Here is a 137,583-nt window from a genome sequence, read left to right on the forward strand (position 1 = left end):
TTTGCCCTGGGGACGCCTCGTGTTTCTTGACCACCGAAACGGGGAGGACGTCTCTGCGGTGTGCGGGTGTCCGGAGGGGCCCGTGCGCCCCTTCCTCCCGGGCCGGGCCCGCGGCGCAGCCCACCCGTGTTGCTGAGGCGCGGGATGCGGCGCTGCCAGCACGGGCCGTTCTTGGCTCGGCTCCTCAAGCGCTGAACGCCCGTTCCCGGAGCCGCTCGCCCGGCGGGGCGGGAAGGCGGCAGGAGGCGGGGGGGGGGGTCTTTCCCTCCCCGCCCCCGCGGGGCCCCCTCCTCCCGGCCTAAGGAAGCGCCAGGGCGGGCGGGTGCGCTTCTCCCCTGCGCCGGGGGCAGCACCCGGTCCCCCGGCGGCCGCCGCGGTCCGTCCCGCCGTGTCCCGCCGGCCGCCTGGGCCGGGCCGAGCCGGGGAGGGCGGCGCGGGCCCGAGCGGCGGCGGGAGCAGCTCCCGCCTCCGCCGCCTTTGGGGGCGCCTTGTCCCGCTCGCGGCGCCTCATGGCGCGATGCAGCTGCAGTGGGAGGGAGAGGAAACCCACCCCCCTCGCTCGGCGGCCGCCTTTGTAACCGCGCAGCCCGGCGCGCCGCCCGGCCCAAGTCGCTGCAGCTCGGGGAGCGCCGGAGCGCGGCGGAGGGAGCAGATGGAGCCCGAGGGTAAGGCTGCGCCCCCCGCGCCGCGCTGCCCGCCCGGGGAGCTGCCCCGGCGGCGGCACGTCCGCTGCCCCCCTCGCCCCCGGGGAGAGGTTTCCGTGCGAGCTCCGCGCTCGCCCGCCAAGTGTTCTCCTCAGCGGAGGCTGGGGCGGCCAGGGGCCGCGGGGAGCGCGGGGCGGGCGGGGGTCCCGGCGGGGCGGGGGCCGCGGCCGGTCCCCGGGCCGCCCCGCTCCAGGTGTGCGAGGGCCGGAGGGGCAGCGCGGCCCTCCCGGTGCTGCGGCCCCGCCGCCCAAGACCTCCCCTCGGCGCTCGGCGGGCGCTGCCGGCGCCAGGGCCCTCCTGCCGGGCTCTGCCCGCTCCTCCCCCCGCCCTCGCCCGCCGCGGGAAGCCGGGCACGGCCCGGGGCCGCGGGGGTCGGGCTGCCCCGCCGGGCGGGGGCGCGGGCTGGAGCGGAGCCGCCTGAACAGATCCGGGGCGACGCTTAACTTTTTTTTTTTTTTTCTTTTTTTTTTTTTTTTTTTTTTTCCTCCCCATGAGCGAGCTGGCGTGTCTAAGGCGAGCCCATTGTCAGCGGGTCCGAGCACTCTTTAGGCCCGAGCCCTTTGGCTGGGCTGGCGAATGCTCGGCCGGGTCCCCCCGCGGGCAGCGCCGGCTGCGGGTCCGCACCGCGGGACTCGGGTGTGTGCGGGCCCGGACTCCCCGGCTGACAGTGCTCCGAGACCGCACCTTCCAGTAAATACGGTACTAAGCCGTGTAAATATATTTTTAGTTCTTCTAAAACCACATGAAACCGGTTCTGTTAAACACTTATTTTGGTAAGGCTGTTATTAAATGCATAGATCAAATTTATTTCCTGCCAATCCATGTTTAGGCACTTATGAAATGCCAAGTTTTTCTCCACTCTCTCCTTTTTAAATACCTTTTGGAGCTGTTAGTACTTATAATGTAAACCATTTCTAGTTGCAAATTGGAAACCTCTGAGCTATAATGGTCTGCTGCATTTAGCTGGCTGTCTCTTGCAAGCCCTACATTCTCATGCAAAAAAGAAACAAACCTTAAAAAAGCTTATGAGATTCATGTTTAGAAAATTGGCTGATTGGCTGCATACATGGTAGCTGTTTTATAAACCTCAGTACCTAAGTCACATTTTCCATTCCAGATATTAGGAGTGGTTAAACTATGTTAAAGGGATATACTCTAGTTCTCGTGCAAGCTTTAGGGAATTTTAACACAAAGGAAAATGGCAATTTAAAAGAATGTGGGACTAACCACTTCTTGCAGTGCCTGATACACAGCAGCACTGAAGAGTAGAAGAGACTATTGGCAATTGTTAATGACCAGAACTGGTTTTGTTGTCCAAGCGGAGAAGTATGCAGAATGTAAATGGGATATGTATGCTGACAAATACATTGATAAAAGTATTCTTGCATTCTTTTGAAGAAATTTATTGTTAGTAGAAAGCTAGTTTTCACAGTACTATTAGGATGTTTTAATTACACAGTTCATATTTAGAACTAGCGGAGCTTGTTTATAAAATCCTACCCTGAAATAAGCAGGCTGGTTCCGTTCCTGATTTAGCTCATTTATGACCCAGTTCTTTATACTGTATGGCTTCTTACCTTAACAAAGGTAGAGAAAAATGATAAAAACGAAATTAGGTTTAAAGGAATTCCTTCTTTCCAAGAAATACATCCTTATTTTAGAAAAAATGGAAGTTCTCTACCCTGCTTCTCAGGTAGGTAAAGGCTGGATCGAGCCAAGAAAGATACTGGTGAGCTGCAGACCTGCTGGGGTTCTTCATCTGCCCTGGATCTGGGGATATTCAGACAGTCTGACTGCTGGCACTACTCGGGTACCAACCTTTAGTACATTAAGTTTGGAGACGGGTCCTCCCGCATGGATGGAGCCTGCAGGAGCTGGAACACCTGTGTTAGCAGCCTCTCTCTCCATTAGTTATAGAAGGACCTGAGGCTCTCACATTAGATGCCTGTAGATAGATATGTAGCCCGCCCTGGCTGTGATTATGCAGTTTTGTTGACTGCGGCAGTCTTCAGTGAGAGAGTTATTTCTGTTTTCAGAGTTACAGTGCCTAGAGTAGGTGATCTAACAGAAGTCTTGTAGAGGATGAGGTTGCTTGCTTTTATGACCATGATCAAATGTGCCCTGCTTGTGTCGTCCTGGCTCGAATCAATCTTGAATGGAGCTGGAATTGCCCTTGTCCAGTCCCCTTTGGTGCAGCTCCCTGCATTTAAATGTATGTCTGAAACTCTTGCTGAAAGTGAAGCCAGGACTCTTTTGTCCCGGAGGAACTCTGCCTCTTTCCAAACGCGCAGATGCAAGCCCCGTCAGGTATCTTCCACAGAGATAGGGAAGAATGACGGGATTGATAGTAGGTTGCCCTTTCCTTAAGGAAATCCAATGTGGTGTAGTAATGCCACAGAGTTCTTGTGGATGGACCCCAAACATCAGCTGAGGTGATGTGAGGAGGTTGGGACCCTGGGAGAGATCTGGGAAGTCAGGATCCAAGGTGCTGGTTTTTCACTTGTGCATTTTTTCAAGTTGTACCTTTTTTTTTTGGTTTAGAGAGCTTGTTAAGATTATCAGACATCAGTAATATCTGCAAGTGGTCCTGCTTTGGTTAGTGAGTGTGAGTGAGTCATTTATATGAGAATTGAAAGGACGGAGAGTGCAAATGCAACAATGTGATTAATGCTTTGTTTCCCCTCTGACTGTACACCGGTTTCTACTCAAGCTATGAACTTGTAAAATGCTTTTGAGTAAGATTCATTTTCTTCTTCAAGCTGTTCCGTAAACATTTAAAATATTTTTCACTTAAGAAATACTGAAAACTTGAGGAATTTGAAAGTGTTTAAAAGAGGCGGCTGGTAAAGCCTAAGTAATAAATACTTCTAGCTCCCAGGACTGGTTACAGATATTGTGTTAGAGATTTGAGCTATTGATTATGTAGATGTTAACTGGTCTGAGTGGGGTAAACAGTGTGGAAGATTAAAAGTAGTAGTAACTACTGCGGTATTCATTTTTGTCAGGGTTATCAAATTTTAATGTGAAAATGAACATTTCACTTGAGAGACCTTGGTTTACGATTCTCGCATAATGGTAAATATTAGTACCATTTGCAAAATACGTCTCTTGTTCCAAATTCTCTAAACAGGTTGAAAGTCCCTTTTAACTAAAACAATAACTACATATATTTTTCAGATGTAGAAACAGAGAATTTGAGATAGCCTGAGATAAGGTAGGCTAAGGTACAAATTGAGAGAGAGAGAGAGGAGAGAGAAGTTATGAGGATCACTGAGCTCCTGGGGTGGTTCTCGCCGTGCTGTGGTCGCTCTCTAGCCGTGTCCCCACCACCGGCTCTCAGGCCTCATTGTCTTATCCTCTGCCAACCCCTTCCAGCTCCCCACTGAGCCCCAAGCCCGGCTCCCCCGAGCACAGGACCCCAGACCTTCACCATGAAAATCCACCATGAAATTGGGAATAGATGTTCGCGGATCAGCGGTGCACTCTCTGGAGCATACAGTAATTGGAAGGCAGGCAGTCCCGGCACGGAACTCTGGCTGGTTTGGAGGTTATGAGCAGTGAAATCTGAGAAGGCCTTTGTTGGCGTAACAATAGTGGAGGTACACTGCAAAGTGCTTCCAGAGAAACTTTTTGCCTCTCCCTCTACTCTCCCCGCTCCCGTTCCCCAGCCGTCTCCTGGAAGCGAGGTTTTGTATAACTATATTTGCATTTTGTGTCTTAAAACTTTATGGGTCTTTGGATTTTATTTCACAGTTTGTGGCTTTTCACTTTATCTGTGCTGGCTGTCGTTAGGAGTTTCTGGTACTGAAGCGCTGTACGTTTGCTTTACCTTGGCACTGAGCAAATGCTGTACCAGCCAGCGCAGAGGAGAAACGCTAACGCCTGGTGTCCTCTCCTGCAGCACTACATGGAGCAGCAGCCTGATGTTCACCTCCCTTCCCTCGCTGGTATGGCCATTGCTTTTTCTGGCAGAAGTCACCATGCACTTCTAGGAGAAATACCCAGGGTGTGCAGTTGTGACCTGGCTTCTCAGGGTTCAGTTACTGAGTTTAAAAGGCATTATTTAAAGCACGTTGCTTCTGTGGTCTCTGACCGCTACCTCTCAAAATGCTGTTCTGCCTGCTTTTTCTTCTGGTGTCACTGACTTTTGGTGCTATTTTTGTCTTTCTGTGAAATGCAATTATGTATTTCAGGCTTTATTGGTATTACCGGCTTCCTTGTTTTCTTGGTTGCACTTTTCATATTATTTGGCCAATCTTAAGACCCTGGTGTGGAACAGAAAGCCAGTGATTTAGCTGCTGTGGGAGGGCTGGGTGGGGAACTGGGCAGGAAGGTTGGGGAGAGGAGGTTGTTGACATAGGATAACCTCAGTCCTCTGGTGCAGGATTCCCTGCAGGGACCAGTTGGGGCTCAGAGAGGTGGTTTCATCAACTTGTCACCTCCAGAAGCTCCATTAACAGAGGATTGAGGTTCCTACCTTGGAGCTGGGCTGTCTGAATAACCCTTCAGATATCATAGCATAGCACCATTTTGGTTGGAAAAGACCCTCAAAATCATCAAGACCAACTGTTAACCCAACCCTGGCACTAACCCATGTCCCTGAGAAACCTCATCTCCACGTCTGTTCAGCCCCTCCAGGGATGGTGACTCCACCACCGCCCTGGGCAGCCTGTTCCAATGCCCAACAGCCCTTTGGGGAAGAAATTGTTCCCCAGATCCAACCTCAACCTCCCCTGGCGCAACTTGAGGCCGTTTCCTCTGGTCCTGGCGCTTGTTCCTGGGGAGCAGAGCCCGACCCCCCCTGGCTCCAAGCTCCTTTCGGGCAGTTCAGAGATCAGAAGGTCTCCCCTCAGCTCCTGTTCTCCAGGCTGAACCCCCAGCTCCCTCAGCCATTGCTCATAAGACTTGTTCTCTAGACCCTTCACCTTTATCTCTGCCTTCATATCTTCGTTCTTGTGCACACCATGTTCCTGTTCTTCAGAGACTGATTTGATGCTGCTGCTTAGAAATTCTTTGTCTTAATGAAGATTCACAGAGACAATATTTTTAAGCTGGACTGCTCAATGGATAAACTTTGCGTTATATTTGCCGTTTTTCTCTCTTCAAGCATTTTGAATATTCTGTTGCTGAACTGTACTGAGCCACTGCTTTAAGTGTACCTACCTCTACTGTTAATCTGTGCTACTCATTCAGCTGGTTAATGAATGTGAAAGGCTGAAACACTGACACTTTGGACTCTGGTGAGATGTCAGCCTGTTACTGGAAGCCCAGCCTCTATGGACGGAGCAGGTGGGTACAGCGTACAGCAGCCTCCACATCTGTGCGTGTCGTGGCAATCTGGATGGAAATTTTTGGAGGCCACCAGCATATTAAAGAATTTGATTTCTGAAGGTCCAAAGAGCCTGGTAGTCTCAGAGATATCTGAAGACAGCTTGGGTGCCAGAGATTTCTCTTGTTTGTTTTAGCCCTCTGAAAAGCAGGCAGGTGTCTGACTAAAATGAAGGAATTTAACACTGGGCTCCAGTTTTCTTAAACTCTTGGCCTCTTTTTGTTCTTTCTTTTTGAGCTTGCAGGCTCTGAGCAGAAATTCTCTCTCAGTAACTTAACCCTGAGCAAATATTTACATTCATGAGATTCTTGCTACTTCAGCAATCATTTTGGGCCTTGAGGTTGGAACAAGGTGAAAGTTACTGTACCAAACATTGGGGCTGGGGAAAAAGCGGAGAAAGGAAGCCCGAAGAAGCATCCAAATATGATTTTACCATGTTTGGTAGGAATCACCTGTTTGGTGTGTTTTTGGTTGTCACTCTGCAAACATTGCCATATTCCAAAATGAGATTTGCAGAGATACCGTATTTCCTGCCACTGCCCCTTTGTATCTGGTGGGTGCTTGTGATTTGATTTGAATTTCACCCATGTCTTCACAATGCTGAATAAAAATGTTTGTGTAAAAATTTAAGTGAATGGACCGCTAGAAGGGAAGACTGAAATGGAAAAGAAGGGAAAATTGGTGAGTACAATGCAAAAAAAAAAAGCATTGAAAGAGGTTTTGAAGAAAGAGGGTTTTAAAGTCAAAATTAGCTAAGAAACTTGAAATTTGTAAAAGAGGAAACCTGTACAAAACACTGTTTGAAATTAACCTGTGAACACTAGAAATGAACAGTTCTCCTGGGTACAGAGTCACAGAGAACTGAATAACTGAGGCACAGGAGGGAGTGATCTCCCCCAAACCAATGGCTGAAAATACCACCAGATCTCGGCTTCCCGTGTTTTTGTGTTCTGGATTTTACTGTTGCCATCCAACAGCACACCCTGTGCTGGCTGCACAATTTCTGGGAAAGAAAGAGGATGACGAGAGAGAACTCCATTCTCACAGCCTTTGTGGGAGGTTTCTCATGGTGGTCCTCAACAAAGGCTGGACACTGACTTCTTCTCCCCAGCAGGTAATGATAGGACAAGGGGTGATGGTTTTAAACTAAAGGAGGGGAGATTCAGGCCAGACATGAGGAAGGAATTGTTGCCCCTGAGGGTGGTGAGAGCCTGGCCCAGGTTGGCCAGAGAGGTGGTGGCTGAACCATCCCTGGAGACATCCCAGGCCAGGCTGGACGGGGCTCTGAGCAACCTGAGCTGGTGCAGATGTCCCTGCTCAGGGCAGGGGGGGCACTGGGGGAGCTGGGAAGGTCCTTCCAATCCAACGATCTCCAGAGCAGCGCTGGGCTGTGTGTGGAGCCCCAGGGTGCTGCTCTGCCCCTGGCCATGTCCTGCAGCTGCAGCGTTGCCGAGGACGAGCTGCTGGGAACATGCACTCGCATGGGAGAGCTGAACGTCTGAGCCAGCCCAAACTGGGTATTGCATTCCCTCTTATATTTGACAGAAAAGGGATTGCGCCCCTGCAGCTAAATTTGTACTGTTGGTTGACATGGTTCTGCTGGAGCTGTGGCTGAACCTGCACTACGTTACACTGATTAAAGGTCTGTCCCCCAGGCTCTAGCAGCGGACAGCTGCATGTTGGAACCGTTAGAATTTGCATTGAAGTAGCATATATGGTTTTTCTATTTACATTTCTTTCCCCTTTTTTCCCTGTTTGTTGAATATCTGCGAAGCCCCAGGTTGGGAGTGAATGAGTTTTGCCTGGAGGGAGATCTCAGCCCAAGTGAGCCGGGTGTGCCAGCTCCTGCCCCGCTCCCCGCGCTCCCATGGAGCAGCAAACGGTGCTGCCTGACGAGCCCTCCTGCATCTGCCTTGCTAATTGCTGTTGAAATTCTTACAGCCTCCTTTTCAGCTGTAAAAATGCAGAGCCAAATATCAAAGTTGGAAACAATCCCCCCCTAATTATTACGCAGTTGAGAAATGAATTTCTTAGACATTTTTTTGACTTGAGCAAATACGTGTCTTGCCTTGCCATTCCTAGTTTACTAGTGGAGGTGCAAGTGTTCACAGCTATGGGACAGCAAGATTTCCTCAAAGTAGTAAAATAAAAAAATACTATTTAAAAAAGCCCGTCTCATCCATAGTGTCTGGAGTTGTTGGAATTTGGTCATTGATCTGAGTTACAGCTGCTTGATTTTGATGGTTGTGCAGTCAAAAAAGCTGCTTCACTTGGAATGCAGAACAGATGCTTTTCTTATTCACTTGAAAGGATAGTCTGATTTTTTTAAATGTTTTTCTTTCCCAGACCATGCAAGTCCCCAAAGTTATTTTAAAAATTGCTAATCCTCTTGTTAGGACAAAGAAACTGTGGAAGTGAATTTTGAGGGTAAAGGAACTGTTGTGTTAATGGTCCATCCCGGGTTCAAGCTCTGCCCCTGGCTACAGCCCCGCTTCAGCTGTGGAAAACATGTAGCAAATGGTTATGGAATAGCTGGCACCAAGAGGCGGTGGTCTGGTTTGTGTTGGGTTCTTGTTTGGTTATTTTTTTTTGCTTGTTTGGGGTTTGTTTTGTTTTTTTGTTCCCTCTTCTTACCCTCATGCCCAATTGTTTTAAAATTGGATTGTGTCTTAAAGCATGAGGGTTCATAAACTTACAGAAGTTACGGCCTCCACTGGAACAGAAATTTTCTTATGGTTGGTAACAGATTTAGGGTTGTTAGTACATATTCTTCAAAAAAAAAAAAAAAGTTCATTTCTAGTTGTTGAGAAAATATATACGGAGTGGTGCCCCTGTTTTATTTGTATGTTCAAAGTGTTAAAACGTATTTTGACAATAAACTCGGGGAGGCGGAGGATGTTCAGCCCCGCTGCAGCGTCCACTGGCAAAATGTTGCATTTTGCTTTGAAGCTGACTCTCCCAAAGCAATAAAAAACCTGCAAGTAAGTTGCCTGTAACTGCAGTACAGCGTGCACTGTTTGGGTGCTCCCTTTTCTTTCCTCCCTCCTTGTTGAATCAGGTTTCAGACAAAACCGCTGTTGAAAACGGTGCAGGATCTTGTGTTGTGGTGATCTCTGGCAGCAGAGCTAGAGCAAGGCCATGTTGTGTTTTCTGTTCAGTGGAGGTTCCGAAACCCAGGAGCTGTAGATGGTGCCTGTAATTTGGGAATGGCTTGGTGAAATGCTCTTACAGATCTTAAACCCCAAGAACCCAGGTGTTAAACTTGGCTATTTGATTTGACTACATCTGCTTTTGCACCTATATTGCTTGGCTCTCCCAAGCAGCTGCTCTAAGAATATATTCCAAGTCTGCCAAAGAAATTAGATTATCCTGTCTCCTGTTTCCTGATTTATTCCATCAGCTTCACCGGAGGAACCTTGAACTCCTGTTGAGTCCTGGTCACCTATTTGTCCCACTCCAGGGCCCCAGGATGGAAGAACCTCGTGTGCTCCCGCTACGCCTCAGCATCAGCCTCCCACTTGCTTTCTCCTTTTCTCACTGCTTTTGGTCTCTCACCTCTCCTGACATGTTGCAGTTCCGTGGTACCTTCAGGATATTCCTGATGACATCTCTTTCCAAGATGTGTTTCTGTTGTGGCACCTGCTTGGCTGACAGTCTGTAATTAAAATTAATAAAAAAACCTAGTTGCCCCAGTTACAGGCTAGCCTAGCACTGATCTTCAGATCCTTCTGGTGGCCAGATTGCAAAAATACACATTTGTACTCTTTTCTCTCTGAAACTTTTGGTTTTAAATTCAAAACCTTGAGATTTAGATAGACCACGTGAGTGCGTTTTGATAGCTGCATAACTGTGCTGCTGTTTCCCTGTTTGTGTTTGGTGTTGCGTTTTGTTTGTTGGTTTGGTTTTTGTTTGTTGGTTTGTTTTTCCCCCAGAATTTATGTCCCTCTATCTTGTGATTGAGATCATTTTTTTCCCAAGTGTTAAATCAGACTTTTGAGCATGTAGAATGTGGGTGTAGCTTGCAGAATTCTGGGTGTGGTGATATGATAACTAATGAAAATGGTCATCATTGTCATTCCCGAGAACTGTGCATCCTACGGGGAATCCCTGGGGCTCCCTACCGAGGAGGCGCTTCACACTGAAAACTGATTTTTTTAAATTTTTTTAATTTTTTTTGTTATTTAACTATGTAGTGGGGAAAAAAGATGAGGCTTCATCTAGTATCCATTTGATTAGTACATTGATATCTCGTGTTGATCTATCTTTTGAAATGCATGGAAGATGTCTAAATGTCACACACTATAGTTTCTAAAAATACTGCAAAATCATAATTTGCATTGAAGGCCTTAAAATACTTTTTTTTTTGTTGGAATATAATTGAAGTTTGTCTTTTCAAAATGTTGATTAGGATGTTAAAAGGTAGCATAGCTATAAAAGGAGAGCAGTTCAGGTGTAACTCGATTCTGTAACTTCCTTTTTTTTTTAAGACTTTAAAATCTGGTGGTGCTTTACTTTTTTAAGTTGATGATCATGACTGCAGTGGTGCCTCCATGCTGAAGAGCCATACGGGGTCTTCAAAATCAAAATTGTTATTTTTCAGTCTGGCGTCATGATGCAAAAGAGAAAAACTCAGTTATTTCGCTTAGGAGCAGAGTGCTCTGGTTTTTAGTTTTTCAGCAAGTTTGTTGTTTAAAGACATGACCCAAAGGAATTTTATATTTTTACCCCTCATGCTTCTGCCATCAGATATTGAGGGGAGGTCATACTTAAAGGATTAACAGAGGATGGAGCAAGGTGAAGCCTCGTGTGAGTAGCCCGAGGTTGGGCCGATTCTTCTTGCATGTTGTACAATGTCGGTGGATAAACTGCACGGGATTCAGGTCTATCAGCCGTGTTGCGTGGCTGTAGAGAAAGGAATCTGTTTGGAAAATGCTTATCTGAAAGAGAGCCTGGATGGGAAATATTGGGGATGTTCAAGTTACTGTTAGATTTATATGCAGAGTTCTGCTTAAAATGATGCTTCTTTATTATGTATATTTTTAGATGGTGTCATGGCTGGGTAATAGACTTGTGGAAATGTGTCTATTGAATGAAGGTGTAATTAATGCTGTGTATTACGTCCAGAGTAAAAGAAATGTGATTCACAAGATTTTTCTTCATAAGAACTGCATTTAGTAAGTAGTATTGTCTTTTGTATGTTAAGAATGTTCAGAAACTGTAGATTGTTTCACTTCCTTGTTTTGGCTCTTTTATTGGTTTTGGGTTTTCATGATGAAAAAGTATTGCTGTGTCTTTAGCTGACACTTCAATACACTCTGAATTTTTCCCCATTCCTTGCACCCAGCTGACATATTCAAAATGGTGTGTGGAGTCTTCATTTAGACTTGCTGGTATTGATTAAACTGTAGTGTCTGATTTTTTAAAAAATTTTTCTCCTTTTAAAATACATTAAATGTATTTTTAAGAACTCTGTGCAGGGTCTCACAATTACAGGATTTGAGCTAGTTTGTTTAGACAAGAAAACAACAAAAACTGGAAGTCTGCATTTTTTCTGTGTTGTTATTTTTACATTTATTTAACGGCAGTCATGATAAGGTCTGATTTATGTAGGGTTTGTAACAAAGTCTCAGCTGTGGATTTCTACAAACAGAATTTTAGAGAGCTTAGAAGTGTTTGTGTAAGTTAGATAATGACAGTATTTGGTGCTGTGCCCTGTGTGAAATATGTAGCATATTAAATATTTGGAGCCGGTCTAAAGGGGTCAGTGTTGCTGCTCTTTGTTTAGGCCCACCCGTTAAATCTGTCCTCTGTGTAGTCTGACTATAAGGGCTAAAACCAAGTTAAATGCATTTTCAGTTTTTGTTGTCTATTGAAATTAAATCTTGCATGGTTTTTGGTTTGGGCTTTGTAGGATGTAGTGGAGTTTTCTGCGTGGTTGTGTTGTTTGTTTGTTTGTTTGTTTTTAAATATATATATTAATTGCAGTACAATCCCTTCTTGAGAGCAATTAAGAATATGACTTCCTTCCTTCCAGACTCTTTTTCAGCGCTGACAATTGTCTTCTAAATATTTGGTCCAAAGCAGCAGATTGCGCTCCATCAGGCAGACCTGCTTCCCAACCCATTCCTGGCGCAGTCACTTTTTCAGAAGGTTAATGCAAACACAGTTTCTTCCTTCCCTTAACTTCTGTCATACTGACTATGTAAAAACAACTATTTGTGTTTAAATTGGAATCGTTTCTTTCTGCTGGCCTCCAAATTTAGGAGTGCTGTTTCTGCTCTGTTCTGCAACCTGGCTCTGTGGGCCTGACCGTCTGAACTAGGCCGAGGTACAACCGGGGTGGCCGAGGGCCTGCTGGTGGGGAAGACGGCAAAATCTTTGTTACAAGTAGTAGTTTTGGGGTGTGGGTTGGTTGGTTTTGTGTGTGTGTGTTAGTTTTTTAAGAAGGCCTTTGAAAATAACGTCATCTGTTGTACACAGGGTGAAATACCTCCGTCCCAGTTCAGGCAAACAGCAGGTCCTTGGCCATATGAGCTCAGCTTTAGTTTGCATTATGTGTCGCCAGATCCTCGGACGGATTTGCCACTAGAAAAGGAACATTATCTTCTGAATTCAGGTTGGCTAAAACCTATTAAAAGTGGGTTTGCAATGTTTGTAAGCTAGGGCACGCCATAGTCTTATATCATGTAGCCAGGAGTATTATAAACAGTGAAATACTTTCTACTCTCTGCACAGTCGTGTTTAGTTTCATGATTTTTAGGATGACACTTCAAAAACAAGCGCTGATGCTTGATTTTTAGCGCTGTAGGCGGCCTATAACACTAAGCAGATCCAGTAGAGCAGAAGATAAAATATTTACCAGTGTCTTGTTAGGGGAAAAAAAAGATTCTTCTGAGTTCATGGGGATTCAGTCTATTGCCTTGCAGCTTTGTAAGAAAATTTGTATTTATTTTGCTCAGGTTTATGTTACAAGTATGTTCAGAGATTTGAACCAAACTTAGGCTTCCCTGCAAACCATGGCTTGGGTTTTTTCTCCTTCATGTTCAGATGTTGGGTAATCCTTAGATTATTTTTAAAAGTGTTTGAGCATACAGATTGCAAAGTAGTGTCAGTGTTTAAAATCTAGGGTGCTTAACAGTTAATGATTTTCTTCAAAATATCAATATCATTAGGAAAGAGAACAGGCTATTATAGGTTGTTTTTCTACTGTCTTTTCCACTCTCTAATTACAGGCTTGATATGGGTTTTATCGTTTAGGTGGCATGATGGACTTTGGTCAATCAGGGCAGGAAATGACAGGGACAAATGTTTACTGTCTGCTACACCCCTTTGTTCCAATGGGAAAATAAAAGTAGGAACAAAACTTTTTTCTTCCCCCCTTCATTTTCCTCTTACTCAGATGACTGTGAGTTCATTAGAATGGAAATGAGTTGAAGAGGCTCCAGTTGCAGTTCTGGTTATGAAGAACCTGGATACCTCTAGAAAGACTAGGTTTCTTTGAACTTGGGAGACGAGGAAAAATTGCAGCAGGCAAAGGTATCTGTCATTCTTGTGGTGAATATAAAATGTTTTATGATTAGTGGCTCAAGGGGTTACAGAAATACTTATGAGGGCTGTGGGAAAAGTAAGGTGCCGGGTGCTGGAAAGTGGGGGGATTTGGGTTCTGTCAAAGAAAGGAGCTTTGCAATTACGTTATTCAATGAGGAATCCTCTGCAGCAATGCGGGGTGTCCTGCAGGAAGTCACAGTGGTAGCAGAGATTGTCTTGGCGTCTCGTAATGGCTTAATCGAGTCTAAGAGAAGAAAAGTGTTTTCTGCATTTCTGCAGCTGTACTTGGCTGGTGTTGCAGGGAACTCTTAATTGTTAATACCGGTAGGAATCCTTTCCGCGCCCCGCCCCCCCATTCAAGCCTGAGTTACTGCTGTACTGTCAGCATACTTGCCACCAACAATAAAGGCAATGCTAGAAATATGTGTATTTAAGGAATCTGTAAGATGAATGTCAGGAGAAGATTTCTTTACCTAGAAGCTGGTGCTGTGGCGGAGTTCTGTCTGTTTGTATTGAAAAAACTGGCATTTAATTGAGTCCTCAGAAGACCATAGATCTCTACTGGAAAAAGTGGGTGTTGTAGGAAACTCTAGATATAGCCATGCTAATTCTCGTAAATCTCTCAGCTTCTTTCCATGCCCCTAAACACAGGGTTTGCAATCCCTAATGGGGTATGAAGACACCGCATTGAAGTGGCTTTACTTGGCACTGCGTTAAGACATTCTGAGGCCTTGAGCCGTAACACAACTTGATTCTGGCACCGCTGCTGCACTGCAGCAGTTTGTGGAGGAGGGCTCCTCTTATCCTATGTGCACAGTTAGGAGCTTTTTATCCTACTAGGACTAATAGCAAGACCGTATCTCTACCTTGGAGCACCAGAGGGTACATGCATGGGGCAGTATATTGATTATTATTTCTTTCTTCTTTTTTTTTTTTTTTTTCCCCAATTAAATATTTTAACCTCCTTAGTTACATTAAGTGTTTTTATATTCCACCCAAAACAACTGGTGTGGAACTTGGAGGCTACTGGGAGGTGAGGTGTGGCTTGAGTGACCATTGTGTCAAGTTTGTCTGCAGTTAGGCAGACCATATTTTTGCACTTAGTCGCTTGACAGTTTTTAATCAGGAGAACAAGAAAATTGGCCTGTTTCAAGTACTGTCTTACACTGTATTATTTAAACTACTGAACCTTTAGATGTTAGTATACAGTACCTGCACTTTAATCTGACTGTGAATCAGCTACCTTTGAATTGAGCCTTGAGGTAATGCTTTTTGGTCTTTGTCAGCACAGTTGGATTTCTGACAGCGATTGAGAAAGCTGAGGATTGGCTTTGTTTCCTCTGATGTATTAAAGTTTTTTGTCTCTTCCTTACCTCATCTGGGGCAGTTGAGGATTTTATTTGGAGTCTGAAAAAAAAAAAAAGGACTAGGTATTTGAACCGTCTGGAAAACTCTGCTGGACTTGGGAGGTTCAGCGTTAAGCCTGCCCAAAAGCTGGGGTTGGATCTAGGCTAGCTTGTTACTAGCAAGGCAGCTCTTTGCATGAATCACAGAATCCTAGAATGTCAGGGGTTAGAAGGGACCTCGAAAGCTCATCCAGTGCAATCCCCCTGCCGGAGCAGGAACACCCAGATGAGGTTACACAGGAAGGTGTCCAGGCGGGTTTGAATGTCTGGGCAGCCTGGTCCAGTGTTCTGTCACCCTCACTGAGAAGTCTGCTGGTGTTTTGGATAACCTTTAAGGTTTCAACTTCATTTTGAGTGTGTAAGCATAGAGTCTCCCTTGCAGCCAGGTGGATCAGCTCTCCATCCCTGGCACTGGTGTCTACCAAGGGCAGCTGTGACCTGGGATGCACAGGTGAGCAGTCCATAACAAACTTTTTTTCCAATGGGTGCTGCCTGTTAGAAATCCCTGCTGAGAAAGTTTGCCCTCACCTCCTCCTGAAGAGCCTGGACTTTGTTTAAAAATATGCTGCAGTGGTAGGCTTCTCTCTTGTGTCAGGTTCGTGAAAAGACTGGGTTTGGGTAGTAGAATAGAATAATTTCATTTGGAAGAGACCCTCAGGATCATAGAGTCCAACCATAACCCAACTCTAGCACTAAACCATGTCCCTAAGAACCTCCTCTAAACACCTTTTAAACCCCTCCAGGAATGGTGACTCCACCACTGCCCTGGGCAGCCTGTTCCAATGCGTGACAGCCCTTTCCGAGAAGAATTTTTTCCTCATATCGAATCTAAACCTCCCCAGCACAACCTGAGGCCATTTCCTCTTGCCCTGTCACTTGCTATTTGGGAGAAGAGACCAACGCCCTCCATGCTACAGCCTCCTTTCAGGTAGTTGTAGACAGTGATAAGGAGAGTCATATAAACAATTCTTGCAGCATTTTTGTTCGTGGTTCAGGAGTGGGAAGCAGTTCCACTTGGTATTGTCCCTATTGACATGTATTCTTAGGTTTTAATGTTTAGCAGTAGGTTTTGCTTAGGTAAAACATTCACTTGTAGGTTAAAAATATCAAAGAAAAGAAAAATAGCTTCTGTTGGCTGGGTCTCCATCAGCAATAAATGCAGCCTGTAGAAGTGGATCCATGGAAGCAAGCTGGTGCTGAGGACCTGACATCTGCCCGGTGTGTTTGACGGGTTTTTAGGTGAGCTCTCGCCTGTTTGCTGGTGTGTACTCATGTGCAGTTGCTTATAAGAACTTAGCTGAATGGAAAAATCACTAAAAGTCTTGTTTTTAACAAAACCAGGACATTGCCTCTCCTCGTGCTGCTGACTCTGATGGAACGTGGGCTGGTTGTGTATCCAAATGGCGTACCTCGCTCATCAAGTTAATTTTGGATTAATTACCTGAACTTGATGGACTCCGACTTCTGTAGACTTTGGCAAACAGGACCATGTTGTGGAGGCTGGGTTGTTTTCTCTGGCAATCAGATTTTGCCGTGATTTCAAACAGTTAAATTTGCTTTAGTGCCATCAATAGCCATGATCTTCCACAGCAAGGGATGAAATTGTTTGAAAGGCTGGGAAGATACTGTTGATTTTTCTACCTTGTAACTTGATTAACACTTTTCATCTTCCTAAAAACATGTTTCCCAAAGGTATCTGCCCCACGGCTGGCTTATCAAGATTGCTAAATAATGCATTTAAAAATCAATGTCTTTAAAGTAATATATTTGTTGGAGGGGTACAGTTACTTTGAGAGCTGAGTTACTTTGAGGTTAATCTTTTGGTGGTGAGCCTGGCAAAGGCCGTTTTTTTCTTTTTTCCTCAAACTCATTAGGAATTTGTTCTCTTTCTTCTGCTCTCTTCTGCTCTCTTCTGTTCTCCTCTTTTCCCTTCCCTTCCCGTTTCTTACTTCAGTGATAGCAAAGGAGATGTATATTTTTTAAAATCATTATGTCAGAGGTAGTGAATCTTGGTTTAGAGAGAGGAGACCAGAATGTGTGTTGAAAAGGCACAGAAAAACATGGCAACTTCGGTGTCTAGTTCAGTGATTGCTCTTTTATTTAAAGCATTGAAACACACTTGTTGACCTTAATTAAGGCATCTGATTTTTTTTTTTTTTTTCTTCTTCCCCACCTCCCATGAGGGAGAAAAGTTTGATACATCACCAAAGGTGACTGTTTTCATTTAAAGCTCCAGATCTCTGATTACATTACCAAAAAAAAAAAAGTGATTTGACTAAGGTTTTTCAGATGTCTTTGCTGGAGACATACAGCTTTTTAGTTGCTTTTGGACAGTAAGTCATAAATAACTTGAGTTTTCTGAATTTCAGTGAGGTAAGTCCATCAGATCCCTAGATGTGTTATGAGAGTCTTAATGGCTGATCCTCTTCTAAACACCTGCACCTGAGAGAGGTTTGTACTCTTGTTATTTGCATCTCTGAGGTCATAGGTAAATATTATCTCTGCTTAATTTGTTTATTTTTACTTGCCGAGTACAATTTTCTCCAGAGACAGGTTACTTTCAGTGCAGTTCTGTGTCAATCCACCAGATGACACTTGATGCTTAGAGATGAAGAAGATGAGTGGTCTTGTATCAGACATTATGTATTCCTATGTTAATTTAGAAAAAGAGTGAAATTCAGAACGTTTTATTTCCAAGTGTGGGGGGTTTTTTTCCCACCATTTTCATATGATACTTGTGAAATTTTAGGGGTGCGTATCAGAAATGCTTATATGCTCTACTTGGGCTTTTCCTAAAAGAAAAAAAAAAAGTTGAGGGGAGACTTTTTTTATACAGGCTTTGAACAAAACTGTGCAGTCGATTAAAACCACAGTCATCATCACGTTTGGATGGACTGTTACTAGAAATGACGCTGCTGTGGAATGAGAGGATAGCGAAAGGAGCACAGGCCCTGGAAGGCCGTTCTCACCATTTCTGTGGTGGAGCCCTGGTCCCTTGACAGGCTTTACCACAATGTTGACAGAAATTACAAATATGCAAATGGTTCAGACCCAGCTTTGGCAACGCGGAATGTTCTTGAACACGTACCTGTCCGTGCAGACCAAGGCGTGATGTGAAACCAAGGGAAGGTGGTTGTGTTTGTACCGGCGCAGAGCCGAACTCACCGTACAGCAACGCTGTGATAAGCCAGAGGACTAAATTCCGGTGTTAGCTTGGTTCTGTGCGTGTAGAAAACAGTAGACGTGTGAGCCAGAAAATGTTGTTGTAGCAATATTTCTGAAGTCAATAGAATAATATGTTGTAAAAGGTTCTGGGTGATGTGTTTTCATCGGCCTGGACCCACAGGTGACGGGAGGAGAGGGTCTCAGGCCCTTTGCTGCCCACCCTGGAGGCGGCTGCGGCCTCGGCCGCACCGTGTTCATCTCAGCAACGCTTTTGTGGCAGTTTCTCACTGCTGTTCGTCCTAAGAAACAATTCATAATTAGAGGGAGGGAAGTACAAGATGGGTCACGTTTAGCTGTTCCAGTTTGAACTGTGTGGCATTTAGGAAGTTTATAAATGCGCAAAAAGGGTTAGTGGCTGGTTTGTGAGTAAAATGCGTGATTTTATATGAAGTAATCCACCTCCCACCAAATAACCTATTTTGTTGCAGCTTTTGCTTTCTTCGTGTCTCTTTCTTTACTCTCTGGTGAATGTATGATTAAGGTTCTGTGCCTAAGCAATGTCATCAGTTACACCATGATTTTGGAAGTAATGCGCCTCACTGGTGTTTTAATTCAAAAGCTTTAAGATTAATCTAACTTTTTTTTTTATATATTATCTTTGAAATAATACAACTTAAGTAGCTAGCACATAAATCCATGGCTGTGCCTTACTTGTTTTCCCAGGTAAGCTGTTTGTATTTCCTTTTTTATGTATTAAGCAGCTGGTTTGCGTTGCTCAGCAGGGTCTGCTCTGGGGCCCTGGATCCCATGCAGCTCTTGTGCTGTGACCTGGTATTAGTGGTTCAAGTGACTTTCTCCGAGACACTCGACATCCTTGTTTCTCTTCTGATGCCATTCATGATGAGTAAAGGAGCCACAGTGTGCACAGATGTTCAACAGAAGCATTTTCAATCTGACATGTCAGAGTATGTTCCCAGGATTTGGGAATTATATTGGATTGACTGAAGTGAAAATTGGACATTTCTTGATGGATTTTTTTTTTTTGGTTGGTTGGTTTTTTTTCCTGGTTGGAAAATACCAAATCATGGCAACTGAGGTAATTCCCCCTAAACTCTTTGCACTTAAACATACTCAGCATCTGAGGTGCAGGTGGGGGGTGGTGGCATCCCCCGTGCAGGGGGGTTGCAGGATCTCCTTACACTCCTGAGCACTCTGTGCTGTGTTCTGCTCTTGGAAATTACCTTTTCTGATGAGTAGTATAAAATCTTGGAAAACTTGGGGTTCTACGGGGAAATTTTGAAATCTCAAATTCAATGCCAGTATTTTTGTTTGGTTTATGTTTTAGTTAAAACAAATAAAAAACCCCACCTCACCTAGTCTATTCTACCTTGTCTATTTTAATGCAATATAACCTATTACGCTCTCTGGACAACTAGTAAAGGGCAAAAAATCTGCAGAACAGGAGAAGTGAAGGGGAATGCTAGTTCTTGCTGAAGACCTGGGAATCATCTGCCTAGCAGATGTTAAAAATAAGTCTTGCAACTATTCTGCTTTTAGATATGTGTGTGTGTAGCTCATGGATTTCTGCACATTCTCGCTATAATGACTGAGTTCCCCTGATAAAATCCATGATCAGTTAGTGAAATTGCAGTATATATGTTGGCAGGTCCACCTGTGTTTGAAATCTGTCCTGACATTAATCTTAGGAAAATTGGGGATGGGTAATTTTCATTAGTGGACCTTTGCTCAGGAATTCAGTTCAGTCTGCATAGCTGGAAGGATTGGGTTGCTCGTCTGTTCGTGACTGCTCATTTTAAGGAACTTCAGATTCATGCTCTGTGGCCCACCCTGTGAGTTTCCACTGCTCCGTCCTTCCGTCCGTCCTTCCGTCCTTCCTTTTCGCAAGGACACAGTTCTATGTTTTTCATGTGTCTTTAGCCCAGGAGGAATTTTTGGAAAGCTCTTAAATGTCAGGAGGAACTAAAGTTTGTGTTTGGAGGGTTGGCAAAACTGAATCAAATAATCGGTACCCTTTGTAATTTAAATCTGAATTTCCCTTTGTCTTTTTTTATCCTGTGCACAGACTTAAAACACAGCCTCATCTCTCTTCCTGTTTTGCTTCTTGCACCCCTCATACCTGGGCAGTATATTAAAATAGAGGAATTCCATGTCTGATTGCAGGAAAGCTGGGCTGGTATGAAATAGTTTACAGGCCATGGTATGAATTTGTCATGTTCCCTGCTGCCCTCCCTCTTCCCTTTCCATCTGTTAGCCAAAATCCTTTGTTTTTAATTATCATCACTCTTTTTTCCTCTTGTAATGCTTATGGTCAACTCTTTCATTACACTTCAGTTTTGTCTCAAAACTCCATGAAAGAATTATACCAAAAACATAAAACAGTAATTCTCAGACAAGCCAAACTTTTAAACTGTGCATTCAAAGGAGGTTTGAAATGAGGCGATAGGAGTTTATGCATCCCTAATTAGAAGCAAAGCTAAGCGAGCATTACAAAGTTATTGATGATAAATCTCAGCCCTGATTAAACATCTGTTGAAGCTCAGCTTAGTGAATTACAGCAAATTATTGCTGCCCGAGATGCAGTTACTGGTGTTTGCGGGGCTCTAGAGGAGCCGCATCACAATGCGTTTGTGGGGCCAGTAACAGCCATTCTGGGGCTCTGTCTGCTGGGCCAGCCTTGCTGCAAGAGCTAAGGAAGTCCTTTATCCTTCTTAAAATAAAAGCAACAGGTCCAACTTGCATTTTGTAACTGGTACAGTAGTTTTCACCTTTTCCATACAGGGATCCTCTCTTTTTTCGTATTCCTTTAGCGATATGGAAAGATACTTCCTTGAGAAAATGGGTTTCTTGAGCCAAGAATCCATTGCCAAATGTTTGTCTAAAGCATGTCATTAGTATGGACGAAATGAATGCTAACCAGCCCAAATCCAAACCTCTTGGCAGCAAGCTGGAACAAAGAACACTCCTAACTCTCTTGTGCCAGACGTTTAAACCTATGCAAGAGATGGTGCTTAAAACAACAACATCCAAAATAGAAGCCCTGGGTGCCATAAAATAGGCAAGTTAGTGCAAGACAAGAGGGCCTGGTAACTTCATTGCTCAGACCAGAGTGTAGTTTCATGGCTATTTGAAGAATAAGAGAACAGAAGTAAATCCTTCTCCTGCAAATACTGAGCTAGTTCTGGGTCCGAAGCATCTCGGGGCAGTGCTCCCCAAACAGCTGCGTAAGGATGCTGCAAAATAGCAGCTGGCAAAAAATCAAATAATTCAGTCCATTGATTTGTTTCTTTGTCTGGTTCCCTTAAGCAAAAACCTGCTAAATCTCAGCTGGGAGATTATTTAATTTCTGTAATTGATATGTTATTCCATGTCAATAGAAATGATACTTCATAAAGTGCCTTGGGATTTTTTTTTTAAAGTCTTTTGTATAATAAGATTATCATTAAGCCTGATTAATTATGATTGAACGCATTCCAGAATCTGAGATGAAAACTCTAGAAACTACAGCCTCGAGTTGTTTGTAATTTTACAGGTCTTTGTACAGGCACCGAATTTGATCGATGCAAGACAAATTAATAGGATGTCCAGAATTTTAATTTTTTTAAATTCGTATCAATATGGTTTTAACTTTTCCCTTGGTGTAGCAAGATGCAGGGATTTGCCATGCCAGGCAAGTGCGCTGCTGCCGGCTCCTGGCAGGGAAACTGGGTCGTTTGGACCTCTTAAGCCTGGTAGAGAAATGAGCAATTGAGTGAATTGTAACCTTTCTCTTTACTGCAAAGGATAAAATGAAGGGGGAAATGAAAAAAAGGCTTTTGCTTTGTTTTACGTGAAAGCATACACATGTACAGATAATTGTAAAAGCTGCAGAATAAAACTCGGAATGCAAACGCGTTTTTCATAAGTCAGAAGCAGAATAATAGTCTATGCTAAAATTGCTAATATAATCATGGTCTCTTTGTTCTGTGCAAATTTCCGCAGGGCGATTTTTCTAACACAATTTTTTTTGTTGTTTCTGAATCAATTTGCAAACCGAGTAAGAGAAAGCAGAAGAGCTCTGGGCCCAGCAGAGTGTTTTGTAGAGGGATGCGGTATAAGTTCTACCCACCCCAGCCGGAGATGCTTGTGCCGAGCCTGAAACCAGCTCCTCTGGTGGGTTCTGGCACCTTTAGTCTTGAAAAATAGCTCTTAATGCAATTCAATTAATTCAGTCAAACCCTTCAGTTTTTTTGGCTAAGACCACTGCGTTTTGGCACATGGATGAGAATCTGTCCCTGTTTAGGGCATCCCATGTTTACATATAGGTCCCTATAAAAATATGTCTTCTGTTCTATATAATATTACTTCGATATAAAGCTTTATATAAGCAACTTCAGTGGATACCTTTAAAAGCAATTTTTAATAGAGCTGTGGAAGTAAATCAAATGCTGTTCTAGTTGTGGAGGACAAGACCTTTCAAAGGTTAAACCTTGTCGTGGCAGCTGTGAATGACCCTGTTTCAGCATAGCGTGGAGAGGAAGCCTGTTCTTTGAAAGACTTGAAGTTTTGCTTGGAAGCACTAATTCTAATCTTTTAAGGGAACGATTTCTTTGCAAATACACTTACTGCTCAGTGCAAGTGAATCCGTATGGTAGAATACTGTGTTCTTTTTACTACTTCTTGCATGAAATGCTATTGTGGTACTAACTTCTTTGCATGGTGCGTGCTCCTTTTCTTTTTTTCCTGCAGAATTGCATATTCTGTTTGCATTGGACTGTGACTAATGTACGGATTTGCTTTCTGTAGTGCCAGTGATGTTCTGCCAGTTTTTTAGCAGGGGATTCCCACAAGAATTTCCCTGCCTCTTCTGTGTGCCACTGAGGAGTTGTGTGCATTAAGAATACATGTACTTTATTTATTTACTTTGGAGAGTGGGAAAACAAAGGCTCCTGTTTACTTTTTTTAGTCTGAAACAGTACTAGCAGCTCAATAAGTGGTGCTGGAGAGGAGGCAGCCCTGTCCCGGAGCCGGGCAGGACGACCCCTGGCCAGGAGTCCCTGTTCCAGTGCTGTTCCTGCTGGGAAACCTTGGCAACACTTTTTTCATCCCCCCCTTTCATTTCCAAGCATTCTTTGTTCGAACTGTGAACAAAGACTGTTTTTAGTAAGTATTTGTACAGTGCCTATCTCACTGGGCTCCGCTTCCCTTTGGGATTGTTAGGTGCTTTTGTAGTAATAATAAAATTAAAACTAGACACTGGTCACAGAATCACAGAATGTCAGGGGTTGGAAGGGACCTCAAAAGCTCATCCAGTGCAATCCCCCCACCGGAGCAGGAACGCCCAGATGAGGTTACACAGGAAGGTGTCCAGGCGGGTTGGAATGTCTGCAGAGAAGGAGACTCCACAACCTCCCTGGGCAGCCTGGGCCAGGCTCTGGCACCCTCACCATGAAGAAGTTTCTTCTCATCTTTAAGTGGCACCTCCTGTGTTCCAGTTTGCACCCATTGCCCCTTGTCCTGCCATTGGTTGTCACCCAGAAGAGCCTGGCTGCATCCTCCTGACACTCCCCCTTTCCATATTGATCCCCATGAATGAGGTCACCCCTCAGTCTTAGCAAGAATTGGGCTGCGGGATCTACAGAGGGCCCTGCAATCCAACCAGTCTGGGATTATCAAGGGGTGTATGTGTGTGTGTGTGTGTATATATATATATATATAGTGTGTGTATATATATATAGAGAGAGAGAGTATATATATATCTAGTATATATGTGTGCCCACACACATATACACACACATATATCTGTAATATATGCACACATGCATGTATATATATAAATAATAATGATATGTATAAAAATTTACAGAGAGTTGGCCTGGCTCTTACTGTTGCTAAAGCTGTGCAGTGTTATGCACCATTCAAAGTACACAGCTGTGGTCTCCCTTGTACAAAGGCTATCTTTGTTTTTCATGTGAAGTCATGGTCTATTTAAAACTGTTTTAATAATGAATTTTGCTGGAAACTGGAGGAAATGAGTCCGTGGGTTTTTGTCCTGATAAAAAACAAATTGGAAATTGCAAAGTCAACTGTGAATAAATATGCATGTCATGTTTTATGGTTTCTGCTTTCCAGTTTTGTTCCTCTTTTGTAAATGTTTTGGAAGAAGTTACAAAGCTCACATCAGTGACTTCATACAAGTAAGTTCTACTTACTTTCAAAGCATCTGCTGACCATGGAAATAAAATGAGAATGGAAACAAGGCACTTCACACCTTTCCTATTTGTTTCTGATAGATTTCAGGTAATGAAATGGATGTATCAAAGGTCTCTTGTATAAAGACCGTTCATTTAGTTTTATTGCTGAATATTTTGTTTTGTTTTAGGTAAAAAATTGGCAAACTTTAGTGGCCGAAGCTATTTGGGTGTTTAACCTTTTGACACCAGTTACACTCTACAAGTGATTTAAACTTCTCTCTTTCTTTTTCCTTTAGGATCTTGAGGGGACTTGTCTGAAATAAGTTGCAGAAATCCATGTGACCAGGGCAAAATTTTCTGTTTAGTTTGTTTAAGCCTAAAAATGCAAAGATGCTGAGTTCTCAAAGGAATGCATTTGGAAGCAGAGGTGACTGACAGCAAAGCTAGTTCAATTTTCTCAAAATCTATTTGTTTTTCAAAAATTTACCTTGTAACTGGACAGTGATAAAACCCCATTGCTGGCTTAATGCCACCAAGGAAACTCCAGGTGGATTGGAGCAATCATGCTTTAAAGTTGCAATGCCCCTGTAGTAATTGCGGATTCAGGGGAAAAAATTAATTGATAAAGACTATTTCATAAAACTTCTCTAACTGGCATCTTAAACCAGCCTTAGTTTTTAGGGTAGCATCTGTAAGCCTTTTTAGTGCATATGAAGAATTTTTCTGCCGTTGTATGAGAAGGAAATGCTGGTCATTAGCAGAGATGGGGTTTAAAGTGGTGAAAACTTCAGCAGGGTTGTGAAAAGTCATCTTTTAAAAGATCACTTCAGCTTGCTTTCTGGTGACTTGGACTATGTTAGAATATGTGAAAAACCTGAGTTGTCTGTCCGCCCACACACTCAGCTCTGTGCAGGAGAAAAGCATAAAAATACGTATTTGCAAACCACAAACCGTCCTCGTATACAACAGACACCTCTGTAAATCTCCATTTTCATGAGCTGCTGTACCGTTTCACTTCTAGTTGTTTTACTTGGGAAGCTGTAATGTATTCACATGGTGTTCTTGTGTAGCTCTCAGACAAATTAATAATTGTAAATTTTTTGTTGGCTATTTAAAAGTTATAACTCTATTCCAAAAACCACCTCTTTTGTACAGTGTTACCATGTGGCTTGAGCGATTCAGTGCATCTTGTGGGGGTTTTGCTGATTTTTTTTTTTTTTTTTTTTTTTTTTTTTTTTTTTTTTGCTGCCTGTGACTAGAGTTACTATTAATACACAGCAAGTCAAGTGTCTGCATTATATATATAGTGTTGCAGTAAGGCAAGCCGACAGTGTTTTCCTTTGTTTCATTCGCAGGTGAATGTAGTTGTCAGGATATTAAATAAAGGGTGAACAAATAACAGGTATCTTCTTGTTCCCCTTTTTTCACATGATTTGAAGTGTTAGTTTATTCTTAACAATGGCCTCTTTTTTTTTAATTATATATGTATTTTCTTCTTCTAGCAAGAGGTTATCAATAATAAAAGCTACCAGCAACCAAGAGATGAATTCTTCATTTGAGTGTGAACAATTCTAATAAAAGGCTTCAAGAAGATTAGAGGAGGATCACATAGTAGTAAATAGCCATTCACTTGTCATTTTTGTTCTGTTTGTACTTTCTCAATAAAAGATTAAAGTATTTTTTTCCCTCAGCTTTGCACATCTGATATCTCGCCTTGTTACTAGAGACATGGTATGATCCGTGTGTTCCCTTCCTCGAGAACACTGGTATTAGCCACTTAATCTCAGCAGTGGAGGCTGGTAAGAGTCTGTTGCTATTTAGCTGTTAGAAAGTCTAAAACAGTAATGCTTTTTTATTTGTTTAGGAAGCCTTTGAAGATACCTCCTGGCTATCCTTTCCAAATGTGCCTGTGATTTTTATATATGTATAAAAATATGTATAATATTTTTTTGCTAATCAATATATGCTCTTCTCGCAATTATTTGACCTTCTGCTGTGCCTTGGTTGTTACTTTGTCTCTCCCTGGTAGGTTACCTTTTAAAGAAAATAATAATACATCTGTGCTGCTCCCATGGGAATTCCCCTGGTCTCACCCTTTCCCTGGTAGTTGTCAGTGTGGCTTTTTAATCTGGTTTCCTGAGGAAGCGAGGTTTGTGCGATTGTGCTGTCTGTCCCTCATTGCTCCTGAGACAGCGGGCTCACTTCAGAGCAGCTTGAGAAAAGGGGTAAAGAGGTTGTTTTTATTCCAAAATTCATTCGCCAAATGGACAGGTCCCTGGAGAGGAGGAGACAAGTGGGCAAAACCATTGGGTTGGCAGCTGCCAGCTGGGCAATGGGTACACGAGTTGCTGCAGACGAGCCCCGTCCTGTGCTGCCCAGTGGGCTGGGAACACGAGGGGCACAGGGATGGCTGGTGGCCGTGGGAGGGACGGCCAGACCCCCCGGGCCCAGCTGAGCCCTGCAGAGCTGCTCAGGGCTGCAGCAGTAGCCGCGCTGTTCTGCTTTCTGCCTTTGGGATTTTTAAGCCTTTTTAGCCATTCCCCGTTGCTTGTAGCAGTTGGTGTTTTATGGTGTTTTGCCGTGTTTGTGTTGGCAGATCTAGTTCTGCTCTTCCTTGAGTTTGCGTAGGAATTGGGATTTTGCTTTGAGTGGAATTTGCTATTAGTGGTTATAAAGACGTGACGGTGGGGCAGCCGTAGGAGCACAGGAAAGCACAGGAATCCTGCTCTGTGTGATCTGAGTGCCTTTTAATCAGCAACTGATTTTTATTGTGATGTCACAAAATCAGTAAGATTTGCATTTTATTTGTATTAGGCTTTTTGATTTGTGGTCTAGTAAAGAAATGTTGAAATCCTGTTTAGCTGGGGAGGAAAACAGGTCGAAATCTGTGGATTGAGGGTGTTTGCTCTCTGCAGGAAGATGGACTGCCTGCCCCTGGGGTTTCTCCACTGCTGTACCAGCAGTGTGGCTTCTAGGGATGCTGTATGTATAAATGAAATATTACTTCATCTTCCTGCTGTGAGATGTTGTTGGGGAAAATGTTTTTTCCTACTTTTTTTTCCTCTCTCAAGTGATGCTCTTGCGCAAGCTGCATATTGTCAACTCAGACTAAGGTGGAAATGGCTGCAGTAAGAGAAGTCAGAAAGGGACCCACCTTAAGATATTTCTCCCACCAGTTCTCCCCGGATCCCATGTGGGTGGGTGATCAGGCACCCCTTTAGGGGCACCGGGTGTCTCCTTTTCCCCCCACGTGGGGCTGGGGGATGAGGAGGCAGCTGCTGTGGGGCTGGCTGGGGCAGCCACCGCTGGGCTTCTCTGCAGACAGACCTCCAGCTGTGTGCCCAGCTGGCTTTTGTAGCTGTTCTCATGGTGTCTTCACCTCAGCTTTACTCCATGTCTGTCCTTTTGTATGGCCCGCAAGTTGGTGCCCTTCTCTCTTCTTGGCGTAGCTTTTTAAAGTAGACCACTGGAAATGATAAGTAAACATATGATGGAATTTGGAGTGGATCGCCTTTAGCTATCATACTTGCAAACCCAAAATGGTATGTTGGGTAGTGTGGGCTTCTCAGCGTCCTCTAAGGAGATGCTGAGGCTAGTGTGGAGCTCTCTGTTTAATAATGATTATTATTAAAAAACCTTTAGCAATTCTTGTGTGTTCAGACAGTGCATGAGGACTTTTTCCACATGCAAAATCTAAATACATTAGTAACAGTTAATGGTGAGCTGATGTCTGTGGAAGTGGCTGTTGCTTTGTGGCAGATATTGGGCAGTGAGTATTGCGCTTCAGTCAGAAGCATTGCGTTACTGTCGCTGTACCCTGCGGCTCTTGGACGGACACAAATTTGTATCAAATTTGATCAGTTTGATGAAGTTGTATTGGTCATCCTTGCTGGGATTTTGGTGCCAGGCTTCAGTCTACCGTGGATTATTTTGGCTGACTTTTAATGGGAGCTCTGCCAAGACCCGAAGGGGGGGAGCGCAGCGCTGGCGTGAGTCGGGGTCTCGCCCGGGAGCAGCCGTAGAGCAGCGGTCGCTGTGCCAGCCCTGCTTTTGCCGTTCTCAGTTCTGCAAATGACAGCAAAATCACTGAGACGATCTGCTTCGTACTATGCGTGATAGTTGTCTGTAACTGAAATGCTACCCTGCGTTTTAATGATAAGCTGATGCTCCTTATTGAGCCTTCCTGAAACCAGTCATCCATGCTACGGCCCCAGCTCTGCAACAGGTTCATCCTCGTCAACTGATTTTTAGTTGCAATTGAGCATTAATTCCGATCTGTGCCGATTCCAATACGTAAATAAAGTTCCAGTTTTCCGTCTCCTCATTTGACGGCTCTTACGCCACACTTGTTTCAAACAGCATCCCCCTTGTGTCTCAGAGAAGTTTCATGCTTTACGACGATATGACATTTGGTGAAAATGAAAGTAAGTGCAGGTAAAATCATAGTGGTAGTAGAGCCCGTTCTCTCCCCTGGTGTCCGTCCCTCCGCCTGGCTCTACAGCATCTCCACCGAGTAGCAGTTGCCATCAGCGCAGCCCCCTCCCCTTCCCACATTTATTGCCATGGTAACCCGGGGAAGGCATTCTGCAGCCTCAAAACTACTTTTGCTCTTTCATCATGCAAGCTGGCATTGTCAAGGGCTGAGTGTATCCCTACAGCTTTGAAAGAATAAATTAAAAAAAAAAAAAAGGCTGATTTTGGTTGGGCAGCTGCTATTTGGGAGGCCTTACAGCAGGAAAGAACAGGCAACCTTCAAGTGACCTAGTGTCCGTACATTGCTTAGTAAGGAAAAAACAATCTTGCTTCGTTAATTGATTAACTTGGAGGGTGGGGGTTATCGGAATGATCCTCTGTGCAGGGCTGGGAGGTGGGAAGGGGCAGATGGCGGGCGGGCTGTGCGGGAGAGCCGCGGGTAAGCGTGTGTGCTGGGACCTGCTGCAAATCCTGCTTTCTCATGGAGTCTTTAATGTCTTTTCAGGTATCATTTTGAAAATGGTGTCTTAACAGATGCCTGCTCTTTGACTGTGTTGTGCATTTGCCTTTTATTGGCGTAGAAGTGGGGATGCTTAGCGGCATCTGGCAATGGGTGCTCTGCGTGAGCAATTTAGAAGCTGGTAGTAAAGCGTTTGCTGTGTTTCGTGCCGTAATGAGCTGGATTGATTTTATGATCTCTACTGTGCATGCTTTCTAAAATCTGTATTTATGCAGCATTTGTGTGTAGATGTTGAGAGGATTTTATTATATTTGAGCAGGCTAAGGCTATCTGATTGCTATGTGTGATAAGAGTAGCATGTGGAACTGGTAGTACTTGGTAAAAGAAAAGCAATTTCTTGCAAACAGTATCTGAAGACAGAGAAGAATGAAATGATGTTGTAAGTAATTATTTTTTAAGTATTCTGAAAGCAGAAACCTGTCTGATACGAGTGTGGTCAGAAATGTTTCAGACAGTATACTCACCTTATATGATAAATGGATTGGATAGATTGTTAAATTTTCTGCTATGTCTGTTTCCATGTTGTCTGAGTAGATGAATCACAGTGCAGTAATAGAATTTATTAAAATATTTCAGGGGTGCTGCCTGTTCAAAGGATTGGATTAATGTTTGATTGGCTTCTGACAAGCTGGCAGGATTTTTGTTTTCCATTTCTTGCATTATTTGGTTAGGGAGGGATAAAAATGTAGCTTTCTTCTAAATGTGTCTGAAGTACATAATGGCTGTCAAGTCACCATGACAACATGGGGACCTGGATCAGATTTTTCCCTCCACCCCTTTTCTGTTTTGTTGTTTTATAAATATTTGTTATTTATGCATTCTCTGAAATGTTTGAGGGAGTATCTTTCAGCTCCTGTTGGTACAGGCCTTTTAATGATATCCAGATCGTAAAGTAAATTATGTTTGCAGGGTTTTCTTTGATTAAGCACAGTCCAATGTATATAATTTGCCGTACAACTAAGGACATGAGCACCTTTGGCGGGAGTTACGGGTTTTCCTTTCCCATGATTCTGGCATTGCAGCCCTGACAGCTTCTGCTGAGCTCTCGCGTGGTTCTGGGGCGCCCTGTGCTCTGGTGGCATTGCCGTGCGGGATGTGGAGCCTGGGCACTTCTCAAAGTTGGGTTCCAGCCGAGGTGGAAGAGCGTCTTTGTTCACGCGTGGCTGGAGTTTGAGGAGGACAAGAAGAAAGTCTGTTTGTGGCCAAGAAACAACCAGTTCTTCCCCTCTTCTTTGCTGAGGGGTGCCCAATGCACCTCCCGGGGAGGAAGAGGCTGGAGGTTTTTCGAGACGTGGTGCCGGCTGTTCCTTCCTTCGCGCTGACGCTCGCTGGAGATGCACTGCCCGGGGCGGAGGGAGATTTGTGTTCGGTTCCCCTCTGGGTCTGGGGCACTAACATTTCACCACTCGCAGACGTTTCCAGCCTGGGAAGGGTTAGACCACCGTGCAGGCCGCTGCGGGCTCCTGCGGAGCGCTGGCGCTGTGCGGCAGGGCCGAGAGGCGCCATGGTGGAGGTGCGCGAGCAGGGCCGCGCCGGCGCGCCGCGGGGCTTTGCTGGGGACCGCGTCAGAGCGTTTGGATCTGCTCTCCGCTCCCACAGCCACCTGTGTGGAGTTGGACAGGCGTTTACTTTGTGCTCAGTGTTTTGGGGCGACACAGCTCGGGGAATCTTGTAGCTGAGTATTTACTTTGGGGAGCAGACGCCTTACCGGGAGATCTCTCCCTAGTGCCGCCTTCTGCCTCCTCTCGGCAGGGCTTGTGAGATGGGAGGAAAAGTGTTTGTTTCACACTTGTAATGGCAACCTGTGTAATTTGTAGTGAATTTAGTGGAATAACAAGTAGTAGTAGATGTTCTGCAGAAGTGACGTTTCAATGTCAGTTAAATACTTCTAAGTTATCATCATACTTCTTGACAGAAAAAAAACACTCTAATTGGGGTAAATGGAAGTAAAATTCCTTGCAGTTTTCACCTGTACCTATGTAAACCTAGAAAAGTATAGTGTCTGTGATGTCTTCTCAGAACATACGCATTTACTTGCCCGGGTGGCAGAGTGGTGAGCTTGTTTCAGTATTGAGGCAACTGAAAAGCAAATACAACATGCCAGTGACTTTTGGCTTTATCTTATTACCTACCGTACGTGCTTGACATGAGAAAGTGGAGAACCAGATGTTTTCCTCTGCTCCCATCAACCTGATGTTTTTCTTGCTGCCACATGAATAATATAATGACTTTTTTAGTTTGGAAAAGTGTTGTGTTCTGTCTAATGCTGGAGTTGAAGTGCCAAGTAATTTTTAACAGGAGTTATGTAGAGCTGGGTAGGATTGTGTCCTTTGAAGAACTACGTGTCTACGTGACACAGCCTATTTCCCCTTCTTCTTGGTGTTATCTGCTGTTATGATTTCAAATATAGCAACTGTGCAGAAAATCCAGTCCTCTGGAAATTCATCTCAAGTATCTGAGAAAAGATTTCATTTGAGCCAGAGGCTCAAAACAACGAGATAAAACAGTGATGAGAACAATAAGTAAGAGCAGGAGTCTGATGGAGTTAGGTTATGCAGACTTTTGTGGTTACAGACCTTGCTTTCAAGATCCTTAGATGCTAGAGGCAAAAACTTGAAAAGACATAATTTAGGAGTAGTTAAAAAACAAAACAAACCTGACCCAAACCAACTGCAAACAACAAAACAAAACTTTCTTATTCCCAAGATTTGAGCCAAGCTTGGTGCTGTAAGGAAATCTGAATGAAAAGAAATCCCTGTAGATATACGAAGATCCTATGGGGAAAGGACAGATCAGCAATGAAGGTGGCATTACAGCATTTTTGGTACTTAAGTGCCCTGGAGATTTAAGTTTTGCTTTTTACCCCATCTGATGGTAGCAGTAGTGCTTTAAGAGCTCACTGACACTCACTTGAGACCAAGGTGGGTTTTTTTTTTCCCTAGGATCATACTCATTTGCAGTACTTTTTAGGAAGAACCTGGTTTTGTTCTGTGCCAGGGACTGGCGCTAGGTTGCTGTCTAATCTTTCTTCTCAGCGTTTCCCAGTACGTGGGGTGTGTTGGCGTATGGGCTGCAATGAAGAACTGCATCCAAGGTCCAAAAATTCTTTCCGACTTATAGGGTCCCTCCTTCTGACCTCTCCAAAAAAGTGAAAAATTCAACATAGTGGATAAATTCACAATTCATTGTTAAAATTGAATCTTGTTTTTATAGAGCTATTGTTCTTTGCTGCCTCACCCCCCCAAAAAAAAGTTTCTGCATTTGCAAGTTCCATGAGGAAACCAAAACTGAGCATTTTCACTTAAGCATGGGATCAGTTGAAGTTTTCTTTCCCCTATAAATGCAGATGTGGTATTAAAAAACCCTTTCCACAAAAATGATAGCGGTCTGGAAAAAACGCTTCACTGAAAAAGCTGAAGGTCTCAACCTCTTTCGTTATCAAAGACAATGGGTTTTAACTTGGATTAAATTTATTGAATGCCACGGTCTGAGAAGGCGGGAAGATGAAACTCTGGTTATTTTGCTTGTAAAGGCGACTTTATTTTTAAGAAGAATAAGTATCAGTTTTTGGATGCTTCTTTCAATACTACCAATTCCCAGTGAAAGTATTTTGTTGAAGAACAAGAGGTTTCTTTATTTTTTTACCATTAGAAAATATCATTGAGACCTGGTGCTTCTGCTTCCTGGCCAGTCGAGCCGCTGCAAAGCATCTTGTTCCTGCGGTTCTGCAGATGCGGGACCTGTCCCGGGGGCTGTTGGTGGTTGTACCGTGGGTTGTACCGTGTCGGGTGTCTCAACCTGACAAAAACTTTCTGACCGAGAAGAATATAGTGTCTGTGGCTGAGGGAGCAGGGCAGGAGGACTCCTTCAGTTGGAGAAGGTTAAGTGTAGTATAAAACGGCACCATTAGTCCCACCATCTGTATCTTGCACCCGTGTTAAATTCTGTCCTTTAGCACGGAATTTACCGTTGCTTTCTGCTATTGCGTTTGGTCTGGTTTGTTAAAATGTCCTTCTTTGGAAACGTTGCCATGAGAAGCAGAATTAATGGCCATTGCTGTTGACTTGATATACTGGCATGGAAATAGTTGGGACACACAGGGGTTAACGGAGCTGGTCCTGCGAGGGGCTGAGCTTCCCTTCCCCGGAGCTGCCCCTGCTCTGTGTCCTCCTCAGCACTTGGGGTGGAAATACAAGGGGCCCTTAAAGAGTTAAATGCACAGAAGTACTAATCAGTGAATATTTAGGTCATGGAGGACTGAGACTGGAGAAAGACTGAACATTACTGACAGCTGGTGATTTTTAAGTGGTAATAGAGAGACTGGAGAATATCTTCTATCTAGTATTAACTCTAGAGTTTGAGTTTCTAATGGTACTTTCTGTTGTGTTTGCGTTCTTAGTTGCATTGCAAGAGGTGAGGCGTGCAATGAGTCTCTAAATGAGCTTTCTAGAACCATTACTTCGTGTCTTTCATCATGTCCTACAGTCCTAGTCTGAGCTGGCTTCCTAATAATAGTAGGTGTTTTGAAGACTAAATACAGGTAATTTGTTGTTTTTTCTGAGGCAGTGTTTACAAAATTCAATGTCTTTCTGACTTTCTGCAGGGCTCTGCCCCATAAAACATTTCTCAACCATATGGGTAGTCCTGGCTTTGAAAACAGTGGGTGAGTGTTTGCATGGTACATGTTGTAATTGTAGTCCTGTGAGCAGCCCCCCCCGAAATCCACGAGATTACTCACGCATCTGGCCATGTCCACATTCAGGCTTGAAACACCTTTAATTTCGCATCCTCACTAAGGTCTGCAAGAGCCAGGTCTGGTCCGTTGTGTCTTTCTGGCCGTGCTTGTGCAGCTATAGGAACCGGTTCTGCTCAGGGAGGCGTTGGGCCAAGCGCAGTCCTGCTATTACGGCTGGAAAACAAGTTGGATTAGCCCAGAACTTGTAATAGTCTTGTGAGAAGGGCTGGGCAGCCGTGGTTTGGAGAAGAATCCACTGAATGAAGCTTACTAAAATGCTACATTAATAGGACTTCTTTTCTTTTATGGTCAGTGTCCGTATTTACATGGGAGCAGCAGGGTGGGAATGAGTACAGGATGCTGAAACACTTGCTGCTCTAGTAAAAAAGTGACTATGGTTCTAAAAGGGCAAGATTGGGGTTTGGAAATAGGTTTATTTCATGCCTTTGGTCATGGCACTATAATTTGTACATTGTCATTCAGTGAAAATTACTCTTGTTTTTCCCTCTTTTTTTTTTTTTTTTTTTCTTATCCCTGGACTTGTTTCTGGTTAGTTTCTTGCCTTTTTCAGGAGAAGATTATCTGTACTTTGGAATGAATTGGGATTTTTGCTTTCCACTGTTGAGAATTGCTCAAACTACACTATTACCATCGAAGTTCATAGGAAATGGAAAGCAACTTTAGTAGAGATATAAGCCCTGAGTACCCCCTGCACTCACAATTAGAAAGGTAACTTTAAAATGTCAAGGAAAGACAGGCAAACATTCCCATTTTCTCCTGGTTTCTTATATTTCAAGGGAATGGAATTACACACTTTTTTTTAAAGTTCAAGGTAGAAATAGTAGCATGTACTCTGGTGTATACAATGGAACTTTCGTGACTTCCTGCTCTCATAATAATTTTGTTTGGCAATGATTTTTAGCCTGGGTAGATCAAGGCAGGGACATTGCTGGTTAGATTAAATGGTGGCGTCTTTGCAATTGAGGGAGACAAAGTGTTCGCAAAATTCAAATGTAGCTGTATCTAGTGCTCTGAAAGAAACAGAGCCTTGAGAGAAGATCTGTAACCTTCTTTTGAAAGATTGGTCTGTGTTTTACATAAAAATAAGTCATTTCTACCATATGCATTTTCTGAGCAGCCATCTCTTGTGCCTGTTCTGAGCAGGATATTCTGATGGCAATGTTTCCTTTTTTTCTATTATTATTTTTAAAAATAGTAGAAAAAGAATCTGACAGTCTGGCCTGAAGTATTCAATTGACAGCTAAATTTCTGACCGATTCATCCTCATTTATTCCCGCACGTGTCCCATGTTGTGCCCAAAGTACAGCAGGTTGGATGGATGTTGGTTTTTATGCTGAGGTAGGGTGAGAGAAGACTAAGAGAATATTGCAAAGCAGGGAAAATCCTGGGTGTTTTTCTTTATCCTCAAGTACTTGGAAACCCACTGAAGAGCTCTTGCAAATAATATACAAATCTGTTTATTAAATTAATGTGAAATGGGTTTATTTCTAAGACACTTAATTACATCTAGGGGGCCGTGCAAGCTTTCCAGGCTCCGCGTTTGCTGCGGTTTGGAGCGCGCCCGGAGGGGAGGGCGAGCTCTCGGGTGGGCAGCGATGTGCTTTGGGTCCCAGTGCTGGCAGGTCAGTGGTGGGGAGAAAATGGTCTTGACTTTAAAGAAAAAAAATAATTGAAAAAGGTCAGAAGAAAATTGTTTAAGAAAATGAAGCTATGCATATCAGGAGCTGCCCACAGACACACTTTCTGCTTTAAACAGTGGTGTCCAATATTGGTTTACCTGTTTGGCTCAGTTACTGAATGGAGCAAATAGAGGAAAAACAGTATAATGTGCTCTCTTTGTTGACTTCAGCTTCATATATGAAAAAAAATTTACTACATACTGTTGTCTCCATAGTGTTGCTTGTGGTTTAGGGAATTCTTCAGAATAACTGATTGAGAGGCTACATTGAAGTGGGTAATGCATCCATCCTTGCATAATCTGTGTGGTGTTTATGGCTCAAACCCCACAGTTCCATGGACAAAAGGTGCGAATTGAGAAGAGGTTACATCTACTGATGGGAGAGTAATTCCTCTGGATATGGAGGGATCTATTGCGACGTGTGAAGTAGCTTTCAAGATACTGTAAATTATAATTAGGGGAAAAAATAGAAACTTATTCAATATGTGAAATGCAGCAGGTATGATCATCAATTTCTTTGATGTTAGGAAGCTTGCCATCAACACAAGGAGTATCTTAGACAGGACCTGCAGCAGTTGGAATGTTACAGGCTGCTGGCTGCAAAAGGCATCAATGTGTTGGCCCAAAACTGGTTCCATGCCGGGCCTGCTGAGTTTGTGGGTTTAAATTTTGACAAGGGAAGTCAAGTCATTGGAAGAATTCAGATGTATGTCTTGGAGGGATGAGTTTAAAATACCTTTGCTTACTTGTAATAATAATAATGATAATAACAATAATACTGATATGAGTGAATGGACTGATAGCTCTCTAAAGATACCAGATTCCATATGGTTTCATTAAGCTCTGGACAATCCAGCTCCCCTCATAATGAGTTTTCCACCTAAATACTCGCTGTTTCTCAACACAGCTATGCGTATGTAGGCAATTGAGTTTTGCAAATCAGTGTTGTTTCATGCAATAATAAAATATTGCTTTCTTGTTTATCCTTCACTGATCATACCACTATTAGTACTTTCTTTAGTGGTATAGATTACATTCCTTTCAAGCTTGGTAATTACATTGTCTTCAATGTGCAGTAAAATTTAAGCCATTGTCCACCTGGCAAGGACTCTGTGCTGATGAGCAGCTGCATTCTCTGGTACTCAAACTCGCTCCCATTCATCTGTGAAGAACTGGATTTTGGATGTTAATTATCCACACAAATCAGCAATTGGTTTGGAGCATTGTTAAGGACAAAGAGAAGAATAAATAGCTTCTGCAAAATATGGCATTGTGAATGGTACTGATACTATCTGCTATAATTTGTCTGTCTACCTCTGAAAGCACTGTTCAGAAAGACGAGCTTAGCTGTTTGAGATAATTACCTACAGTAAATATGAATACTACCCTATTTCTTCCTCCATATTCAAATACAAAAGAAAAATTCGGCATGTGCCTCTGTAAAAATAAACAAACAAGCCCAAACTAATTAAAACTTGGCCTGGGTCTTGCAGTCCTCCTCAAATGTGTCGCTGGTTTCAGTATTTGTGTTCATGGTTTTGTGCTGTACAAAAAGTGTTGGCAAGGTGGGAAATCGGTGCTGAGAACAGTGCTGAAGTAAACTGCGCGTTGGAACAAGTTTGGGAGCTGATTGATGTCAGACTGTGGGGAACAGTTCTGTATATACATGTATGCACACACAGTATTTAAGCTACGGTAACAACAGCAATTAATCCAGGGCACAGATTTATTCAGATTGTGAGAAAGCAGGTGGATGCGCATATAAAATAGATTTTTGACCTTATAAATGCCATGTTGTGCTGCGTCATAGCAAATGAATGTATTGTCACTTGAGATGTATTCTAACATAATAACAACTTCAAAAGTTTGTTCACCTAGGAAATGTATGTGGATGGTTGTGTGACATGTGAAAAGTCTTTAAACCAATTTTGCCTTTACCCTTTATGGTTTAATAGCCAAAGATTAGGGCCTAAATTATGTAGGAATACCTTTTTTAACAAGGCACCTTGCTAGCCACATTGTCTTGCTTAATCTGATCTGCTCCCTTATCCGAATACCTACAAAGTAAAATGGATTTAGAAATAGCTAAGTGTTGATTCTCTCTTGATTGTGAGTAAGTGCTCCTTATGGGAGTTTTATTTTTGCTTAATGAGAATTCCCTCTTAAGTTCTTAAAAGAAATGCTCATGTTTATTGGAAAACAGAACATCTGAAAAATCTCCAGGAATTATTTCCACCCCTCCCTCCCAATTTTAACCTCTGAGTCAAGTGAGAAAAGAGGATTAAATGTGGCTTCTGCAATGCAAGATACAGAACCCTTTTGTGCTGTTGGACCTTGAATCTGTTCTCGGGTAGCCTGAGAATTTTAATTGCACTGAAGCAGTTAAGGGACCTGTACTGGCCTTTGATATACTCCTGTTGAAGTTTAGGGGTTGTGGTGTCTTCTCTCTTCTTCCTCTCTCCTCCTTCTTCCTCTCTTCTTCTTCTTCTCTCTTCATTTGTCCTAAATTAAGGAATGCACTAAACCAAAATCAGAATTTTAGCCTTTTAAGAATCCAAGAACGCAACCGTTTGCAATCAGATTATGGCAGAACAGTAAGTTGCCATCTATCTGCTCAGATCCTCAGTGGTTAACATGCGAGCTCTTAGCCTGCCCCAATTTTGAGATAAAATGTGTCAGTTTGAGGTTTCTTGTTCTCTATGATCACACAGGCGATGATGGCAGGTGTTCTGAGGGGGCAGTAATTTGCTAAGCCATAGGAACTGGGGGTGCCAGGTTAATCCGAGTTACGCTGGTGCCATGTCCCCCTGTCCGGAGTTGGCATCAGGAATTTCTTCTCATTACTTGCCGATTTCTGGAGTGCTTATTGCCAATACCCATCTTTGATGCAGTGTCAGGTGCAATATGGATTTGTACCTAATGAAAATGGAAAGAAAAATTATTTTTACTCCTCGATAGCTGGTACCACACTGGGGTGACTGCATCTCTGTCAAATAGTGCGAAGTACCACCCCTAGGCAAATAAAAATACTAATTTCTACAGCCATCTTGCAAGGGAAAATAAAGGCCCTCAAGGAAGGTTAAATAGGTGCAGAGTATTTTATGGTTTTGCCATTTCTTCCCTGCTCATGCCCCTCTGTTAGTTACAGTTTGACCTTCCTTCTCCTCAGTTTGACACCCTGTTGTAACACACAGTGATTAACCATTTGGCATCGTGGCTGTCATTGCAAGGTCTGAGTGTTTCCAATGCATCATCTGCCTATTCCAGAGAATTCCCAACTTTGTGGTCTGCTTCCTTCATCAAACAAGGAAAAATTAGACCTGGGGGGAAAAACTGACCTTCAATTCAAGCTAGAAAAGATTCCATACCTCTTGACTGCAAATTCTCCCTGTCACCACTACTGACCCCGGATCACAAGGAGGACCAGGCAGGCAAGTGCTTCTCTGTGGCTTCGTCCTTCCCTCCCCAGCACAGCCCCAGCTCTTTGTGTTGCACAACAAGTCACACAAGGCAGGAATAAGTGTCCTGACCGTGTCCTCTGTGCTGGCAGCTGCAGCCGTGCCGAAGGGCCGGGCTGCCATGGGCACGGCGTGTTCGGGCTGCCGCAAAAAGGCTTCTGCAAGTTCTGCTCGCACGGCTTTGCTCTGTCCTACTTGATTTTAGTTATGAAGGGCAGGGCTTTCTAGTCTTTCATCTGTCCGTAAAACGTCATCAAACATCGTTTATCCATAACCCATTCTAAGGAACTGATACAATTGGGATGATAAAAATCAATTATACTTTCACTGTCAATGATTGTAAGAGCTCAGAATTACACATTCATTGCAAGTGTCATTCATTAGCTGAAATAATATATTTTTTTGCTGTTTTTCTTCTACAATGAGAATTCATTTTTCTTAATAGCCTCTAAATTTCTGTAATCACTTATTTTTAAATCCCTCCATTCTTTCCAGCCATCCTTTCTCCTTAATAATGCAACATTGCCAGCATGCCTACATCGTGTGAGTATTCATTGAGTATTCATCAATGAAAGGACAATATGGAATAATGATGCAGAAATGTCATGAAAACCAGTAATTATTGAAACAGTGACTACCATCCAGTAAATGCTATTTTATGTAATATAATTTGAAAGACAAATGTTCAGATATATCCTGTGCAAGTAACATGGCTTGTAATGATCCTTATTAGCTATGCTTTTCTATTTGAAAATGTTAGTTGCCAGTTACATTTCATGTAATGAAAGACCAAACTCTTTCTTAGTTTATTTCAGGATTGAAAACTATCACATTAGCAAGAGAATATGTATACCATTTTCAAGGTGTTAATTTGGATACATATTTTGTGTCAGTGATCTGATTTTGAAATTGTTACCTGTTTCTTTTCATCTTGAGCTTCAGATTTCTTCAAAATGCCTTTAAAATCATTACTGGCAGAGTTGTAATGCATTTTTGAGACGAAATACGATATGTTTTTTCTTTAGAATGAAGATTTAGCAGTCAGTCACAAGGATTTTATTGTTCGTGATTTATAACTGTTGTCCCTAATAATCACCTAGGTGCTTACAAAATGCCCTTGTTTTCACATCTTGTAGTTACTGGTTTGATGAAAGTGCAATTATAGATAACAGGAGAGATGAAATGGTTGCTACAGATACAATAAATTAACGGGAGTTTTACTGGGAAAACTAATGATAGTTCCTTTTACTGCAGATTTTTTTGTGTAGTCCGTGTTACAAGCCTTTGAGCTGGGGTTTCCTTGGAGCTTGCCAGGCTGAAATTAATCTAAAGGTTGCTTTATACTATCCTGTGTACTATACTCTGTGCGATCCAAAATACTGGAGCCTGTTCAGTGGTTTTCAGCCTCTTCCAATTTATTTATCCCTGCATTATTTCCATGGAACACCTTTAACGTTCCCTGGTTGTTTTTGTTGCTCTCACTGCAGCCCTTGGAGACTGTGGATCATGGAGTGAAGGAGCATTGATCTAGGCTGAGGAGATATTAGTGCAAGGGAAATAGCTCTTTGCTTTCGGTTCCTCCATCTGCAAAGTACTCAATACAGTTGCACATCCCCTCGGAGCTGGAAGCGATGTGGAGTTCGACGTGGGGAGCACCTGCTGCGAAGCACCCATGGGGTAACCCGGCAGGCTTGGGCCTGCTGCGTGGGTCTGCGCTGGAAGCGGCGAAGGGGCCCGGGGGTGCAGGGGTGGTGGGGAGGTCGGTGTTTCCTGCTGGAGAGAGTCCAGCGCAGCCACGAAGATGCCGAAGGGAGTGGAGCATCTCCCGTGTGAGGAAAGGCTGAGGAGCTGGGGCTCTGGAGCTGGAGAAGAGGAGACTGAGGGCTGACCTCATTCATGGGGATCAATATGGAAAGGGGGAGTGTCAGGAGGATGGAGCCAGGCTCTTCTGGGTGACAACCAGTGATAGGACAAGGGGCAATGGGTGCAAACTGGAACATAGGAGGTTCCACTTGAATATGAGAAGAAACTTCTTCATGGTGAGGGTGCCGGAGCCTGGCCCAGGCTGCCCAGGGAGGTTGTGGAGTCTTCTTCTCAGGAGACATTCAAACCTGCCTGGACACCTTCCTGTGTAACCTCATCTGGGTGTTCCTGCTCTGGCGGGGGGATTGCACTGGATGAGCTTTCGAGGTCCCTTCCGACCCCTGACATTCTGGGATTCTAGTTAGCTGACAAACCAGGGCAGTGTAGTGTGGATCTCTGGTCATCGTCGTAGGCTGCCCAGAGTCTCCACAAAGCGGTATGTGGGTGCTCAGAGGCTGGAGCACTGCGGGGCTCCCACTGCGCGGACTGCAGTGCCCATGTGGGGTTGCTTTGGCAGCTGTGCAGGCCTGAGAAACCAGCACACAGCTGAACATGCTTTTGCTTTTAGCCTCTCAGTGCTGTACAGGCTTTTAAAGGCTTCTCTAAGCCGCAGTGACTGTTGTGGCCCGGGGTGCTGCTCAGTTTTCCAGTATGCAGCAGAGGGTGCCACGGTGACCCATGCGCTCCCTGCCAGTTCCTACCTATGTTCAACCTCATCAGACAGAAATAAACTGTTTTCTTCTGACTCCTTTTCTCAAGAAAGTGCTGCTTTATTGAGAAAGAACGATTTACATTGTTCTTTCATTACATTTGTATTAAATAGGAGAAAAAACATATTTTATTATTATAGATGTCATACATGTGTCACATGTGTGTCCGTCCTTGAAGACAGTCAAACGGCGTCCTGAACAACCTGCTCTTGTGACCCTGCTGTGAGCAGGGCGGTCGGACAGGATCATCTCCAGAAGCCCCTTCCAGCCCATTGTCTGCAAAGGCAGAAAACCTCAAGGAGAGAGTTACCCAGCAGCACTGAGAGCTGCAATATGTTCTCCTTTAATGATTATTGTGAGCTACCGGCAATACACCATTGTGAAATTGTTCTGTGTCTTGCATTGTGGAGCTCTGCTGCCAAAATAGTGTATCCGTGTAAAAATACTCATTATGCTTTTTGATAATGAAGTGAATTTTCTTGACTTCTGCAGTACAGAGTGACAGTGCATTGCGGTAACATAGAAAAGCTAGTCCTCTCCTGCAAAGCTCAGTTCCGTAGCAAAAAATCTGAGCTCAGTTTTACCTACTTTTATTTAGTACCTAATTAGACTTTTAAATGAGCAGAAGCTAATTATTGGTTTACTAAAACTAATAAACCAATTCAAGATTAAAAAAGAAAGCCAGTTGGTTGGGACACCGTTAGAGATGCATTATATTCTCATTAAATCTTAAGCGTAGGATAATTTTTACTCTCCTTATTGGTTAAATGAGAGTTTACTTGTAATATGTGCCATTAAGAAGACTGACAAGGACATCAACTGAGCAGTGTGAGAGTCTTGCATCGTGCTTTTTTCCTTAGCAAAAAAATTTAATAAGCTTCCAGCAAAAGGAGAAATGAAGCCTTTTTTTATGACGCAGTTTTAAATGACAGCTAGAATCTTGCTTATAGGGACTAGAATCTGGCTGTTTCTCACCTTTGTGTGGAATAGTCTTTTAAATCGCTGGAAGGTGGACAGTGTAATGCTTTCCTCCCCCTTTCCCGCCCCCCCTCTATTCTCACCATATAAACCATTCTGGAATTGCAGGTCTGCTGTTCTTGGGAGAGAATCCTCAAGACAGTCACCCAGATGCAGGTCATCTGAAAAGAACAAACTGAAACAGCTTTGGCTGGGATAATTTGTTTGTGTCTTAACGGATACAAAATCTCTTTAGGTTTTTTGCAATAATGGATTGCTCTGGTGTTAACGATTCCTGTGTTAAGGCAGGACAGATGTGAAGTCCCAGGAGTGTTATTAGGTTGAAATATGTTCTTTGATTTGCATAATCAGTGTAATTATGAATCAAGACTCTTTCATCATAATGGAAAAACCTGTTACCTGTCAAGAGAAAAACAGGGGGGAGGGAAAGCAGCTCTGTGCTCATCTAAGAGGAAAATCTCAGAAGGCTGAATACTGGTGCTGTCTGCATCCCTTCCTCGGTCCAGCGTGTGCATCTTCTCGGAGGAGAAGGCAGGTGCAGGCATCTGGCATCCTGAGGGCTCTGAGCTTGTCAGATAGGCAAAATTATAGCTTTAATTTAGGAAATCCGTGGTGAAAATGCATTTGTAGTTGCAGCTCCATACTGCACTTGGCCCTCGGTGGCCATTCAGCTGGTGTCTGAGGAGCCCATGTATAGCGAGCAGAGACATTGTTGTGTGGGGTGTTCCCTTCTGGGAGACCAGGCTGGGCACTGGGTGGGTGTCCTCGTGTTGTGCAAGAAACATCCAGGCTAAATCTAGAGACCAGAGCTAAACTGAGTTAAAAAGCAGAACAAACCAGGATGAGAAGGCAGTTTGCAGCGTGCAGAGGAGGAGGGCGGGAGGGCGGTTGAGGCTGCTGCCCCCTCTTATCACCTCGTAGAATGAGAAGAACGATGGTAAACTTATGATGAGAAATGCTTGTCTATCAGTAAAACTTCCTTACAGAGTGTTATGGTCTTTGTCAAGTGCCCACCTTCCTTTTTTTTTTCCTTCAGGCGTGTTGTCTGCCCAATACTATAAAACCACCAAGTTTTTTTGTAAAAAGAAATCAGGAATAAATTAGGGAGAAGGGGGCATTATCTTCCATCATCAATGAATCTTTTTGCAAAGGAGAGAAACAAAGCAAAACATGGTTTTATGGATTACTGAGTTCTAGGTTTCATTATAATTGTAATGAAATATATGGATGAAAATCCAGTTCTCCCTTCCTCTTCTAAATTAGGCACCTGCAACAACTCAAGCTGGAGTTTTGGTATCTGGACTTTGCCTGCTGCGGGAATTAAGTCTGAAATGTAGCACTGAAGGTGAACAAGTTGCTTTGTACTTGTCAATGGGGAGGTCGAGTGCATCCACCACACTACTTCAGAATGCAAAAATAAGACAGCCCTTGTGTGCACCAAAGGGATGAGTCTGGGTGCTGTTCTCTTCTCACCTGCCTTTCTGGTGTGTGATAGAGGACCGTGGTTTGACATCCCTGAATGCCCTGATGTCGGGCCCCCGGCTACTGCTCCTTTACCTCGTCACTCTTTATGCTGCAATCTTTATACGTGTTTTAACCTGCTTTCCTTACTAGATGGAAAAGTCTCAGTTGTGGTGGGTTTTCGTTTTGGTTTGTGTGGTGTTTTTGGTTTGGTTTGGGTTTTTTGTTGTTGGTTTTTTTCCTTCTACCTTTGATCTTGTTGTCAGAGAAAGTCACTGTCCTTATTATTTTAGCCTAGAGTTATTAAGGTGTGACATTTGGAGGGAAAAGTCAGCTAAATGCTTCTTCCAGAAGAATGAGATTTTCGTAGCCTGTTTTACTTTGTTAAGTTCATAACTGTGCCTTCCAGTTATGGAGGTTTGATGTTAATATCCCCCAATATTTACTCTCTGTCCGCCTATATGAAAAGTAGGCTGAGTGCAAATTTTGAGAAAACTACAGCTAAACTCAGGGTTTGACTTCCCTGTGAATAGTCTCCAACACTAGAGAGTTTATGCACTTTTCAAAAAATTGAAAATCTGTTTCCTTCCGTGAATGTCCCTTGAGGCTTGAAATTATATTGCCCAAGCTAGGGACTAGATCTGGTAAAATGTGTCCAAATCCTGAGATGTGATAGAAATGCTGTTGCACTGCAAAGGTGACTGGTGGGCACCTGTGTGGGGCTCAGCTGTGGAGGGGAAAGCTGAGGGCAGCCTGATGTTCTCCAGAGGGGGACAGAATATAAGCGAAGCAAGAAAGAATTACTTTGGCCCAGGTTTGTCACGAAATAGCAGGAAAGAACTCGAGAGTTGCCACTTGGGTAACACGGAAAAACATGTATTTTAACATCGGCATCATTGACTGTAGTTTGTTATCATAGAGCAGATAGCAGGGTTACGGATGCAGGGACAGAAATCAGAGCTAGAAATTAAAATATATGAATAAAGCCACAAAAGAGAGCACACATGACTGCTTAAAGAAAGCTCAAAAAAAAAAAAAATCCATCAGCCCCCACTTAAGCTCCAGCAGAGTTTAAATTAAATTCACTTCAAAGTTTATTAGCCAAGAGATAATTAGGTGTGGAGTTTTGCACTGGAGACTGTGCCTGTGCAGCGCTGGGATGAGGGTGGCGCAGGGCGAGGAGCCGCTTCCCGCGCCCCGTCCCCGCGGTGTCCCCATGGGGAGAGTTCGGTGCCACCCTGACATCTGGGTCCTCCATCTCCATGCGGTGTTAACCGAGAGTTCCCGTTGGTTTAAAAGACAACAGCTTTTTCTCTTTCATGTCGCTAATAACCTCAGGAGGCGAAGGTAAGCGATTGCTGACTGCGATACCGCATCCTGTTTCGTACAGGAAAAGAAAATATTTCTGGTTTGGGGCTCTAATCTGCCGATTGTTAGCCCTGATGGAGAACGTATTATGTGTTGCTTTACTTGGGTTTCTTTTTCATTTTCCTTTTGAAGTGAGTGTGTTTTTATTCTGTTCTCAGTGTGGTTTTTCTGGTCACTGCTGCTCCTACAGCCCCTTGTGATCACCAGGGCCAAGAGCTGGTTCTTCCTCCCTTTCAGCTGCTGCTTTTTTCCCTTTGCCTCATTTTTGGTGAGAATTGGCTTCACAGCCTGCTATAATAATAATAAAATAATAAATATAACTTTTTTCCTAGCGAAAAATGACCTTGCATACAGTTAATGCTGGATTCTGCCTTTTTGTCCTGGAAAGTAATTTAAATTCTGTCCATCGATGGCAAGTTGAGTTGATCCTGTATTACACCTCAGCAGATATTGTCATTCTCGCCTTGGTGGGACTGTGGGATATCTGCAGGGTGCTGTGGAAGTCCTTGCTTTGTGTTGCCTATGGCTGCTGTGGTGTTCGGAGCAATGTAAAAAGCCTAAAACTAGAAGTGAGTGCCAGCTTGGTTTTTTGTGGGTTTTTTTCCTTGCCCTGGTGTGAGGTTGTGTGTAATGACTTTCTAGCAGCAGGATTTCTGAGGCACGTTTCTGCCTTTTTGCTTACGTTGCCACATGATAAGTATAAAGATCTCAGCAGGAATTTGGTTTACACACCTGTGTTGAATAGTGCTGTAATACAGAATTAGATGTGAAGCTCCTCATTTCTGTCACTCAGCTTCTCCTGGCTGTTGTACATTATAAAAATGTATATATATTATATACCTATATATAAATGTAGAGCAAACAAACACTTAAGAGTCCCTTCTATAGCCAGCGAGGACTGTGCTATATAGAAAATGGGGACTGTACCCTGTGCAGGCAGCGCTGAATGCGCTTCAGTGTTGTGAGCAAAGGACTGATGGAGGTCTGTTGAAAAGCTAATTTTTTAAATGAAATGAAATCAGATTAAAAGAATCATGATTCTTTAAAGCGGTCGTGGAGTCATCCCTGGTTGCTGCTCAAGGGTGAAGTGTCCCAGAGGCAGAGGAGGGTTTGGGTGGCATTGCACAGGAGCAGGTGCTGTTCTAAACAGGGCGACTAAAAACAAGATTGTCATGAGAAATACAGAGACTGCACTGAAAGGAGCGTGTAAAAACACAGAAGCGCCAGAAAGAGTTATAAATCAACAATGAGATCTCGGCCCTTATAAGGACAGTAGTGAAATAGTCAGTGGTCAGACAAATATCCTCAATTCCAATGCAAGCCGTGGCCTTGAATTGTCTGGATTAGTGTTCAGGAACTTGCTTTAAAAAAATGATGAGGTTAATGGTGGGAAATCTTGATGCAGGTTTATGGAAAATACTATGGCAGTGACGTTCAATGGAAACCCTCAGGACACTATAGAAATGTCTGTTAAAGGAAGCACCCTCACCTAAGGCATTTAAAAGTAGTCAGAACAGGATGAAAGTACGCCAAATCCTAAATCCTAGCACCACAGGCCTGGGGAAGCTACTGGTCCTTCTCATGCTTTTTATGCGCAAATTTGTTTATTTTAGCCATTTGGTTCTTTCCGTGAAAAATCCTCTGGGTTTTTTTTGTTCGTTTGTTTGTTTGTTTTCTGGATGTATTTCTGTGTTGTTTTGTGTTAAACTGAATTTGCCAAATTTCTCGCAGCCCTCCTCAGACTAAATGGTTTGGTGTGGATTGCAGGCTTTGTGTTTTTTCTCACAAGGACACAAACCAGCAGCCCTTCTGTGGCTCCCCAGGGATGGTGCTTGCTCTGAAATGAAGCGTTTCATTCAAAAACTTTACATTTTGTTTCCTCCTTTATATCTTCCCATGGTAGGATTCTGCTGGGACAGCAGGAGGAGGAGGATAAGGAGTGTTGAAAATTTTCAGGACTTTTGATGAAAATCTTTTAACCAGCTCCATCCCATGCCTGCCGAATTGCATTTATTGTCACTTCTAGGGGCTGTTTCATGGCACACTTAGCGCCTTTACCTTCAGAAAGTGCTTTAGACATCCCAGTCCAACACTTTGAGGAAGACTACGTGTGGTTGCACTATGGCCTGTGCTTTCCCAGAGGAGCTGTGAAGCAGCCTGAGAGTTCGAGTGCTGAGAACTGGGATTTCTTTGGTTTCCATGCCATGTCATTGCTGATACTGACCATTCACGCATTAATATTGGGCTTTATCTGAGCAGAAAGCAAATAAGAGAAAATATGGAAGTCTCTGCTTGAACACACATAAGTAACACACATCTCACAGAATCACAGAATGTCAGGGGTTGGAAGGGACCTCGAAAGCTCATCCAGCCCAATCCCCCCGCCGGAGCAGGAACACCCAGATGAGGTTACAGAATTGCAGTCCGTGCCAGATTCTCGCTTGCTTTCGCACATAACGCTTTCTTGATTATATCTGTTTCTGAAAGCTTATGGCGATAACTTTGCTGTCACTCTTTTAACTGAAGGTGGCATTTTGGAATGCCAGAAAAACAGATGTTGTGTGAAATAACCGTTGTCAGTGTCACTGAAGTGGGTTTGATAGAAGGGTGTGTGTGCAGCCCCAGCCCACACGGCTTTACCCCCTGCTAGGGACCATGGGCCAGGGGGATGAGGTGGGTTTTTAAGTGGGTTTGAGGAAAATGCTGGAGTTAATGAAGCGGCGTAAGAGGGAGAAGAAGGGCATGGTGGGGGGGACGCTCTGCTCAGCGGGACAGGGCGGCCTTGGGGAGGGCAGGGGACACACGGCTGCGGAGCCGCTGTCCTGGGCCGCTCGCCGGATGGGCTTGGTGCTGGGTAACTGCCTGTAACACGAGGATAATATGCCTTGACTAATGCTGACACCGTGAGATGAATTTCGCTGCAATGCGTGGCAGGTAAGGCTGTCGACGCTGGGTTTTCCTACAGTGTAGTGTGTGCTGGACCTTCTTTAAAGGTGTTCTTACCCAGCTGTGTCTGCAACACAGCCTGAGCATGAAGGGCAGACTATTATACCACTCGCCAGATTTCTGCTGACATAAGGAAGACATAGTCAGCACCTTTTAATTTGCGTCAGAGTTCCTCTTACGAGGTGGTTTTTTTTTTTCCTTTTTTCAGATACATACATTAGCTCTGCCCTTGAAGCCCTTTGCTTTCTAGGAGGAGATTTCTGCCGTAAGAGGAGCTCTCTCCTTGAAAAGCTTTGACTAAGGAGGAGGGGATGAAGAGAGCAAGAACTTCCCTGTCAGTGACAGCAGTAGGGAATGCCCGATGGATGTTTCAATTGGAAATGCAGGGATGCTTGAACTGGGCATAACCAAGCCTGTTAGCGGAGGTTAGAGGTAACGGGCACTGCTCAGTTTGTAGCCAAACTCTGGGAAGAGTTGAGTTCCTGTTAAGATGTCTGTTAAGATGACTAGGCACGGATTAGCTGTCAAAGTAGCTCTACATGTTAACAGTTGAGGGGTTTGTTGTTGTTATTTTTAAATCTGGGCAGCTCTGGGCACATGCTTAGTTATCCAGACTCCTGTTAGCTGCAAAAACAGCTTTTACCATTATGTGGATTCTAGTTGATTTATCTGTGTGTATTTTCCTGCAGACAGGTTTTTATATCAGGCTGGGGGTAGTTGCTTATCCATTTGATGTGCATGATGCATATTACAAAACAGCATTAGAAATGGAGACACCATTACTGGATGCATTTCTGGATGCAATAGCTGGAATATTTTCACTTTTAGATGGCTGAAGAAAGATTAGAGAATTATAATGTCTTCCTATGCTTAGAGTTGGACCTGATGGGTCATATTACAGTGAGTTGCCTCATGGAGCTGTTGACTCCACTGCTGTGGCAGAGAGCCTTAATCATCAAAGAATTGATGGGCAGTCAGAGAATCACAGAATTATTTCGGTTGGAAGAGACCCTGAAGATCATTGTGTCCAACCATAACCTCACTCTGGCACTAACCCGTGTCCCTGAGAACCTCATCTATGCACCTTTTAAACACCTCCAGGGATGGTGACTCCACCACTGCCCTGGGCAGCCTGTTCCGAAGTCATGTCCATCGTTCTGGGTGGATGGGGACATCCCCCAGTGGTATTAATTCTCCGTGAAAGCGAAACTTCTGAAGTAGGCGTTGGTTATCAACGCCTTTGCGATGTGTTCAGTCTGTAGAGCCTTTTTCTGTCAGTCCAGGCTTTGTCACTCCTCATCCTCCCTGGCCAGGGGTGCGGGAGCTGGGCCAGCCTGGCAAACTGGGGCCTTTCTTCATTTCAGCGAAATATTGCAAAAATCTCTTCCTCTAAAAGAGGGCTGGGTAAGAAATCCTTCTATCGGATCAGCAAACATAGGACGTGCCAAACCAGTAGCTTGTCATAACATTTCTGGTTCTTGCTGCTCTCACAGGCCTCCAGGGTATTTTTTTTTTTTTTATTTTAAACTGGGATTATTTTTGAACACTGCTACCTGGGGACCAGGTGCCAAGCGCAAGATCTGAATCTGGCGTGTGCGCCGGGGGAAAAGCCTGAGAACTGAAGTTCAGCCACTTGGGTTCAACTGGTCTTTTTACTACGCCACTTGGTGGAGCACCCAAAATCCTCACATTTTATCTTGGTCTAATAGAAAAATCTACCGTAGCCCTCAAGTTTGTGACAGAATCTAAGAGAAATTTTTCAAAAATACGGGCTTTCTGCTGGGTGCAAACAGCTTAGTGAGAATAAGGGGAGATGCTTAATAAATTTCTCTGTGCCTGAAAGAGTTTCTCAGTGGCGTTGAATTCTGTCATAGTTAGTGGAAATATAAGTTGTACATTATCTTAGGCGTTTTCAGAAGTTTCATTTAAGTTTTACCTTAGCAGGAGCCTAAATCTGTATTATTTTATTAATATAATGCAAAAAATTATCTCTGGAAAGCCTCATCTTTGTCCTTTTCTGCTACGCCTGGATCTTGTTTGTGTTGTCCCTCTTGTTTGCTGTTCCCAGGAGCACCCTGGACCGTGCTCGGCAGACCCTGGCGTTTCCTTTCAGAGAATTCCTTCTGAAATAATCCACTAAATCTTGTTTTCACAGGTCATTCTATAGCACTTGAAAAAATATGTAATGGAAGTGGATTTTTTGTTTGTTTTGTGTGCATAAAGTAGCCCTTAGGGGCCACATCAGAGATGAACAGAGAGAACCATCCTGGCTTAAATAAAAAAGAATGAAAGCCACTTCTGTGGCTTCACCCACGCATATTTTTCTTGATTTAGGGCCAGCACTACATTTGGTGTTTAAGGCACTTGTGGCTTTCCAGGTTCCTCTGCTTTCCAACTACTTACCAATTTTATTTTCTGCTTTGTACCCACTTGCTCTTTGGATGTATTGTCAATAAATGTGTGAGTTAAGTGTGGGCAGTAGGTGAACAGCAATATATTTTCAGCAGTTACCTATACATGCAATACACAAGATGATATAAAATATTGTATTTTTAGAGGACTACATTTTGGTTTGGTTTGATTTTTTAGTATTAGATCGTGTTTAACGAGGAGCAGTATAAGGCTTTGCTAAGTATTCACTCCGCAAATGCATCTGAGCGCAAGTCCTAGAGGATTTGGAGCCAAGTTTAGAGGTTGTTCCGGTCAAAATGGACGTGTTTGAGTAATTACCAGAGGAGGATTTTCTACCTGGATTGTTTGACAGGATTATGCAGTAGAAGAGAAAGACTCATATGTGGATTTACAAAATAAGGATCAAAGCGCTCTGCTTTTCAGTGACTTAAGCAGGTCGTAAGAGCTTTTAGCCTAGACCTAAAAGAGGTATCTGGTGGTGCCATGCACTTGAAAGCAAGTAAGCCCTTGTTTTTAGCAGAGAGAAAGAAAGGTGGTGGGACCTACTTTCACACGGCAAACCTCAGTGAGAAAGAGGAAGGAATTGGGTTTTAGTTCCTTTAGAAATTTTATAAAATGATACCAACACTCAGTCCCTGTTTGTGGCAGTGGTTGAGGGGAACAGGGAACGCTTCGGGCAGCCGGTGCCGCGTCCCAGGTCTGCGGGGGTGCCCTGGGGGACAGCCCTGGGGACACCGTCACCTCCCGTCACCTCCCACAGCCCCCGGGGCTGCCATCAATGACATGTGTGCTCAGAGCTGTCCTCTCCCCTCTTCTAAAGCTGTTGTAGGTAGAGATTCGTTCACTGAGAAGTGGATCATTAAAGTAATTTTTAGGAAAATCCAACGTTGCCGGATTGCCTTCCAGTCACGGGCATTGGTGAACACTGAGCTCTGTATGCTGCCCTCTTGATTTTCTTGAATTAAAGCTTTTCCCTTGTGCACTATTTTAATTTCTTGCTGTGCTCACTACTGTTCCTAAGGAAGAGTCTCGATCCTTCCCCCGAAAAGCCGACGGCTGTTGTGTCACCGGGAGCTCCCATACCCAGGGCTGAGCCATCTGCGTAAGCTCTTTCTGTGATGATGTGTTTGCAATAATCTATTAATCTGCTCTAATAATCTACTCTGCTTTCACTGCATTTTCCTGATAAGTGAAATTATATTTGAATAAAACCTAGTACTTATAAATTCCTGGTTTCAGCTGGAAGAATGTTTTAATAGCGGGTCTCAAATCTGCTGAAAAGCAGATTTTGTGGTGGAAATGCTAATGAAGCTTGAACAGCAACAACCAGCAGCCTTACCGAGGAATTTGGGGTTGTATGTTTGGGTAGCAGACATCGGTAAACAGATTTGTGGCAGCTGAATCTATTTTTGTCAGCACAATTGACTTTAATATTTTATGCTTATTTAAAAAAAAAAAAATCCATATTGCTGTGGAAGCTTCTTCATTTTGGGGCCAGTGCTCAGCTAATCTTCCCAAGCAGTCTGTACGGCTCAGATTTCAGAGTCTTTATTCAAAAGGTCACATCCTGATTTAATACCATTCGTATAAACCCAGGATAATTAAGTTGATGTGGATGGAGGTGCTCGTCATTTCGGATTTTTGATCTTAATATAAATCTGACCAAGAGTAGGTTGCATTTGTGAAGCTAATGCCATGTCCTTGAACACATCACAGGAAGGCGAAGATTGATTTTTCACATTTAGGTGAATCCTTTCTGCATGAGGAAGGAATTTCTTACACTGAGGGTGGTGAGAGCCTGGCCCAGGTTGGCCAGAGAGGTTTTGGATGAACCATCCCTGGAGACATCCCAGGCCAGGCTGGACGGGGCTCTGAGCAACCTGAGCTGGTGCAGATGTCCCTGCTCATGGCAGGGGGGGCACTGGGGGAGCTGGGAAGGTCCCTTCCAACCCAAACCCTTCTGTGATTCTATGGTGCAGGTCACCTCTCACACCAGCAAGATGCTGGTAGTTTCAGCAAGTCCACTTGAAAATGGGAAGATGGAAAGAATGTTTGTCGTGTTTCCTTTGCCCCGTTTTTTTTTTTTTTGTTTTTTATTTTTTTAATGGATTAGCATTCAAATTTCTACATTCAATACATTTTCCGCTTCTCAGTACTACCGGAAGCATATATATAGTCACGTGTTCATGTGCAGCAATTTTAAACCACACTTGTTTTTAAACTCTTTTTAACCTTTGTATGACACACTAGTGAAGCTGATGTCCAGACTTCATGTAGCTGTAGGCTTGCCAGAAGTCAAAGAAAAAAACAAATAAAAAATGCAATATCCTCTAAGCGAAAGTGGATGTATGGGTGTATTTCCACAGTGCCCACAGAAATGAATCAAGAATGTTAAATTAAAAGAAAAACAAACATATTAATCGCTTCTTTTTCTGTTTTCCCACTGGATTGTATCTTAATGGCATCTTCTAGACCGAAGCCTTTTGAAGGAAAGTTAATATTTTATGCGAGGAGGAATAATAAATAGTGGTAAAATGCAGCTTGAAAGATTAAATCTCCTGAAGGAACGGCGCTGGTACCATTCCCCCCATGTGGGACACATTTCTAATTCATCATAACTTGGGTGTATGTTACCAAATAACATGATGCTGTATGCTGGGGCACTTGTATTTCTGTTTGGAGAAATCTTTTGAAACGGTTTTTATCTTTTAATTTACTCTTTTATTTTGGGCGCCCATAGTAAAGAAGTAATTAACTAAAGACAGGATTACTGACATTCTGCATGTCTTATCAGTCAGCTAGTTTGACATGATTATTAAGGCTGAATATATTGGTTGTAATAACTTGCGAGTGAACGGCTCACCCCTCTGCTACCCCCCCCAGGAGCTTGGATGAGCGATACGCTTTGAGAAGCAGCACAAATTTTCCTCAGGATTAACAGAACAAAATAAATATTGCCTTTTTTTCCCCTCTTTCCCTCAGGTTGCCCTTGTTCTCCTTTTCAAATCAAATGTCACATTGACTCAAATCCGGTGCTGGAAGCATGTGGGGAGCTGCAGCACATCGCCCCGGCGCAATGTATCCAGCAAACTGGGAGGAAACCCAAAACCAAACCTGCGCTGGCCAAAATGCATCCTCTGCAGAAACCCCAAGGCAAGTGGCTTTGTCCTTCCAGCAACTGTAGAGGCTTCTATTGCATGTGCCGTGTCATGTTTTTAAATTTATTGTTTTAATTTTAAGTCACAGCACAATAATTGTCTTTATGTTCTAAAGTTTGAGTACAGCTGGTAGGGTTTTATTATCTCCATTTTTTCCAATGTTAGATAACCTCTTAGGGAAGCCTTCGAGAAGAAATTGATTCAGGAATAACAGATTACTTGTGAATTTATATTTCCTGTGCTGTTGTTATACCTCATGCAGCTGTGAAGTGTAAGTTTAATTTAGCAGTATTGTTGGGTTGCAGGTTTTTTTGTATTTTTGTTTTGTTTGGGGTTTTTTTTTTAGGTAAGAATAGCTTATTGTTTAAATCTGGTCTGTTTTCCATTTATTGTAAGAACTGTGCGTGCCAACAGGAAATGCCTCAATAGAATGAATGTGTTTAAAAAATGAGAACTAGAAGCTCAAGCAGCCGCGTGGAGGTCACATGTGGGCCGGTGTCATTGCACAGACCTGCCGGCCTCGCCGTCAAGCAGGCGGGAGAGGAGCCGGGACGAACGTGTTCAGCTGCTCCCCAGGCAGGTCTGCTGGTGGCCCCTAAAACTTCGGAATGCTCAAAAAAGACTGCAGGCAATTTTCTTGAAAGAGGATAACTTCTCGTGTTTCTCCATCAGGGAAATGATATGCCGTGTCTCTTTGTAATCTCAATTTGTCAACAGCCTCCACTGCCACCATTTGGAGCATTGGTTAAAATATTGTATATAATGGGTGCTTGCCTTGATGTAATTGTGGGTGCAGAAAGCATATAGATTGAAAGGCATCTGAAATAGAGGAGAGTGAGCCTGAAGAAGATACTAAGTTCATAAACCAAAATTGTTTTAAGAAGCGTGTCCATGTGATAGACGGTTATTGTCATGTGAGGGAAAAAAAAAAAAATATTTTGGTCACCGTTAGGGTGTGTTGGACAAACTGAGCCTCTGCACCAGCCCCCACCCCCCAATTCAGATGCTTATTCGAAAGCAATTTTCTGATATGCATTCAGCCTTAAACAACGACAAAGAAAGCATTGTATTTTCTGATTGTGGAAGTAGCCCTTAAATGTTAAATTAGTACACTAGTTCATGCTCGAAACATCTCACAAGGCCTGTATATTTATGGAGCTTTCACCTTGAGGTCTTGGTTGTCCAGGTTTAATTAGTGGGTGTTCCATGAATGCCATTAATACTAACAATAAAAAGAAATTGCAGAAGTGTTTGTTCAGTAAAAAATGGAATTAATTCCGTTGGCGCAGATCCTTTGCTGTTGTACTGATCGCACTGACTTCCAATTACTGAGGACATAGCCTGGTTTTTATATGTAAGTATTTCAGAGAAGTTGGAGGGAGCCTACTTAGCTGGATTCAAATCATGCTGAAAAGTTACCCAGTACACTGGTATAATCTGTTTCCATCATCGAGACAGGGGCTGCTACTTTCTGCTGCGCACACACGTCTGAGCTCTCTCTCCCGTGACAGCTGTAAGCTTGGAACCAGTCAGTGCATCTTACTGGCTGGTTAATGCTCTGAAAAGGATAGAAATTTGTTAACGAGATAAACAGGTAAAACGTTTTCTTGACTAGTTACTCTTGGTAATACTTTTTTGATGGAGCTCAGTTTGTTGGGCTTCTTGATGTCATTGTAAAAGTAGTCCAGGAGGAAACAGGAGAGGCTGTTGTGTAGGACCCAGTAGTTGAAAATCAGCCCCCCGATGTTGGCTCAGACTGAGCCGGCTCAGCCCAAGCTACAAATCAGTGTTACAAGGCTTGGTCCTGCATGTGCCAGTCGTCTTCCTGAAAGACACTTCTTTGTCGTAAATTTGAAATAGTGATTTTATTATTTCACTTCACTTCTTTTGTAATAAAACTACTTTTGAAAAGTACCTGCAATTATCTTACATATGACAGTGCAGAACAATACGTATGATGCTTTGCAAGGAAGGGAAGATGATACCATTTTTTTCTCTTCACTTTTTTTGACTTTATAAATTTGAAATAGCTTTTCTCCCTTGTATAATTCATTGATCTCCTGTTACTGTATGAGTTGTATACCCAGTAAAGAAAGGAAGACACTTCATGCCTCTCCAGAAAATTGAAATCGTCAAAATAATTTTTTTTAAAAGTAGTTTTTATTAAATTGACTGAAGTTACATTCTTCCTGTAAACCATCCTTGCTTCCTCATGGTGGCCATGTCCAAAAAACTTAGTTGTGACAGTGTGGTGCATTTCCTTGCAGCAGACATAAATCTTTCCTCAGTTTTTTGTTGATATTTTAATGCAAGAACCTTTCTTCCCAGAGCTTTCTTCCTTAGAGCTACACGGACGCATCATTAAGGCCTATGTCTGGTTGATTTGTTGGGTGCGATGTGCTGGTATCACCACCTGAGACTCTAGGAGCAGCTCTCTTCCCCCACACAAGGCTGTGCTGTTGGGTCATTTCTTCTTTTTTTTGCGTGTATTCACTTCCCAGAGGATAACCCTTCATAATCTGCTTCATCATGGGTAGTTTTTTAGATCTCTCTTGTCAAGGGACCTCAACTGAAGTAAATCTGCAAGTGCAACTCGCACCACTTGAATTTCTCTTTATTAGGGCCTCCCAGCTTTCCCAGTGAGTCACAGCAGACCCACTACTGGGGTGGTTGGTGTAAATGTCTCCATCAACTCACCAATCAATACGTGTTGGCTGTCGAGGAGGCACTTGTGAGAGAGGGATTCGTGGGTGTGGGGGGCTGGAGTAATGCAAAGGCCAAGATGCTTGTTTTGCAGTGAGCAAGGGTCCTTATTGCCTGCTGGTTTACAGACCCAGGGTCAAGCCTGAGCTGAACCTCCTCTCACATCTTTAACCTCGCCTTTCTCTTTTCTAATTCTGCCTCACTGCTTCTTGTTATTTCCCTCGTTCCTTCTGCAACAAAGTTCCTGTGTCTTGGTTTCTGCCTCCTCCAAATAACCATGGGCTGCTGTGGAAAACCTTCGGTAGGAGGAGGACTGGAGAAATAGGAGAAATACCGTTCTAGTGTGTGGCTTCAGCTTTCAGGCACTACCTGAAATGTGCTCCGTAATACTAATATCTATTCCATGCAGCTGGCTCGCTTTCTTTTCACCAGAGGTTTAGAATCACAGAATAGTTTGGGTTGAAGGGACCTTCCCAGCTCCCCCAGTGCCCCCCCTGCCCTGAGCAGGGACATCTGCACCAGCTCAGGTTGCTCAGAGCCCCGTCCAGCCTGGCCTGGGATGTCTCCAGGGATGGTTCAGCCACCACCTCTCTGGCCAACCTGGGCCAGGCTCTCACCACCCTCAGGGCCAAAAATGTTTTCCTAATATCCAGCCTGAATCTCCCCCTCCTTTAGTTTAAAACCATCACCCCTTGTCCCATCGCGACGGGCCCAGAACTAACGAGAGTGTTTTCTTCCTTCCTTTTTGTCCAGTGCAGATTGTGTTGTCTCAGGTCACTAACAGGGAAAACACGAAATGTTTCCGTGGGCTGCGGTGACCCCCAGTGCTCTCGGTGTCAACGCCTTGGCAGGGAGCTTTGGAGTGGTGTGGACCAGTCTGAGACTCTGAAGGGCCTGGTAGGGGATATGGAGCAGGTTCTGGCCTGTCTGCAGGGTAGGGACACCAGGAATTGGCTTTTTGGATGTATATGCCTCCCTTTAGCCTCCTAAAGAAAGTAACCCTGAAGTTACATTCAGAACAGTTACTAGTTGAAGCTCCATTACAATGTTAATCCTATTATGCTAATATGCCATATGGACCTTTTAAAAATTGGAAATGCTTGAAAGAAATTGTTCTTGAAAATGTTGTTAAATAAAACGCATAGAGTTTCCTCACTTCATATATGAACTCTGGATAGTCTAGGCCAGGGGGACACTTGGCAGTGCCACTGCGAGGAACGTGCACTTCGGGAGGAATCGTGCAGTCGCTTTTCCTGCCTTGTGCTGTCAGCTCTGTCTGGGTGAGGCTGCCGTCACTGTACGGAACAGTAGCAGCACGGGAACCTGTTGCCACGGGTTACTGCTTGCGTATTTCCAAAACCATTTACTCTGCCATCAATGTAAGGTCTGAATAACTTTTTTTTTAATTACATTACTTTTAAATTACATTACATTTTTTTAAAATACTATATTAAACTTTGTCCCTTTGCCTCCTAGTGAATTCTTAAGCAGAATGTGTATGTTCTTACAACGTGTGTTTTATTTATATCACATGCAACTCAACGTAGAACCAAAAGAGGAAGGAAATTTATGAAGACTACACCACAGAAGATATGGGGGAGGGAGAATGAAAGAAGAAAAGCTACTATGTTCTGCCTGTGGTGCTTTTGACTAAGCAAATACAAGGCACTGAAATCCATGGTGGGATTGTTTTTTGGTGGTTTGTTTGGGGTTGGTTGGCTTCTTTTCCCCAGTATAAGAGATTCAACAAAGTGCCTAAGTTTTGAAAAGTCATGGGAGGGGAAACTCGTTAGTGTGATTGAGATGGCGTGCACATTTGCAAAAACGAAGTGTGAGCTGTGCATCCTGTTTGGTAACAAGGAAGCGGTAAAGTTCTGTGAGCCACTCCGTTCGTTAACATGTCGGATACGGCTGTAGAAATACAAAATAGAGGCCTGTCATTTTTCTGTCGCGTACAGCAGCTTGCTTCGGTGTAGGAAATACTTCAGGACTGCACCTGTGAGGGTTAAAAAGGATGGTGAAAGAATGGATAGCCCTCGTTCTGCATTGAGCACTTGGATTTTGTTCGCAGTTTAGGATACAGAAGATGGAGATATAGCCTCCTGTTTTTTCCCCTCTCTTTTATTAGTACCTCCTAAGCCTGTCCATCTCAAACCTGGGCAGGAGAGAATTCCTCCTGCACCTTCTCGACCTTTGCCAGCTGATCCCAAGTCGTCGAGGAGCTTAGCACCTGGAGAGGAAGAAATACCAATATCAGCGGGAGTCAACACGCTCATTGAGAAATTTGAAAGTATTAGGTAAATATGGCTTTGTGAGATCTGCTCTAATCTCCCTTTTCTACATTTTTTAACTTGGAATATAACAGTAGAAAACAATTGTGATTATCACGTAGAAACTCCTCTCAGGATGTTTTCCACTGAAAGTGCAAAACTTGACTGACTGCACAATGATTTTTTTTTTTTTTTTAGTACTAGCATGTGATTCAGTAACTTTTAGTTTGTAACATACAATTGTTCTTAAGGAACTTACGACCTGCTGAATTTAGTAAGTGTTCTACCAGAAACAAGTAGCTCAGTTTGCTTTCAGTAAGTTGACTTGATGTCAGGATTAGTTTTTTGCATTATAGGAACTTGGTTATTGTGATGTAAAGTAATTTTTTTCTGTGTAAGATCCAATAGACATCAGACATACCGGTAGCTTGCCTCTTGGAGGTAGGGGAGAGTTAAATCTCAATGTACTGTGAAACAACATCATGGAGAACAGTGTTTCCTCTGAAACTTTATGTATGAGAGACAGTAAATAGGATAAAATATATGTAGTTTGCTGCAAAACCAGCTTGTTTTACAAACACGTGAAAACTCTCTCTGAAGGTCAGATCTGCTTGATGGAGCCAAGTGATTTTTTCTTAAAGAGGGAGATGGAGACAGAGACACCATACTGTGCCTTGGAGTGTATTGTCACCTGGGCAAATCTGGTACGGTGCTTTTCAAAAAGAAAAAGTAATGTTTCAAAAACATCCTTTCTCTGGCAGTAAAGATCTTGCCCCAAAGGCTTTGTTCTGTTGAAGAGTGTGAGTTCCTGTTTAAACAAACCCACAACCAAATGCTTCTTTTAAAAGGTGATTCCTCCCTCCCTGCTCTTCAAGGCAACGTGGGGACTATTAAAGGCCCAGGACTCTAGTGGTGCCATTTCAGTAAAACTTACAGCTAGAGGTGCTGTGTTTTTATCTGAAATTATTGGGTGAATATTATTACAGCAATGTGCACACACTTGCCTCCTAGGATTGTAAGGGAAGTGCAAGAAATACAACTTGAATCAAGTGATAATCAGGCCTTCTCTCTTTTAGGGCACTTTTGAAGCCTCTGAATGTTAATAGGAATGACTGTGGTGTTTTCTCTTCACCCGCAGGCAACCTGTACGTATTCTTCAACGAAACCAGCTAAATTTAGCTCTTAAGATGGAACCTGGCCTGGACTCATCCAAACAATCCAGCTCATGTGACTGTGACCTGGTGGCTTCCAGCGGCTCTTCCACAAATGAAAAAAGCGAACCGGATGAAAATGAGCCAGACGTACCGTGCAGTGCAGATCTATCTAGCACAGACATAATGAAAATTAAAGAGCTAAGCATAGGCGATAACAAAAGCCATGAAGACTGTACTGCTGTGACTGTGAGCAAAGAGCCCTCTGGAGAGCTTGGCAATAAAGACTCAACTGCAGAACTGAACGGGAATGGTAAAATTCCCAACAGAGACAGTGGCATCGACAGTCCTTCCTGTAGCGTGGCCGCGGAAACTTTCCCCAGCGAAGACAGCGCAGAGCAGAAGAAGCCCAACGTGGCTGCGAACCCTGGGGAGATGGAACCCGACAAAAAGGGCACCAAACCTTCCTCTGTGGAGCAGAAGAGAGACTCCACGCAGGATGAAGACAGTGACATTGATGAAGGAAGCAGTGAGGAGCAAGAGACAGCAGAAATGCCAAAGTTAGAATATTTGGATGTAAACAAGGTAAGGTCGTTTGTTTGTTACTATTAAGTGCTCTGAAACCAGTTCCTGACTGTGACCAGAGATCCCTTGCATCACTTTCATACCTCGTTTGTGTTCTTTGGTTGGTTGGTTTTAGGTCAAAGGATCGTGACAGTCATAACAATTTCCTGCTTGATGCAGGTCGTAACTTGTTCCTGACCTAGATAGTATCTTCTAGGAAGGTTCCCAGTCTTGAATTAAAAGGTTTCATGTAAGAGAATCCATCATAGCCAGAGGAAAGTTGTTAAAATTTAAGTGCTTTTCTGGGTGAAGACTCGCACCTTGTGTTTCGTGGTTGGATTTGTCTAAGTTCACATTTTAGTTGTTAGATCGGGTTGTCTCCAGTGGGGCCCCATGACATGTGGGGGCTAATGGGATGGTGCATCTTGCAGGGTCAGGGCCTCGCATCCTGGAAGGACACGCTTGATGGAAATCCCTTCTAACAGTATTTTTTTTCTTTTTTGTACAAGGGCTGTGCTTCTATCGGTGTGACTACTTTGGAGTGCAAAGAAGTTGGTTTGGGTGTGATTTGATATAATTTGATGTAATCAAATTACTCTTCACAAAACTGTAGCTGGAAGAGATTTTCCTTGAATCTAGACTAACGTAGTCCAGGCTGCTGTGTATTTGCTGCAGTCTGTAAGATTAGTGACAGGTTCCTTTGATTATCTGTTTATCATATCAAGACAGATATTTTTAGAAGTAGTCATGATAGAATGTGTTAGATTTTTCCAGCAAAATAAAACAGAGGCTTTGAGCAAAGCGTCTGCAAAATAATTCCACTTTTTTGTTTGGTGGGGTTTTTGTTTGTGTTTGGGGGTATTTGGGGCTTTTTTCTCTTTGCTCCCTCAACCATCTTTACAGTAAAATTAATATACTGGATTTTGGGTTTTGGTGGGGTTTTTTTTAAGAATATGATGAGCACTTTGCAACTGATGAACTGTAGCTAGTGAACTGTAACGTTCACGCCTCAGTTTGTGCAAATCGGGTCATCCTTGTTGAAGTCACCAAGTCACCCACCCACCTGGTTTGTGTATGTCAAGAGCTTGTCCCTTGGGAAATCACAGAACCACAGAATAGCAGGTGGAAGTGACCTCAAGGATCACCTGGTCCAAGCTTTCTTGGCAAAAGCCCAGTCTAGACAAGGCCCAGCCTCCTGTCCAGCTGAATCTTAAACGTGTCCAATGTTGAGGAATCCACCGCTTCCCTGGGGAGATTATTCCAATGGCTGGTTTTTCTCATCAGGAAAAATTTCCCTCTTGTGTCATTGTGGAATGTCCCCAAGAGCAACTCGTACCCATCGCCCCTCATCTTTACCATGGGACTCCTTGTGAAAATGGAGTCTTGGTCTCCTTTCTGTGGCAGTTAAAACTCATTCAGTAGCTTCTGGGTCAAATTGTCCAGTGGCTATTCATGAGTGATGAAAACTGCACACAGGTGTGTGGTGTGTAAGACACTCTGTCCCTCAGAGCTGACAAGTACCTTTTTGGAGTACAACTAATGCTTCGTGGTGTCCCCTTTTCTTCGAAGAGGGGAAGACAGCTGACGAGACAAACATACCTACAGGGAGGTAGGAAGAAGCCCCAGACTTTCTCTCGCTTTCATCTGCCGTTCTTCGTGCTGCACTATCTCGAGCTCTGCCTGGTGTGACTGGACTCGCCTTCCATTCACGCCATTCAGATGCAGCCTTTGTAGCCCGGGACTCTCCAGTGTTTGGCTGCCGTGCCGCTCCTTCTGCATGTTGGGTGCATGTCAAACCCGCCAGGTGCTGGTGCGAGGTTGCTCAGGGCAATGGAGAGGACCCAGCAGACTGGGGAGCAGCGAGGGCTGCGTGAGCAGGTGTTTCACAGAATCACAGAATGTCAGGGGTCAGAAGGGACCTCAAAAGCTCATCCAGTGCAATCCCCCCGCCGGAGCAGGAACACCCAGATGAGGTTACACAGGAAGGTGTCCAGGCGGGTTGGAATGTCTGCAGAGAAGGAGACTCCACAGCCTCCCTGGGCAGCCTGGGCCAGGCTCTGGCACCCTCACCATGAAGAAGCTTCTTCTCATCTTTAAGTGGAACCTCCTATGTTCCAGTTTGTCCCCATTGCCCCTTGTCCTATCACTGGTTGTCACCCAGAAGAGCCTGGCTCAATCCTCCTGACACTCCCCGTTTCCATATTGATCCCCATGAATGAGGTCACCCCTCAGTCTCCTCTTCTCCAGCTCCAGAGCCCCAGCTCCTCAGCCTTTCCTCACACGGGAGATGCTCCACTCCCTTCAGCATCTTCGTGGCTGCGCTGGACTCTCTCCAGCAGTTCCCTGTCCTGCTGGAACTGAGGGGCCCAGACCAAACCCAGCTGCTCTCAGGAGATGGGCAGGTTGCGATCTCGTTCTCCTCTCTGCCAGCCTGCAGTCGCACCTGGCAGCTGGTGCGGAGGCAGGAGGAGGAACCCACTGGCCTGTCCCACCTCCCTGGGAGCCTGGGGACACCCTGCCATGTCAGACGTGACTCCTGGCCACGGAGGGCTGTGGTGCAGATTGCCTTGGGCTTGGGCTGGGGTGGATCAGTGGCAGTACAAGTCAGGGAATCCAGGACTGCAGGGTTTGTCCTGCCAAAGGAGACCTCTGGCTTCTATCTTCTGTGCAAGAATTTAATGGGAGGGTCGGCAGGAAACATCGTAGTGATGGCATCTATTGACACCGCACCTAACGCATCCTGGCATCTGATATCTCCTCAGCAGTCTGCAGGGGAAAGCTCGTTCACATCTCAGGTGGGCAGCGTCACCATCGCGGTGCGATGCTTCTCGCCTCTTGGTTTTCCCTTGTGTGTGTTTCCACATACATGCACACACTGTGAAATACTGTAGTTATTTAATATTCATAATACATACGTGCATGTGTGCAACTGAAGTGTTACTTAACAGGTTATTTATTAGTTGAAACATGCCAGCAAGAAAATAATGCATTAAATTAAAAAAAAAAAAAAATCTTTAGTCTGGTAATTACATTTACTATTTGGATTAGGAACGAAGTGTCAAACCAACTCCGGCAAACCCAAGCAGGAGTCTTTATGGTACGATTAAGAAATGTTTTGCTCACAAATGCTGATGTTTTGTAAGACTTCAGAGTTGTGATGGCTGTTTTTTAAGCCTTGTTCCTGAGGTTAAATATCCATGTAGTATGAAATAATGCTGATAAATCACAGCATTATGAGGTCATACTTCTCTGTAGCATGCTTGGTGAATTTATAAAAGAGAGAAATCTCTCAGAATTTTTTTTGTTTGTTTTCTTGTGGTACTCTTCTTCCTCAAGTGCATTTATATGATGGATTTCAGGTTCTCCCTTCCATTTTGAGCTGATTTCACGTTCAAAAAGGCATTTTTGACACTGACCAAGTTACGCTAAGTTAGCTTGTTTTTGCAGCCACGTGGAGGGGGAAAGCTCAGGGATCTGCTGCATCCCTGCGGTGTAAGGACTGTGCCCTCTCCTGGGGATGCAGCATGTGAAGCCCAGTTGTGTGTCCAGCATCACCCACCCAATCTCCCCTTGGAGTCCTTTGCAGATTTGGGGCTCTGTGGACCAAGGGTCAGGGTAAAGGGCCATGGCTGCTGGCAGCAGAGCCAGCGGGATTCCAAGTTGACTTGTTCAGTGGTTATTCTTAGGCTGGAGGTTCACGTCACCCTTGGCAAAACTAGTAATTTGCCAGAAAACAAGGTACCTGCCCTGCTGGAAGGAGGAGGATTCAGTGGGCAGCAGCTGCTGGCGGGAGGATTGGGGAGCCCCCAGCCCCTCCAGAAAGCTTTGTTATGGTTGGATCCAGCGGCGTTGGATCCACTTTGGATCCACTGCTCACCCCAGTCCAGGCTTGGGGCTGCACCACAGAGGTGACCAGCGCTCTGGTTATATGTGCTGGTTTCCAGAAAGCTTTGTTATAGTTGGAGGAGGATGCATAAGTACAGCTGCAGAATGATTTAGTGGTGGCTCAGTAACTCCTAGGATATCAAGTTAAGTGAAGCTCATGAATAAACATAAGAAAAAGAAAAATCAGATTTGCTTTTTTCTTCTCTGAGTTTCTACTTCAGATATCTCCCCATCCACCACTGGAGCTTTCACACATCCCATAGCTAGTGAAATAACATTGCCCAATCTATGACTCGTTTTATTTAGTCTAGGTTTAACTCTGCAGTGTGATGTGGCTTCCTTTGGGACTCTGCAGAACAGGCTGACAGGTCTCACTATTAGCACGCAATTATTGGAATATGTTTCAAGGTCTCAGGAATGACTTACTGGGATTTCCAGTTATCTTTTATCGAAATGAAAATGAACAAGGGGAGCTTATTAGTTTTGATAATGTCTCAGAAAATGTCAGGAGCTCCAAGAACTGAGGCGTGTTAGCCTTGATGGTTACAAAAAATAGAAATTACACAAAAGTGAGACTGAGGGGCTGTCATGCTCTGTAGTCATGTACGTGTGCCAAGTGCCTGGGAGCAACAGAGCAATGCTTCTGAGATGGCTAACACTTCTTCATATCTTTTTGTTCAGATATTTGTCAGTGAGAATAATATGTACTCACTAGTAATCACCAAAATGTGCCTTTCTCCATCTGTCCTGCTTCCCGATGGGTAAATAGTAATAATGAAGTCCCATGTGGGCCTCATACAATCCCTGACATGCTTCCATTCTGCCTGTATGTAGCTGGAATTTCATTTCTGATTTCATCGTACAGTTTGTGTTGGGAAATTTGGCCTGTGGTCCTGCAAGTCAGACCTTTTGGGTAAGATCATCTCCATGTATATTCTGGAATAAATTGGCAAAGGTCAATGTTTTAGTCATAATGCTGGTTAAGAAAAATGAGATATGTTCTCGTAATCTTTTTTTTTTCAATACCCTAAAGAAAATTAGATCTCAATACAATAAAGACGACGACCAAGCATAGAATAACTTTTCCATATTGTTTTCAGCATTTTTGAGTAGGGAGTTGTCTGTAATCTTTCTAGGACTTTCAGTGTTCCTCATAGGGGTGACTGGTGGGGTTTTAAAGCATAACGTATATGATCTTAACCTAAGCCATGTACCAGCAGCTTTCTTGCAAGATTTGCTGAAATCCTCTTCTGGTAGTGATTCTAACTCAACACAGTTCTGCACAACCAGTTGTATGAAAAGTGGTTGCTGCAAGGTATTGCCCAAGTTTTCTCATATCAAGCCTTTGTTTTTTACTTAGAGTTTTCATTGCAGATTTGTGTTTTGTGGTGAGCAGGTCAGTGTCTGTATCTGTGGCGCGGTGTGCTGGGCAGAGATGAGAGCAGGATGCACTGGTGGCCATGGACCTTGCACAGACCAGCTCAGCACGTGCCCTTCCCCAGTTTGTATCTGGGACTGGGATATTGGAGGTGCAAACGAATTCCCACCACCGACATGAATGTGAGCTTTTTGAGAAGCTGGTTCTGTTTGTTTTCACGCTGGCGTTTCCTTTTTCTTTAAAATGTTTGATGGACAGTAACAGCTGGAAATGACTTTTTGAACCTTCTGCAAAGAAGTGAAAGAGCATTGTGTGACTGCTGCTTCGAGCACCGGCATGAGCTCCCTGCATCGTGAAGGCAACACAGAATCCCAGAATGTCAGGGGTTGGAAGGGACCTCGAAAGCTCATCCAGTGCAATCCCCCCGCCGGAGCAGGAACACCCAGATGAGGTTACACAGGAAGGTGTCCAGGCGGGTTGGAATGTCTGCAGAGAAGGAGACTCCACAACCTCCCTGGGCAGCCTGGGCCAGGCTCTGGCACCCTCACCATGAAGAAGTTTCTTCTCATCTTCTCATCTCCTGTGTTCCAGTTTGCACCCATTGCCCCTTGTCCTATCACTGGTTGTCACCCAGAAGAGCCTGGCTCCATCCTCCTGACACTCCCCCTTTCCATATTGATCCCCATGAATGAGGTCACCCCTCAGTCTCCTCTTCTCCAGCTCCAGAGCCCCAGCTCCTCAGCCTTTCCTCACACGGGAGATGCTCCACTCCCTTCAGCATCTTCGTGGCTGCGCTGGACTCTCTCCAGCAGTTCCCTGTCCTGCTGGAACTGAGGGGCCCAGAACTGGACACAATATTCCAGATGTGGTCTCACCAGGGCAGAGCAGAGGGGCAGGAGAACCTCTCTGACCTACTGACCACCCCCCTTCTAATCCACCCCAGGTACCATTGGCCTTCCTGGCCACAAGGGCCCAGTGCTGGCTCATGGTCACCCTGCTGTCCCCAGGACCCCCAGCTCCCTTTCTCCTGCCCGCTCCCCTTTCTCCTCCCCCAGCCGAGCTGTTCTAACCCAGCCCTGCAGCAGACGGGCGCTGTGCCGGTGCTGGGGAGGGCGGCCGTGCGGTGCCCCGGCCGTGGGGGCCACCAGGGCTTTGGGCAAAGCAGGAGTGACCCATAGTTACAAGAACTGAACAGCCCGAAGTCTGCATAGGGTGTAAGACTGCAAGCGCTTTACATTTCAGTGTTATTCATGTGCCTCGTAAATGGCACGTTGTTTTTCTAGGACTTCATCAGTAAGGTTAAATGTGCTTCACTGGTGTGACTTAAAGACTTAAATAAGGAATATAATCCATATTTTAGTTTGCAAATTTGTTTTAGAAACATAGGCTGTGAAATATCTCATTATAGTGAACTGAATTGTGGCTCAGGCTTTGTTAAAGCTCTCCTGCCACAGCACAGAATAAGGTTAGAAGAATGGGACTGCCCAAGTTTAATCTGCTATTTCATTTAAAACATTATGTCTATTGAAAGGCAAATGTGTTGCAAGTTAGTCCAGAAAAATGTGCCTATCTCTGCCGCTAGCAGAGACAGCAACTGAAGATAGAGTCACTGTTTAAAACTGAGCTCAAGCTGAGAGTTTGTTCAGCCATTGTGTGGTATTTAAGCAGATGTCAGCAAGTTTTTTTGAAATATAAACTGAGTTGCAGATGGTGAAGGTCAGGAGGTTAAAAAGTGCCTACGCTATGTAAAGATTTACTTCCGAGAACAAATGTATTTGGTTGGAAATAATTATTTTTCAAATTCCGAATTCAAACAAATGCAAGGCTGCTCTTGGTGGCTGGTGTGCCAGCCTGGCTGTGTTGATGCCTTCCATTCAGGCACCCTCTGTGCCCAGCAAAACTGGCACAGAAATTCTTTCTCAGCGAGAGATCCTCATAGTTATTGGAATTGGAATGGCCAGCAGTGCATTTCATTGTAAGTTGTAATGTGTCATATTTGCTTCTAACAAGTTCAAAACTTTGTTGTGCTGTGATTCTTTTTTTTCTTTCCCCCTAAATATTAATATATATCACATAGATGAATGGAGCAAGGTGTTGTGCAGCATGTTAGAATAGCTTGAAAGAATATTTGAGTCTGCTTGAAATAATCTCAATAGCTGGGTAGGCAGAGTACGTGTCGAAGCTTTATTCATGGTGTCGTTTCCCCCTCTGGGATTGTCCCTGGAAAGAGAGAGATTGCTTTAAAGGCAGACTGATGCTGTTTCAAATGCCAAAATGCTGCTCGCCGTCCTTCAGTTACCACCTGGATGGTGGGACTGTGGCTGCTCTGTGCTCAGGGGTACCTCATGTCGTGTAGGACACCTGTGGCTCTGGTGTGTTGGAATTCACGGCTGGCTTTGAAAAGTCTGCAGGGTCTTTCAGATGTATTGCAGTTTGCCTAAAAGCATGCCGGGGGCTTATTTACATTTTTCTCATCAACTTTATTTAGAAACAAAACAAGATGATTATGAAGAAGCTTAAAGAGAGCGTTGAATTGGCATTTTCTAACAATCTGATGTCTAGAAACATCTGCCATAAATGCTAGCGAGCGATGGACGTTTGAGATTGACGTTCGGACAGAAAATGGTCTTGCTGGAGCGGGGCCCCGGTGGTTCCTGAACTGGAAACGGCCCCGTGTGTTTCACAGGCTTCAGCTGGATGTTTGCTCGCTGGGTTTGTCGGTCCCTTTGTGACCCTGTGCAAGGTTTGCCGTCTGCAGGGATGCGTCGCTCGAGGACACGGCTCTTGGTCTTGAAGCAGCACCTGGGTAATTTTATTTGATGCTCCTCAGTTTTCCCATGGAAGAAATAGTGAATAATTGCACCCAGTTGATGCTCTCTGTCCTTTTAATCATTTATACATCTCTCTTTCCTTTCTCGCGGTTGTCGTTTTTTTAACAGATCCAGCTCAGTAAAATTTCCCTGCATTTGATCATCCTTGCTGCCCATTTTGGATATTTATGTTCCTGAACACAAACCTGCCAGCCCTCAGTTCTGGACCCTAGTTCTTGTTTGGTTATAGGAAAACATGGCGTTTAAAGTATAGGCCCTTAAAAAGGTATCAACAAGTTTATCAGAAAGCTAAAGCTCGTATCCTAATAATTCAAGTATTTTTAAGCACTCAGAGAGCAAAGAGTCTGTGTAGCTTTTGGTTAAACTGTGGATAAAGTCTGTGCTTCATAACTGCTCTCCAGTTTTTAATTCTTTCTCATTTTATTTTTTTAAAATGAGCTTAATTAAAGACTTTGCTGAGTGACTTTAGTTACGTTGCCGAAAATTCTTACCAGGGAATTGGCTGCTGTTTAAAGCTACACAAAAATCTTAGAAATCTGCCATGGAGAGTAATGCTGTGCTGGCCAGGGCAAGAAATCTGTGGCCAAATAGGTCTGGTTTCTAGTTTTCTTTTTAGTCACAGGACCTGAATCCAAAAAGGAGAACAGTTGATTTACAGTCTAGCGCCTTAGTTACCAAATAGACTAGACATATTTCCAGACTTGGAGGATGTTTCTGGGTTTTTTATAGAAAACAATAATGAACTACAGTGATGTCCTGACCAGCCATTGCCTGCGTTACTAATTGCTCTTTCAGCAAGCAGCTTTCAAAATGTCCCTGGAATAAACCGATCGTTTGATGAGGGATGCAGAGCAGATTCTGAAACGTGTTAACCTCCTTCACTTCGGGCTTCTCTTCTGGCAGGGAGTTTGGCCCACTGAGAAAAAGGAAAAAAAGAACAGTTGATGAAACTTAGGCTTGTAGGTGCAGATGGATTGTGTTATTTGTAACTTCTTTTTCAGTGTACAGAGCCCCAAAAGCTATTCAACATCGCGAACGAACTGCTCCATACGGAAGAAGCGTATGTCAAAAGACTCCATCTGTTGGACCAGGTAATCCGATTTCAAATAAACTGCTTTCTTTTCTGGGAGCAGCAACCATGTCTTCTGTTCATCCCCCAACCTGTAGCCCAACACTGTGAAGATGCCATTCCCAGGTGGGAGCTGGACTTTGCTGGTGGGTTCCCCGGGCTTGAGCCCGAGGGTCGGGGTCTTGGAGAAGGGATGGGAAAGGAGCAGCTCAGGGTGCAAACACCGTCAGCATTCGGTTCCTCCCTGAACCTACGTGGGGAGGAAATCACGGGGACGCTGAGGGGACAGAGAAATGATGAAATCCGTGATTGCGCTGTAATGTGCAAGAGGTTTGAGTTTTACTAAGGTTGGGCCACCTGAGTCAGCCCCGTGCTCGCAGCGCGTTCGTTTTTTCTACCCGCTGTGTTTTGTAATTGTTATCCATCATGTTTACACATGGGGGATAAAGGTAAACTGGTGTAATGAGCCTGAACTTTCTTCACATAAACATTGAAGTAAATCTACACAATCCTGGCATTTTTATGATTATCTCAAAGAAAAAAAAACCAAACATGAATGTGCAGGAAAGAAGTAAAAATGAGGATGAGTCATGTTGCTAAAGAAGGGCATTTTAAAAATGAATGGAGGAAAAAAAAAAAAAAAAAAGGAAAAGAAAATTGTCACCTTGCTAGAAATCTTGTTAGAAGCTGTAACTTGCAGACCCCTCTACCCTCCAACTCCAGGAGCTCTCTGGAAGACTTTGCCATAGGTGTTTGCTTTGGATGAGCAGAGACTGTTTCAGGACCTTAGAACTCTAGGGAGTGTCTTTCCCTTTTCTTCAGCACAGTGTAATTTTTCCCACAGAGAAACAAAATAATCACACGGTTTATTTTGCTTCACGTAAATAGGAGTGTATTCAGGGACTGGTTGTTCTTTGCAACTTGCACTCCCAAATACAGGATGTCTGAGCTTCTCAGTAGCTTCAATCTTTTTCAACTTACCTGTCAGATTTTTCTAATTTACATCTGTGGCCTGTAATCATAAATCTAACCCCAACTGGCAATGGCCTTTCATTTTGTGAACCTTCCAAAACCCCCCAAGGACTGACTCTCAAAAGTCAAAACTTGTAGCTTTGTTCTAAGGCAGTCAGCGTTGTCATACTGCAGTCTAAAGCCAGCGTGTCTAGGACTGGTTTTTGTAAATCTGAGGTGGTCCTGTCTTGTCGTCTCATGCAGGTTTTTTGCACTAAGTTGTCAGAAGCAGGAATTTCATCTGAAGTGATAACGGGCATCTTTTCAAATATTTCTTCCATCTATTGTTTCCATGGACAATTTCTTCTTCCTGAGCTCAAAACAAGAATTACACAAGAATGGTGGGTAACTGACATTACAATTATTTAAAAAATATGTTTTTGTGAAACTGTAGCAACCATAAGGCCTAGTCTAATTCCAGAGTTTTAGTTATTTCATATAGTAGTTCACTTGCTATTTAATACATTAGTATGGAGTCTCTTAAGCATTTCCGAATACAGAAATAGACCTGAGCACTCAAAATTTCTGGAGTACATTGTGAGAATATTTTTAGTCCAAGGTATTTCCAGAGCTGTTCACCTTACTGTATTTCCACTCTCCTGTCATTGCAGTACTATTAAATTGCAGTACTAGGAAGGAAGGAAATTGCTTATTTTGGCCCCGTAGATGAAGTATTTTGGCCCCACTGTGACGTATTTAAAAAATGCAATTACTGTTTGAAGAAGGAAAATGCATCATCACGTCACAGTCTAGACTTTTTATTCCATGTCTTCATGAGAAACATCTATTTTATTATTTTCTTCAGTGAATTTTGTTATGGTTATATACAATTATTGTTAAAATAAGTAGTATAGCAGCAAACCAATGGAAAATCTGGACAGATAAGTTAGATTACTTTATATCTGTAAATCTGCTTATGTCTGTTATGCAACCGCCTCTGTTGTTGAGCACCACAGCCTTGCAAGAGTTTTTACCCCAGAATTTGTTTGCCTTCTGTAGGAGATAATAATTATTATTGGTTACAGTGTATATGTACTTTCTTTAAGAAAACAGATGTGGGTTGTTTGGTTTTGTTTTTGCTTTTTTCCAATGAGTAATAGTGGCCAAACACCAAGTAAAATGTGGCAGCCGTAACGAGTTGTAGCCGATGCAGAAATGCGGCACTAGGTAGACAGGCTGGTTGTTAAGGCAGATCCACACAACGCGATTTGAGATGACACGCTGGCTGCAAAGAGAGTCCTGCGGGACACGTCGCGCTGACACCGCACCTCCCGTGCACCCCGAGTGCGGAAGACGAGACCAGAGTTCACATCAGTCTTGGCTGAGTCCTGTCTTCACATAGTCCATCAACGAGTAAGGAATAAATGAGCCTCAGCCCCTTTGCACCTGACCTGCATTTGCAGGGACAGCTACGGCAAAAAGGGAGGAAAATGGGGGAGTTTAGAAGTCAGAAAAGGGCAGAAGCTTGTTAAATGGCTGATGGGGTCTTGTGCGGTCAGACTGCAAAGTCGCGAGTTCAGCGGGAGAGAAAATGCGGGGGGAAAACTGCTGGTGCTGTGCCTGGCCATGGGTTTGGAGGAGACAGAGGTGTGTGGGTACCGTTGCATTAAAACCTCCTCGAATGTTTGGTGGAAAAGGTGATTTTTTTAAAAGGAAAGGTTTTCCACAAGATTTTGTGCTGGACAACAGAGACATATAGATGTTTCTTTAATAATACATAGTCAGTTTGAACCTGATCTTCACTTAAGAGAGTAGCAGTGGAGGCAGAAATATCCTTTGTCCATCTAGATTAATGTCTAAAGTTTATTCTAGGTCACCATATAGATCACTTTAAACTAAACTTAGCCTGAAATACCTTGATTGCTTGTGTGTAAGTGCTTGTGCATGTGGGAGACAACTGTGAAAGTCTGAGAGTTGTGTTTTCTCTCTGAAGATAGTATTGATTTCCAGAGATGTCAGTACTTACCTGGCTCTTTCCCATAGGAATGTCAACCCACGGCTGGGAGATATCCTACAGAAACTGGCGCCTTTTCTGAAGATGTATGGAGAGTATGTAAAGAACTTCGACAGGGCAATGGACATGGTGAACACATGTATGCAGAGGTCCTCTCCATTCAAAGATGTTGTTCAGAACATACAGGTATGTTGCTAATTGGCATAATATGCCTTGGGAATCTTCATTTATTTGTGTGAGTTTATTTTTTTCCAGTGTATAACACACAGTGTTTAGCTACAAGATAATACTGCTCTAATACTAAAAATATATCATTTCAATGGCAGTCCTTCTTCTCTTTTGCTGTGTGGCACAGATTTTTCACATAGGTAGCTTTTTCTCCCCTCTTGTGTTTAAGAGGAGTATCAGAGGTCACAGAATGAAACTTTGCTGTTGGCCCAGCAATCTGACTGTGAACATGTCTGTTTATAAACTCTTTTCTTCCTCATTAGTAATTTTAACTGTTTTTTAAGAAATACGTTTTCATTCTGAAGTGGGTGTGTTTGAGTTTGGGCTTGTCACTGGCAGCACCTGCTGTTGGTCACACAAAGGGGCACGCAGTTCTCGGGGCTCACAGCTCTGCAGGAGGACGCTTAGCACATCACCTATTTTCTCTTAATTATACAAAAAGCTGCATGTGGAGGGGGAAGAGCTCTGCTTATGCTGGCATATCCATGAAAGCTCTGGAGGGGTTGAACAGACGTGGAGATGAGGTTCTCAGGGACGTGGGTCAGTGGTGGACTTGTCAGTGTTAGCTTAGTGGTTGGACTCGATGATCTTAAGGGTCTTTTCTAACCTTAATGATTCTATGATAGCTTGAGAAGTTGTTTTGCGCTCCTCTAACTCATGCGAATGGTCATTTTTCATTGCTGTTCAACACCAAAGGCAGGAACAAAATCAAATCCTTCTGTGCTTGTTTTCTCTCCATTCCAGAAACAGGAGGTGTGTGGAAATCTGACATTACAGCATCACATGCTTGAACCAGTGCAAAGGATTCCTCGTTATGAGCTTCTCCTCAAAGACTATTTGAAGAAACTTCCAGAAGAGTCTCCAGACAGGAAAGATGCTGAAAGTACATGTAAACTCCTCTCTAGATAATGAGTAAAATAAAATCCTGGAGAGTTTTTTCTTCACATATTCAGATACTTTCAACTAGGGCTATAGTATAAATGGGGATTTGAATGAATCAAATTATCGCCAAACATAGCACAAAGGGGTTTTGAATGCTCTTACAGTAGAGAAGGGTGGATATGTTAGCTCAAGGACTGAAGGGAGCTTTGGCAAATAACCAATGGCAAAATATTGAGGTTTGTTATGGCAGAACATTTGGCATTTTTATTTAATCCATCGTATGGCCAAGGACGAATACAGGAAGACACCCTTGCAAAAGCCAGAGGAAGAATATAAGAGTGGTCTTAAATGTATGTGCTTCCCAAGGAAAGTGTGTGCTTTTTTTGCCTAGACTTTTAGGAGAGGAAGATTAAACATTTAGATGTGCATGGCCCAGCTGAACATGCAGAAATGATTGTGTATATAATCGCTTATAAGCGTTCTTTTTACTTTTTGGAAGGAAAAAGTGCAGTCTTTGCTTTTGCAACAGCAATTTTACAGGAAGAACACTGAGGGAGGTGAAAAAGAAAACCCAGGGTGCAATTAACAGATAAAATCTGTAGAATGCATAACTGCTGCTACCTTTATTGCAGAATCACTGGAGCTCATATCTACAGCAGCGAACCATTCGAATGCAGCCATCCGAAAGATGGTGAGTAGAAATTGTGTAATGGAATCGTAATCTGACTAAAACGCTTGGTTGAACCAATGGTCCCCTGCTGCACTAGGCGAAGTAGTGTACAGTGAGTCAGGCTTTAAACATCAGTTGGTTATCTGAGTTCTTGATCATAAATGATCCTTTTGCAGTTACCATGGGTTGTTGTGCCTAAATTTCACTTTCCTTGCTCTTAGGTACCCAATGGGTTGAAAAAGGAGGTCTTCATAAAACTCATTATTTACTTTTCACTGAAAAAAGTTGAAAGCATTAGGTCCCTACACAAGTTATACTTGCAGATTTTCACACTTTTTTTTTAGCCCTACAGGTCTTCACCGGATGGGAAGTTGTTTTGATTTGATTTTGGCTCATTTTAAATGCACAAAGCGTGTGTCAGTAGCTTTAGTAACCTATACTTCCAAAGCTGGGCAGCCTGAGACCGTGGAGATTTTGAATGTTGGCACGTCCTTTACGTGCAGAACAGTGAGTGCGTTATGATTGAAGTAAATGGACTTCATAGTTACAGGTGTTATCCCTTTTGTGCACCCAAGTGCCTCAGGAGCTTGTATATGTAATAGATCTGAAATGCTGCGTAACTGGCTTAGCACCCGCTGAGCGACGGTGGGTCCCAGGTCAGCATCCCCTTCCCTGACAGACCCTCGCTTCCTTCTGGTGGCCACGCAGGCACCATGAGACACGTTTCCTCTGGCTGCACAGGGCAGGAACCAGCTCACAGCTGGGTATTTTCAGTATGTCTCAGTGAAAACCAGTTTCGAAACCGTCTACTTCTGTTGGAGTCTAGTGTGTTCTCTTGTTAAGGATAAAATTAGGTGGAAGTTTTTCTGGTTTGGGGCCTTGAGCAACTCTTCCACAAGTAGCAACTATTTTGCTGGGGACTGTGCACAGTATCTCCACAGAGAGCAGGAATATGAAGCTACCAGCCGGTTGCTTTCTGTGTTGGGTGCTTTTTCTGTTAGTACACAAAAACCTGTCAGAAAAGTCGACTATAATAATTTTACACCCCGCCGTTCATTGCTGCTAACAACCTGAAACGTCTAATCTTATTGCATTGAATTCTTTTGTAATTAATAGGGGGGTTTCCTAACTTGGGCATCCCCACAGAAGGTGCCGGGGCAGCTGGGGGCCGGTGGAGCAAGAGCCGCAGGATCTTGCGCACACGGCTCTGATGGCCCCGCGGTGAGTCGGAGCCAAACCAAGAGAAATGCAAAATCTCCAAGAGTTAGTGGAGGTTCGAAATAATTGTTGGCTTCCTCCTCCCACTGTGGTGTAGTAGAAGAAATAAATCATGCTTCCAAAGCTGATTTTTCCTACAAGTGTGGATGTCCCTCAGCTGTTGGATCTGCTCTTAGTTTTCTAGTTACTCCTTTAAAAAAAACCTAGCTCAATAAGTTCAATGGTTTTTATTTTCTTGTTTGTTTGTTTTAAATTAAATTGCTCATCTTCCCATTTGATGGAAAAAAAAAAATCTACTGCATTTTGAAGTTTAGGTCATTTGCTTATGTGTTTTTAATCCACAGACCCTACCTGCCATTTTGATTTACAATGTATTTATTTCAATGGTCTGGGTTTGTTTGAGTTTTTCTGGTGAGTTTTTTTGGTTGTTCATTTGTTTAATTGTTGGTCAGAAGAATTGATTAGGACAGGAACTGGTGTGATGGATATTTGTGGTGAAAATTCTCAAGTCAAATGGGGGTAAACGAGTGTGTAAAGACCTGAAATTCCAGCTCGATCTATAGATAGGTAGAGATACAATCTAGAGATGTTTGGGCATATTTGAGTGTAATTGCATAGATCTCTGTCCACATTTTCTGACCATTTGCTGACAGTGCCATTTGGAGCACATCAGTCCAGCTCGTGGTTGAAAGCCAAACCTTTCCAAATGCTATAACTCAGTAGCAAGACTTACACACTTTTCTTATTTTGACTTGTTAAAGCTGCTGTAGTGCTTAATATAGCAGCTGCAAGTGAGTGAACTAGTTACCTTTATCCATTTGAATACCATGTAGGCGGACTTTAATATTTGGATGAGTTAATACAAAGTAGAAACAGTGCTTTGCTGAAAAGGAAAAAGTAATCCCTTCATAAAGAATTTTGACCAAGACATAAGGATGCCTGTGTGACATCAGACTATATTTTAAGCATTTTGTCCTGGCCTATTTCAGAGGCTCTTTTTGCCACAGAGGCCCCTGTAGCATTCCCCATACAGCTGAGGTTTTAGACTGAGCTTAGAAATGCAGAATATGACTGTGCTTGGTTATGGAGACCTACCTGCCATTGAATCGACAACAATACAAGAGGTGAAACTTCTCAGAAGCTGAAATATGTTCATACTGTGGCAGAAATCTTAGTCTGAGATATAGGAGTGGAAGCTGAGTTAGTCAATTCAAACTTGGAAACAATTTGGTAACCTACTAGTCTCCAACTTGGCCATTGGTTTTACTGGACCCGATGCCGTTGCTTCCAAAGATACGTATTTGTCATTGAATAGGAACATCTAAAAATAGCAAATAGATTGATCTCAAAACGTCCTTAAAATGGTACAATCCGAGTATGACTCATGAGTGACTAATACAGAGTGGGGAAGAGGACTGAAGAGTATGGAACAGGTATTCATTAATTTTTGAAAATGCAAAGCAATAGCAGAAGTGAAAGTCTATTTTCTTTCCTACTTATTTACACTTACCACAGAAATGATACCGTGAGTAACAGGCCAAGTGGAATAATTTATTTTACTTAAATTGTGGGGGGTTTTGCACTTGCAGGAAAAGATGCACAAGCTTTTGGAAGTCTATGAGCGACTTGGTGGGGAAGAAGACATTGTTAACCCAGCCAACGAGCTCATTAAAGAAGGACACATTCAGAAACTTTCAGCAAAGAATGGCACAGCACAGGATAGGTATTTATTCCTGGTGAGTTTTTCTGTTGCTGTCTTATTTTCAGAGTTGTGCTGTGAAATGATAGGTACAAAAAGCATTCACCAGCTGAGCCCAGCTGCTCCCTCCTCTCTGCAGCACTTTTCTCTTGATGCCTTTTCTCTGAGGGTTTCCTTCCTTCTCCCAGGCTCGTGCCTTTGCCGATGGCTTGTCAAGCCGCAAGGGGCCTTTCCTGCCTCCCTCCTCAGCGGCTGCATTTTTGTGAAGCACCCGAGGAGCCTCATACCCGGCTGCACGGAGAGAACAGCTCTCCTTTGCTTTCAAGATGCTCGAATTGGTATCAGAGCAGGGGAGAAGGTAGAAGCGACTGGCTGACATGTTTCTGTCTGTCCAGCTTCTTCCAAGTGATGATACGCGAGCCTAGCTTGCTCCCTAAATCTCTTCCTGAGAACTACATCTTAGAGTAAGATGCACCGGATTCCTAAACTGCCAACATGCAAGCTCTGTCCAGCATGTAGTGCCTTAACTTCAAATCTTCCCTTGTTGCAGTTCAACAGCATGGTGCTATACTGTGTGCCAAAACTGAGGCTCATCGGCCAGAAGTTCAGTGTTCGAGAGAAGATGGACATTGCAGGACTGCAGGTTTGCATCTCTTCTTTTGCCCTGTTTTATTGCTTCCCCACTTGATAGCATCAGATCCCTCTGAAACTAAAAATATATCAATATATGTTTGTAGGAATATAATAAAATTTTGAAGTCCAGCTTTGGATTTTTTTTTTTTTAATTATGAGGTAATCATCCAAAGGTGGATGAGAAACGGGTGACTCCCTGCATGCTTTGCTAGAAAGCCTTCCCATGTCACCCAGCACCCGACTTTTCCCCTGCTGCTTTAGGGGACTGGTTTGGGATACAGATTCAGAAGGTTTGTAGCAAGATGAGTAATTACAGAAGCAATCCTTTGTTTACCTCTATACTGTATTCTGAGCAATCATTTCAGCTCAGTATTTCAAAGAATGTATATATTTGTAAGTCATTAAAAATGATTGAAAGACAGTGGAGACTAATAAGAAGCTGACATGTTCTTTTTACAGGTCCAAGAAATTGCCAAGCAAAATGTAGCTCATACATTTTCAATAACAGGAAAAAAGAGATCGCTGGAACTACAAGCCAGGTATGGTGCTTGTTCTGTCTTTTGAGGTTTGTGAATATTTATGTAGAAATTTATGATCTAGGGGATATGGCTGTGCTAGTGTGACATAGCTTTAAACCAGGAGATGAACATCAGAGATGCTTGACTTATATATGCAAGAGTATTTGTTGGTCCCAAGTCAGAGTGTGTTGAAGTGCTATGATGATTTGCTTTATTGGGTGCTTACAGTGTTTATAGTAGTGCTTATAGGCTACACTGTATTAATAATTCAAACTTTTTTGGCATTTTTTTGGTAATAATTGAGGTCAATAATTATTAATAATGTTTATGAAGTAGTGGATAGCAAAGCTGAAATCTTGATGCATATAAAACTACAAAGATGTGAATTTGAATTTACTGAAGATATTTGAAGTAGAATTATGATTTTTTTCTGCATTTTTCTTTCATTTTAACAGGACAGAAGAGGAGAAGAGGGAGTGGATTCAGGTTAGTACAAAACCATTATGATACCGGTGGAGGGCACCATGCAGTTAGAACTTCTGTTTTTAAAATGATCTTGTTGGGGTTGCTGATGAATGTGTCTGCGCGAGGAAGTCGGGTAGTCCAGCCTGGCGAAGCTGCTTACGGAGGAATGTGGAGCCGCAGGCAGGGCCCCACTGCTGCCACCCCAGGGTCCCTCTGCCACCCCAGGGTCCCGTTGCTGCCACCCTAGGGTCCCTCTGCCACCCCAGGGTCCCGTTGCTGCCACCCCAGGGTCCCTCTGCCACCCCAGGGTCCCAGGCAGCATCCGGGGCTTCTGGAGGGTTCCCGTGTCCTGCAGCCCCCAAGGCCAGCAGTAGAACCTGTAGAGACACTGTCTGATGACAATCTTGATTTTTAACTTCAGCCGTAGTGAGTTAACACCACCCTTGGTAGTTATTAAGGCTTTTAAGTTTCCATTTCATTTATGCAAGTGTAAGGAGTTTTGACTAAAATGATAATCCTGTCTTCCTATGAGAGAATTTTTCCAAGGCTCCTTTTGTGACACTTCTCATCTTTGCTGGATTTTTTTGTCTCAGGTCATTCAAGCAACAATTGAAAAGCACAAACAGAACAGTGAGACATTTAGAGCATTCAATAGCTCTTTTTCTCAAGAGGAGGAGCATCCTGCTGATGCCTCAGTAAGTATGGGTGATTATTTCTCCTTTGCTATAACCAACAGTTAAACTAGACTTACACAGCTGACTTTAAAATAGTGTAGCCTTGTTCTTGATTTTTATATTACATTATGGTACAGTCAGCTCCATTTCTTTGGCTCTCAGATGTGTATCAGTCACAGTTACTCAGCCGTGCAGGTATGGAATAAATTACCCAGGGTAACTGAGTGCAAGAGACCTATCAGTCATCTTTTCCAGAGTAGTGGCTCATTTAGCATAACAGGTGTAATTCTTCAACATTATGAGTGGTTGACTGTCTGGAATTATATTTCTGTGCCTGGGAGGTTTTCTTCATTACCTTTCCCCATCTTCTCAGAGATGGTTTTGGGAATTATTTGTCTTTTCTCATTTTATTATTATTTTAAAAATTCTGAAGAGTTGAAAGGAAATCGATGCATTTTCAAAAGATCTTTAAAATACTGTCTTATAGATAATAAATATATTTCAGAAAGAATACTCTTCAACTAAATATGCAAAATAGTCTTGAAAGTTTATTCTGTTTCTCTATACCTCTAGTGTATTACTCTATGCTGTGTCTGCTAGGAAATTTGTTTTGGAAGTATTCACATGAGGATGATAACAATATCTCTTAATTCGACTTCAAAATTATGGTGATAACCTTAGCCACAGTCATTTGCTACAACCTAAAGGGGAGAAGGCCTGAAGGAGGGAAATTTTTAGTGATTTTTGTGCAGAGCTGCCTGTATATTGATAATGTCAGTGGTCAAAGATGGTAGATCATGGAACACAAGGAGGGAAGGTCCATCTGCAGAGATTAAACTTGGGGATCTTTTTATCTTCCCCTTCCCTTGCCCTCATAAAGTTTTTTCTTTTTTTAATTTTTTTTGGACACCTGACCATTTTTGAAGCTTTGCCTTTCCCAGACCTGATTCAGTGACTCAATCATGCTGGATTTTTATCCGACTGATTTCCCAGGGGGCTCAGGGGCGTTGTTAGACATTCCTTTTACCCCAGCATTAATCAGACTGACAGCAGAGATCTCCGCAAACCTCCGCAGATCTAGGATCCTGTTGCTGAAAGCAGCCAGCAATGAGCCATTTTCAGAATATGGCAGAGCTTGCTGATCATGAACTATTCATTAGCTAGAAACACTTGGAAAAAAAATGGAAAAACAGTCAATGCATGCCTATATTTTTAAGTTAACTCATGGCTGTCTTCAGAACCAGGATGCTCTGATGGAAAAAAATATTTTGCTAACAAGCAAACTAATAAGCACACTTCTTTCTACCCAATGAAGACACAGTGTCTGTTCAACTTCATTATTATTATTATCTTCCTTTGTAAATTCCATTTTATTTTGTTCCTGTGTTAATGGGGTAGCCACATGTTTATACTCTACTGGTTCCTAAAAGTCGAGCAGAGCAGAGTCTGGTTTATCTCCTGCCTGTGATATTAATGCAGTATGCATTTTAATTTCTTTCATGCCAGAATGCTAACCTGCATTTTTAGGAGATTATCTTATCTAGATAATCAGCTTTGAAAACTGATGTCACAGCTAAATGTGGCAGAAATTGCTGTCAGTTGAAAAGAGCTGAAGGTAGTTCTGTAAGGAAAACTGGACAAATACTGAGAGCATTCTTAGTAGCAATATGCTGCTGTAGGCAGCATCAACCATACGTATCTCATCATCTTTATGGAATATTGGGCAGTGTTCTGTAGAGGAAAAAATGACAATAATCTTCCTTTTTTTGCTCTCATGAGTCAAGAAACAGATATGCATTCATGGATTCCGGGCTGGATCTGTAACAGCTACTAGAAATTGGTTCTAATAAGCCTGTAGAAAAAGAGCCAAATTGCTTTTCTCCATCCCTGACCATACGTTTGCTATGTTACAGTGTTTAGGATTGATTTCAGTTGCAGACCAGCCCATGCCTTTGCACGCAATTCTTCCTGTGCTGTTGTTTTCCCTGCTGGCTTCCACAGCCTCAGACAAGCGCTGAGGTTGATCTTCACCTGTAACCTGCCTACAGACCTGCAGGTTCTTGGAAGTGCAGAGATATGACATTGTTATCTGATTCTTAAGATACCGCCTGCAGAATAATCTCCAGGAATTTGTGACGTCCCAGCTGTCAGGAGGTGAACGTTCAGAGCTGTCGCCAGTCACTCTCTTGCAGGGTGACCGTCACAGTGTCTTTGTCTTTTCAGAAAGCTTCAGGGTCCCTTTGTGGCTTAGTTCCTTCAGAAAGAGGACACCCATTTGCCTGTTTTGCCTTTTCACCTGCAGCATTTCAAGGCTGTGTGAAGGGTTTTTTTAAAGCCATCTAAAACTGTTCCCAAGGAAGAGGACCTCTCTTACCGCTGCACGTCTCGGAAGAGCTGGAGGCTCATGGGGTGTGGGAAGGACGCGGTTTGTGCCTTACTGGAAGGCTGGCAAGGAAAAGTGCGGCAGAGGGCTCTGCACAAGTGGCATCCCCGAGATCTGAGAGTTGGGACTGCTTCTGGTAGTTAAACCATGAGGTTTAGATCCTGTTAAATCGTTATTTCCACTCCCACCCCCATTTCTGTTCCTCCCCCAAGCCCTGGGGTAGTTCTGACAGATGTGAATAACTGTCTTCATCCACATCACATCACACTCGCTTGAATTGGTAATGGTAACATAAGGGGAACAAGCCCTTTTGAAATCTTTTCCAGGTTAAGAGTAGAGGGTATTTGATTTTTAGAACATTTTTCCAAATAAATATTAAAAGGGCGTGAGGATCTGAACAGTCATCTAGAGAAGTTTACTCTTTTCCCTGAACTTGCTGGGGCCTTTCTCAGTCTCTCATTCAGACCCCATTTTCTCTCCACATTTACATTTCCTTTCCCAAGTCCCGTGTCACAGCACACAGATGCCCTTTTACTACACAGAGGGATCAAAATATGTGGGTTGATGAGGATTCCTTTCTGCAGGACTGGAGAATAGATGCTGTGAAGACCCAGGGTTGCTGGGTTTTTGTGGAGGCAGAAATAGTTGGCTGGAGCTGTACATGATGCCTCCCTTTCATTAAGCTGCATTTTCTGAGGACTTGTTCCAGGGGTGACACAGCCCCAGCCCCAGGGAATGCAGTTGCTCATTTGCTTGTTCTCAAGAGTCAACTGATTGTATTAGTATACAAATAGATACGACTGGGTATCAGAATGAATAGCTCTTCAATTTGGCTGCTTACTCAAAGCAACAGTTCAGGTTTTTTGGTAATAACAGAGATTAAACCTTTTTGCTTTCAAATGGAAAGAAGCAAAAATGCACTGGAGATTTGGGTAACCTTGAAATATGAGACATTGTCTAATCAGCAAAGGAAGAGAATTTATCATAAAGAGTCTAATATTTTGAGAACCACTTGTAAACTAGCAAATCCCTGTACATTAATGGCAGATGGGATGGTTTTCCTTTTAGGATGTAACCTATGATTTTGGTGTACCTGAGGTTGTTATATGCCCTCTATATGTATTAAGTACGTATAGATGCCAGTCTGCATTTATTAAGAGGCTGAGAGGTGTATTGCAATTAAGAAACACTGACCTGCGTGCTATTTGAATGGAACCCACTGACTGCACCAAGCAGCAGCCTCGGCACGTCCCCACCGTCGGTAACGTCACCCTCTTCGTAGTCAACCCAGCATCAGGGGGTGGCTGAGTACCTGTGCAATTAAAGCGTGTTCACAAGCAAATAGTTGAGGGGCTAAAAGCAAATGATGCCATGTTTTCTTTCTCAACATTTAATATATTTCAGGAAGAACGTCCGTGTTGAAATTGTTGTGTGTCATTCTCTGTCCCTCAGATAGCCAGCACCAGCTCGGTGGAGTCGATGCCAGGAGCAGATGGTGGCGGTGCGTTCGGAGGGGTAGGTCATTTGAAGCTGATACTTTCGGTAGAGCAAGGCAGGGCCATTGTGTTTCTTTTGTAGCAGGAAAAAAAAAAATCAGATACTTCAGTATATCAGTTTGTATTCTGCTGTCTGTTGCTGCGGCTGTCCTGTCCTTAACTTCTTGGCCACGTTACACCCACAGCTACTTGCGGAGTTTGCACCATCAGGGAATTTAAATCCTCCTATTCCAGATACATCTGCACATGTGTGTGAACCCAGTTGTGGGGACCCTGGAGGGAAGTTGATTGGTACAGTTGTAGCGTTGGGGTTTTTGTGTTTGTTTTTGAATTCTGATAGGGAGCTACACTGAGAGCTTGGGAGCAGAGGGCAGAGACAAGGAAACCTGGCTGGTTAATACTGTCAGACTGTGGAACTTGGGATTTCATCTCCAGAACCACATTTTGATTAACGCTTCTTTCAGAGCATGCTTTTCATGTTTCTGCTAATGCAGAGGAGATGATAGTACTTTCATACATCTCTGGCCTGTACGTGATTGGCTGCTGTGAAAGCAAAATATACTTTTAAAGGTATTTTTCATTTTGCTCTGTACGACATTTATGACTGCTGCTGAGTCAAACCAGAGGTTTTGAGTCCTTAATAAAGTCTATTTTTTTAGTGTTCTCATCTCTCATACTATAGGATATTATGTATTAATATTAGCATGACCTTTTTAATAGCAAAGGAGCCCCTTAGCACGCTTTTCCAGACCTCTGGCCAAGCTTGTAACCTACTGATAGAGTTTACAGAGTATCCATGAAAAGCTTTTAAACAAGCCAGCAACCTGACCTACACAAACAAGAGCTCGTTAAAAATAAGTGTTTGTAATTAGTATACTCCTTGCTATTTATTGTCTGTTCACACTTCATATTTTCCCTAAGAAATTTTTAATGTATTTGTAGTCAGTTTTGCGATTAGTCCCCTGTATTAGGCCCCCGTTCCTCAAGTTGCAGATGATCCAGTGAGCTAGCTGTGGGTCTTCAGTTTCTTAGGGAATGCAGATTTTAGTTGGAATTAAAGAAAAAAAAAATTAGATCTTTATAGTTGATTATACATGGTCAGGTTAGTGATTTGTATAGTATATCTTGACACATTAAGTAATTTTCCGTAAGTTGCGTATTTAAAGAAAAATTCAATTTCTGAGATAGAAATAAAATTGAGTTGATCAAAAACACAAAGCTAAAAATATCCAAAATTCTGTAGTATTGATTCTGGGATCTCATTTTGCTGTATCGTAGCAAATGGATAACATCAGCGTGAGCAAGAATTCAGATGATAGTTGCAGCTTTCGAAAATATTAATTTTTAATGATGACATCCTTATAGAAACATCTCAGTGAGTGCTTGAGTGAGTACATTCTGTGCTTAAAACAGCTTCCTCATGCAAACCACTTGGTGGTAGTGGTGGTCAGCAAACTGGTGTCTCCTTCCTCAGGTTCTGCTGAGTCTCCTGACGAGTCTCTCAGGTTTTCTGCAGCGTTGCACGTTCACACAACCCGACAGCGACAGCCCAGCGCAGGCAGCCCGAGCCGTGTGCTGTCCTGCATCGCTGTGTGCTGTCCTGCATCGCTGTGTGCTGCACAGTGTCACTATGTGCTGTCCTGCATCGCTGTGTGCTGCACAGTGTCACTGTGTGCTGCGCTGCATTGCTGTGTGCTGCAGTGTCACTGTGTGCTGCACTGCATTGCTGTGTGCCACGTAGCGTCGCTGTGTGCTGCACAGTGTCACTGTGCTGCGCTGCATTGCTGTGTGCTGCAGTGTCACTGTGTCCTGCGCTGCATCACTGTGTGCTGCACAGCGTCGCTGTGTGCCACGTTGCATCGCTGTGTGCTGCACAGCGTCGCTGTGTGCTGCGCTGCGTTGCTGTGTGCCGCTCTGCATCACTGTGTGCTGCACAGCGTCGCTGTGTGCCGCGCTGCATCGCTGTGTGCTGCACAGCGTCGCTGTGTGCCGCGTAGCGTCACTGTGTGCTGCACAGCGTCGCTGTGTGCCGCGCTGCATTGCTGTGTGCCGCGTTGCATCACTGTGTGCTGCACAGCGTCGCTGTGTGCCACGTTGCATCGCTGTGTGCCGCGTTGCATCGCTGTGTGCTGCACAGCGTCGCTGTGTGCCATGTTGCATCGCTGTGTGCTGCACAGCGTCGCTGTGTGCCACGTTGCATCGCTGTGTGCTGCACAGCGTCGCTGTGTGCCACGTTGCATCGCTGTGTGCTGCACAGCGTCGCTGTGTGCCACGTTGCATCGCTGTGTGCTGCACAGCGTCGCTGTGTGCCACGTTGCATCGCTGTGTGCTGCACAGCGTCGCTGTGTGCCACGTTGCATCGCTGTGTGCTGCACAGCGTCGCTGTGTGCCACGTTGCATCGCTGTGTGCTGCACAGCGTCGCTGTGTGCCACGTTGCATCGCTGTGTGCTGCACAGCGTCGCTGTGTGCCACGTTGCATCGCTGTGTGCTGCACAGCGTCGCTGTGTGCCACGTTGCATCGCTGTGTGCTGCACAGCGTCGCTGTGTGCCACGTTGCATCGCTGTGTGCTGCACAGCGTCGCTGTGTGCCACGTTGCATCGCTGTGTGCTGCACAGCGTCGCTGTGTGCCACGTTGCATCGCTGTGTGCTGCACAGCGTCGCTGTGTGCCACGTTGCATCGCTGTGTGCTGCACAGCGTCGCTGTGTGCCACGTTGCATCGCTGTGTGCTGCACAGCGTCGCTGTGTGCCACGTTGCATCGCTGTGTGCTGCACAGCGTCGCTGTGTGCCACGTTGCATCGCTGTGTGCTGCACAGCGTCGCTGTGTGCCACGTTGCATCGCTGTGTGCTGCACAGCGTCGCTGTGTGCCACGTTGCATCGCTGTGTGCTGCACAGCGTCGCTGTGTGCCACGTTGCATCGCTGTGTGCTGCACAGCGTCGCTGTGTGCTGCGCTGCGTTGCTCGCACCATTTGTGCAGTTTGTGCTCAGCCATCTTTATGCACAAGGAAAGTACAAGCCAGCGCAAGATTGTCTTGCATATCATCTTGCATATATGGCATTGGCGTATAGAGAAACAAACTAAACAATTTAGCTGCATTACAAAGTACAAAATATACTATATAATTTAAACTAATTTCTCACATATATTCAGCGTTTCCTGTAGCACCTGCTGATGTTATTCCCCGTTGTGGGTATCTCCAAGTATGTAACTTGTAAATGGAAAACATGCGGCTGCTTAAGCATAATGAGAAGAAAATGATTTGAACCCCCTTTGTTGCTCATGTCTCTGCCCACGTAAGAGTCTCATCAGACCGTGTATATATTGCATGTACAGCACTGAGGCTTAATCTCTACCTACTGGCCCAGACAGAATTTAGTACCTGCTTTAGCTGGGGGGTTGGACTGGGTGATCTCCAGAGGTCCCTTCAACCCCAACCACGCTGTGGTTCTGTGAAGTATATAGCAAGTAATAAATAACAGAACAACAGTCTCCTGAGCCTGTTGGTTTTCTTGCTGTTCCTACCAGCTCTTACATGTTTCTTCCCTGGTTTTCAGCAGCAGATTGAGGCTCCAGCGGTTCACTGAGATGATTCCTACTGTCCTAAGCAGGCCAGCTGCAGCTCTTCACCTTGCAGTCCCTTAGCTCTTGGCATGAGCTGTACCTCTCACTGGGCTATACGCTTGTTTTCCACCAAAATTTTAAAGTTGGAGGAAACCGTCAAGATTTAGAGTGTTAAATGCAGCTGTAGAGTAAAAGCGAATTAGTGGTCAAAAGCGCCCAGTCTGAAAGAAGTTCTTGTAGATCCTGGCTCTGAACAGGTTTTATGCAAGTTTTTTTTCCTGTTAGATTCAGCAGCTTCAAAACAGAGCTGAGTACACCAAGAAAGATGAGAAATATGGCAATTCTTCGAGTGCATTAGTGTCAAGTTATTCCAGTTGAAGCTAGAGCAGCTTTGTATTAGCTTCCCTCTTAACATGCATCGACAGTAAATAACGTAGCTTGTATAATAAAGGACACAGTTGCAAAGTGACTGTTAAATTTGTCTTTGATGAACAAGGTTTGTGAATTACAATGCGTGTCCTTGTTTTTTCCAAAACCCACTCTGTTCAGCTGGTGTACAGTTAAGAGCACATGGCAAGGTCACCTTCCTGAGCCGTTTGGCTGGAATAGAGGGGTGCTGCCTGCGCAGCACAGTCTCATCGTTTTCACAGGGATGGAAAGCAAAGGGCTTCTTAATTCCTTCTCAGTGTCAGCAGTTAAATAACATAATATTGAATAAGTCTTTCGTCTGTAATTGCTCATTGGAATTTTCCAAGTCATAAAGAAAATACATTTTCATTTTTATCATCTTTTCTACAGCTGCAATAGCAGTGGTTCAAATACTTGTGTTCTCACTATATTCCCATAATGTTGAGAAATATTATGAAACATTGCTGGTATTCATCAAACACTTAAAGACCTCTTTCTACAGGGCCTTTTTTGATTAGTGAAGTTAGTATTAAATGCTTGTTGTATGCTACACCACAAGTTAAAGTGGTCTAAAATAAAAGCTCATGCGTAACTGTCATAACAAATCTTGTCCAATATAATACCCCTTCTGCTTTCTTTCCTTTGTCAAATATATGGGTCATGTATTGCTGAAAGTGAACACTGTCCCAACTGTTTCACATCGAGGAAGAAGTCAAATATGTGACCCATTAGAGGATCCATCCAGCTTGAGTCTTCTCTGTGTTATAGAAACGTGCACGTGGGTGATGATGGATATTCCTATTGAAGTACAAATCAAATTAACCAATTTCCACATGAAGCAAGTCCATTCAAGTCATGGTAGAGGAACTTCAGCATTTTTCCTGTGCAGGCACGTGTAGGTATCGACTGAGAGCCAAAAACTGCTTTTGTTTAGCATTTGTGAAGATGATCTTCCAGTCACAGTTCACAAGGCTAAATGGTACCTTCATTTAAGCTCTTGCAGTGCCAATAACTCTAGTGAAATTGTGGTTAATATAAGAATCAAAAGGCTCATTGTGCTATATACAAATTTTAACTGTTAAGAAGAGGAAGAATAAGGTTGACCAGTGAGGAAATGCTCTGATCTAACAACTTCAGGGGAACTCATCCCTAGCCAGTGGAAGGAAAATTACTCTTCTAAAAAATTAAATAGCATGTGTCAAAATCAGAATGAGAAGCAGTTGACTATAGCTAATATATGTGTTACAAATAAAAAAGTTACTTTGTAGATTGCTCAGTAAGAGCTTTTCAAATTGCCTCAGTTATATGCGTTACTTGGAGGGGCCTGATAGTCTGAAAGGAATGTTTTTGCCAGTGATTCATTAGGCATTGTTCGGGTGGTGTAATTCCATGTCGCACTGGTTACATCTGGTTCTTCACAAGAAAAGTGAAATACTGCACTCCACTGTTGTGTGGGCGAGGACTTGGATTTGCGGGCATTCTGTTTAGCTGGGCAGTTAGGATGTACGTATATGGTGTAGTGATTTTCCTGAATGAACAAACCCGTGTGACTGTGCTTCACCAAGCTGAATTGCAAAACGTCCTCTGTGCTTGTACACAAGTTTGAAACGTTACTATTGCAGCTGTAGAAAAGATAATAAAAATGAAAAGGGCCAGTCCAATTAGAAGTAATTAGTTGTGGTTTTGTTGTGTAATGCCATGACAAGCCCGGGTGGTTTCAATAGCTCTGCTGAAAACAATGTGCTTCCCTGTGCGGCAGGGACTCGGGGAGCCTGTGGGATGGGGGAGCTGTGTCGGCTTGGAAAGTTTGGTGCGGTTTTTTTTGTTTGTTGTTTGGTTTGGTTTGGTTTTTAATTGGCCTGAAAATCCGTATCAGTGACTTCTGCAGGTTAGTTGTCACTAAGGTGAGGCCGCAGGGCAATTGGCAGAATTTCCCCAGGGCTGGTGACACCTGCCTGGTGCTCCTGGGGAGCCTCTAATTGTAATTGCTGCTGCCTCCCACCCCACATGCCCATAGCCTTGTGTTAAATAAAGGCTTTGAAGAAGGGGGAATTTGTTGAGCCAGTTCTTCTCTCTCAAGTGGACTTAAGTTGTGACGTGGTGTGCACGGGTGCTTTAAAGGGAATGGGGGTGTCAGGGAGTCCAGAATCACAGAATGTTAGGGATTGGAAGGGACCTCGAAAGATCATCCAGTCCAATCCCATGTGTGTGTAACCTCCAATGACCCTGGTCTTCACCTGGTTGATTTTCAGAAAGAATGTAAAATAGCTCTGCTCTTTCAAAGTAGAGGAAGTGTTTCTTCTCCCAGTGGTTTGTTAAATGATTGTGTCAAGCAAACAAAAATGAATAGAGTTACCCAACCTCTTGTCATGCAAGAGCTGTGCCACAGGACCACAGTACAGCCACCTCCCTGGCGCTGGGACCTCCGTGCAGATGCCGCCTGGCTGGGGGTGCCCCGGGCACATCCCCAGGAAGCTGCAGATCCCTTCACAGAACCGTCCCGGCTGGGGAGGAGGAACAGTATTTATGTGTTTCAAAGAGAAAACAAAACAGGGGGTCTGCTTGAAGTTCCATGGGAAGCTGTATTTTTATGAACTGCACGTGGTCGTGTTAATGCTCTTCAGTTTATCAGAAAATCGTACAACTGTGTTTAATTATACTGAGTGACTTCATGCACTAGCTTAGGTGCTTAGCTTGAGAGGCTGAATGAACTTGCTTGGCTACCTGGGCAGCTGATAGAAAGCGCCTTCTGCCAAGAGCAGCTGACGGCAGGTGCCTGGTGTTGGAGTCCTTGTCTTCCTGAGGGGCTCCACGTTTCCTCCCGGGCTGGGAGGGAACCTCCGGAAACTCCTACATTGAGCATTTGAAGTGGGGTGGTGCAAAAATCCACTGCCAGCACCGTTCATGTCTTCAGTCCAGCCATTTTTCCCAAAACCTTCACATCTCCTCCCCCCACAAACAGAGGAGTTTACAATGCACTCACAAAGTCAACAGCTTTTACCTTCACCGAGTCACGTTGCAGCAGGGAGGAAGAGGCAAGTGCTGGAAGGAAAGTTCTCCTTGAGAACCCGCATTGCCGGTTCCTCCTCCTCCTCCTCACCAGCCTGGGACGTGAGGTCGCTCGGTGGCTGTCAGGGCACAAATGGGCAGGGGGGACATGAAGAATTGGCTCGAGCAATCTGAGCAATCACATAATGCCACAGCAGAAACAGCCGGTGGCCAAGCCAGCTATCCAGCCAGAGGCCATGGGCAGAGCTGATGGGAATTCTTTTCTAAAATGGTGTGAAACCCAAAGAGGATCTTTGTCAGTAGAAGGCCATGAATTGTTTTGTGAGCTCTTTTGTTTTTTTTTTTTTTATCTTAATCACAAAGTTGTACTTTTCATTTCAGGGTGATTCCTGTAGGAAATCTTCCAAATCCAAGCGAGACAAGGAGAAACAGGCTTGCAAGAGCTGCAGCGAAAGCTTTAACTCCATCACTAAGAGGCGGCACCACTGTAAGCAGTGCGGGGCAGTAAGTATCAGGACATACTGAGCTTTGTAGTTTCTTCTGCAGAGACTGTTGGAGACAATTCTTAATTTTTTCAGTGCAGGAACTAAAAGGTGTTCTGCTTCATGGCAGGTCATTGACAGAGCAGATCTTTCCACTTGCTTTAATCCTCCCAGTAATCACAGGAAAAAAGGGCAAAACTCTGCAATGGGCCTAGTCTGTGCTGTTTTAAATGCAGATACAGCGCCTCAGTGGATGAAAAGAAAGGTGGTGCCTTCCCTGGGGATGTGCGTGTGTCTGGGGAGAGGGTTGTCCACTCTATTTTGTTTGCAGAGACAGAATGGCCTTCTGACAGCCGTACTGCACACACCAGCTCTTCCTAGGATCAACAGCTGAATGTACCATATTAAAGATGGATGGGATCTTCTTTCCCTAAAGTAGACTTGTCAAGACTTGCTTGTGCCCAAGTGGATTCCTCCTGCTTGAAAAGTCAAAAAAAATCAGTCCTAGAGATTCAAGGGCAGGTTATTGAAGGCTCTTAGCCACCCTTCCCCAGTGCCATTTGCTGATAGCTTAGTTCTCAGGTTTTTTTCTGAAGATCACAACCACAGCCAAGATGAGATTGATTTCTGCAATATGACTTGAAACCTGCCTTCCTGGACTTGTGTTCCTAATGTAACTAGTACAGAATATTGTTATTTAAATACCGTTATTCATTTGAAGTGAAGATAAATTTTCAGCTGAAGAGAGGCCTAAATGTATAGTTAAGATGTTTAAAGAAACCTCAGTCTCAGCAATTAAAATAAAATTACTATGGAGGAGACACTTTTGCACTGGAGTTGGGATTTTCATCCTTCCAGGTTTGTTTTTATTAATAATTACTAAAATCATGAAATAGATTTCTGGAGGTTTAAAATGTTCCATTGCAAAGCTCAGTATTACTAAATAAATGAAATAAAAGCTTTCCCCTATGGACAGAGAGATAACAAAGATTACATTATTAATGATTTATTGTTAAACAGCTGTTGGTTATGTGATGTTTTGTGATGTGGCAATTGCATTCAAATTAAAGAAGTTAATTCATCTCAAGGAAAGACTATTGTGTTTCTAAAGACGCTAGCTTGCTTTTGTTTATATAACTTCACTTAACACTTGCTGAATTAAGGCAGTTACCTTCATATAGTAATTAACATCTCACAGTGAAGCATATAATAACATGTACTTGTACCTGAAGGGCATTTGTAGTGTGTTGTTGTACAGTAAATTCCGAGTGGGTGTTGGATTTTTAGTGTGAAAACAGGTTCCAGAGCTGCAGCTCCATCACTCCTCACAGGCACTGGTTTCGTGGGACTGGTGTGTCATTGCGTGCTCTTGGCAGCTGAGGAAAGGAGTCAAAAGTTGTTAATTTGACATCAGACAAATAGTTTTTAATAGATAATATATTGGACTATGTTCCTGAAATAGGCAGTGATTTTTGGATTCCTTAGTTCTTTCGGGATGAACTGCCTAAGTGATGAGGAAGCATCAGCCACATTTACTCTGAAAATCAGTCCTTCCTAGACCATTTTATGGTGGGCATTAAAAAGCACTAATTGCTTTGTCAACCTAAACTCTTTTGGACTCATAAAGGCTTATAAGAGAAGCAAACTTGCATGATGTTAATCATCAAATATTTCCCAAAAGGCATGTTTTCTTTTAGTGCACAGCACGGGATCACAAAAATGTTAATTATTATTGGAGGTAAATAAAGAAAATATATTGGTCACTCTATCTTACTTACATTACTTTTCTGGATTTTACTGTAATAACATCTGCTCTGCAAGTCACTTTCGTTGGAGAAGGGTTATGTTTTAATGATGACTAATAAAGCACCATCTTTCTGTTACAGGTGATCTGTGCAAAATGCTCTGAGTTTAAACCACTTGCAGATAACAGCCGTCACAATCGAGTGTGTAAAGAGTGTTTTCTGCAGTTACCAGCAAGCCCATGCAGCGCTGGAGTGGAAGCAGTCGGAGAACAAAAGAGAAGAGTAGCTGCAGAGGTATGGTATTTCGCTAAGAAACCTTTGGTGTCCCTTTTTATTTTTTCTTTTATTTTTTAATGTATTTTTTTAACAAATAAAATTGTTTGGTTCTCTTTTTTGCCCTCACCATGATATTTGAGCCTCTGGCCTGTAATTCGCTTTGAATGTGCATGCAGCCTGAATGCTGTTTGTAAATGGTGAGTGTTCATTGTAGGATGCTGATCATACAGGGGAGCACACAGGTTTTGCAGCTGACCCTCAGCTTTCAAAGTAACAAAAAAAGAGGAAAAACTTCTGGCTTCTTTTTGTTATGGTGCATTTCCAATCTTGAGTTATGCACAATAGCTATTGGCAAAACTTGGCAAAATAAGAATTGGGTTTTTTCACTTTTAACTTCGTATAGAAGATACTTTTGCACTCCTTATTTTATGTTCTGTCAAAATATCATTGAAACAATTTTTTTTCTTAGTTGATCATGCAAAAGCATGGCATCCCTTGGAAAGGCTGTCAGGATTCACTGCAACTTTCTTGAACCTGCTGTAATGCAGACTCTTTTCTCCAAGACCTGACTTCTGCAAATTATACTGTGCAAACTGCTGCTTCACAAGTGCTACAGATGTCACTAAGCTTTATACCATGATAACGGTACAACCTACTATTATTTTTTACAAGAACAAGGAGCATGTTGTCAAACTGATTTGTTTTATCCTCACCCACTACGACTGAACCTTCACTTACCAATGTTTTTTTTAGACGATGGGCAGAGCTGTGAGTACATTACATGCCACGCTTTTCATGGTCCACCTTGAAGAAAAGGTTTTTTATTTATTTTACCCGTGAAAGGCAGCCAGAAGTCACTGTGGGTGTAAAAGAGGACATTCATCTCAGTTGAAAGTGTACCCACAGGGACACATCTTCTGGGGGTACACCAGATTCTCGCAACAGCCACTGACACAATGAGAACGTCATCACAAATCATCCTTCCCCTGATGTGCTGATCTACGCCATCATTGGGAATAGCTGCAGCCTATACTGAAAATCACCTTACCTTGAAAAACGTTGCTCTGGAAGCCACCCCTGAGAGCCACCAGACTGCTTGGCAGCCTTGTTATACTCCTCCTCAGAACCAAGTAACATGGGAGAGAGCTGGACTCTGAGCAAGAGACGTAAAGCTGCCAGCGCATCTCCAGAGCTCCTGGAATAAATGCTTCCTCAAGGAGTCTTAGGCTCTACCCTGCTCTGCTTTCCAGCATGTCAGATTTCTTTCCAGGCCGCTAAATGTACCTACACAGATAAAATCACACCAGCACAGTGTGCCAGAGTGAACCCGAGTGCCGCTCAGGTGCTTTGTCAGCTTTGTACCCAGACACAGCCAGAATCTCAGGAACACGAAGTGGGGCACAGCTACAAATGCACATCATCCCTCCTGAACTGCTGTGTCTGCAGAGAAGATTCTGGATCAGGAGCTTGGTACCATCAGGAACTTCAGATATACACAACAGCTATGCCTACAGACAATTAGGACTTAATATGGATCAGCACAGACTGTGCTGTCTCATGATAAACTTTCTAGCACTGTTTCAGCGGAGCTGTTTGCCAGCGAAGTGAGAACCTGCCCCAGCCCAGCGGAGAGCTCGGTTAATCTGAAAAAGCAAAAAGCAAACCAGTGAAATGTGACCTATGGTCTTACTACAGAAAGCAGATTACAGCAGAAAGCTGTAAAAAAACCAAGGAAAAGTCTTTTTTCCCTCATATGCTCAGGCTTCTAGTCTTGTGCTGAATCTTCAAAGGATCAGGTAAAATGCAAGAAAGGTGTACAAAAAAGAAAGATCAGAGCTGATCTGCTTCTTTCCCTGCTATTTACATTAAACTTTCTTAACACGCTTAATAGCAGCTGAGGAGATTCCCACTTTACAAACATTATTGCTAGAAATCCCCAGGAGGCTTCTGTGCAAAGTCTAATCTGAACAGGAGTTTTGTTTTTCTTTGCTTTCTATCAAAAGACAAAAATTTCTTTCAACCATTTTTTGCCCTAGTGTGCTCTGATTTGTCTAACGTCTCTGCATCCATGCACCAAGAGTGTCTAGTAATACACCTTTTTCGTTAATTTGAAAACATCTCCCAGCCTACTTTGCTAAGCTGCATCAACTAGCTGCATCATCTTAATTGCTATTCTCAATTTACTGGGTGGGAGTGAAATTCAGCTTCACGTACACTGGGAACACTGGTTCAATATCTGCCTCTGTTACATGGAATTGTGCTATTTCTTGGGGGTATATAATGATGCTTCAACATTTGTTCAGTTACAGGCTATCTAGTGTTTGCCCTACAGTATTATTTTACTCTGGACAACTGAAGTATATTTTATACTTAATTCTAAGTATTTTGCCCATGTAAGCATCAATGAAAACAGCTCTTTTTTTTTTTTTTTTCCTTTGTGCAGAAGCAAAACATCTTAGCAGCTGAAAACAGCCTCTTCAGCAGCTACCTCCAGTTCCTTGAAAAAGGGAAGAATTGGTACAAAATGTGGGTGACCATCCCCAAGACTGAACCTCTTGTTCTGTATCTGCAAGGAAGCAGCCAGGTAAAATGACATTCGTGAGGGTTAACAGACAGCAGGAAAAAAAAATAAATAAAATTTTTAAAAAGTTTAAATATATCAAGCTGAGAAATAGGTCAAAGGATTTGGCTTGGTTTCAACAACAAAAATGAACTTGGTATTCTGAATATAGCACAAAACCTCAGAGATTTCAGATTTCCTTGTTATCCGTAGTTACTGCTGATATGGCTGTGAACAAATGTTTAAGCTCATAGCTTTTCCATTTTTTAACAAAAAAGGACAAAACAAGGATAATTTGGTTGTGCTTTGGCTTTTTTAGAGGTTTTAGGCAGGTATATTCAAAGGTTTTCTTACCCTGTCATTAAGGAAAGCACTTTCCTGTAAAATGTACAGGGCTGCAAAGCAGTCTGAATATTGCAATTGCTGGTTCAAGCTTTTTGGGTTTTTTTAAGCCTAGTTCTGGATTGAGAGGGTAGAGGAATTTGTGGAGGTGTAGATGGTCCTTCAGCATGAAAAATGGACTGTGTTTGGTACAGCTCCTTGTCATAGCATCATGTGATTTTTATCTTTACTTTAAATAATAACTGTGGTAAGGATCATTTTTTTTTAAAGTGTGCTGTTGAAGTTAACTAGCATTTGTGTGTGATGGAAGTCAAGTGATAGAAATACTTATGTCCAGGATAGAACATCCAAAATAGAAATATCAGTCATGCTTCCTTAGTGCTGAAGATAAAGAATGACAATCATGAAATGAGATCCCCCATATCCCGTTTTGTATTTGGCATCTGACGTGTTTATATGCAGCTTTGTTTTATCTCCTGTGTGGGATGGAAGAAGAAAGGGGTCTGAATTCAGTCTACCCTTACCCTGCTGTAATTGTAGGGTTTGCTTTTTATGAGCGTCGGTTTGTACGGCTGTAGCTTGGAGCAGTCTGGGAACTCAATATTACCCATGATTTTATAAAGTCATTCAACGTAAAGCTTACCCCATAGCAAACCTTCGACAAAAACTACACCTTGTCCTTGGAAGTGTGTTCGTTTTGCTGTTTGTCAGCGAGAACACCTCTGGTTCTGAACAAGCGTGTGTGATGTCTTAAGCACGGTGCTGGAGAGCCGGGATTTGCAGGCGCAGGCCCTCGGCCTGGCGCAGGCCGCGAGCCCCCGGCCTTCCCTCCGGCTCGGCAGGAGACGCGGGACTGAAATTACAAGCCGGAAAAGCAAACGGCCTCCGACAAAGCACTGAAATACATACAGCAAACCCAATCCTGAGATCTTTCTGGAGCTAGAGTCTGGGGAGAGGAAAAAAGCTTTAAAAAGCAAAGCAGGGTGAATGGCTTCGTTGCAAAACTTTTTGACTGGTACAAAACCCGTTCCTCAGCAAAGGACCAGGGCGTGCTTTGTATCCTGTTCAAGCAAGGCAGCATCTCGCACGGGGCAGCCTGGGGAAGGAGAGTGGGAAGAAAGGGAGAGAGGTCTGAATTCTTTGGCCTTCTTCACCCAGGAGCAATGTATGTCATAGAATCACAGAATCATTTTGGTTGGAAGAGACCCTTAAGATCATCGAGTCCAACCATAACCTAACTCTGGCACTAACCCATGTCCCTGAGAACCTCATCTATACATCTAAGAGATGACTGGAACGAGGAGTTGAGAGGAAGCAACACCTCTTATGACCTAGACAGAGAGTTTCTCCTAGTGCCCAACCAGTCATTTCAGGACAGCAAAAGTAATAACCTATGGGACATAAATCAGGTGTGTTTAGTGCACGGCAGAATGATGCTTGATTCTTCAGACCCCTTCCTGAGAGCTGTGCAAAGCCAGGGTTGGAAGCTGGAGGAGCTTCTGTGCTTCGGATTCTACATTTCTTTGTTCCATGCCCTGCCAAATTTGATCTTGAGCCTCTGTTATTATTAGTAAGATCCTATTTTTATGGGAAAAGGGTGCCTTTGACGCTGATTGTCGATTTTATGACAGTTAAATTTAGTGGTTAGTGTCCTCCACTATTTTAGGTGTGAGATAAATCTCCCAATAAAGCATCAAGAAAGCACACAGGGCAAGGTTGATCTATCTTACATTCAATAACTGAGCCAGGATTTACTATCAGGAACAACCAGTTGCAGGCTGAGGTTCAAACAACAAAAATGAGTCCCTTCTTCAAGGCCCTACCGCTCCCACTCGTATGTATACTTTCTTCAATTTGCATCCAACTGAAGGAAAAAATTATGAAGCAAATCCCATTCTTGATATTAAACCAACGTTCTTGTTAGTCCTGATTTACACAGTGTGTAGGACTTTTGAGAAAAATCGCTTCTAGAGCTGCTTTCCTGGTGGTCGAGTGTCTGCAATCAAGCTACTCATGTGCTTGGATGTTATTTCCCAGGTGTTGTTTTGGTTTGTACAGCCACCTCTTTGCCTCTCTCAAACCTCTTTAGGCCTGCAAAGAAGCATTTCAGTGCCTAAAAAGAAAAAGAGATGCTTTTTGGGAATAATATTGCCAACAGTGGCATTAAAGGTCTTGAAACACAGACCAAGTGAAGCATGACCATAGGAGTTTGAAATTTGGGGGGTGATTTTTAAAAGGAACAGAAAGAATAGTTGCCTCTTGGGAAGAAGGAGTAAACCAAACTGAATCCGGAGCTTCTGATACAGTAAAAGCCTTGAAGCTTCTGTTCTCTGCACCCCTGGCCCTCACATGGAAGAAGGGATGCCAGTGCAAATGGAAATACGACTTGTGGGCTTTAATATAGCAAGAAAACTGCTCTTTTGCTTCAGATCCTTGTTCCATGAGAATGAATTAATCCCCTGAGTGTTCACGGTTTAAGTCTTGCATAAGGCTTTATGCATGAGGATAAAATTCACAGCACATTTAGGTATGGAAATCATGCCAGTTTTATCTGTCCTCAAACTGAAACAGAATTTGTGCAGCTGTTTGTCATTTTTATCTGAGTGGAATTATAGGAGCTTACTTACAAGCAAAGACCACCTCAAGCTTAAGGATCAGCAGTTTTATAGAAATTTCTCTGTCTTTCCAAGGACTCTGCCTGGAGCTTCTGCCTCTGTTGGCATTGTAAAATATGCAGCTACCTCCAGAGCTCTGACACTAACTTACATGTGGTTCAGAAATGCAGAGTTTAGGAGCCCCAGCTAACCAGAAAAGTAATGAATTTTGAAGAAATATGGGGTGTAAATCTAGTATAGTGATAGCTAGTGCACATAATAATAATCAGGTTTGATCCAAGAGAAAATTTTGCTTTCCAAATTCTGAAGAAAAATCCTATATTCATCAAGTAAATGTGATTTACTACTCCTAGAAAATAAGGGAGTAGCTGAGTTTTGAAGTTGAGCTTTTAGAGTTGGGTTTCAGAGAAGTATTTTTGTCAGTTGTCTGCTGAGCCTGTTTAGGTGGAGCTTTGATTGGCCCAGCACGAAACTCTGCCTGTCCTTTTGCTTGGTCCTGCAGAGCTTTGCATCTCGGCCCATCATCATGTCACGGGAGTCTGCCGACAGTGTGAGCAAGGTTGGGACTAGATAGTAAGTGGGTAGAGAGTGGAGTTTGGGTGCAAAACCACGGGTTTTGTTTGCCTACTCAAAAGTAGTATGGGAAAATGATAGTGGCCCATCAGTGGGTAACTGTTGTTGTGTATATTTGTGTAAGAGAGCTTACGTGCTGCAGAGGTGTGCGGTGTGAGAGGGATGTCTGTGTGGGGTAGCACGGGATCTGGAACTGCCCGTATGGTGGAACCGAACTCTCCGTTCCCAAGTCTTAAAGCCTGGGTGTTGTAATGGCTGTAATAGAACACTAAATGAATGCTGCTGTAATTACCTAGATAAATAATACATTAGTATTTATGCTGCTTAGAGTCAGGACGAGTGCACAATGCTTGTGATTACTAACAGTATTATGCAATCAGTAGATTTTTGTGTATCACTCGCTATCTCAGGGAAATGATTGAAATCAACCCTGAAGGGAAGCTCTTCTCAGCACTTGGTAGCTTGGTCTGATGAAAGACTGATATTGTGAAACCCTAGTATGTTGCATACAGAAATGTATTAAAAAAAAAAAAAAAATTCAACCAGCCAAATCCAGTAGGCTTTTAAAAACTGAATATGACATCTCTCTGTAAGGCCTGTAATGTGGTCAGTGTAGGACCCAAATTCCTCATGGGTTCAGAACAGCTCCTGGATGTCTTGGATCCAGAGATGCTCAGGGTCCCGCAGAGAGATCTGGTTTGGGGTTGTGGTGTGACTGGAGGCTGAGTGCTTCACCTGTATCTGTCAGTAGCGCAGCTTTTCAGAGATAATTTAAATCCCTTCCTTTTGGATCAGGCAGGTACAGAGTGACAAAGGCATCATATTAAGAAAAGGGAGGAAGCAAGACCAAAGGCACTCTGCCTAATTTGCCTGTGTCTGCATGTGGTGGGTAGGTGTAACAGGTACAATTCAAACATCAATTTGCTCTTACGCTGCACTTCTTGGCTACAAACAATCATTTTTCATTGTCGTGGGCAACCTCCAGTTTTACATATGACAAGGCTTGGTGTCTATTTTTGTAAAACAAGATCAGCAAAGCAGGCATGGTTGAGCTTGCATGTGCTCTTGTGCGTTTTGTGCTCATCAGTCCCATATTTGCTTGCTTTAGCATTGCCACGTATCCAGGTCTAGAGCTACTCTGTACCTGCCAGTTCAAACTTCTGCACGTGCAAGAGCTCTCTGTTGTACAGTTGCAGTTGTGGTGTTGGGATGTAGAAGTTGTATGCTGCTTTTAACACAACTTGCACTCAAACAATTAGTGTTTGACCCAAAGTTGATGTAAATCTCCTTGAATAGCGCTTGGTCTTCAATCAGGTGGACTCTGGCATTTTTTCATAACAATAACAAGTGGTAGATTAATCAGAAAACTTGTGTTGATGTAATAAAATGTGCAGACACATTTTTGACTGTATAATTTTTTCCCCCTTGATTTAAAGTGTGTGTTTGCATTGATGTGAGCAGTTCTGAAACTTTTTTTTTTTTTTTTTTTGCCAGATTTACCAAGTCATCTGCATTCAGTATGGGGTGACAAAAGAATGACTTTGTCACCTCTCTGTGGGACGCCTTGGTAACTTTGGTATGAGGCATTGAACTTGAGTAGGCTGCTACACAAGTAGCTGCTACAAGAGGCACTGGCTTCTTATGGATGCTCGATGCGTGTGTGGTTTAGACTTCAGTTTGGGGACCCACCTTTGAAAATGCTTTGCTGGCATCAGTTGAAACGAGTTGCTTGGTCATGGCACGGCCTGCCTTGCCCAAGTGTGCCTTTCCTGAGCGCTCAGGAGAGGAGCTGGTTGATGTCCAAGATGTGACTGCTGGAGAGCTGGATCGCTCCTTACATCTGTGAGTTAATCTGGCCTTTAGAGGATGCTCAAGAATCTGAGCTTTGACTTCCTTGGCAGCTCTGAAAGGCATCATTTGGGTTATTTACCCAAGACCTTCTGAGAAGATTCACTGATTGATTTAAAATCTGAAATTCTCTTTTATTTCAAAGTCTCTTCCCTTCTAATTGGCTTTGTGTCTCTCAGTGTCCGGGTCTGCTTATTTGCCTCCCTTAAACCAATCTTACAAATGTTCCATGAGGTTCAAAAGGGACTACACCAAACTGTTGTAGTTCAGCTGGACCTGGTTGCCTGTACCTAATGCAGAGGGGTTTTTGTAAAAGACAACACGCATAAGTGATGTGAAATGACATGAAAATCCCCAGCCATGCCACTGCTGGAGCCGTTCTCTTACTGTGAAAGGGAATCTGTTAAATAAGAAGAGTAAAGCACCAACAAGTCATTGTCTTTTATTGTTTTAAGTGAAGCAGTCGGTGTCACGGAACTGAAGGAGAAGCCGAATGCATGTGTGCTCTGCGCTGCGTCACGCGTGTCCCCGCGCTGGCTGTGCAGGCACGGGGAGTGGCACAGGGGGGTGGCACAGGGGGGTGGCACGGAGGGTGGCACAGGGGCCGGCAGCGCACGGAGACCCTCTGGTGTGGGGAGAGCCGGGTGCAGCCGCCTGCTCTGAGCCCGTGTTGCGGGTGCAGGGTGACGCACCTCCAACCACATCTGATTCCTTCAAAGCGGGTTTGAAACTGTTTGAAACAGGCGTTTCTTCAATCCCCTTGCGAGGAAATATCTCTTCCCCGCGCAGTCCTCCCACGTCCGATCCCGTTTGTTGCCGACTTTTTACATTTGTTCTTTCTTCTTTAGGATGGACGGAGCCCGCGTCCCGTTCCTCTGCCGGGGTACGAAGTCAGTTTACCAGGTTCTGGTGAGAAGTTTGAAGTGAAGCATGTTTTTAAGCTTTGCCAGTCCCAGCAAACTCTGTATTTCAGTGCGGAAGATGAAGAACTGCAGATGAAATGGATGGAAGTTCTCACCAAAGCAGCTAAAGGGGAAACAGAAGATACAGCTGAAGGGCTCAGCAACCCGTAGAGCGAGTTCCACTTAGTTTCTTTCCTACATGCTGTTAAACCATCACTTGAATTTGGTATTCATGGCACTTTGGAATCTGTATGGCTTTATATTTTCATGTGTCTGCATAGGAAATTCAGTGGTTTCTCTCCTTTTATTGTACATTTCTCACGTACAGTAGTTACCTGGCATATAATTATGTTAAAGGAAAAGGTAGTTGTAGTTGTCGGTGGTGTCAATGCTCGTTTTAAAACAAAAGACAAGGAGAAAAGCATTAATTTTAACAAAGGTAATGGAAAACCATCGGTCTCTTGTTTTCCTAAATGTATATTTTCCAGGCCTTTTGATTGCTATTCAGTGCAGGATGTGTATAGTCTGTGATTAGTTCTATAAATGCTGCCTTTTAAGTTAAATGTTGTAAAGGCTTGTGCTGGCCACTGACATTCCCTTCTCTGTCCTTTCCCTCCTGGTAAAAGGTCTTTGTGATGTGTGAGCAATGTACTGAATATTTTCCCTTTGCTAAAACTATGTCTCTGCTATTTTGAGATGACCTGTTCCCAAGACAAATACTGTAGAAGGGACTTCTGCAAATGACTGCAAACTGTGCAGAAAAGAACGTTAAGAAGCCTCATTGATTTTAAGCATTTATAATACTGTTTTGTTTTCTTTCCAAACCAATACCTTCCTTCCTTCTATTTGATCCCATTCTGATGTAAGTGAACAAACGTTTTATACTGCAAACTGGGTTGTGATCAATAAACAAGAACATTTTTAGTACACACAGTACAAAAAGGTGACTTTTTTGTTGTATTGGTTAATTTAAAAGTGACCTAGGATTTATTTATATAATTTGTAAATAATGTTTCATAAGTATTTTAAGAATTTTTAAAATATCTCAACTAATTAACAGGATTTAGTGCATAGAATAAGAGATATTTGTATGAACTGAATCTGTAATTTAATTTTTCTGTTCACCTGTATTTGTCTTATTTTCAATCTCAAGTGCTTATCTATTTAAATAAAAATTCATGCAGTTAACTCCTGAGCCAGATTTCCAAGGCACAGCAAGCTTTAGGTCAACATTTAATATAGGTTTTAAAAAAAAAAAAAAAAAAAAAAGACGTGTTCCTAGTGGTAGTAAGCATGTAGTACTGATAAAAATGAAATAAAATCTGTCACGGTACTGTATTTTTAAATGGTTTGGTTTAACTTTTGTTTCCTCTTTAGCCTTTTATGTTTTCTGATATTGGTAGAGAGAACGAGTCTCTCCACACAGCCAGGGTTTGTTAGGATTGGTGAAAATTAGTGATCGGCACCCATGCGTGTTTTTCTTACCTGCAGAACAGGCTTTGATTTTTCCTTCTTTGGAGTTTGGTGGGCTCTTTTTGGTGTTTGGGGCTGGTTCGGTTTGTTTCATTTTGTGGTTTGGGGTTTTGGTTGGTTTTTGCTTTGGGGCTTTTGTTTGTTTGTTTTTATAACTGGTGTAATAAATTGTATGTGTTTAATTAGCTACTGGTACGTTTTCCTGCATCTTCCCTGGCCTCCCTACCCTACCCCCCGATCAGTTCGCATGAAAAAAGTTTCTTGCAGAGTTATTTTTCTTGCATAGCACAAGAAAAGGGATTCTTTTCAGTGTGTGTTATTTCCTCCTCCAAGATTCCTTGAAAATGTAACAATATAGCACGCTTGCTTTGAAAATGTACTCATCTTCGTAAAATTTCTGGTTAGGGGTTCGTTTGGGTTTTTTGGTTGTTGGTTGGTTGGTTAGTTTTTTTAAGTTTTTCCTTTATTGTTCCACTCGTTTGGTTCTTTTTTCAAGAGAGAAATGAGAAGGGAGAATAGCAAACCAAAACAGAATTAATGCATCTTAATATGTCTTTATTAACCGAGAAAAAAACTTTAGCACGCGTTTTTTTGCAATTTTTCTCCTTTTTTTTTTTTTTTTTTTTAACTATGTCAAAATACACAGCTGGAGTTGCTTTATATTGCAGTGAGCCAACTCTCATCCCTTTTGCGGTGTTATTCAGGCTTTGTATTATTCTTTCCTGTTCTTGGGACACGTGTCATTTACATAAATGAGTTCAGTGATTGGAAGGTTGAGAATATGGGAGCATGATCCTGAGAGATTAATCTTTCAAAGCACCAGAATGCGCATCTCTTTATGAACACAGAGAATAATCGCTTCAGACTTACATGGATCCTAGTTCATTTGTGTATTGTGCCACATCAGGAAAATAAGCTACTCTTTTTTTCTTTAAAAACAAAAAAGAACTTACAAAAGGCCTAAGATGATGGCAACGTGGTTCCCATGATGATAAACAGGCAAGCCAAAGTCAGTCAGCTAAGCCAAGCAGCGCTCCCTGAGCTTCCAAACCCTAACCCCTAACCCTACCCTTACCCTTACCCTTACCCTAACCCTACCCCTACCCTACCCCTAACCCTAACTGTAACCCTAATCTAACCCTAACCATAACCCTAAAACTTTGCCTAACCCGACCCATAACCCTAATGCCCACCCTAACATAAATAACCCTACCCCTAACCCTTACCCTAACCCAACACTAACCCAACCCTAACACTAACCCAACACTAACCCTAACCCCTAACCCTTACCCTAAACCTCTGTGTTTCCCTGGCTTGCAAAGCGGTGGGGCTGGGGAAAGCATCAGAAGCTGCCTCTCATGCGATGCTCTTCCCTGGGCACACGGGTGCGATGCCTGTTGGGTGCTGGTTACGCGGAGCTGGAGTCAGCCTCAGCCTTCTGTTGATGAAACTGGAATATTTTATTTAAATGATGAGTGAGATGGGGATCAGTCTTTAGTGTTGGAAAGCAAAAGATCCTGCAGAGACAGATGCATATGCCTGACTTAGTGGAATATTCCCGTTGCTGTAGATAGAACAAGGCAAAGGGTGCGTCCAAACCTGTGCAGCGTTGGGACTCTGTTTTAGCTATTGTATTCGTATGGAACAGAGGGATATAGTACAGAAACCTCCCAACACTCTCCCTGATCGCTGCGTGGGCTTTTTTGTTGAATTTGCATCGTTTTTGAAAATACCATGTCAGTTCAGACTAACCTTCTATGCAAAAACATTTCTCATGAGCCCAGAGGTGTATCTGGCGTATTCGTCTCTGAGCACCACGTGACACATAAAGAAAGGTTTCCTGTGTCTGCGAAGTTTTGTTGCTCCGGTCGTCCTTCCAGTAAATCAATTACAAGAACCGCTCAGTCAGATGTAACTGAGTAGCTCAGAGGAGGGTGATACAAAGGTCGGCATTATTTTTTTAATGGTTTAGGAAAGGAGGAGAAGATCTCTTGCTTCTCTACAGGGCACTGGATTTCCAGCATTTTGGCTGTTAATGAAAAAGAACTTAGGTCAAATGATAAAGCTAAAAGCGTTATTTTATTCTGAAAGAACTGTGTTATACTCAGTTTGATTCGTCTCTGAAATTAAGGGAGTAGCTTTCTTCATTTATTTGGTTTGTTCAAAGAAAGACAATCAAGTCATCAGTTTAACAGGCATTCATCAAGCCACAAAGTGAGCTCCAGGACACGAAGAGGTAAATGTTACCTTTTAGTAGATCTTATTCATGTGAAAAGCAGGAGTACTTGTTCTTTGGGATGATGTAACAAACGATTATGGTTTTCTTACCTCTTGCATCCTGGCATCGTTTCCCAGAAACAGCTGCCCAGCAATACTGAAACTGCAGATGAAAGGTGGTGGTTGCCCTGGCTGACAGCTGCTTTACTTCCCCCATTGTCTTTCACCAGCAGCGTGGAACATTTAGCTGCTAAATATAAACGAGCGCATATCCTGTAAACAAGCGCCTTCCCTTTTTACGAACCTCCCGTTTCTCTGTTTCTGTGTTCACTCCGCATGGGGCCTGGGCAGGTTTGGCACTGGGCTGCTGCTTCGCGCTGGATTTTCACTGGGGTGGGCAGCTGCAGGCCCAGGGAAGCTCGACGGCATGGAGCGATTGCATTTTGCTGGAAAAGGAAATCGTGGTAAAACAGGCTTTTCAGAAAGCAGTCGCTGGCTGTCCTCGCAGGTACTGTGTGATCTGTGATCACAGGAGATGAGGTTAGAGGCAGAGTTCTGTTTGGAGTCTTGGAAATAGAGATTTGGGGAGCTATAACCAGCTTATGTGGATAACGTGCTCAAATGCAGCCAAATAAACTTAGCTTTCTTAGAATTGCTGCCAGCATCGATAGTGTTAGACTTCCATGTAGACACGTCTTATCAAAGCGGTTCAAAATTCAAACAACAATGGAATAAATTATATTAACTTCACCGATGCATTCAAATTGAACCTGGGATCTGGCCTGCAATGTTGATTTGGTTTTGACTGACAGGAGATCTTCAAAAAGCCCTCTTCTCAGTATTTTTGCCCCCTGCCCTGTCGCTGCTGTCCGGCCCCAAAGGGAGCTGAGTGAAAAGCCGGGTTCAGAGCAGCGTGCACTGGTCAACGATGGGTCGTGTCGAGCTGGATAAGGAAACAAATGGAAATCCCAACAATTTAAAAGAGACTCCGCGTTCCCATGTCTAGACTACACATGTTGCATTGGAAAGATCTAATCTCCAGTTTCCAGAATTTGTCAGGTGGTCCTGTTTTCCTTGCAAATGTTGAGTAACTTTCCTGTGTTTCAGGAAGATGCTCTGCAGACATGGGAGTTTCTTAGTTCCCTAATCAGATCAAAGAGATTTCATACGGTCCATAGCTAGTGTATTGAAGTCTGAAAAGAAACGGTCAGTTATCTCATAATGGGCAAGAATCTGTCAAGACTTTTACACCGTGTTACAAGAATTAGCCATTTGCTGTGTAAGGTCTTGCGCCATAGAGGTCTGTAACTTGCAAGAAGGAGGGTAAAGTGGCAAATACAACATCCCACTTCTAGTGCTGAAGAAGCAGCTTTCAAACTCCAGGGTGAAGATGGCAATGTTTGGTGTGAAACTGGTAACAGCTGACTTCTGAATTGGGTAAGAATAATGAAACACTGTGTACTGGCCTTGTACATACATTATTAATTTCAGTCTCCACACAGGACAGCATATTTTTGCTTTGATAAAAGGCACAGTATTGATGCAGATTATACTGAAGCTGTAAAGGGATCTCGGGACATATTCACTTCCAACACTTCGAAGTTGCTTGTGGTGTGAAATTATAGGAGTCTGGGTGCTTTGGGCAGATCTGGAGGCGCGGGGATGTTTCCACAGGCAGCCGTGGGTAGGAAGGTATCAGGAACTCCGGTGCCATTGTGCTGTTCATAGGGTGGACAATTCTACATTGGGTCTTTGGAAGCCTTTTTTACTTAGAATAAATGCTTTCGAAACCACATCATGGAGAAAGGGAATAACTCGGCCACAGAATTAAAGTAGGAAAACCTTTTTGCTGAAAGCAACGTGAAAGGGAAGCAAACTCATCGCGTGTGTTGTACAGCTCCTAGAGGTGGGTAGGGCTTCAGGGGTGGCGTATCAACAGCTGGGGGGAAGGAGCAATTATGTATTAGATTTGGTAGCAAAAATGTGTATTACAGAAGAGAGAAAATCCGAAGCCCACCCCTTAGGCTGTGCCAGAGACATTCACTGATAGAATAACGACAGGCCCTGTGCGTGTCCAATTCACCTATTGCATCTATTTCCAGGACCTGAGTGCCCAGAGAGAGGATATGGACCACGCGCTCATCAGTTCACTTGAGGAAACCCCTCTTGATGATCAAGCTTCAAGTCCCTCTGTTAACCGGTGTCAAGACACATCAAATTCTGGAGCTGGGAGACGAAAGGTCGTGTTAAGTGACGGTGCAAGGCTGGATGGATTCAACCAGCCGTGGCAGGCACGTCTGCGCGGGTTTGTCGGTGCGGCGTGGCACTGCGCCGGGTCCACGGGTGCTGTTGTGCATCCATAGGAAGGGGATGTGCCGTATGGCTCTTGTTCATCAAAGCAAAGCTTAAAACTAAATGGATGGTCCTGTCCTGTGGGCGAGGTGGGGCACTTCTGAGCACCTTTTACACAAAAACGATCGGTCTGCCTCGTCTCTGTTAATGGAAACGTTTCTGGCGAAAGGGAGATAGGGCGTATCTGTAACCTTCTCACAGTCCTCGCACAAAATGAGACGGTAGAGAACACCTTCCTTGGTTATGTGGGTCTGAATCCTCCCTGGAGCAGCTTCATCCTGTGCACTGAATATGTATTGCAATACATGCAGAGAAGGAGATCAGAATAAACATCTACAGACAATGGATATTCTGAACACGGCCCAAGTCTTAAGTCTTTAGTTTTGCAGTGTAATGTTTTTCAAGTAATTTTGGGAGAGGGGGAGGGGGTTGGATAGCTTTTGCTTTAAAAGGTAATTTCATTTAAAAAAAAAAAAAAAAAAAGTAGTATTGTTTGCTCTCACTGATTATCCAAAGAGTTGCAACAGCAAAAAATATCGACTGCGAGCTAATAAGTGGAATCACTATAGGATGATATCAAATAAGTTACAGGTAGGGATTTGAGAGAGGGCAGTAGTGCGAGCGGTTTTGTTGAATTCATGGTCGTGTACCTGTGCGTGACTCTGCATCTGGGGAGCAACAGGGCCCTGGTACACGCAGGAATGGAGGAATTCCCCAAGTCCTGCCTGCGTTCCCAGGGCGCAGGCAGGAGGAGGGTGGCTTTGGTGACCCTGCGCCGGCAGCCGCATCCTCCTCCCGTCCTTTTTCCACTCATCGCGCAGCGTCTGGCGCTGTTGCGGTGGTTGGTGACTCTATAAAAGAACCCGAAGGGAACAGCTCTCGTGGAGCCGTTGTGCCCACGGCCAGGGCTCGCAGCAGCGTGTGAAGGGGAGCGCTAGAGCTGGCGCCAGCGCGCGGCCCGAGGCCCCACATGCACGTTTTAGCGTAACGTTAGAGAGCATATTGCAAGGTAAGAAACCACAACGTGACCGTGGTGTTTCCCATAGTCTGGTGATCATCTGCAGTTACTAGAGGCTTGCATGATTTTTGAACAAGCGAGTCCCTGGGGATGTGAAAGAAAGGTCAAGAAATAATGCAGAGAGAAATAGCTGGGGAAGAACTGAGTTAAATGAAGAAAGAAAAAAAAGTTTAAAAAGATATCCTGAGAACAGATGCCTACTGAAAAAAAAAAAAAAAAAAAAAAAAAGCAGCTATATTTGCTCCGTGATGAAGCTTTTCCCTTTTGTTCCAGCCATTGCAAAGAGCCACTTCAGGCCGGTCGTGCCCTGGGGGCAGGCGGGTGAGCCCGGCCCCAAGCAAGCTCTGAATCCCAGAGCAATCTCCCAGGAAGGTGTTTTACAGGCTGTTTTCATGGGGTGCACGGAGGTGGTACGCACCCATTAATGCAGTTGGAGGTTCACTAGCCATGCAAAACCGTTTAGAGGAGCACGGCAATTCCTAAATAACTCCCATTTTCCCACCCCCTCCTTTCCTGTCCTGTCCTTTGGATAGCTTTTGTGTTCTTCAAGCTCATCCCTTTTCCTCTATCTGTGGATCACCGTTCCTCCCTTCGAAATTCTACTTTCGAGGAAGTATGTTGTGTAGCCTGATTTGCGGCTTTGGTTGAAGAGAAAAATACCAGCTGGAAGTGGGAGCAGGACATTCTTAGTCTGAGCTGGGGCTGAACTTTAGTCTTAGAAGCGTGCCACATTAAAATACTCATTTTTCTTACAAAGTAGCGCGGTTGTGAGAGGCATTTGTTGTGTGGTGGGTGCACAAAGTCACATTGCAACGTGACAAAATCTCTGTTTGATGGCCGTGCCCACGGACCGATGCTCACGGGCTTCCTCCAGAGCAGACTCTATTCTCTTGCTCCTCCTTCGCCTTTCCCCACGTGCCTTTTCTCGTTTCTCCTTTACTAGTATTGCTCGAATAGGGGCCACCTGTGGTGATCGTGACTGACTTTTAAAAACCTTTCTAAATATAAAAAGAAGAAAAAAGAGGAAGACGGTGCCTTGCTGAGGTAAGAGCTGGAGCCCTGTCTGGGAATGGAGAGAGTTTTTGTGCAGGACTGATAAAACTGTGGTGCTCCCATAGGCAAAATTGGTTCCTTTAAAAATAACTCGGTCACAGCAACATGGCCTAATATAAAAAAACGTAACTTTGCTGATGAGACAAATCTAGAAACAAAGATGAAGACAAAGGTCTCTAAAACATGCCACATTCTTGCTGGGCTGCCAAGTTGGGAAGAAAATGGCATTCTAGCAAGAAAACAGCGAAGATGAAACAAGCACCTTCAGGATAAGCAAGAGCGCATGGAATCGGCAGAATGCTTCCATCCCCTTTGGGCCAGCCACTTTGCTTTGCCTTTATTTTCCCTCTGCTTTGTCTTAGTTTCCATCTCTGCCAATGGTTTACTGCCCAAACCTGCTTTCTTGTTCTTTGCCCTCTCCCCATCAGCCGCTCGTGTGCCCGCTGGCACGGGGGTGTCCTCCCTGAGCTGCCTCCCACCCGGCAGCTACCGCTCCTCAGGTTGACCAATTCAAATGATAAGTTGTTACGTGGTGCTGGTTTAGAGTCTTGAGTAACGAGCCCCTGTTCATTAAACATGCTCTGTCATTGCTACTCAGGTCTCAAATCCACATCTTGGTGACAAATAGCTGATGCTGCTCCCTGCCTCACACCGACACAAGTGCTTAACTGTGGTGTGAAACGGGAGCTCTTCCTGCTGAAAAATAACTTTGTCCTTTAACCTGGGTGACTTTATGGCTGATGCTGCCACCGACTATTCTTCTATTTACGCCTACTCTCCCAGCAGCACTAAGTAGGAAAGAGGAACGTATGGCTGAGCTCTGCAGGGTGTTAACGTTTTATGGGCCATAGTCAGCTGAGCTTTTGTGGATTCTCAGCGCAACGTCTCAAAGTTTTGTTTTCCAACAGAGGACTATTAACCACCCTGCAGCCACAGCGATGCGAAGCCAGTAGTTCAGATAAAACCTGTGCCCACCCCTGCTCCAGCTGAGCCACGGCACTTTGTAGGCAGTGGCTGAAACGAGGGCGGAACAGTTTGGGTTTGTATCGCGGGTTTTTTAATCCCCGCTGCCCTGTGGGAGGCTGTGGAGGTGGTGACCCCACAGCACCTTCCTGAGCTCTGACTCTCCAGAGACTTCAGTTCAACGCCAGTTCCCTTCCCACATCTTTTGTGTCTATACCCGCAAAATAATTACTTGCAAATTGATGTGAGCTTGCTAACGAGCTCACCCTGGAGCACGGGAGCTGCTCAGCAGTGCCGTGAGTCCGGGCCCTGGTGCTAAAAGTGAGATATTCTCCTGAAACGGCAGCTTCTAACTCCTGCTAACTGGTACTCCCTGTCTCAGTACTGTAGCATTCACACCCATAATTACAATAACTCTGAAGAATTACCACTGGATGCCTGTAAGTCATCTATTATTCAGCAGTGTCATCCTTGAAAATGAGTAGTTGCTAGATTTGGGGGGTTGTGTTCTGACAGTGGATTTATTCTTTCAAATTTATGGATTTATCCTGCTTTGATCTAGTGAGAACCAACAACACGTTGTTTGGGTATTAATCACAACCATCCCACGGTGCAAGCTGTGACAGACTGTTTAAGCTCAATCTCTTTTATTTTTATGTTTCAGTCACCAGCCTCTATAAAAATATATCATGGGCATACCATTCCTGAGTCGTAAAGCTGAAAGGAACTGGCTCCAGGGACTGTGAATGGAGAGAAGACAGAAGCCCCGGGACGGTTGGGTCGGCGGGACGTGCAAGGTGAGCGTGCGCGTCTCCTCCCGTCTTTCGGGACGGTTCCTGCACACTCACCCGCCCCACTGGTGACATTATTCGGGTACACCCGCTCAGCTTACGTTCTGAAATCGGGTCCTGTTTGGTCCACTAATGAAACGTGCGTTGCTGCAGCCCGCGCTGTTGCTGTGCCCCCAGCGCGCCGCTGGCGGAGACTGGCCCAAACTGGGCCACCAGCTCTGTCCCGTTGGCCTGAAGGGGTGACAGAGCGACCCCAGTGGGGTGGCCTTAGTGCTCCCCCGCTCCAGGGGAAGGAGAACCATCACAAAAGCAAATAATGAATCAAAAAGTATAAGATTTCCAGCCTATAACTCATTTTAGAGTCACGAAGTTGTTTCGGGTGCTGGTATTTTCTTCATTTTGCACCAAAGGACGTTCTTGAATGTTGTTGTCTTACGAGCTCACTGACAATGGTATCTCAGTACAGGAATTGCCAATAATCTAAACAATGATTTCTAGTCAACAATCTTTAGGTTAAATTACTGCCATTAGCACTTTCTTTAATGGCCAACTTAATAGAGAGCTTTGCACAAGCATCAGATAAATTGAAAAGAAAAAAAAGAAAAGGAGCTGGCAGTGGAAGGATAATAGCTATAATTTAAAAGTGCAAAGCTCTGTTTTGCATTACCTTTCTAAAAGAGTTTTCTGTATACACTGCATGTAATGAAACGCTAATTTAGAACGCAACTTAGGTTGAATTTATTTTCAGTGGACTAGAAGAAATGAGTACCGTCTTTTCTTCAACAGAGCTAGGCTTCAGTCTGTAGCTGAGCCTCACCAGTTTTGTAGCAGTTTTGCATTTACACAAAGAACGTGCTGAACCACAGTAAGTCCTTGGACTCGGTGCTCCGGTGACCCTGTTCAGGCTTCCCCTGGTGCGTCAAGGTTGTCGGAGGGAGTTTTTGGGTTGGGTGGATTAGTTCACAGCTCTGGTAAAGTTTGAATAAGACCTATAAAGGCTGCTTTAATCACAAACAATCTGTATCCTTCCAGAGTATGCTGCAAGCATCATGTTTAATAACATTTTTAATAGACCCAGTGGCCTGTTATTAAGAAATGCATCAACATAATGCTTGTTTTGGTTAATGCACAATGCAGGGAGTTGTGCAGGCGGCTCACGGTGATAACAGACCAGACTAGGACAGGAAACAGTCGTTCTAAACCCAGTGGTTCGGGTTAAAATAATGGCTTTGTTTTCTGAAATAGAGGGAAGTGGAAGTTTTTCCCTTTCTAATGTTTTCACAGTTTGAAACCATATCCTGGCTGCTTAGAAATCCAGTGGTAAAATTCCCATTGACCTCCCTTTAGCCTTATTTTCCTTTGTCAACTACAATTTTTTTTCCTCCCTAGATTTATGGAGTTGGTTTCGTTTGTTTTTTTTTCTTTTTTTTCATATTACTCATTGCACCTTTTACTTTACCCAGCCTAGCAAAGTGGATGCTTAACTGTAAAGGACAAATGTTCTCTGTCAACAGAATTACTGACCTCATAGGGCTAAGCACACATTGCAGGGTATCCGTGGAGCAGTGGGCCACCGTTGCCTGTGAGCAAGACTTAAGTGCAGCCCAAACCTCTGTCTGCCCTTTTAAAGCCTCTCAAGCCACTTTGGACTGAATTCCATATGTACTCATTTCCTTGCAAGCCTGGTGAATTGGCATGGGGGGTCAGAGCCCGCTGGAGGAGTGAAATGAGTTTTCAATAAATCCAGAAAACTCCTCATAGCTCTTCTTCTTCATTTCCAAATTTCTGTTCTGATGGGCTATGCTGGGAACACTTTTTTTTTTTTTTTTTTTTTCCTTTTGAAAAGGTTAAAAAAGCCACCTCCCTTACCTCATTGGCAAGTTCTTGTGCTTTTTCCCCCTACTGGGGAAAATAAAAGCATAAAATAAAAGCATAAAATAAAAGCTAGTAGCTGTTTCCTCAGACAGTCTTTTGGAGCCTGAAGAGAAGCACAGAGCCAGCCACGTGCTCAGCTGGTTGCCTGCAATTCTGGAAAATTCACAGTTGCAGTAAGAGCAACCCAAATAATCCTGCAAATTCTGTACGTGCCCGTAATAACCTGCGAGATGTGTGATATTCAGTCTGAGGTTGAAGCTGAGCTCCTTGGACAATTTGTCTTTCACGTTCGTTTCACATATAAAGCAAGAGCCCTGCTCTGAGCATCGTACATCCCACAGATTTATACCACCCCTGGGGACTGAATTTATGACCAGTTCAAACAAAAATATAGAAGCAAAGCCTCATGCACTACATGCACGCGTGGAAGACTGGGAAGGGATTACAGGAGGACAAATACGATAGGAACAATATTGCTGAGGTTTTCTTCACATAAACATGTGTTCTAGACTGCAGAACTCTTACATCTGATTTTTATTTGTATTTTTTATGACTTTCATTTTTATAGCAGTCTCTAAGTAGACATCTGCATTTAAAATTATAGGATTAAAGCAATTCTTTTCTTTGGGGTAAATTTAAACTGAAGCAATGCATTCATATTTAAAATAAATCCTAAATATTCAGAACCTTGTGGCAAACTGTTAGACACAAGGTTTGGTTTCCCTTACGTTATTATCTTCACCACTGTTAATAATGCCTCTTCTTATCTCTTCTCAAAGCCACACTATTGAAATTGAACCATATCACCGAATGTATCTCATGTCAGCATGCGTCAAGCTAGAAAGCACAGGCGGTACCATTTTCATTAAGTTTTCCTTCAATCTACTACATTGTCGGGGTTTTTTTGGTAAGTGTAGTTATATTTTTCAGAAAACCGCTCCAAAGAAAAAAGATGAGTTTCATCAGTTTTCACAGGAGTTGACCAAGGTTTGTGAAGCTTTGCTGATACAGAAAACCCGCTCATTTTGTAATTACAAGCTAGGAGAAAAAGCTTTTTTAATATGTAGACTTCTCAGTTATTCCAAGTATTGAAAGCATTTTGGAGAGGGAAGCGCTTGATTAGGAGTTAACCTTGTTTTGGGCAATGTCTTAGGAAACGAATCGTCCTGGTAACAGCACAATGGCTTAAGGCTGGTCTAAGCAAGTCTTGCTCAACCAGAGAGCTGGCGGGGTGTAGTGGAGCAGGTTGGAGGAACCAGCCAGAAAGAGACCATTTCCCCACCTGTTTCCAGCCTGCTCGGTGACTTGTGACAACTCTTCTACTCTTTACTTACTGTTCCTCCTTTCAGGCCTTTGGTTTTGAACGCAGGCTCTGTCTCTAGGTTGTCTACCCTTACGTGCCTCGAAAGCACCAAGCATGAATGGTCTAGGATCTTGGTTGGAGTCTTTTGGTGCTATTGCATATAAATTCAAATCTAGCCACACATCCGAGTCAGGTCACTAATGCAGGGGATGTGTAACACACTAAATTTCCTGCTAAGAGTGCTGACAGTCTGTTTAACGGTGGGAGAAGAGCTTTGTTCTATGTTTGCAGACATGCCGGAGGACTGAGAATTGTCTGCTTATCTCATTGAAAAACTGCAGACCACACCAGCTCATTCTGAAAGTGTCCAAATGAAAAACCCTGCTTTACAAAAGTCTTTTATGACTTCTTTTGTTTTTCTTTTCATCTCGTAATGAACCACTCCAGTTATTCGCTAGTAGGCAAAACCTATTTCCTCTCTATGCCGTTTCCTTGCTTAGCGTTGCTGTTCTTGCAACTGTGTGCACCAAGAAATGCAGCAGGAGACCTGGATCTCATTTACCGTGACTTCATTAACAAAAATCCTTCAAGGATGTGCATTCTAAGCAAATCAAGAGAAACGCACGTAATGAAAACGAATGCATTAACAAAGCACCATACAATAATGCAATAGCAAAGCACCCCCAGAGAAAGGACGCATGCTACAAAATGCTTTTGTGGTAGAGTCTATCTCGGTCTGCATCGGTTTCCTGTAGCAGAGAAACCCGCGCGAGGGGCCCGGAGGACCGAGCTGCCTTCCTCTGAGAACATCGCCCCAGTTCTCTGCGGGCTGCTCCGAAACCTGCAGCAGCACCTGATTCTGTCCAGACGAAAGGCTGTAGGGTCAGGACCTTGCTATCATGCTCTTTCTTCATCTTCTGTTGTTTGGAAGGAAGCGGGAGCTTCCGAAGCTGAAGAAATGGGAGTCACTGGAAGTATTTGTCATAAAAGCCGAAAGCTTAAGACTTTCCTTTGTCCTAAAATCTGTTCGTCTGGGTACAGCTTGCTTCTGTGCAGAGGGCTAGCACAGGGATTAAGCGTCACATAAATCCTACTTATACCTTCATATTAGTGCATAAATAAGATTTAAGCTGCTAGTAGTCCCTTTCTAGCTCTCTGCATACAGCTAAATTTTATATAGACCAGACTGAATTTTATAAGACCAGTTGTGGCATCAGCGGTCAGGTTCAAACAGGGGACTGAAGTTAAATGAAGTGGGGATTAAAAGTGCGATGGCAGCAGCGTGAGATGTCCTGACATCAAGCACATTTCAGAAATGACACAAAAAAGAGGCCGATTTATTAAAATCTGCGCCTTCTCTGTGCGTGTGGTACGCAGTCCGTGGAGCTGCACCAACAAACCATTTCCACTTTGCTGCTTGCAACCGTGACGTAAAATACACCAGGTCTTTGTGGCACCAGCTGACGGATGGAGGCCATCAGGCGCTACCTGCCTCAGAGTCACAAAATACGTTTTCTGAGCGCGGTCGGTGCAGAATGAAACCAAGCTGTGGTGTTCTGAGCTCGGGCACTGCAGGATCCCCAAACACTGCTGCTCCTGGCAGCTGAAGCTCTTGGATTTGAGATGGTTCGCTCCGCTCCTGGCGGCAGCGTTAGCGAGGCTCTCCTGGATTAGCTGCTTAACCAGGAGCCGCCGCGTCTTGCTGAGGTTCCCATCACCCCCCTTCTGCGCTTAGTCAAACCGATGTCTGTCATTTTTTTTCTTTTATTGAAATTGAGAATGACAGTTTAAGGGGTTGGAACAAAAGCAGTTTTGTTTCAGAAGGCATTCATTAACAAATCAATTAGGTGTGCTTACTATCATTCCGGCCCAATTTTCAGTCTGAGTGCTTTTCTATTAATTTTCTTATTCTGCTAAAATGTAGTGTTATGCTGACGGAAAGAAGAGTTGGCAAAGGCAAAAACGCAAACAAGAGAGCTGCCAAGTGCAAGGACGAAGGCAGTGACAGTGCAAACAGACCTGGCGAGCCTTCAACTATTTGTTCTCGTCCCTAGACGTGGGGTGGATTTTGGCAGGTGTATAATTTGGGAGGCAGGGAGGAGCACGGTGATGACGGACTCGCGGCTTGGAAAGCCACAGCGTTCCAGGAATGAGCTGCTCCCGTTTGGATCTCTCTTCTCCGCCTGCACTTGGGCCTTTGACACTCTGGTAACTGAGCTCTTCGTACCCGCTCTGTGACCTGGGACAAGACCGAGACTGCTGGAATTCAACCCCAACACCGAAGAGTTGTTGTTGTGTTTTGGTTTTTTTTTTTTTTTTTCCCCAAATCTCTCTCACCACTTAAAATGGTGAAGAAGGAATAAGAAACGTTTGGGTGGAAGTTATGTTTTTGCGAAGTGCTGTGTGACCTTTGAATACCTCTGGCCCTGAGTTGCTTGATGGCATCCGTGGTACCTTGTGCGCAGGGTCGAGCGCGCCCTGGGCAGCCACAAGTCTGGTGAGCAATGGGAAACATTAAGGTGGATGGTCCTTGTCTACTGTGCCTGCTGGGGACCATCTGCACAGGGTAATCTGGGCTGGGGTTTGATAGAGGCAAGTGAGACTTATCTGTTCAGCTGGATTATTTAGTGTTCACCTTAGTCTTTTATAAAATGTCTGGATTTCAGTGTGCTTGCTTGGTTTATTCGTTATGTTGCCTACTAGGGGATACACAAGGTTCATTCGACTTTTTTTTTCCCAAAAAGAGAAGAACGAATCTGAGGTTTGAGGAGCACGAGTGCCACCGTTCCAGAGCTTCATTGGGAGCAAGGGAGGCCCTCTGCCAAACCTGAGCAACACGAAGCCCCGCGAGGTGAACACAAACACGTAGCTGAGAGCCCCTGTACGTAAATCTGCTTCTAAAGGCAGCGTGGGGTGGCGGCAACATGAGTCCCAAGTCTTTTCCCTGTGCTCATGGATGCTTTGTTATTGATGGGTGCTTCTAGAAGCTTCAGAGAGGAAGACAGCAAAGCTCAGGATTTCTTGGTTGACCCTGGAGGTGTTTAGAGAGAGAAAATATAGTAGAGCAGTGAAAATTAGGAACATGTCTTTATGTTCATTATATACATCTTTACAGACGGAACAAAATGCTTGTGGTAGTGGAGCACATTGGTGCTGTGTTTGTGCCAGTCCCCCTTCCCTGACAGTGGCGTGGAGATGATGCCGATGAATTTAAGAGCCAAGCACCAGTGTCAAGCACCAGTATCAGCCCAGGGAGCAAAGCACAGCCAGGTAAGGAGCCTGTTTCCAGCCGTGGCCAAGAGCAGATGTGAAGGAGCGTCTGGCGATGTGTTCTAGTGTGACGGCCAGCCACCTGATGCCACCTCAACTTTAACAGCCCCTCAGAAAAGCTAGATGATGGATTTTTTTCACTGCATTTATATATATATATATATATATATATATCTCCACAATATTCTATGTCAAAGACTCCTATACCTAAACTCCACTTTCTGCCTGAAGTACTTTCCTTGCTTTCGAGGCTGCTGAACTGGCAGCTTCTAGGTCTTGCTTGGGGAGCAGCACAGAATGACACTCCCCCACACACACCCTGAACATTCCCCAGGCCCCCGAGGTTGTCCAGGGATCACTTGCATCTTCCCGGGTGTCTCTTTTTGGGGCTGAAGGGTCTGACCTGCTCGCGCATCCCTCCCTTGGAACCTCTGACCGTATTTGCTTCCCCTCTTTGCATTTCCTTGCTTTGAAGCTGCCCAGTTCAGGAAACCTCCCTTTGGAACCACAGGGGTCAAGGTCAGGGGCAGGGTCAAGGTCAAGGGCTGGGACTAGGACCAGGGCAGGCCCTGGGGCCGCTCCATGTTTTTGCAGGTGGCTCATCGCTGCTTTGCACCATGGCACAAAGCCCATTTCTGGTTTGTTCTCTCCTGCCCAGGTGGTTTCTTGTGTCCTGTTTGTAAGCAGAACTTGCCCAACACTTGTTAACACTTCCAGCCTGACCTCAGTTACTCCATTGAAAGCGGGCATCGGTGTTTGACAGGGGATGGAGCTGGAACGTTCATACCTCCATGACCCTGCAAGCAGCCTGCTGGCTGAGAGCTCGAGGGGTACAACAGTCTGTTGATATGAGGAAAGAGAGTAAAAAAAATAGCTCTTTCTGCTGTTCTGCAGTGCGTGAGGTGTGGGAAGTACTTGCAAGCCTTCAATATTTCCCTGCCAGATGCCTGCTGCACTGGACTAGGTGACTTTCTATTTTTACGTTTCTGTCCCAGACTGCCTGTGTCTGGGGAAAAGAATGTTTTCCCTCTTCAGTGTCTTGAGCCATTTTGACTGTCTCAATCAATAGTGATATGTCAGCGCTTTGCTTGTTGGCGTTATTTCCTTTGTTCAGTCACTTTAACAAGCTAGAAGAAGAAATATTAACCAACATCAGCTACAGACTTTTTTGAAGTTGATACTAGACTTGTGCTCGTGTATCCTTCAAGCACTGCCCTTTGCTAAATGAACAAATTGATGATTTTGCAGAGCGTTTGCGCAATTATATTTGAATACACCACTTAGAGACTGTGACAAATCCATTGCATGAAGCGAAAAGGGCAAAAGGTTAAAATAAAAATGGCTTAATAAAACAAATCATTGCAATAATCCATTTAAAACTGCACAAGGGGAAATGTAGCACCGTAAAAAACACTGAGTATTCACCATGAAAAAAAATCTTTATTCATAAAAATGGATGGTGGGCAGCTCCTTGGCTGGTACAAATAGATGGATTTAGTTTCAACTATGTATGTTAAGTTACCTGAGGATCTGACCATATACCTTTGTTTGATCTTTAAGCGTGAGATAATTTCTGCCTCTTGCCAAGCCTTACGTAATCAGGGATTTGCATCTTGGCTTTTGCTGTCCCTAGATGTAAAGGGGATTTCCATTGGGCTTCACCTGCAAGTAGCTCTTTAGTTAATTTTCTCCCTTTTTGTTGAATTTTCCCCATTTTCCATTAGCACAGACACAACCAGACACTATAGTATTATTGTAAGAGCCACTGGTTTTTTTCTTTGCCTGAGAGATCGGTTTCGTGTCAAATTTGTGGCATATTAGCACTTCTTCCCTGATTTCCAAAGTAAACACTAGGCTTAGGATAATAATGCCTTACTATAAGTCTGTAATGGAGCCATCCCTTAGGAACAGTACACTAATGCTTCATGATATTTCATAGAGATTACTTCCTGTTGCTGTTTTGAAGGGATGAACAAATCCAATGCGCATCTCGTGAAAGTTTCTAAAGCAGGCGCGGGTATCACACGGGTTCAATCCTCTTCCGAGTTACGCAGATCAAAATCCCCAGGACTCGTTTGACCCAGGGGCTTGGCAGTTGCGTGTGTGCCAGCCTCATTACACAAACGTTACCCTGGTGCTGCGGTTTGGGACAGACCGAGTCAGAGATGAAGCAGGTTCGACTAAGTGAACGGCATTTCTTTGAAATCAGACTGACTGACTTGATACTGGGGAAGTTGCTTTGGCTCCCCCAAAAACTTCCCTAAAACAGAGTAAAATTTGTAGAAAATTAGTTATTCTTCCATAAAAGACAGGATGTAAAGAAATCTGCTTTCTGTATCCTAACATTGGAACAATACTGCAGTCAAGAATTTCTGAGAGAATTAAAACTAGTTTTCACCTGGATGAGAAACCTCAGCCAGACACTACAGTTGGACAAGTCTGAGGTAGATAAAAGCAGAATCTTATAACAGCAAGTGCCAGGGCCAGTAGCCTTTGCCTGCAAGAGCCAGAACATTGACTCAGGTAGTAAAATCTGTGCCTCTGGTGGGTCTTCCCAAGTAAGATGCTCTGAGGTTTTTTCCAGAAGTACAAACAAGGTACGATGACCCTTGGAGTCTCTCACGGATCCAGTCCAAGAATGAGCTTAGTGGGAGCAAAGTGGGAATGTCAGCATGTGGGGGCAATATGGCATTGTTATAAATTTAGCTGGCAGTGGTGGTGGTGTTTTTCCTTGTGGACAATCTATCAATTTATTATTTGTAGAAATTCAGGCTGGATACAAAATTTTAAGTCTATTAGTCCGAGAGAACAGATAGCAAATCTATTTTAAAAATATAAAAATAATAGTAAAAAAATATCGGCATTTCTTGTCAGCCAGTGTCAGAATGGTTTATGAAGTGATGGACCACAGGTCTTGACATGACAAGATGACAGCTTTCCTATATATTGCTATTATAAAAACACTCTGCAACTATATTTCAGTGGAAGGCTGAGGTTGCTTGAGGTTATCTGTGTTTGCTTTAGAAATATCGTTTTAAAGGATGCCCGCATCAATACGAAACCCCACATTTATGGAGGAGAATATCATCACCTCACTGTTAAGGGTTCATGGTGTACTCATTCCTTATTCAAGGCAACACAAAAAGCTATTTTCCATTTTAGTAGCAAACGTGTGAAAACTGACATTAATGCTTTTAAAGTGGCACTCAAACCCCATAGAAATTGGAATGTAGGAAAGCAAACAATGAATAATATGGTTTAGCAAGGAACAAGTGACATATGTCATGGCACTGCGGGACCGCAGTGGCAGGCAGCTGGAAATATCTCAGTCGGGCTATGAGCACCCCAACCCAGTTAGCATAAGGTAGGATCGATACTCCCAACAACAGGCTGAGCAAGAGAAAGAAGTGATTATTTTAGCAGTAAAACTGTGACAGCTCTGTGACCGTTTGTGTAAGGATTCTCCTGGACTATGTAAATTCACAGCTGTGTCTGGCAAGTTCTCCCTCGATCGTTCCCATGACTGGAGACACGTGTGTGGGCTTCCGAACACCCCTCCCTGTGAGCTCAGCTTGGGCCATGCAGTGATGCACTTCCTTAGACCAAAGAGCCAAAGAAATGTTTTGTCCCAGACCTTAGGTACTTACAACCATCCCTTACTCTTCTGTCCAGCAAATCATAGAATCATTTTGGTTGAAGAGACCATCAAGGTCATCGAGTCCAGCCATAACCTCAATCTGGCACTAAACCATGTTCCCAAGAACCTCATCTCTGCGTCTTTTAAACACCTCTAGGGATGGTGAGATCTATGAGATTTTTTTTTTTCCCCTGGTATTTCTGCTGCGCTTCTCCAAGTCCTTTCCAAACTGGCTGTCTGCCTCTCACGTTGACACCAGCACTAGGGACAATACTTCAGAAGCTGGCAGACTTGTGCCAGTTAGTTACAGAAGTAACAGGATTTTCCAGCTCTTTCTCACCATTTCTGCCTCTCCGGTCACAGGCAGTGTCCATCTTGCTGGCTGTACTGGGGATACAAGGTCAGGCTTTTCTCCACTGGGACGCCCCAGCTGTCCTCAGCCCTGGCCTCCTGAAGTCCCTGTCCTGTGATGCTCTTCAATCACAGAGCTGGCACTCCACATCTGGCTGGTTTAGAATGCATGTTGTCGACCTACATCCAGCTCGCCAAATTAACTGGATTTCTCTGTGCCAGTCACCGCTTTTCTCCTATCTTTGTGCCGTTAGCAAACTCCATCCATGATGATTTAAAATTTTGCCATCAGTAGAAACACTAAATGGCTGTGAGCCTAGCGTGGTGGGAATGCAGCGGGAATAGTGACGTGACGCCGATGACCCCAGCTGCGTTTTGAAGGCTGTCAGTCTGCCAGTCGTTAATCCCTGATAATCCTGCGGAAAGCGGGATTGTCACTCCGGAGTACGGCTCGCTCTAGGAGAGGCGGCACGTGGGAATCCAGCGTGCTGTGACTTCTGCGCACTGATTTAATGTCTTTAATGCATTTGTCTTTGTTTTCTGACTGTCCCTGCAGCGTTTGGCTCCTCTGTGAACTATCCTCTTTCTGGGCTGGCTGCGATAGGCCGAGTCTAGGCTAAACCTGGGTGGTTTGAATGAAGGTGAACAGGAGAAGAGTGTTTGGATGAACTTTTGCTTTTGTCTTTGTTTCTGTTTAACTAGTGAAACACTGGATTAACACTGAAGGACTAATTTGCGGAGGCGTTTACATATGTAGCTCCTACGTAAGAAGTATTAGGTTCTTAGATAGGAATAAAGCATCCAAATACCTTTGTAGACCTAAGCCAAAGTTCTCTCCCTTGACTGGAGAAGGAAAGCTTTAGAATGATAAAAAGGCAAACCTGTCTGTTCCTATATCCTGAGCTGCTATTCTGATCATTCAATCTATGCTATGGACGCTCCAGTGTCAGACTATTACAGATCACACTGACTTAAAAAAAGAACATGAGAGATTTAAAACTAAAAACTAAGAAAGAAAAAAGAAGGAAGGAAAGAAGGAAGGAAGGGGAGGAAGGAAGGAAAGAAGGAAGGAAAGAAGGAAAGAAAGAAAGAAAATCTATGATTAACAAACCTGTCTGTTTAAAAATGACCCCTAGAACTGCATCCTGTAGCAATTTAGAAAAGAGCAAGGAGTGAACGTTTATTTTTTTTTTCTTTTTTCTTTTTTTTTCATTTAATATTGGTTTTTACATGATCTCAAACTCCAGGAAGCATTAGGCATTCATGTTGACTCCGGTGGAGTTCAGGAGCTGCTCAGTTCTCTTTCCTGGGGTACAGCTCAAGCACAGCATGCTTCTTTGATTTATAACTTCTTCACTCCACCAGAAATCTAAGTTTTGGGGTGCAATGCAAAACTTTAATATTTAGACCATATATCAACCCTTGAATTCTTCTGTAGGACCCACCAGATGCATCTCAAACATTGTCCTGAAATCTCTCTCCCATCGTGAACTATTTGGTTCCTGGTTTTGATGTTGTCCACTGCCTGCTCGTTTGCCCACATTAGCTGAAATAATTGTTTCAACCTAAGCCAAAAGTATTGCCTTCCCTCAAGAGATGAAAAGTGCATCTATATTTATGTACATATATACATAAAATATATATACACAGACATATATAGAAACATTTTATATATATACACACATAGATATGTATGTGTCTGGCGCTCCGTGTGTTTATGCATAATATTATATATGCAATATATAATATATATGTTTGCGTATTATATGTATATATAATATACATATAAAATATATATGCACAAACACATGGAGCACCAGATTGAGCTGATGTGCTAAAGTGTTTTCGAAAGATTAGCAAGCTCCTGAGCACAGTGCTCTAATGTTCAATATAAATCAACCCTGTGCTGAGCAGATGCAGCCATCCAGAAAAAAAAAAAAAGGGTTAAATTGTTCAGGGTCTGTTGGGAGGGAAGGGAACCTGAAAGGTTCCGGTTCTTATCTGAAGTCCCTTATGGTCTCCAAGTGCAAGGAGGATGGGGATTTGTAAAGTGGAAAATGTTTTTAAAATGCATTCCAAGGTGGTTCTGGTCTTTTATAAGCCCTTTTCTGAATTTTTGTGTTAAAAACACAAATGCAAAAGCCAACAACCCGCAAGATGACATGTCGTAGAATACACACATATTAGAAAAAAAAAATGTAGGCACAAGTGAGGGCTCCACAGGGTTATGCACTGTGTGGGAATGAAGAGCCTGTGCCTGGAAGGGTTTGTGTCCTACAGAGACACGATAGCAAAAGTGAAGGCAAATGGGGACAAAGAGAGGCACTGGCACTGCCATTCCCCTGGTATTATGTTTTTCAAGGACTAGGAGTCTAAGAAGCAATTGGGGAACCTGTAGCTCTGTTTGACTGATACTTTCCCAAGTGATCCTGCTTCCCGCAGCTCTGAGGGTTCTTCAGGTTGGACAGGAGCTTCTGCCTGAGCCAGAGATGTCCCGAGAAGATTTTTCTGCTGTTCCAGGTAACATGGAGTTTGAGGCGAGTGAAAATGTAAATCACGGCAATATATTCATATACACTACGGCTATAAAAATACTGAATTTTTGTTTGGTTTTGTTTTTCAAGAAAACGAAATGAACATTTTTTTTCTTTTTTTAAAAGAAAACTCCTCAAACGAAGGTTTGTTTGAGATGTGTGCAGGCTGGTCCTTAGCTGAATGATCTCTTTGCTCTGCTGTTGCTTTATCACCTGTGTTTGGCACAGACCGCACCCATCTCTGACAGCGTTGTGCTTTGTGTGCTCTGTTAGAGAAGCTAAGATAAACCACACCTGGGCACTTCTCTAATATTCAGTCTATTAATGGAAGAGTGGACTTGGTAAGTCCTGCTATTAAAAGCCAACCATCGGAGGCCCAGGGAAGGGGCTTAGTCTCCAAGCCTCCATCACAAGGACCTTGAATCATGTCTGGCATGGGCAGGGTGATCCTGAGGGACATCTCCTACCTGTAGGTCCCCATGGGGTTCCCTGGGCTCTCCATGCAGGATACAGGAAAGCCAGAGCCACCCCTAAGGAGAACAGAGGGGCTGGATCAGAGAAGATGATGACAGGACACTTGTATTTATAGTTTAACCAAAGCAGTGGCAAGGAGCTGTTTGGTGTGTGAAAGGGGGGTGGAATCACACTCCCCCTCCTCAGCCCTTCCAGGCACAGCAGTTGTAGCTCGGGTTTGGCTCTGCAGAGGTTACCTGTCGCCTCCACCGCTCCTGACTTCCTCAGGAGACCAGGACCTACAGATCTTCCAAGGCAAACACACAGCCAAGCCCCGTGCCTTGCTTCGGAAGTGCCATTTGCTCCTTCAGCCTGCTACTCGTAGCATTTTAATTTTTTTTTTCATTCTCATCTTCACCCCGCCTGCCAATTGTGCTTTATTGCAGCAATTTGGAAATGGACTACTTAATCTTTCACATTGTTAAGAGAATGATGGTTAGCTTCACTTCCCACCTCATAGAGAGCAAAGGGAAAATGATTACTGCACTATAATGTGATACCAGATCAACCCCCTGTCAGCTGGAATTTATCCTCTTGAGCTGAGGGGGTTGAGGAGACTGAGGCTTTCTTAGCTGCTTTGTTACTTTCTGATAAGATTGCTAATATCTAAAACTATCACTGGTAAAATACTCAGAGTGAAAACCAGAGATTATAATTGCTATTCATAAGGTGACTCAGTATTCTGGACAACCAGTGCTTTACTAGGCATAAAGAAAACCTGCACCTGCCGGCAGACTATGCCGAGCTCCTGAAGAAAAGTGGTGTGAAATTTAAATAATTGGACCCACTATAATTCAGATATATCAGTTGCTGGAGTGATGACATATACAGTTGTAAGGAAAGGTAGTCATTTTGTAAGATACAAGAAAAATGCCCTCATTTACTCCTTCTCTCCACCTCCAACTTAATCTACTGCCGATTGAGATTCCTGACCTGGAATTATAGTTAGGTTCCAAGATAACTGCCTCTGGTAGCAGGGGAATAGAGATGAGTCTTAAGCAACTAACAAGGGCAAATAACATTTTTAGGAAGAAACTTTGTCATTAGCGTCTTCATCCCACGTAGCTGGAAGTAGCTGAGAGCATCTTGGTGCTCTTGGGGATCCTACTCTCTCTGGGAGGCAGCCAAATGCCCGCCTTCATCGTCAGTCAATGCTTTTGTCGTTTTCTTCGAGATCTGCTGGAGCACATAAGCACCTCCATAGTGTATTTTCAGATTCATTAGCAGAATTAAAACAAGGCTGCCCTTTAAGGCAGGGACGAGGTGCACGACTGTGTGAGACCAGGAAAAGAGTAAGGCTGTTTACAACAGTTGTGAGCACTCTGGCCGTGGGATATATTGGTTAAATGATACTGGTTTTTATCAGCTGTAGTATGTGATATTTAAGGTTTGAATTGGTTACATTTCTCCTGGCTTCTGTATGTTCTCGCCCTTTTCTTAGTTTTCTGTAGCACTTCCCCCAGGTTTGGATGAAGGGAATATAAGGGAGATGCTGATGAACCGTAGCAAGTCCATTGGAGGACCAACAAGATGGTAAGGAAATTAGAAGAGGCAGCCAAGCGAACTGGACTTGCTTAGAGGGGACCTGATCATATCCACTTTCTGGAACCAACGAGGAAGAGTCAGGCTCTTTACTGAGGTGCACAGCAGGAGAATAACAGACAGTGGACATAAATGAAAAGAAAGGACCAGAGATAAGGAAACATGTTTTTCATTTAGAGGATAATTAATCCCAAGAACAGAAGCCCACAGCCCTCCAAAGACATCACTGACCTTGGAGATCTTCAGCTGCGGTCTGGGTAAAGTGCTGAGGAACGTGGTCTGAGATCAGTGTTCACTCTGCTCTGAACGCAGCAGGACTGGAGATCTCTCAAGGCTCCTTGCAAGCTGCAAGACTTACTGGGTTTACAATGGTTTGTATTTAAGCTTGGCTCTGTTGAGCATCACCCAGAGCAGAAGGGAAGGCAGAATAAAATGTTGCTTCTTGCTGGATTTCCTAGGGCTTGAACTACTAGGTATAGGCTGGTTTTTGATGCTAATACTGTGTCTTGCCAAAATAGGAGAACTTAAGCCACTTTGCTTTAAAAACCTTATGTGGGAGAGTGCCTAGCTGAGGATCCCACGTCAGAATCATCATCTTTATTTTGCTAATGGGTGACAGAAATGGCAGGATGGAAATGTCATTACTGACTGTGCAAGCAAGGTTGTCTTGTTTTTTAGAATAATTATACAAATGAAAACGTATGTATAAAATTCAGAATCAAGGTAACACACTGTGGGAGGAGCAGGGCCCGTGTAGTGAGTTGCCTTGGCAGAATTTATCTGAATCTCTCAATGGGAGTAGAGAAGCTGGCGAAGTAAAATGGGAGTAAAAAAGCTGCAGCAATTTGGAGAGAACACCTACTCTTCTGACCTTGCAACCATTTGCCGGGAGGTTTGGGTTGTCCCCCAGAGCCACGCTGCCGGTATCAGGACCTGTATGTGCAGAAACCACCTATGGCTTGGGACTTCATCTTTCCTTTCCTATCTTCTCCAAGGATGAGTCTCTTTCCCGTGAACTCAGGGGAACAGACTTACAAGAGGCATCTTCAAAGAGCAAATCTACCAGGAAACAAGTCCCCCTTCTCATTGATTTAAATAAGGAATAAAAAGGAGAAGGTCCGGTATGTAGCTAGAGCTCAGATCTCTTCTGCTGCACGCTGTACTACACACCTCATTGATACTACATATGTGAAAGTTTGATTCTAAAATATCAGTTCTAGAAGACATTTTATGGCCGTGAAAGCTGGAGATGACTGTAGTCAACATAGAAACTGATGCTTACAGTAGCTAAATACTGCTGGAAAATTGCCAAACTTTGGGACTTAGAAGGGAATGTTTCCTGCAGGACCGAATCCATATCTGTGCACAATATAGTGCTCTGGGACATTGTACTGAGCGAATTCTCTGTAAAATACACGCTAGAGCAATATCGTGTGGAGTCTCCTTTAAATTCCTTTTCTTTTAATTTTTTCCAAGTAAATACAGTAAACAAGAGCTGTGTAGCTGCGTTGGTGTGTGCAGAGCACCTGCAGTGCTCTTCCCTCCCATGAGCAAGAAAAATGATTCTAAATATCCTGTTTTGTTCCTGCATCTTCCAGATGTGCTATCCTGCCATTCCCGCGGCTCCGGAGGAACTCTGCCAGATACAAAAAGCTCCCACAGAACTCACTTTAATGTACTTCTCTTTTGTTTTACTGTAGTTAAAATCAAGGGAGCTCTTCTGGGAGAAATACTCATTTTATGTTCTACTCTCCTAGTTCTTTCCAGTTTATTTTTTCTTACAGGTATAGAACAGTGTCTTACAGAACGTTCATGCCACAGTGAGAGGGAATTTGCTTTTATGCTATTTAAAAACCTGTCAAGCACGAACTGCCATCACACTTACACACTTAATCTAGACGTGAGGTTTGTATACGATGATTGCTATGTGAATATGTATTTGTATCCACATGTGTGCATCTGTCTTTACAGAAAATTAATACTTATCCATTTATAATTTTAGTATTTCAAGCAAATAGGAGTGAAACTGATATAAAAGCTAACATTACAGAAAGAAACCATCTGCTTACATTTGAGATATAGATGGAAGCTCTAGAGAGACTTTGCTGAAAAGGACTTAGATTTTGCTGTTACGGAAGCAACATGATTTCCAGGTCAGGCTGACCGTCTGGTACAGCAAGCAAAGATTCTCTGTTTCTGTCTATAAGGAGAAGCCTAAGGTTTGTAATTTGGACATTTTTTCTCCACTAAATTTTAAGCCAAATATTGAATGCGGAGGTTAAAACTACTGCAGCAGCTCCTTGGGACAGCGTTTTTGTCAGGCACAAGGAGACAGACCTGCAGGGAGCCTGGTTTTGCCAAAATGTTTGTGAACTCAAGCTCCTGCTTACACTCAGTACTCCAGTGTTTGCAGACGGTGGTGAAGCCATATAATCTTGAAGGCTAAATGCTTCACCAGCCAATAAAATGTCAATATTTCCAGAGTTCATTTACATCCACTGATAGTTCATATAATCATCTCAGACATTAAGATCCTTGGGTGGCAGCCATGGGTGACAAATGCACCTGTACAGTATAAAAAATGGATGTATTCTTATGTTTTCTTGGGAATACTGTCAGTCCCTTCTATCCCTCTCTGAATTCTGATTTGCACTGGTCAGGGTCCCTGTTTTCTCGGCTGTCTGTGGGCGTTGTGCTCCCCGGTGCTGCCAGCTCTGCCCCTTCGCGGTGAAGAGCTGAGGACGTCGATGACGGCTCTGCACAAACCACAGCTCTTAAGGGCTGCGCACGCCGGGGTGGCTGAAGGTTACTGCTGTTAGAGCTGGAAGAGCTCTTTCAGAGAAAGCCATGGCAGTGAAAAAGAAATATTTGCCCAAGGGATAAAGGGATAAAGGTTTCTTCCATCCCTTTTTCAATGCAAGGAGGAGAGATGCTTTGGGAATCCACTGTGAACCTTTTCATTTCGTGAAATGTTCCCTCCCCTGAATTTTTTATTTGATCATATGTACCCTTTCTATTTTTAGGTTATGTTTTACTTTTGTTACTCTGCAGAGTCCCATCTTTTCTTTTCCTGTATTAGAAGACTAATTTACAAGAATGGGACATCATTAAATTACATTTGGTCTAGAATTCTGGTCAAGTAATTTTGGATTTGTAGGAAATTATATTTTCAGCTTCAACTTTCTAAGTTCAATGGCAGCAACAAGTCGATTATGTTTTATGCAGTCATTTTAAAGATAAGCTAATTTAGGAGATAGTGATCTCAGCCTGTGATCATAATCCATCCCAAGATGAAGCCACTGTGCCAGTCAGTAGTTCTTTCCCTTCCAATTTCTGTTGGGCCAACACCTGAGAGGAGATAACATATGGTAGCATTAGGGACCGTGTATTTTGTTGGCTAAAAAATACACAGGGATTTTTTTTCTATGGTCAGCAGCTAGAACAGAATTTTCCTTCCAGCTGCATTGATCATGTAATGTCTATTGTGGTGCTGCTGGTGATGGTGTTATGATGGGACACCGTGGTGAACTAACTCCTACACAGATCAGTGCGCATAGGGCTAATTTTTTAGCAGAACGCAGCCAGCAGTCCAACGTAACTTAGTAAACAAATGCAGAAATAAGAAAGTAGGCTTTGGATTTTCAAAATTTTGTGATCTTGGAGTCAGAAATTTTAGACAGTATTTTTTAGACTTGATTCCTCATTCTCTGCTAATATGGAGTCAGGTTTCTAAATTCTGACGAGACTGATTATTTATCATTTTTTCCCAGCTTATTGCTCGCAAGATTCCTGATTTAGGAGAATCATGATTTATGGTTCACCTGTGTGAGCCCAAATGATTAATTTGTAGGAAAGTATGAACACAGACAGTGTTTCTACAAACTGCATTGCCATAATGGCTCAGTCTATAGACAACAAGTACTCGGTGATGAGAAACTCTGGCTACGATGGGAATTGTGCCATTGTCTTTACTGAGTGCAGGGTCTCGATACGTAAAACTTCAGCGTTGTCACTCATGTGTCTGCGACATGAAAGAAAGATGAATGTGCTACTTCAACTGTATATGGCTTTTAAATGGGAAGTTTACCATTTTGACTGGGTAGCCTGAAATGTGTCCAGCTCATGGCATTTTCAGGACGTATTCTCTTAGTGCTCATCTGTGAACAGTCTCCAAAGATGTGACACAGTTACATCGCTTTTTCACTTAATGCTAGTTTTTAAATACTGAAGCATAAGAGATGACCAAGAAATCATGTGTTCTAGTAACCAGGTAGCTAACTGAGCTTAGAAAGCTCTCTTGCAATTTTAATATATCCCAGAGTAAATGCAATTTGTAATTAATTTAAACTGACATAAGTATTTTCCATTAAAGGTCACAAATTGTACATGGGCCTTTCTCCCCCTTTCTTATCTTTTTCTCCCTCATTTCAATAGTTACCAGAGCTAGTCTCATTATTAACCATTTCAGAGCCTTGAGGAACGCCCAGCAGGAATTAGTCATTCCTCTGGCTAACAGGATGGCCTGGCTGCCTTTTGTGAGGAAATAAAGTCCAGCAAGCAAGTTCAGTTTTCAATTTATTGTTCGATTTTCTTAACTTTTTAATGTATCACCTAATTCTGTTCACTCTTTTCTCTCTCGTGTGCTGCCATCCTCCCAGTGTTTAGGTTGGAAGCATCTGAGATCCTGTGGGTGTCTGGCATGGGACTGCAGTCAAGACGACCACATCGTATAAAGGTGAGTCTTCTCATGCTGCTTCCCTCGAAACTCAGAACAACCCCCTGGCGGCTATGGGCAAGTGTTTCCAGAGACCTTGAAACAGAGAAATAAACTTAACAGCAGAGTCAATTATACTGTTAACCAGCATTCTTTATTTTATCAGCGCTGGGGAACACCGGGGATTATCCTCCGTGAGTGCTCCAACAACTGGATGCTCTTGCGTTGCTTATATTCACATAATTATTACATATGCATTATGATTTTCGAAAATTTTGACATACAAGACATCTATACTAAGAAATAATTGATGATGTCAGTTATAATTGTTTAGTTTCTTGCTTACAATACATCTATTAATTATTAGTTAAACTAAGCACTCTGCTTTTAAACAACATATCACTTAATCTTCTGTCTCCCTCTTGTCATGCAGAAGGATCTAAAACTTGAAAAATATCCCCTCGTTTTGCAGATGGTCAGAAAGCACTTATCTCCTGTCAATTGGTTAATGATGGGTACGTCTTTTACAACTTAATCACAGCATACATTAATTTGGCAGCTTCTCTTCAACCTTTTTTGCCTTTTTCAGCTTTTAACATTTCATTCATGTCTGCGGTATCACTTGCAGCTCCACTCTTTATATTGTTCTGGCATTAGCACGTTCCCATTTGCCTTTAGGGGTAGCAGGAATCAGTTTTGTCAGCTGTGATCAGAGGACAAAAGGAACGGGCCGACCACGCACAGGGGTCTTGGAGCACTGCTAAGGGGTGAAAACCTTGAGTTTTCTCCTGACAAACAGGTTAGAGCTCCTGGCAGTGCCTCCACACACTTGTTTGAGAATGGAGCTGTTGAGGGGGCTATAGCTAAAACCCAGCAAATCTCAACAAGCTCAAGCCAGCCATGATATCACTTGTAGAATGAAATATTTTCTGTAAACTGCACAACTTGCAGACGTGGGTCAGAAAGACTGCTGCTCTTCTTGTCTTCTTTATTAGACATAAGTTATTTCTTGCATGAATCAGATGGACCTGAGACCGCCTCATTTAACAGCCCATGGTAATGTAGTTCAATATACACATAGTTCTAACAATAATGCGTATCAGTAATAGAACAGGTTTTCACTTCAGGCCAAATATTTAAGCTATAGTTCTTCTGTTCCTGCAATTATGGGGTAGGTTCTAACAAACGGTTATTACAGAAAAATTCCTGCACAAAGCTGCCTGCATAAAGCGTAACTATATTTTATACAGAATAATAAACAGAGAGCAAGTCGATCCTCTTGACTTACTCCAGCCACCAGCAAATGTATAGCTTGCACTTTCAGAAGTTGCTGATGTCTCTCTTCATAACTCCGATTGGGAATATATGTTCTTCATTGCCGTACTCATTAAAAATAAGCACCTTGGGTTTCACGAAGACTCAAAGCACAAATACTGAGTGGATACAATGAAGTCAAAGGTACTAATGATGGGAGGGAAGTCAGCGGGGTTTGGAGTGCTGCCAGATCACACAATGGGTTTTGGATGGCTGTAACTCCAGGGGTTAGTTTGCGGTGGGAAAATAAAATTAACATAAATATCCTAATAATTACTTTCCTTGACTGCAAAATCAGATTGACAAGTCCTATGGGGGAAATAACTCCTTTAACGAGCCTTTGCAAAGGTGATGACTGCTGTGCTGCTTCTTGCTGGTATAAATTCGAACTTTTGGGAGTACGTTGTGTCTCTCCTGGCCACTTTTTCTTTTCAAGAACAAAAATAGGACACAGAAGTGTGCATTTATTTTCACCTTAAGCAAAATAAGTACATTCAGAAATACATTTCATGCTTTTGCTCAGAATCCACTTAGTGGAAATTGTCGTGCATGGGTAAGATGTACAGGCTCAAACTCAACTGCAGTCTGAACCCAAGCTCTCACTGGCTTCAATATTTTTTCACTAATATGTAATCAGAATGAACTTCGTCCATCTTCTTGGGCATCATTTAAAAATTATCACTTAAACCTCAAGCTTTTTGTGAACCTGTCAGTTTTCTCCTCTTCATAGGCTTTAAAACGGGCCATCTCACTACTGCTGATAACGTTATGCACCTATCTGTGGCATCGGACTCAATATCCTGTCAGCCTCGTGTAGTGTGTCCTGTAACTTCTCCATCTCAAGCTGTCTGTGTTTGTTCACGCTGTCTCAGCCCCGAGGTGGGTTTGCAGCTCTGTGGAAGGATCGCCCTGCTGATGGGGACTGGAAATGCAGAAACCCAAGCTCAGCTCTGAATTTTAAGAACAAGGACATTGTGATTTTTTTTTTTTCTGCCTCTTTTTTGGTAGTCCACAAGGAGGGAAGGGAGCATCCTCTCTGAGAAATGAATCCTCCCCTCACACGGTGAATTCTGCTGCTTGTTGGTAATGACGAGAGACGTGGTTCTGCAGAAAGCCTCTTCTGTCTAAAACCAGCAGCGCTCTGATTGTCACAGCAGATCTGCTTTCCAAGAGCTCCAGGTCTTAAGCAGAGAGGAAAATCCCCCTGCTTACTCGCATTTTCATTCCACCATACAATCCTGCTACTTAATGCCTCACAGCACCTTTTCTTTGAAAGTGGCTCCTGATTTTTGGAACTGTTCTCACATCAGATCTTAACTATAGAGTTAAAAAGAAAAAAAAAAAGAAAAAAAAAAGAAAAATCTCATTTGTTAGATCAAGTCTCAGTCCGAACAATACCCGGATATGTGAATGTCCCATATTTTGGGGTGTTCATATCAAGAACACCTAATGTGAATTTGACTCCGTTCCAAATCCTGTGGGAAAGCAAAGAGTTTCCTACTTTGAAACGTCCATCTTCCAGGGGATGGGAGTGAGGGAACCTGAAATTTACCCTTTTCTTCTTCAGGTTCTCTCTGCTGGGTCCCCCAGGCCCTGGTGTCTGGAGGGCTCCTATCTGTTCTCCAGGTGCTGCACCCTGGGCTCTGCGGTTTGGCTCGTCCTCAGATAAGGACCATCAGCTCCCAACAGACGCAACCCGCTAGTTTTTAATAAGCCGCTTGCTTTGTCTCTCTTCTTTCCCAGTTCCTCCCATCATTCTTTCTTATTTATTTCCCCATCCTTTACGTGTATTAATTCCTATACCGTGCCTCTTAAAACCATCTCTACCAGCTCAAAAGCTGGTATTTGAGCTTAAATGGGGATTGCGAAAGCTCGGCAGACCCGGGGCGGCTTTGCAGCACGCTCTCGCACATTTGTAGCAGGGCCCCGGGCTGTCAAATCCCACGGTGTGATGCAGCATGCATGTTTGTAATATAGGGCTTTGCATGTTTTTACCATTTATTTTGTTTCCTTATTCCTATAATCAGCACAAACAATTTAAATGGGGAAAAAGAATTATCATTATTTGCTTTCCATTATAATTCTGGGAAATTAAGCTGGAGAAGAAAGTGTGGCATGCGCCAGATTACCACAGGCACCAAATCCCAAACCAAACATGAATTTGTAAGGCTGTATCTGCTTAACTGTAGCCCTGCTGATTAGCCCTGAACAATGCTGGAGGAGATAGCTCGTGTGCAAGTGTGCACAGCGACATTTTATCTTGTATTGAAGACATAAATGGTTGTTCTCAGAATGTGTGTTTTTCTGCGCTACTGGCAAAACAACATGTATATTGATGCCACTTGGCCTGTCGCACTGTATTTATTCATTTCTACTACGGAGGGAACAAAAAATGTTCCCTCTTCAAATTAGCTTAACATTTTCAGACTCTGATGGGATAAACATAGCTGCATGTCGCTGCATTTTTCTATACTGTGGCACTGCACTATACTTAGCAGTAGCACAAGAAAATAGCTCCTGAGCTATGGCCCCATGTTGAATCCACCACCTCTCTAATGCCTGGCTACACCTCTTGAGGGGAAAAGTGTTAGGACTGCTAGACAAAAGGAAAATACCTGGCGTTGTGTGCAGCACGTGAGCGGGTCTCTGCTCACAACGCTGCTCACCTGCGGGCAGAAATGGCTCTCCAGGTCCCCGTGTGCGTTATTCCTTTACTCCAAAACCAGTTTGGTTTCCCCCACTCCAAGGAGTTGCCATCATCGCTCCTCTCTACTGGGAAAAGCAGCGCTTCATTCCCACTTTTTTATTTGTGCAAGGTCTTTTCCTGGTATGCCATAGCTGTCTGAGGTCCTTTGAGAACAGATTTTGCTGCAAGCCCTTTTATGAAAACCCACGTTGAAAATATAAACTAGATTTTCCCTGTCTTTTGGCCTGTTTATTCCTTTAAAAATCTCCAGAGGATTTTTGAAATATAACTTACTTCCGCTTCTAAAACCCATGTTGACTTTTCCCCAGTATATTAAATATATTAATGTGTTCTCTGATTTTATTTGCTAAAACATTTTCTATTATTGTGGCTGGTACAGATGTCAGGCTTACCAACCAGTAGTTTCTGAGGTCTCATCTGAAATAAGTCCTTCTAAAAAGCTGGTGTTACATTTCCTGTTTCAGACCATGAGTAATCAAGAAGATTTTAAGTGAGAGATTATGCACCATTGTTAAAAATTAATTTGGTTATTTCATCTTGAGTTTCTTTCGCACTCTTGCTGAATGGCACCTGCTCCTGTTCTTTGTCTGCACATTCCACACATCACCTACGAACACATGGACTGTCCTGTGCATCCCCCCAAAGAGGGGCTCTGGCTTTCCTCCCTACTTTCCTCCAGAGTTAGCAAAGTTTTAATTTAGCTTTTCTGCTATGACCTTCTCCGAGTGCTTCTTTCAGATCCTGATCAAGGACTCCACCAGTTCTCTGACAGACAGACTGTAGGGCATCCAAAGACAAATTTATGATTCATTTCAATGCTTTTTGCAAATTTTTCTTCCACTTTTTGGCCTGCTCCTTGTGCCTTTCACGTTTAATCTGCCAGATTTTCTACTTTCCTCATTTGCGCACATCTTCAGGTTTTCGGAAGCATACCTACTTGCTCCTAACAACCTTTTCTCTCTGGTCCTGCCAGCTTTCCCTTTCTGATCCTTCCCAAGTCCTCGCTGACAAGCAGGTGTGTCCTGCACCTCCAGCCCGACGGCCACCAGCAGCCTCTGGTCTGTCCAGGAGGATTTGACTCCCTTATCTCATCCTCAGGGGCTGTTTTGTGACAAGGTCCTTTTACTCGGTTCCCCTTTTGGAGGTCAGTGCGACGCCGCTGAACTGTCTGGCTCCTGCTGCTCCTGCGAAGATGCTGGATCTGAACGTTGTGGTCTGTAATGCAGAGGCTCGGAGGCGGCACCCCGGGGTAGGTGTTGTGCTCTGGGTCACCTTTCCTCTGGAAGGTTCCTTGGACAGCCGCTCCATGCAGCAGCCCTCGGTTGCATCTGGAAACACAGTCCCCCGGGCAGACCTGGAGCCACCCAGGGCTGGCTGAAGCCACCGGTCGCTGTTTGACGGCTTCAGGTTCCAGTCTCACAGAGCCTGCTTTCCCCTCTGGTTTTGCTGGGCTGTCAGGTTTTGCTGGCACACCTTGCTGTCAGAGCCAGCAGAAGGGCAGGAGTGAATCCTATAGCTGGGAGGAGGAGAAGGAGAAGCTGGGGGCAGAGTGAAACCATCTCCCTCGGGCAGTAGCACCCCATCAATTCGGAATGTCGTGGGGATGTGAAGAGTTCTTACAGCCCAACACATCATTTCACTGTCACTTCTAAGGGTCTAGTTTTTCCTTCAGCAATCTGACTGCTGAGCCAGAGGACTTTCGGCAATAACGCCTACACATGTGTTAACCGATTAAACAGAAACCTGCAGCTGAGACCTACTATCCTTCTTTTCAAGCTTTATTGACTAAAGCCACACGACCCTCACCAGGCATCTGAACAATGTA

General features: G+C 43.6%; 1 protein-coding gene across 5 annotated transcripts; it reads left to right on the forward strand.

The window, feature by feature from the left end:
• The first annotated feature begins 382 nt into the window (after nt 1-382).
• Nucleotides 383-103,789, forward strand: FGD3 (FYVE, RhoGEF and PH domain containing 3). 5 transcript variants are annotated; one of them, XM_065642752.1, is made up of 21 exons: nt 383-665; nt 51,988-52,068; nt 53,949-54,119; nt 58,956-59,124; nt 60,236-60,833; nt 69,908-69,997; nt 71,191-71,327; nt 72,970-73,126; nt 73,913-74,051; nt 74,683-74,741; nt 77,528-77,674; nt 78,188-78,280; nt 78,730-78,809; nt 79,244-79,274; nt 79,847-79,948; nt 83,763-83,825; nt 91,170-91,292; nt 93,157-93,309; nt 95,735-95,875; nt 100,181-100,283; nt 102,078-102,158. In XM_065642752.1, exons 1-20 carry the CDS (start codon nt 518-520, stop codon nt 100,244-100,246), a joined length of 2,748 nt encoding a protein of 915 aa, XP_065498824.1. In that variant the 5' UTR covers nt 383-517; the 3' UTR covers nt 100,247-100,283; nt 102,078-102,158. The 5 variants fall into 5 exon arrangements, with proteins under 5 accessions (XP_065498824.1, XP_065498826.1, XP_065498825.1 ...); XM_065642754.1 differs by having other exon boundaries at nt 100,181-100,266; XM_065642753.1 differs by having other exon boundaries at nt 100,181-100,270; nt 102,078-102,139.
• Nucleotides 103,790-137,583: the final 33,794 nt, after the last annotated feature.

Source organism: Caloenas nicobarica, chromosome 11 (genome assembly GCF_036013445.1).
Source record: "Caloenas nicobarica isolate bCalNic1 chromosome 11, bCalNic1.hap1, whole genome shotgun sequence".
Taxonomy (NCBI): Eukaryota; Metazoa; Chordata; class Aves; order Columbiformes; family Columbidae; genus Caloenas; species Caloenas nicobarica.

What these genes read in the sequence shown, in the direction of transcription:
- FGD3 (XM_065642750.1), top strand. Translation starts at nt 518, where the DNA reads ATGCAGCTGCAGTGGGAGGGAGAGGAAACCCACCCCCCTCGCTCGGCG. An exon ending in TCCTCTGCAGAAACCCCAAG is followed by an intron (nt 54,120 to 58,955) that starts GCAAGTGGCTTT and finishes CTCTTTTATTAG; the next exon opens with TACCTCCTAAGCCTGTCCAT. An exon ending in TCGCTGGAACTACAAGCCAG is followed by an intron (nt 78,810 to 79,243) that starts GTATGGTGCTTG and finishes TCATTTTAACAG; the next exon opens with GACAGAAGAGGAGAAGAGGG.